The sequence below is a fragment of the Euleptes europaea genome, chromosome 18 (genome assembly GCF_029931775.1).
Source record: "Euleptes europaea isolate rEulEur1 chromosome 18, rEulEur1.hap1, whole genome shotgun sequence".
Taxonomy (NCBI): domain Eukaryota; kingdom Metazoa; phylum Chordata; class Lepidosauria; order Squamata; family Sphaerodactylidae; genus Euleptes; species Euleptes europaea.
In genome coordinates this window covers 14,372,604-14,512,766 of record NC_079329.1, presented here as the reverse complement: position 1 = coordinate 14,512,766, position 140,163 = coordinate 14,372,604, and the positions used below count along the sequence as shown (strand labels likewise).

At 48.4% G+C, this 140,163-nt stretch overlaps 6 protein-coding genes and 3 non-coding genes across 9 annotated transcripts; 4 read left to right on the top strand and 5 right to left on the bottom strand.

Moving 5' to 3' along the window:
- Positions 1–14,242: 14,242 nt before the first annotated feature.
- Positions 14,243–24,027, bottom strand: SH2B1 (SH2B adaptor protein 1). Its single transcript, XM_056863177.1, has 9 exons — positions 23,983–24,027; positions 21,174–22,099; positions 20,943–21,044; positions 18,752–18,843; positions 18,344–18,450; positions 16,578–16,766; positions 14,996–15,222; positions 14,716–14,887; positions 14,243–14,407 (listed from the first exon to the last, which is right to left on the bottom strand). The coding sequence occupies exons 2-9, from the start codon at positions 22,020–22,022 to the stop codon at positions 14,295–14,297; spliced, it is 1,851 nt and encodes a 616-aa protein (XP_056719155.1). The 5' UTR covers positions 22,023–22,099; positions 23,983–24,027; the 3' UTR covers positions 14,243–14,294.
- Positions 24,028–31,861: 7,834 nt separating this feature from the next.
- On the top strand, positions 31,862–48,070 carry ATXN2L (ataxin 2 like). The gene is made up of 23 exons (XM_056863153.1): positions 31,862–32,110; positions 34,236–34,272; positions 35,075–35,131; positions 35,596–35,667; positions 36,127–36,277; positions 36,365–36,489; positions 36,585–36,676; positions 38,330–38,530; positions 38,826–39,001; positions 39,302–39,406; positions 39,508–39,705; positions 40,096–40,185; positions 40,688–40,752; positions 40,839–41,113; positions 41,210–41,279; positions 41,629–41,775; positions 41,942–42,011; positions 43,142–43,329; positions 43,861–43,990; positions 44,091–44,212; positions 45,924–46,133; positions 47,585–47,765; positions 47,951–48,070. The coding sequence occupies exons 1-23, from the start codon at positions 31,875–31,877 to the stop codon at positions 47,998–48,000; spliced, it is 3,048 nt and encodes a 1,015-aa protein (XP_056719131.1). The 5' UTR covers positions 31,862–31,874; the 3' UTR covers positions 48,001–48,070.
- Positions 44,538–44,607, top strand: TRNAI-GAU (transfer RNA isoleucine (anticodon GAU)). The gene has a single exon. It is a non-coding gene; the product is annotated as a tRNA-Ile (tRNA).
- Positions 48,071–50,884: 2,814 nt separating the features above from the next.
- On the bottom strand, positions 50,885–61,491 carry TUFM (Tu translation elongation factor, mitochondrial). The gene is made up of 11 exons (XM_056864276.1): positions 61,444–61,491; positions 58,461–58,583; positions 58,196–58,355; positions 57,321–57,487; positions 53,864–53,968; positions 53,058–53,222; positions 52,376–52,508; positions 52,127–52,231; positions 51,550–51,701; positions 51,199–51,318; positions 50,885–51,058 (listed from the first exon to the last, which is right to left on the bottom strand). The coding sequence occupies exons 1-11, from the start codon at positions 61,489–61,491 to the stop codon at positions 50,885–50,887; spliced, it is 1,452 nt and encodes a 483-aa protein (XP_056720254.1).
- A 1,810-nt stretch (positions 61,492–63,301) lies between these two features.
- RABEP2 (rabaptin, RAB GTPase binding effector protein 2) lies at positions 63,302–89,206 on the bottom strand. Its single transcript, XM_056864275.1, has 20 exons — positions 89,155–89,206; positions 87,853–87,924; positions 86,223–86,350; positions 84,728–84,873; positions 82,107–82,260; positions 78,934–79,084; positions 76,914–77,088; positions 71,238–71,597; positions 71,114–71,150; positions 70,404–70,734; positions 70,022–70,143; positions 69,799–69,918; positions 68,113–68,427; positions 67,031–67,126; positions 66,821–66,919; positions 66,026–66,157; positions 65,737–65,914; positions 64,580–64,591; positions 64,397–64,467; positions 63,302–63,438 (listed from the first exon to the last, which is right to left on the bottom strand). Exons 1-20 carry the CDS (start codon positions 89,204–89,206, stop codon positions 63,376–63,378), a joined length of 2,814 nt encoding a protein of 937 aa, XP_056720253.1. The 3' UTR covers positions 63,302–63,375.
- Positions 89,207–91,188: 1,982 nt separating this feature from the next.
- Positions 91,189–103,683, top strand: ACP4 (acid phosphatase 4). Its single transcript, XM_056863155.1, has 11 exons — positions 91,189–91,287; positions 92,372–92,467; positions 92,678–92,764; positions 93,712–93,849; positions 95,183–95,281; positions 96,810–96,905; positions 96,989–97,121; positions 99,724–99,806; positions 101,787–101,893; positions 103,313–103,482; positions 103,598–103,683. Exons 1-11 carry the CDS (start codon positions 91,189–91,191, stop codon positions 103,681–103,683), a joined length of 1,194 nt encoding a protein of 397 aa, XP_056719133.1.
- A 4,804-nt stretch (positions 103,684–108,487) lies between these two features.
- Positions 108,488–108,577, bottom strand: LOC130491020 (small nucleolar RNA SNORD88). Its single transcript, XR_008933856.1, has one exon. It is a non-coding gene; the product is annotated as a small nucleolar RNA SNORD88 (small nucleolar RNA).
- A 640-nt stretch (positions 108,578–109,217) lies between these two features.
- LOC130491021 (small nucleolar RNA SNORD88) lies at positions 109,218–109,308 on the bottom strand. Its single transcript, XR_008933857.1, has one exon. It is a non-coding gene; the product is annotated as a small nucleolar RNA SNORD88 (small nucleolar RNA).
- An 8,728-nt stretch (positions 109,309–118,036) lies between these two features.
- LOC130489433 (protein kinase C and casein kinase substrate in neurons protein 2-like) lies at positions 118,037–139,166 on the top strand. The gene is made up of 10 exons (XM_056863154.1): positions 118,037–118,094; positions 125,166–125,233; positions 126,843–126,999; positions 130,218–130,453; positions 131,295–131,456; positions 133,086–133,261; positions 134,070–134,190; positions 134,731–134,828; positions 138,272–138,366; positions 139,042–139,166. The coding sequence occupies exons 1-10, from the start codon at positions 118,055–118,057 to the stop codon at positions 139,155–139,157; spliced, it is 1,269 nt and encodes a 422-aa protein (XP_056719132.1). The 5' UTR covers positions 118,037–118,054; the 3' UTR covers positions 139,158–139,166.
- Positions 139,167–140,163: the final 997 nt, after the last annotated feature.

Here is a 140,163-nt window from a genome sequence, read left to right as displayed (position 1 = left end):
TGGCTGTCAGCAATGCGGATTCTGTGACCTTAGGCAGATGATGAGAGGGAGGGCATCTCGGCCATCTTCTGGTCACTGGGGGTGTGGTGGGGGAGGAATATTGTGAATTCCCTGCATTGTGCAGGGGGTTGGACTTGATGACCCTGGTGGTCCTTCCAACTCTATGATTCTATGATTCTATGAAAATGCTGGAAGCTTTCAACACCTGTTTTCCAATAAGACACTTTCTGGTACTATTTGGCTTTGAGCTTTCATTGCCTTTCAGTTAAGCAGGCCCCCTTCTTCTGTACTTTCTCTTCCAGCAGTTACTTATTTTTAAAATAGAGAAACTTCCTTTCTGTTGCAAAGAGGAATTAAAGGCAAGTGTTCTCTCCATGATATTCTTTTAAAGCAAAGCGGAGCAGCAGCCTCAGAGCATCGTCTTTTGTTCCCACTGTAGAAAGCTCTCTTAGGCTGAAACTGAAATAATCACGGACTACACGGTGACTGTAGTATGAAGACATGAACCCTTGTGGGCATTGAGAAGTGGTTTTTGAAGGCTGAGGAAGCCATAGCGAAACGTGTTGGAGAATCTAGACCACGAGTTCCACGTCCACTTCTTCCTGTTCGCCAAGGTGTTCACACAGACTATTTGCCCGTCGTTTGACTCTTACACTTGAGTATTGCCACTTAAAGTTATTTCCTTTCACCGCGGATTACAATTGATTTGCATGTGTGGTTATGCAATGTAGAGTTTGCAGTTACTAGTTCTGCTGCGTGACTGTTATTATTTACAGCAGTGCATGTACTTCTTGGGTAGTTTGATATTGTGAGCCTGCGTGCTGATACATTTATGTAGTATTAGTTTGTTCAGCATAGGGTATTTTGTGTTTATTTTGCAGGTTGCAACCCCCAGGGAACTAGCTGGAGATCTCTTGCTATTACAACTGATCTCCAGCCGATAGAGATCAGTTTGCCAGGAGAAAATGGTTGCTTTGGCAACTGGACTCTATGGCCTTGAAGTCCCTCCCCTCCCCAAACCCCACCCTCCTCAGACTCCGCCCCAGAAATCTCCAGGTATTTCCCACCCTGGAGCTGGCAACCCTAGCTCAGGGTAAGGTCCCTGAGGCCGAGTCATTCAGAACAGGAATGAGCAGGGAGTCCGTTTGCAGAGGGATCAGGGTCAGGTTATGCAACCAGCCGGCTTGGGAAACCCGTGAATTGTATGTGCCGCAAAGAGAGGGTGTTGAGTTCCCTGGGCCCAATAACGAGCCCAGCAGCTGCATCCCTCCTGGGCTCCGGTTACCGTTGCAACCTTTCAAGATTGGCAAAGTCAGCGGCCACAAGAGAGAATGGAAAGGGTGGGGGGGGGAGAAAGGGGAGAGCCGGAGAAAGGGGGGGCCTCCAGGAGGGAGACGGGGACTTTGGGACCACATGCCAAGGTTGCGGCGAGGGAGGGGGAAGGATCGATAAGCAAGGCCTCCCTGCAGTGGAAGCAAAGTACACCTCTTCCATCCGATGTCCGTGGGCTCCTGAATTCCTAAGGACGTGAGAAGTAAGGTGAAGGAAGAGAGATGAGATGTGAGGACAGAATCCGTAGCTTCTGGCTCTCAGCTGCCGTGCCTCTTCTCCCTGAGAATGCTGGAGGCCAATCTCCCATCACTCCACCCAGTGTCATAGGTTTTTTTACCCACACCACCAGAAGTGTATTTGAGCGTCTCAGTTTTTGTGTGCGCGCCCCTCTGAATGCCACTATTGCAGGGTTAGAACTAGAAACACACTAGACCCAGTAGTAGACATCATACCTGAATTATACAGCCAAATACATTGGTAAATAATCTACTTTCAGCATTTTGGGGTAGTGGGGAGACCCTGGTCTTGTGCTGCCGCAGTTGGGAGTGCATTGGCTTTGACCCATAATTGGAATCGATTATTCATCTCGCGCATGCGCTCCCCCAGACATTTGGGGCTCTGGCTGGGAGGACGACCTTGGGGGGGGGGGGGCTTGCTGTCCTGTCCTTGGTTCACCTTGCTTCTCCAGGAGCGGCAGCTGATGAGGTCAGTTTCCCCACCCAGGTTTTGGCTTATCGTCCTTTTCCAGGGCCTCTCCGCAAAGAGATGGGGTTACCTCAGTCCAAGGTGCCAATCCCACAGGCGACTGTGGAAACCACAAAAGCTGAGCTGAGAGGATTGATGGTGTGACGGAGCCTTCATTGTCACCGAGGCCTGGACAAGCACCCTCACAGGTCACGCGCTCCAGTTCCATCTGAGGTTATGTCCCTCCGTCCTCACCCAGAACTCTGTAGTTTCCCCAAACATCGAGGAATCTTGGGAATCCATCGATGACGACGGAAAGGAAACTTGGAATCCTTGAACCCTGTGGGATCACTCGGTTAAGTCGTCACGGGGTTTCTCTCTCACACACACAACCCCCTGATAGCAGAGCTATGACAGCGTCGATTACAAACTCTCCCTTTTGCTGGATTAAGAAACTCCTTTGTAGCAAATATCTTGCAGCTGTCCAGTCCTTCAGAAAGCCGGCCCATCACCTTGGCAGCTCGAGGCCCTTGAATCAGGAGGACCACTTCAGGCCAGCCAGTCTGGGGTGTGTAATGGATAGCGTTGTTGGTCTGTGCCTAGCGAGACCTGGATTCAAATCCCTGTTCGAGTGACAAAGTTCATGGAGGTCAGTCACTGCCCCTCGTCCTAACCTAAACCACAAGGTTGTGGGGGATAAAACAGGATGCCGTCATGTGGACCACCCTGGGTTCTGTGATGAAGGTCGAGCAGTGCATATTCTCTCGATATCTAATTGTAAAGTGGATGCCCCAGTGTGGATGATGAATGCTGGACAACGGGGCCACCAGTAGCCAAGGTAGGGGGACTCTCAGCGATGGAACATAATGTGGCTTTGTAAATTAGGAACAGCCCAGAAGAAAAACAGCCCAATAAGGCCTGAAGAGGTTCCAGAGTCAGAAAATTGAGAGCCATTGCAAGTTAGTTAAAGGGGAAGAGAGGGTAGGAATCAATCTGTCAAGCCCGCCCCCCCCCATTACAGGCTAGAGAATCCTGGAAGAGGATGTAGATTCAAGTCCAGTAGCACCTTTGAGACCAAACAGATTTTTTTTTTGGGGGGGGGTATAAGCTTTTGAGAGTCAAAGCTCCCTTCATCGGATACTGGAAGGGGAGATTTGTGAGGGGGGGCTGTGGTTCAGTGGTAGAGTGTCTGCTTGGCATGCAGAAGGTCCCAGGTTCGATCCCCGGCATCTCCAGTTAAAGGGACTAGGCAAGTAGGTGATGTGAAAGACCTCTGCCTGAGACCCTGGAAAGCCAGCCTGAGTAGGCAATACTGACTCTGATGGACCAAGGGACTGATTCAGTATAAGGCAGCTTCATGTGTTCGTGTGAGGCCTGCAGAAAAAGTGTCCTGTCCCTTTAAAGTGTGATGGGATGTTATTGACCTCCAGTGAAAAGCTTCAAGGGCTCGTTTCCACACATTAACCCTCTATTAAAGGGACAGGACTTTTTCCCCCCTCCAGGCCAACCCTAGCTGGGTGAGATTCCAACCCTCTACCCCAACGATTCCTCCTTACAGGCCAAGCCTTCAGATTTTTTTTGTTTCTAATATGGACAGACATCTCTTTTCTCACAAGGTATTTTCCCCAGCCTGACCAGGATAGCCCAGGATAGCCCAGTTTCATCAGAAGCTAAGCAGGGTCATGCCTGTAGTACTTGGGTGGGAGACCACCAAAGAAATCCAGGGTTGCTACACAGAGGCAAGCAATTGCAAACCACCTCTGAACATCTCTTGCCTTGAAATAATGGGGTCACCATAAGTTATCAGCAATTTGATGGCCAAACCCAATTTTTCCCCCACTATAATAAAACATGGTGCCCAATAGAAAATGTGTGTTTGAATAACGACACTGTGAAGTTGTGGTTCAGAGGAAAAGCAAGGAAAGTCCACACAACTACAGGAATCACTGCTGTACTCTTTTTTTTAAGAAACCTGAGAAACAAACTGGCTCATATCCAACATATGAGAAGGAGGTCCCATATCTTTTGCTGTGCAATTTTGCATTTACTCCATCATAATAATTTTGCAGTTCTTTTCCATGCCTCACCTTAGTTGCCACTTTAAAAATAAAGTTGAAAAACTCTAGCATCTTAAGATTTTCTTTTTCATATGGAAGATGCTCTAACATTGATTTAGTTGCCCTTTTCTGTACATTCTAGATTGCTTCATCTGTAACACATTTGGCGGGAAATATTATATAACAAAATACATGCTTTCTTCCTCATCTTGGTATCCATTGGGAAGCCCCAAATCAGAGTTACTCCCGGGGTTTATACTTTGGCCTTTTATGCAGGGATGTTTCCCCGCGGTCGCCCCCGCTGACTGCTTCGGGGCTTCCTTTCGATTATGCATGCTTGTTCCACCCGTCGGAGGCGACCTCTGATGGACGGAACAGGAATGCATAATCGAAAGAAAGCCCCGAAGCAGTCGGCGGGGATGACCGCGGGGAAACATCCCTGCATAAAAGGCCGTTGTCACCACTAAGCTTGACCACTTGAAAAACATCACAATGTTGCAAGAGCTGAAAATGCCGCTCAGCCGGGCTCCTTTCACATTTGGGTGCCACAATCACACACGCATGTGCAGGAGCCGGGTTTGCTGAGGTCCCTTACCCCAGCATCACTCCAGACCACCCCCCCCCCGTATGACAGGTCCTCTTTCCTCCCCCACCCCAACCATCTCCAGCTACAAGATCCGTCTTGGAGGAGCTGGTGTCCGTGTCTGTCCCCTGCTGGGGCACCGGCTTTTACCCTATAAGGGGAGCAGCTGGGATCTCCTTGGGCCCAAAATAGATGCAGCTGCCGCCTCTGGATTAGAGAGCTCAAGAGAAGACTTTCAGAGGGAAAGGGAGACTAAGATGGGAAGGGGACAGGGGAGGGGCAGAGATTATGGAGAGCGGTTTGATGGACAGGCAGGACAATGGGATTGGATTCGATTAGAGAGACGTAATGGGGATGGAGAAAAAAGTCGGACGGGTCTCTCCCATGTTGAGATTATTACTAAACGAAGCACGCGAACAAGTGAATCTGTGCCTGGTTGCAATGGACTACTTGTCTGGTTACCCCAAACTCCACATGTTGGCCTAAATTAAGGGGAGGGGGGATCAAGCCAGCAGGTTTTAGGTAGGACTGGGTGCATCCCACAACCAAAGCACACAAACACAGAATTTGGTACTGAACACAGAAGTTGCCTTGAGTAGGGTTGCCAGGTCCCTCTTGCCACCAGCGGGAGGTTTTTGGGGCGGAGCCTGAGGAGGGCAAAGTTTGGGGAGGGACTTCAATGCCATAGAGTCCAATTGCCAAAGCGGCCATTTTCTCCAGGTGAGCAGATCTCTATTGGCTGGAGATCAGGGGTAATAGCAGGAGATCTCCAGCTAGTACCTGGAGGTTGGCAACCCTACTTGAGAGTCTCAGCTTCCATTTAAGCTTCCGTTTGAAAAAGGTTTCTAGTCCTTGTGGCTTTGAAGAGTGACTTGCATGGGCAACTGCTGATCAAATCGCAAAAGTCGGTGGGAAAGCAGACGAAAGGGATTGTTCAGGTTTTCCGGTGATCAAGCAGCATTTCTTCAAAAATTTGCTCAAGTCCTTGCCCTCCCTATGGCTTGAAGGAACAGAATAAATTATGCAAAAATCAGTAAATATGTGCAACTATTATTCATGATAAAAATCGCTGAATTTGGACTGCTCTGGCACAGGTTGTTTTAGAAGCACCAGGTGATGTGTGTGGTTTTAGGCTGGACAAAATACAGGTTTGAATTTGGCGCACAATCTGCCCCAGAATACCGGCAGCCTCAGGCCTCACTTAAACACAGCATAAGTGTCTAGTCCTCCTGGGTTTAGAGGGGTGGGGGGGAGGAAGATGTCAGCATGGAGAGAGGGAGGATTTCTTTTCTATGTTTGAAGTATGCTGCTAAACGCTTGAAGGATTTCAGGCACATGTTAGAAAAAGCGAAAATGAAGAAACAGCAAGATTTGATAACTGTTTTGATACAAAAAGAGAAGGGATGATTTGTTCCATTGGTATCACTTGAAGCATATGATCAAAACTGCGGGCAGAATCAAGAAAGATGTAAACAAGCTGGAATGTGTCCAGAGGAGGGGAACAAAGATGGTGAGGGGTCTGGAGACCAAGTCCTATGAGGAAAGGTTGAAGGAGCTTGAAGAGGAGAAGACTGAGAGGGGATATGATAACCATATTCAAGTACTTGAAGGGCTGTCATATAGAGGAGGGTGCCGAGTTGTTTTCTGTTGCCTCAGAAGGTCGGACCAGAACAAATGGGTTGATATTAAATCAAGTTTCCGTCTAGACATTAGGAAGAATTTTCTAACAGAGCGGTTCCTCAGTGGAACAGGCTTCCTCAGGAGGTGGCAAGCTCTCCTTCCCTGGAGGTTTTTAAGCAGAGGCTAGATGGTCATCTGTCAGCAATGCTGATTCTATGACCTTAAGCGGATAATGAGAGGGAGGGCATCTTGGCCATCTTCTAGGCATGGAGTAGGGGTCGCTGGAGGAGGTAGTTGTGAATTTCCTGCATTGTGCTGGGGGTTGGACTAGATGACTCTGGTGATCCCTTCCAACTCTATGATTTGAATGTGCCATCCCATGATCCATTTTACAGAATGTAGACACTGGGGCTCTGCATTAAAGGGAAATAATGGTATGAGGTAAATGGCTGTTTAATCCTTTCCTTGTTGGAAATCATCCCTCCCCGGTGCCTATTTGGGGGGCCTCCTCCATTTTTTGCTAGCAGAAAAAAATGGTTGCCTCCAACTTGCTTTGTTTTTTATTCCCTGATGATAAACCCAGAGCTGGTTCCTCTCTCCCTGCCCCAGCAGCCAAATCCTTTCCCACCATGTGAGCGAACAAACATAAACCACGAGGTCCTCAGATGTCAGCTGGCCAGATTGCCCTGGGTTATTTACTTTCGAACCAGTTGCCAAAAAAGACAAGAGGCAAGGCTGTTCCCCCCCCCTCTTCCTCAGCCTAATTTTTAAGCTGCGCAATTTAGATGACAATACAGCGTTTGCTCTGCTGTTAGGCCCCACCTGGGTACCAGAAATTATATTTGAAGAGTTGGCTACCTGGCTCTTTGCCCGGAGAAGTGGCTGGAATACTTGCAGAGCCAACAATAACCAAGGAAGAGTTGCCAGCTGCTTAGAATCTGGACTTTCTAGCCTTGCCTTGTGCCTTCAAGAACAGATTCACCTCCAATAATCAGTGGGTACAGCGTGTGTGTGTGTGCAGCTTCCGACTCATGGCAACCCTGTGAATGAAAGTCCTCCAAAATGTCCTATCTTTGACAGCCTTGCTCAGATCTTGAAAACTGAGGGCTGTGGCTTCCTTTATTGAGTCAACCCATCTCTTGTTGGGGCTTCCTCTTTTCCTGCTGCCCTCAACTTTTCCTAGCATGACTGTCTTTTCCAGTGAAGCATGGAGATACAGATTTCTCCCCTCTCTGTTACAGCTCTTTCACACATGCTGAATAATGCACTTTCAATGAACTATAATGATTGTTTGCAAGTGGATTTTGCCATTTCACACAGGCTTCACTCGCTGTCACCCCTCCGACGACTTCTCGTCTTTGTTTGGATTATACATGTTGATTCCAACCATCAGAGGTCGCCTCACTCTCCCCTTGCCTTTCCCCACGTTTTGAGGGACCTGTTTTATCTCAAATTTGAAAATGTGGGGAAACGTAGAGGGAGAGCAAGGCAACCTCTGATGGTTGGAAACAGCATGCATAATCCAAACAAAGACCAGAAGTCGTCGAAGGGGTGACAGAGAGTGAAACAGCCACGTATAAAAGACCACAGTAAAATCCAGCAGCAAAGGACATTGAAAGTGGATTGAAAGTGCATTACTCGGCGTGTGGTGAAAGCACCCTTATATTTTTATCCTACCCTCCCTCCAAGCAGCCCGGTGAGGCAAGTTAATCGGAGTGAAAGTTCCTCAGGTTAATTCACCTCACAAGGTTGTGGTGTGGCTAAAATGTAGGCAATATCCAGAGCTCCTTAGAGGAAAGGCGGGATAAAAATTTGATAGGGAGAATGTACGGGTTGGACAGAACCAGCATTTGCGTTGGTGGAAAAGGAAGGAGGGGGGTCCCCTCTGGCCACCCAAAATGGTGATGCTGGGGATTATGGGATCTCCATGGACAAAGGTCAGGTGGGATGGGGGCAGTAGTAAGAAGAATTGGGCAAGACTGAATGAAAATGCTGCCAGAACCAAACCAACTGCTGCTTCAAATCAGGTGTCATTTCCCAAAAGGCAGCAGGAGGATGCAGGACCTGAGATGTTCCCCCCATCTCTGTTGCCCTTGGGTTGTGGGACAGGATGAAGGGGACAGCTTAATAGCATGCATCTTTCACAGGGGGACCGACATCGTTGGGAAAATGGGGGTAGGTCCCCCTGCCAGCTCCAGTTGGGCCGCTTCTATGCGTCCAAAATTGTCAAAAGAAAAAACAGGCTCTGTCTAGGGGCATTGGAGCATCAGTGAGGAAAGGTGGTATTCCAGAGTAAAAAGCTACCCTAACAGTTCAAGTTCCCCCTTACGAAACGTGTGTCTCAAAATTAAAACTTAGCAGAGGCAAAGAAACACATCTGGTTTCCTAAAGCATTTGAATTTTGGGCTCTTCCCTCCTCTACTTGTCCTGTACCAGAGTCGGCTTTGAACTGAAAGGCGGCGGGAGGCAGCAGCCGGCAGGGGACACCTTGCTCTGCCCACCGCAAACGGCTGTGGTCAAAGCGTAGCCCCACGAAGAGCAGCAGCGCCACCTTCGGGCAGAATGGAGGCACACCACCTCCCCAAACACAGTACCTTTACTCCCTTTCCAGCATCCTCTGCTCCTGCCATCTCCTGGGCCTTGCCTGCCAGTGCAAACAGTGGGGGTCCCTGTCATTTATTTTATAAAGGGAATAAAAAATACTGCTCTGCATCCCCACCCCCAGTTTTGCTCTCTGGGCGGCCACATTAGAAAATATTTAACCTCTGATCTTTCAGTTACATCTCTGAATGCCTGTCTTCCACTATGAGCACTGCGTTCCCCTCCACAACTTACATGTGGGGGGAGGAGGGTTGAAGAATTTCCTGGGAAAAGCAGACTAATCAGTGTTGCAGACATGCATGGGGGATTCCCTTCCCCACCTCTCTCATACAGACAGGAAGCTGACCCCTGCCGGGGTCTCAGAGTCAACAGATTCGCACAAGCGACAGCCCAGATGACAGCAGGCAAATGCAAAGTGCCAGGCGAATGTGCTTTCATTCCACCTGCACTGTGCTTGAATCAAACCCCAATTCCACCCTAGTGGCATAACAGCCAATTGGTGAACTCTTCCTCTGCCCTGATCTCATAAGCTACTCTGTTTCAGCCTCGGTCTTCACATCTGGATTATAGGTATATATTACACCAAGCTACCCTACCAGGTTGTCATATGGATTAATGAGAGGATATCAATGAAGTGTTTTGAAAGCTTTCAAGCATTATACAAATGGTAAGAGCCCTGTGGCGCAGAGTGGTAAGCTGCAGTACTGCAGTCCAATCTCTGCTCACGACCTGAGTTCGATCCCGATGGAAGTTGGTTTCAGGTAGCCGGCTCAAGGTCGACTCAGCCTTTTATCCTTCCGAGGTCGGTGAAATGAGGACCCAGCTTGCTGGGGGTAAAGGGAAGATGACTGGGGAAGGCACTGGCAAACCACCCCGCAAACAAAGTCTGCCTAGGAAACGTCGGAATGTGACGTCACCCCATGGGTCAGGAATGACCTGATGCTTGCACAGGGGACCTTTACCTTTTTTTAAAGTTGTATTACCCCTTCTACCCTCTGTACCTGGCACCTAGAGGAACAGTTCTGTGTCAAGATAGGGTATCCCAAAGCACAACGAAAAGAGAAGAATGTGTTTTCCAGGTTCTCCCCTGCCCCATAGGTTTTTTCTTTCAAAAAAGGTAAAATGATGTTTCCTTTATTTTCATACAAACTCCCAAAAAAAGTTAAACAACAACAACAAAAAAAGACACAGATAAACAGTACCTCAGAGCAAATTAAAAAAAGAGAATCGATGGGGGGGAGGGGCCTGAGCAGTCCAACTAGTCCACAGTAGAAAAATAAACCTTAAGGAGAAAGGAGGGGTGGAGAAGGGGCAGGGGAAAATAGCTGAGGGGAGGGGTATATATTCATAGCATCTTTAAATTTACCTGGGGGTGGCGGAGGCTTTGTAGAGTGTGGCCAGGCCCCAATTTGGGGGGGGGAGGGCGTGGGAAGAATAGGAGAAGAGAAAGGCTATAAATATATTTCCGAGCAGGGGAGAGGAGGGAGCCGGCCTCCCCCTTCTCACCGCCCCAAGAGGGGAGATGAGCAGGGAGAGGGGGTTACATTCAGAGACTCCATACATTCAGCGAGAAGAGGGAGAGGGGCGCAAGACACTGTGTCTGGAGTCAGGAAGCCGAGCCTGGGGGGGGGGGAATACCTCCCCCCTTTCCATGTAGTGTTTTTCAGTCATTGCTCCTGCCCAATCGCAAATAGCTTTTTGGGGGGGCGAAGGGGGAGAGCAGGCAAATGCCTTTTCGCAACCAAACAGGGGCTAAAAGTAGTGCATACTGTAAGCCGTTACGGGTTGGGAGGACGAAACCAGGCGGGGGGTCTCGTACCTTCATTTGGGGGGGAGGGGCAAGTGGAAGTGATATTTGCTCCTTACCCAAGGGATGGAGGGGAGGCTGAGGGAGAAAGACCAATCCCCCTCCCCACGCACCCCTCAAAAAGGTCACTGAGGAAAGTGTTGAAGTCTTATTGGGGTTTCCGAGCCCATCTCGCACCTGTGGGTCAGGGTCGGAGCTCCACTGGGGATATGGGGGAGGGCGCTGCAGCGAGGACCGGTCACCTCCTCCAACCCAGACCCAGGGGGGCTCAGACAAACGAGTACTGGTTGTTCACGGCCCTGGCTCGTCCTTCCGGCTCCTCCGGCAGCGGGAGGGCTCCCCCTCCTCTCGCGGCTGCTCCCTCATCCGCCTCTGGCTCCGTCAGGCCCTCCTCCTCTTCCTCCGCCTGCCCCTCGGCCTCTGGCAGTCCGCAGTCAGGGGGGGCCTGAGGTGGCCGAGCCGGAGGGAGCGGAGGTGGCGGTGGCAGGTTATGAGAGGTGTTCGGTTCTGTGGAGAGAGCAGAAAGACACGGACAGACAGAGAGAGGACAGGCGGAGGTTAAGTGAAGCACGGGGCTGCAGGACGTGGTGCGTCGTCCAAGACCCCCACCCTCAAGGTCACCGAATCCAAAACAGGACCCCTCCCCACCCCAGTTCAATTTAAATAGTAGCGGCCGGGACCGCCAATCGGTTAGAACCCTTCAAACACCAGCCTGTGAGGAGAGTAGAGTGGGGGCAACAAGCAGCTCAGAACGCAGCTTTGCCATGTTGCATTTGATGCAGCTCAGGAAGGTCCCCCCCTTTTAAACTGGCTGTGGTGCAGATGGGGGGGGGAAGGCCACCAAGATTATTAGCAAAGGCTGGCGCAGGAAGAGGGGCAGGACGGTATTACTTCCGGGCAATGTGTACATCTGGATTATTTCTTTTTTAGTGGAAGTCTCAATTCTGCCCTGAGAAGCTGAATTTTTGCAAATGACGTTGATTATGCAAATTGCACTGCCCCACCCATTTGCTCACTTGGCATAAATTAATCCTCTGTGCTTCCCTTTTTCTTGCAGACTCTTCCTGGGAGATAACCATCCAGGTAGCCAAATTCTGTCTCCGGGCAAGTGGGATACGCAAACGGTAAACCGAGAGTAGTCCTACTCCATAGATAGCATCACTCCTCTTTTAGCCTACTCTTCTGATTTAAATTTATCATCTGCAAAACCTATTTTAATTCCTTTGTCTGTCTATCTATCTATCTATAAAGAGAGAGAGAGAGAGACAGAGAGAGAGAGAGAGAGCGAGAGAGAGATGATTTCATATCGAAATAAAGGCTGACTGATAAATTAATCTGTAAAATATTGTGTTCAGAATGGTTTCTCACCCCTGTGGATTCTCTGATGTGAAGGGCTGCTGTTTAGCGTTTCAGGCACTCAGAGCCCTGAAGTCCTTGGTGGGTTCACGCACTTAAATGCTTCCCTACTGTACAGTGCGGGAGACTGAAGACTTCCTGGTTTTGAACAAACCAGGGTTTATTTTGGACCTCCAGACTGGGGGTAAAGTGACAAACCATGCTTTGTTTCTTGTCTTTTGTTCTAAAACCACAGTTGAATTCTGGTTCGTAGGCAAGAAACAAACTAGCTTGTGGCCAAGCTGAGTTCAGGCATCACAGCCAAGTGGGGTTTGGCTCAAACCAGGAAGTCTTTGTTCTGCAACTCACAAGCAAGGGAAGGAGGGGGAGAGAGTGTGGGGGGTAAGTTTGTGACGCCTGAAAGCACTTTAACTAGCTGGGGCAGCCCTGGTCAAACAGGCAACGGATTTTTTTTAATGCTCTATTAAACATAATTAAGGCCTTGTAAATCCAAGGGTGGGTTACAAGAGGCATTCCCTCCCTTGCTCTCACAGAGGAAGGAATGCTTCTTCTAGCAATAGAAACCTTGAATTGTTTTATTTGCATTTAGCCACAGATTCATGGAGGATGGAGCTATCTGTGACCACTAATTATGATGGTTCTCTACTCCCTGTAAGGAGCCCCGTGGCACAGAGTGGTAAGCTGCAGTACTGCAGTCCAAGCTCTGCTCATGACCTGAGTTCGATCCCAACAGAAGTCGGTTTCAGGTAGCTGGCTGAAGGTTGACTTAGCCTTCCATCCTTCCGGGGTCGGTAAGGGGGGAGCTTGCTGGGGGTAAAGGGAAGATGACTGGGGAAGGCGCTGGCAAACCACCCCGTAAACACAGTGTGCCTAGTAACGTCAAGATGGGATGTCACCCCATGGGTCAGTAATGACCCGGTGCTTGCACAGCGGACTACCTTTACCTTTTACCTACTCCCTCCAGAGTAGGAGGCAGTAAACCTCTTTATATCAGTTGCTGGGGACCACAGGCAGTCATCCTGCTTGTGGGCTTCCTAGAGGCAACTGCTTGGCCACTGCGTGAACAGAATGCTTGACTAGATGGGCTTTTGGTCCGATCCGGCATGGATTTTCTTATGTAAGTTCCCATACACCTTATCTAAGGCCCAAATGGCACAGCAGAGAGACAGAAACCTCTGACGGTTGGCTTCCCTATTAATGTGCCTACAGCACAGAAGTACCAACATCAAGTTTTTTAAAAAAAATCTTCAAAGGTCAGCCTCCCCCTGCCAGACGTACATTGTAAAAAGTGTTCCATTCCTTGCCCTCCTTTCTCCACAAATGGGACAGCTGCATGGATTCAGCTCCTTTCAGGGGATACCTACCTTACGTTCACATCTCTTTTACCGAGTAGGCAGGTGCTCTCTCAGTTTTGGATATTCCTTTTAGCTCCTCATTGGACAGTATAAAGACTACCAGGGCAGATCAAGGGAGGGTAGGAGCTGCTCAGTTTCACACTTCCTCGGCTTTAAGTCACCCTCAGCTCCTGCCTTTGATCTGCCCCAAAGCAGGGGTTTTTTGGCAATGGGATTCAGAATGGCAACTGCCGGATTTGGCTGGCAGATTGCTTGGGGGGCGGGAGCGGAAGTGGGCAGGAGGAGATTTACTACAGTCCATGGAGTCTGGGTACACTAGTTTGGACTTGACCACTCTACACAGCTGCCGGCACTGCTGGAAAACTCCACCCTGCTCACTGTCACTGCTGACTGGCAGCAGACCCCGGGGGTCTTGTGCAGAGAAAGGTCTTCTCCAACCCTGTTGCTGCCCGAGATCTTTATCTGGATTGAAGCTGGAACCGTCTGTGAACACTCTGTGCGCTCTGCACCTGAGCGATGCCCCCTTCCCTAGTATAATTACTTTAATGTAATATGTAGCACACGGTTACTAGGGAAACGTGGAAGACACCAATGGGGCTTTGTACCCCTATGGGACCTGCTACCAGGTGGATCTGGCCGACAGGAGTTCCTGTAAAACATTGGAATTTGCTCTTTCGTCGTAATTAAAGGGCCAGCTATTGAAAAGGAGAACCTTCACTCTTAAAACTCCCCCCCCCCCGCTTGGCATCGCATAACACGGCAGATGGCGTGGACACCGCACACTCGCACGACCCATGGAGAGTGATGGGCTATGGCGTGGGGCTGTGACACACACGCACACGCTCTCATATCCCTGCCTTCTCTCCCCCCCAGCCCCACCCCCAGTAGCTATTGCACACTTACACGCAGTCACCCGCGGAGGCGGCAGCAAGGATGGAGATGAGGTTGGGGGGCGAGTCGGGGTCCCCACTGAACCCAGACACTGGCGCTCGGCTCCCAGCCCGGTCCCGGCCTGTGACAGAGATGCCCACGTCAGAAACAAGGATATGGGGAGGGTGGGGGTTGGAAGAGGGAAGAGCAGCTTGGAGATCAGATAGATGGGTGTGAAAGGGCTACCTCCCCCCCCCCCCATGTTGGATATGCATACTGTACAGGGCTGGAGCAGAAGACTTGGATTGAGGGGAGCGGGGGGAAAGGGAGTGTGTGTCTGGAGATATGACGGAAGAAGATGGGTGGGAAATGGAGCATGACATGGACAGGGGATGGTGCTCATGTTCTCTCTGCTCTCCCCACCCCGAGCACCGTTCTCCCTGCTCTCACCGTGCAGCCGCTGCGAAGCAACCACGTAGCTGACGAGCGTCACGTCGCTCGAGCCGCCCGACTCGAGGGGGATGGGGTGGACCCGGAAGTGCTCCAGCATGTCAAAGATGGTCTGGAACCAGAGATGCTGGACCCGGCACTGCCCGTCCTCGTTCAGGGAGAGACGGAGGTGCTGGTGACAGGGAAAGGATGGGTGAGAGACCGCTCACGAGACCGCTCTGCCCCGCTTGCCCGCGAATCTCTCACCGATATCTGGGGGGGGGGGGGTTTCGCCGCTCACCTTGGCTTTCCCCTGGAAGTTAAAGGTCAGGACGTATTCGCCACGCCGTGTCTCGCTCTGCCGCACTAAGAAGACGCCATGGCTGCTGGCTCCCCCGGCCAGCACCAGCTGGGCCGCTTTGAGGCGGGACAGAGTGCCGTGGAACCATGGGTACTCGGAGAGGGGGTGCTCTGTGTCGCCAAAATTTCCCCCGCCTGCATCTGGCTCCCCTTGGAAGAGGAAGGAACCTGAGACAAGGATAAAGGCACCAGTAGACTCCCAAAGCTCCATAAACACTCACCTGTCCTGCAATACATTAAACTTTTTCATTCTGCAGACTATCTTGGATCCTTGGAAGTATGTAAATAGCGAAGGGCCTTTACTCTTGCACATTTCAATGTCCTACCTTCAGCCCTCCTGGAAGGCAGGTATCACCGTATTCCTTTTTACCAAGGATTATGTCCATGCAAAACAGAGAAAGTGGAAACTACAGAATGTGTCCTGTTGCACTCCCCTTTCTACGATATAAGATCGCAGTATATTCTCCCCGTTTTGTCAACTTTTCCTGGAAGATCTGAAAAATCTAAAGTTTCCCTTCTCTTAGCAGACTCCTCTCGGGAGATAACCACCCAAGCAGCCAAATTCTGCCTTCGGTCTTGTGGGATTCGTAAACGGCTGACTGAAAATCTCACCCCATAGATGATTCTTCCTCCCCCTCTACAGACCATCTTTCCCAGAATCATCAATATATTTTATTAGTGTAACTTTTTAATTTTTATTCAGAGCTGATCTTGTATCGAAATAAAGATCTGATTTGACTCCCAAAGCCCATCCAGAGAACACCATGCTCTCATCTCCTAGCTGCTCCAGCCCACCAGACTGCTCGGAAGCTAGAAAGAGAATGCAGAAGCAGTGGCTCCCTTTCTTTCTTTCGGATAAAACCATGCAAGTACAGCCAACAAAATGCCATCACCATAAAAACTGGCAAAGAAACAAACGCCTCAAACAAATCAGTGGGACCCAGCAGATAAATCAGCAGAACATGTTAATCCTTGAAGAGCCCATGAACACACATAAAAAAGGGTCTTGTATGCCTTGTGAAAGGCTGCCGCAGGAGGCGCCCTCTGTACTTCCTCTGGTAGATTGTCCCAAAGTATTGGTGCTGTAAACAAGATACAAGAACTCTCTGGGGCAGCAGCAGCAGAAGAGTTGGCTTTTATGTGCCGATTTTCTCTACCTTTTAAGGAGAATCAGGCTTACAGTCGCCTTTCCTTCCTCTCCCCAGAACAGTCACCTTGTGAGGTAGGTAGGGCTGAGACAGTTTGGAAAGAACTGTGACTAGCCCAAGGTCACCAAGCTGGCTTCATGTGGAGTGGGGAAACCAACCCAGTTCACCAGATAAGAGTCCGCCGCTCATGTGGAGGAGCGGGGAATCAAACCCGATTTGCCAGATTAGAGTCCACCGCTTTTAACCACGACACCATGCTGGCTCTCAGTACAACCCCATCAGATGGGAGGGGGGCACCATTTAGAGTCTAATGGGCTGTCCTAAGTTGGCAAGCAGGTTTCTAGGAAGAGGGGCGGTCTACCCCCAAGCCATTACCTGTGGCATCCGGGGTTTCAGGGAAGGCTGTATGGAGGAGGCCAGTAGGAAATGGCCCTTCATCGATAGGCACCCGAGGAGGCAGTTCAGGAGGAAGCAGCTCCATTGAATCAAAGTGTGAGGCAGCAATGGAGACGGAACTGGGGGACATGGAGGCGGACGGGCGATCCATCAGCCCACCATAGGCACCTACAAGCAGGCACAAGTACCAAGTCACCCAGAAATCTCCAGCTTCAAATTAGAGTCACGTGCTGTTGACTATATCGACTCACTCTGTGTAATCTGCTCTGAGTCTCAGTGAGAAAGGCGGATGATAAATAACATAAATATATTTATAATCTGTTTTTTGGGATGGCCGCATTCGCAATACTGCATATTAGTTTTGGCCATCACCTCTCAAGAATGGAACAGAAGTGCTGAAACAGGCAACTGAAGTGACGGAGAGGGTGAAGCACCCTCCTCATGTGGAAAGGCTAAGATGTTTTTGGCTTTTTAGTTTACAGTTAACTAAAGAAGGGACATGATAGAGCTTTATGTTTGGGATGTGGAGAAAGTGGCTGGAGAGAACTTTCCCCTGTCTCCTATAATAGTAGAACCGTGGGCCCTCATGAAGTTAGTAGGCAGTAGATTCAGAACAGGCAAAAATAAGTACTTCTTCATTCAGAGTAATTAACTTGAGCAATTCACTGTCACAGAATGTTGTGATGGCCATTGGTTTTGTTTTTGCCATCAAGGGGCAACTGACTCACGGTGACCCAGTAGGATTTTCAAAGCAAAAGACTTTCAGAGGTGATCTGCCATTGCCTGCCTCTGTGTAGCGACCCTGGTATTGCTTGGTGGCCTCCTATCCAAATACTGACCAGGGCCAACCCTGCTTACCTTCCGAGGTCGGGCTATCCAGGTCACGGGGCCACTGCTTTAGTTAGCTTTTAAAGGTAGCTTAGACAAATCCAAGGAAAACAGGCCCATCAGTAGCTCTGACAACCAAATGGGATGACCATGTTCTGAGGCAATGAGCCCCTGAATAGCAGTGCTGGAGAACAACAAAAGGAGTCTTGGGCCTCTGTGCTGTTGCTTATCAGCCTTTGGTTGGCCACTGCATGAAATAGGATGCTGGACCCAATGGACCACAGGTCTGATTCAGTACATCTGCCCTTAAATTCACAGCTGAGAGAGGTGGTGAAAGATCGCAAGTGCAAGAAATAGTCCCTGGATTCAAACAGTGCATTCCTAAGGAGGGTTACTCCAGTCTAAGCCCATTCATTTCAGTTGGGCTTAGACTGGAGTAACTCTCCTTAGGAATGCACTGTAACTCTCTAAGAAGTATACTAGAAGGTGGTCACTTATTTAAAGCAACCTTTACTGAAGAACTGTAGGAATTTTTACTGTATTAAATTAGAACAAAACGGTATTTGGAAAGGAAATAAACATTTTTAGATGGTGTGGGTATATGCCACAGCAAGCATCATCTTACAAGAGACATACTTTCCTGCATAAGAGTTCTTAGACATTCAGAAAGGAGTATAACACACTGCAGGATCATACCGCTTGGGAGAAAAGATATTATAATGAGGGAGAGAGGAACGGTATGTGTCAGTTCTGCATCACAGAAGGCTATCAGGCACTGCAAAGCCTACCACTAAACAGGTTTCATAAGGCAGCCTGAAGCATACAGGTCTGACACTTAATCCTAAAGATAGACAGAAGTTTTGCTAAGGGAGCGGGAAGGATAGGGCTTTGGGGGTGGGGGGAGGTCCGCCACTCACCTTGGCTAAGCTGTTCACTGCTCTCGCTCGGCACCATGGGAAGCTCCCGGCTGGGCATGCTCTCCGAGTGGTTCATGCAGGGCTGCTCCAAGCTATCAGTGCTCTCTCTGGGGAGGCAAGTTATATCAGCCATGACAGCTAAAACAGAACCTCCGTGTACAGAGGCAATATACCTGAGTACTAAACATCAGGAACAGAGGAACGGGATCAACCTCCGTGCCCTGCTTGTGAGCTTCCCAGAGGCATCTGCCAGTCTGCCATTGGAAACAGAACGCTGGACTAGATAGACCTTTGGATCTGATTGACTCAAAGTATTACTACACAAGAATCACAGAACACCCCTCTCCTTCTTAAAGAACACAGAAGCCAGCCAGGTTTGGCAATCTCTCGGGGCTTGACGCAACGTACCCCAGGCCCATGCATTCCTGAATGTCTGCCAGCCACGAGCGCATCTGTAGCGAGTCAACCGTCTCAAGGATATACTCCAAGGAACTTGACAGCTAGAGCAGGAAGGAGAAAGGCAAAGCTGTAAACATGGAGTGCCCAGGAGGAATATTAACGGCCGACTCCTAAAGCCCCAGCGAAGAAAAACAAAGGAAGCATCCGTCGAGGAGAAAGGGAACCACAGTGGAGGTTAGGAAACAGTTCGTGGAAAACACTACAAGGAACCGCCGAGGCCAAATGCAGTTTTAACAGAAACACTACAAGAGCCGCCACGTATACTAGTACAAGTTGATAAGGAAGGGCCAGTTCACAGGCAAGGGAAGACCATGAGCCAAGCCCCTGTCTGCCTGCTCTGGTATTCAGAAGAAAAGAAGCTGGTACCCAAGGTGCCCTGACCTGGATGGCCCAGGCTAGCCTGATCTTGCCAGATCTCAGAAGCTAAGCAGGGTCAGCCCTGGTTAGTATTTGGATGGGAGACCACCAAGGAGTCCAGGGTTGCTATACAGAGGAAGGCACTGGCAAACCACCTCTGTTAGTCTCTTGCCTTGAAAGCCCCATAAGGGGTTGCCATAAGTCGGCTGCGACTTGACGGCACTTTACACACACACACACCCAAGGTTGGGTGGGATGAAAAAATATATATAAATAACGAAAATATAATTTATTAGAAGCGCTATGTCAAGATTTAAATTATTTTAAAATGTTAAAACAGCACAATGGCATTTCCTAAGGTTGATGTCTATAACCGCATGCCAGACACGTTTCGGCCTGTACGGCCTTCCTCGGTGGTCTATTGAAACCCATGTAAAGCGTGCACACGTTTACAGATAAAAATACATATACAGACAATATCAAACAGACCAAGCATGTAATAGGTTGTATAATATGTTACCGATTACACAAAAACTAGTATGATTGTCTTAAGTTATCCCATATAAAATGTGTGCAATTATCATTGTTTTACCAGGTTGATAATTGCCTAGTCTGTTTTATATTGTCTGTATATGTATTTTTATCTGTAAAAGTGTGCATGGTTTACATGGGTTTCAAACAGACCACAGAGGAAGGCCATACAGGTCGAAACGCGTCTGGCATGTGGTTATAGATATCAACCTTAGGAAATGCTATTGTGCTGTTTTAACATTTTTAAATAATTTTAATCTTGACATCGCACTTCTAATAAATTATATTTTCGTTATATAAACATTTTTTCATCCACCCAATTTCGGGTACCCAGCTTCTGTTTTCTAGGTTGGGTTTTATTCCCTTCTTTTTTCTTCTATCCAAAAGAAAAGAGCCGCTACTGGCAGCAGTGACCAAAGATCTCTTTCAGCAACAAATTATACTTTGTCCTGCTTTATGCGCTTGTCCAGAAGAGCTTCCAAGCCACCACCAATGCTCACTCATGGCTATTGGGTATGTTCTCTGTTCATTCTGAAGGGCGGCGCGCTCTCTCTCTTGAGAAATGGGCACTACTCCCCACCACAGCCAAAGATACAAGAAAAAAATTGCTGGGGTGAGAGAAGTCTGCTTTGGGGGAAGCAGACAGTTCCTGGAATGAGCAAGGCAGTTCTGGAAGAGGGCAGACGTGGTGGGATGCACGCTCAGTTGCAGATTCCTCTTTATCAGAAATGGATGACACAGAGAAAAGGAAGCACGTACTAAAGCCACAGCCTGTATTGGCTGCTGGGGGAAAGAAGCCTGACTGCTTCTTTTGAAAGCTGGTCTCGGCAGAAGAGATACCCATTTTCAGGCATTCTGTTGCCAAGAACCTAATGTGCCAATGGGTTCAAAAAGATTGTAGTTAATGGAAACACAGTATTGCAACCAGCATGGTAACTGAACAGGTTTAAGAGGCACGTTTTGTAGTCTCTACTCAGAATATACTGAGCTTCAACACTTTTTGACCCATTTTCAGGTATTCTGTTGCTGAGAAGCCAATGTGTCAATGGGATCAAAAAGTTTGTTGTTATTGGAAATGCAGTATTGCAACCAGCATGGTAACTGAACAGGTTTAAGAGGCACGTTTTGTAGCCTCTCCTCAGAACACACTGAGCTTCAGCACATTTTGACCAGGTCTACACACCAAATCACAAAGCGGGTCCGAGGGAAGCAGTCGCTACTTTCTCTCTACCCGCCCCAACCGTTTGCTGACCTTGAGCACAAAGGTGTTCTCCTTGTCAGGCATTTCCAGGGGCGTTGTCGTCCGCACGTCCGCTACGCAGGAGCAGGCAATGCTGACCCGCGGCTTTGATGCCTGGTGGTTGAAGGCAGGGAAAACAGACAGTGATGCCGCCCCAAACTGAGGACGCCCTTTGAGCCCAAAGGTGCCCCTCGCCAACTCCATGCCCGCCCCAACTTGATCCACAGACCCCCCTCTGCTCACCTTTGGTGGGATGTAGAACTCCAACAGATAACCCTCCCCCTCCCCTTTTCCTGCCTTGCGCAGGAGAAGGCGGCATTTCTGCCAGCGTGTCCTGGTTCCCCCGCCCGAACCGTCATCGGCAACAATGTAGTTGAGCAGGCCTTCGCGGCGCACGCTCGCCAGTTCGACTCGCGGGGCCGCTGGGGAGGCTTTATTCAGCCGCAGACGCTCAAATCGGTGAGTCCATCGCTCCGAGTCGCCGCCACCCGAGGAGTTGGAATTGCTGTTAGCCCCGGTGGTTGCCTCCTCGCCGACAGGGGACGATTCGGCTGAGGACTTCCACTGCAGGATGCCACGCACGCTGCCTCGGACGCTGCGGCTAACGTTGCGCAAGGAGAAGCGCTTTTTCAGCTTTGGTTTGGTGGCCGCCACGGCAGTCACGGTAGAAACATCTTCGGAGCTCCGGGACTGGCTGCTGGAGAGGCCAGAGGGTGGCCCGAGCGGAGGCTCCACGGGGGAGGCAACCGATGAGTCGCTGCAGGTCTCTGAAAGGTCACGTGCCGAGGAGCAGCCGGTAAAAGGGGCAATGTCACACCGAGGGGGTGAGTCGCTGGCGTAAGCCCGGCTCACCTCTGCCTCAAAATGCTCCAGGAAGTGCTCGGCAAAGCGGCGCGAGAAGGCAGCTTCAGCCCCAGGTGTGGCAAACTGTGGGTTCTCACCAAGGAAGGCCCGGAAACGACGAGCAAAGTCCACTGCAGCCGCACGAGCATGCGCCTCACAGAATTCCCGCCAGCCAGGAGAGGGGAGAGAGACAGGCTCCGTCACGACCCCTCCACCTGCTGGCGACAGGGGCACCGCACTTCCGTTCATGGTTGCCCGGGTGGGGCCGGGTGACAACAAGCCCAGCGCCAGGACTGGGCTGCTGCTGGCACCAGTGGCCTTGTGACCTGCAGGACAGAGAGAGCGACACAGTTATGAACAAATGTGAAGGGAACCACATGATCAAACTGCTACTGCGATGTCATGGAGCAGTAGGGGTGGAAAACCCCACCCATACTCAAGAGAAGCAACAGTACAATAACATGGCTCCAACAGAGCATTTTACCCAAGCTGATTGCCTGCAATAGCACATCCCAGTCTATCTGGGGCTTGTAACCTTGTACAGGCCTCTTTGAAAAATTGAACCAAAAAAGCCCAAGCACAACAGTTTAGAGAAATATGATAGATGCATAAGAGAAGATAAAGGGGCCACCCACCACCAGACCAACTGGGCAATGTCTGGTAGATCACCCAGAACCTGCTAGTTTTGGGATTCTTACAAAGAATTCTGGACTAAATGGATCCTGGTCTGATACAGCACTGCTTATGTGCCTGTTCAGGATACGTATAATGCCGAGTCCTTTATTAGTTACTCCTGAACATGCACTCTTCCTCCATAGATTTAACATACGCAGTTAGAATCACAGTATTCTAGAACATGAGAGTCATGCAGTTAACCGGTAGAGAACAGGGTAAACACTGCAGTGGAATCACAAAAAGAAAGACCCTATACACTTATCTGAGAAGGGGTATTACTCACAAGTGGGAGACTGAGTAAATGGAAGAAAGAAGAACAAATCAGCTATAGAGTCTGGCATTACAAATAGAAATGGGTTGAAGAGGGCACACGGTTCCCACTTCTGAATTCATCTCAGGCCATCACAATGTTGTTGTTTAAACTAAACATGTTCCTTCTCTACCTGTTAAGTATGCCTGGGCCACATCTACCAGCACAAGAGAGAAACCAAATCCTGGCATATAATGGCTACTAAAGATTCGTTAGTATGAAATGAATCCCGCGGAGCAGAGTGGTAAGCTGCAGTACTGCAGTCCAAGCTCTGCTTACGACCTGAGTTTGATCCCGACGAGAGTCGGTTTCAGGTAGCCAGCTCAAGGTTGACTCAGCCTTCCATCCTTCCGAGGTTGGTAAAATGAGTACCCAGTTTGCTGGGGGTAAAGGGAAGATGACTGGGGAAGGCAAACCACCCCATAAACAAAGTCTCCCTAGTCAACGTCGGGATGTGACATCACCCCATGGGTCAGGAATGACTCGGTGCTTGCACAGGGGACCTTTGCCTTTAAAGATTCTTTTAAAAAAAGAAAACTTAAAAAAACCTGAAAGGCATTCTTTTGAAGCCAAGACACAGATACACATGTGTGAAAGTGATAACATGCGGACTGCACACCACCACATGAGTATTTGGCTGTAAACGGAATGGGAATGGAGAAATACATTGAAGAGGGCGGGAGGTTAAATTGGGAGCAACATTTGGGGGCCTCTGGGAAAAGGCACCTGGCACACATATTTTGGGCACGGAGTAGGGGTAGTTGTGAATTCCCTGCATTGTGCAGAGGGTTGGACTAGATGACCCTGGAGGTCCCTTCCAGCTCTGTGATTCTATGGCGCGCACACACCCTGCAGATCCCTATCGGGAGGTGAAAAGCCAACAGAGGGAGGGAGAAAACGGCTTTTCACGCTTCTCTGGGGGGGGGGGGTCAGCAGGCCCAATACAGATAAAAAGGCCCCTGCCCCGTTAAAGGCTGCCTACAATGGGGGGGGGGGGAATCGGTCAGAGGCGGTTTCTCTCGCTACTTACATCAGCGTGACGGGGAAAGCCGCACTGGGCGCTCAAAGTGACAGGAGCCCTCAAAAGGCTCTAGACCTAGCAGCGTTTTTTAGGAAGGCAGGTGGGGGGGGGGGAGAGGAGAAGCGGATAACGGGGAAAGAGGTTCGCCGTATGGGGCGGGGGGGGGAAGGGAGCCGACCGGGCTTCCTACGTCAGTCGCTTACCATCCCGGCCTTGGATCCCTTACAGCCAGGGGTTGTCAGTCCGTCTCTCTCTCTCTCTCTCTCTCCCCCCCTGCCTTTCGCGCGCCACTTCCGCTTCCGGGTCTCCTTGCTCAGGTAACCTTCCTTCCTTCCATTTCCGTCTTCGTCATCAGCCAGAAGGGAAAAGGGCAACGGCTTTTTTTTAAAAAAAAAATGACCATAGAGACGAGCCCCCCCCCAGCGGAAGGCTAGAGGGTTCGCGAGGAGACCCGCGGAGAATCGTGACGACGACGCCTGGTGACGCGTCTTCCGTTCTCCGTTGGTTTGGGGGGGCCCCTCCGCGCGTTGCTATGACAACCCAGGGCGTTGCGCCTGCCAACAGGCCCGGACGCGCCGCCGTAGTTCTTCGGCGTCCCGCAGTCTCTGGTTGCCCAGGTAACGATGCAGAAGCGTCGCCTGCAGCGTTTCATATGGAGGGTGCTGTCTCTGTGCATGCGCAGAGTGCCTTTCCCCGGTAGTGGAATGCGTCACATGTACACTCGGAGCTGCCTTCTACTGAATCAGACCCTTGGTCCATCAAAGTCAGTATTGTCTACTCAGTCTGGCAGCGGCTCTCCAGGGTCTCAGGCTGGAGGTCTTTTCACATCACCTACCTGCCAAGTCCCTTTAACTGGAGATGCCGGGGATTGAACCTGGGACCTCCTGCATGCCGAGCCGATGCTCTGCCACTAAGCCATGGCCCCTCTCCATGGCTCTCCAGGGTCTCAGGCAGAGGTCCTTCACATCACCTACTTGCCTAGTCCCTTTAACTGGAGATGCCGGGGATTGAACCTGGGACCTTCCGCATGCCAAGCAGATGCTCTGCCACTGAGCCACAGCCCTGCATATCAAGCGCCTATGCCAATGATGAATTCAACCACCTTTAAAAGAAAACATTACGGGCTCCCCCTATTATGCGAGCAGATGAGGCCATTTCTCTTGAATCCATTTGGAGGAAGGGAAAGGAGCATCACGCCAAATCCTAAACAGACAATGTGAAGAAACAGTTCTAAAGGACCTGAGGAGCCCTGCTGGATCAGACCAAAGGTCCATCAACAGTATCCTGTTTCCCACTGTGGCAGACCAGATACCCCTGAAATGCCTGCTGTTAGAGCTCAGAGGCCAAAACCTCCTGCAGTTGCTGCCCTGAATCAACCAGCATTCAGAGGTACACTGCCTCTGAACTTGGCGATCCTCATTGCTAATGAGCCTATGCTAGATGAATGCGATGAGATACTTTGGGGATGATTTGTTCTTGTTCTGTTAATAAGCGCTCCTGGATACAGCTCTGGTGGAACGTTCTCTGGCTCCAACTGCCGCCGGAATGAAGGCAGGAAGCAGCTAGGCTGGGACGTCAACAGTCATTGATGAGGCCTTGAAAGAGTGGGACACAGACAAGGCAAGGCTCCATCCTGCCTGACCCCACCTTCGCTGACAATCTCCTCACTGAGGAACATTTTTGTACAGAGTTTTATAAAGCATGAAGCAGCAGATAGCGTAGCCTAAAATCACATCAGTGCTGGCGGCAGAATTTGTCAGCGGCCCCTCAGACTGCATCAGACCAATTGGCCGTTGCAAATGGCCCTGAACTGATAATGGGGGCTTGAGCCCAAAAGTTTTTACTCAAGGGCTAAACATTATTAAAGCATGCAACTATAGGCACATTTTTTTAAAAAAACAATATAAACCAAACAAAACTATTAGGATCAAAGAGGGCTGAAGCTGGAGGGTGAGATATTCAATTCAGATAAAAGGAAGTATTTTTTTCACACAACGCATAGTTAAATTGTGGAACTCCCTGCCCCAAAACGTGGTGATGGCTGCCAATTTGGAAGGCTTTAAGAGGGGAGAGGACATGTTCATGGAGGAAAGGGGTATTCATGGCTACTAGTTAAAATGGATACTAGTAATGATGCATACCTATTATTTCCAGGATCAGAGGAGCATGCCTATTATCTTAGGTGCTGTGGAACACAGGCAGGATGGTGCTGCTGCAGTCGTCTTGTTTGGGGGCCTCCTAGAGGCACCTGGTTGGCCACTGTGTGAACAGACTGCTGGACTTGTTGGGCCTTGGTCTGATCCAGCAGGGCTTTTCTTAGGGACAGCACACCACTAGGAATGGTGTTCATAAATTCATCCAAAGCACTGGAAGCCCAATCCTATCCCTTTATCAAGGAGGCCACAGTCTGGGTAGGGTCCCATGTAAACGCTACATCTGTGGGCTAGCATTTATCATCGGCAGGCCCTGAGTTCACCCGCAACACCTGAGCTCTCTCTGAGCATGGGTCATGGGGTCAACTGCTGGGGCTGGAAAGATTTGTATGCCACTTTTCCCAGCGTCTTAAATTGATGTACTTTGGCAGCCAATCATGAGTGAAAATATGGCATAAGTAATCTTAAATGTTGATGTGCAGCTGCACTAGGCTTTTGATAGTTCAGAAAGGAGCACACAACCAAGTGTCCAGGAGGGATATGAAGGAGGGAGAACTGTACTCAGCTTCCTATTGACCACCTTCTTTCTGCGCTGGTGCAGTTCCACAGCAACAAAGCAGGACTGTAAACTCCAAAACATACTTGTTACAGAACACCAACAAATACATTTCAAGGTAATAGTCCAGAAAATTCAAACTGGTTCCCAAACCAAAGGAACAGGTTCATACTAGTGTGTGGTGGTTCTAACTGTAGAGAAGAGTTGGTTTTTTATATGCCGACTTTCTCTACCACTTAAGGGAGAATCAAACTGGCTTACAACCTTTCCTTCCCCTTCCCACAACAGACACCCTGTGAGGTAGGTGGGGCTGAGAGAGCTCTGAGAGGACTGTGAATAGCCCAAGGACATCCAGCTGGCTTCATGTAGAGGAGTGGGAAACCAACCCGGTTCACCAGAGTAGTGTCCGCCACTCAAGTGGAGGAGTGGGGAATCAAACCTGGTTCTCCAGATTAGAGTCCACCGCTCTTGACCACTACACCATGCCATAGATGTTCACTGGGTGACCTTGAACCAGTCACTCTGTGGGTCTAATCTAGCTCACAGGGTGGTGGTTGTGAGAAGGGGAGGACAACGCAAGCCACTTCCGATCTTCGATGGGTCCACAGTCTTAAGGATCACATGAACACATGAAGCTGCCTTATACTGAATCAGAGCCTTGGTCCATTAAAGTTAGTATTGTCTACTCAGACCGGCAGCAGCACTCAAGGTTCTCAGGCTGAGGTCTTTCACATCACCTGCTTGCCTAGTCCCTTTAACTGGAGATGCCAGGGATTGAACCTGGGACCATCTGCATGCCAAGCAGATGTTCTACCACTGAGCCACGGCCTCTGTGACTAAAGGGGAAACAAAGTGATGCCACATCTTCCTTACAGTTTAGTCTTGCAGTTGTGCCGCACAATTAACAATGAGTGAAGCATGTGTCTTTTGCAGGGGATCAGAGCTTACTGAATGGCTCATGAGGAGTGGATCACAGCTTAAATATTTCTAGTGCCTTCTGCAACTTGGTTAGGCTGCACCATCCATTTTGAATTACAGAATTACATAGTGAAGAACTGAACCACTATCCAATATGTTTCCAGATGAATATCTCGGACAAATTGGAAGTTCGAGCCCAGGTACTCCCCAATAGAAACTGGAAATGCTGATTATTTGACTTGAGGACTTAAAAGAGAAATAAGGTAATAGATGATCAAAATACTGAATGTATTTAGATCTGTGCAAACTAATATATATCAATTCAAGAACAGTGTGAAATGAGTGAAACGGGATTATCAGAAAGGGGTCATGAAATAGATAAATTTGCTTGCAAAGAGATGATGGATCATTCTCAAATAAGAAACAAGGTGGAGATTTGAGCTTCTCATATTTGCCTTTCCACTTTAATAACCCTTTGATACATTTCAGTCAAAACAATTCGACATTAAAACAGCATTTATTATAAAGTATATCTGAAATAATTGACAATTCAGTGAAACATATAAACGCAAAAACACAGAAAACAACCAGGGAAGAGGGCCAATAACTGTAGGTGTATGCCAAACAAAGAAGTCTTCACCTGCTGGCTGGAGACAATGACAGAGGGAGACAAACGAACCTCCCTGGGGAGGGAGTTACAAAGTTTTGGCCCATGACCATGAAGGCCCTCTCTTGGGTTGACCCCAGTCTGGCCTCAGATGACATGAGTACCCGAAGCAGGGCCTCAAAAGATGACTGGAGTGAACAGGTAGAGCAGGGGTCCCCAGTGGTGCTTGTGGGCATCATGGCACCCACCCAGATCTTCTTTGATGCCCATCAAGTGTTTTTAGAAAGTGGGTAGGGCTAGGTAGGGCTCTTGCCCAGCAGGGCTTCTGATTGGCTATGCACATTAAACTAAAATTGTTTCAGCAGCAGCCACAAGAGTGTTTTTTCCCCTCACTCTCCTGGTATATTTTAAAAATGATCCCTCTTCTCTGCTGCATTTGGACCTCTTCTGTATGTGTTGGGGGGCATGGCTTCCTGCAGCAGCCACTTTTGGGTTGATTCCCTCTCCTGTAAGAGCCATCTCCTGCTGTGCCCATCACCCTGTGTCAGAATTCAAAAGGTGCCCATAGGCTCGAAAAGGTTGGGGACCTCAGGGGTAGAGGTGCATAAGGGAGAAGGCGACCCCTTAAGGTATGCTGGCCCTAAGTCATATACAGCTTTAAAGGTCAAAACCAGCACCTCAAATTGGTTCTGGAAGCAGATTGGGAGCCAGTCATATGGTCCCTACAAGTCACTCCAGTCGGTATCCTGGCCACAGCATTCTGTACCAATTGTAGTCTTCAAGGGCAGTCCTGCTATTCTAACCTTCTGCATCAGGGGAGTAGCAATCATCCACTTTATAATGGATGAACTAGTGTCACTGAACTCAACGAGACTTATGTTCAGGTATGCACAAGATATGGATCCACAGGTCTACCACAATACCAAAACAGCAGCATCTTGGGACTTTTTCCCAGAAAGCTGGAGATGGTCACTATTCATGGTATGCCCATATCCCGTTTTCATCTCTGGAAACATATCTGGCAGGATTTTGCTGTTTCAAAAAACCGCACAGTCAGTTTATGCAAGAATGAGGAGAAAGAAGGGGGTGCATATAGCATTACAGGAAGCAAAACTTCCCTCGTGTCACTTCTAATTCCCTTAAAAAAATTGCAAGTCTCCAGCCACAGTCCTTAAACAGACAGCAGATCCCCAGTCTGAATTCCTAAGGAGACATCCAGCTTACACAGGACTTGATGGTGCAGAGTTGTTTTCTGTTGCCCCCAGAAGGTCGGACCAGAACCAACAGGTTGAAATTAAAAGAGTTCCCGCCTAGACATTAGGAAGAATTTTCTGACAGTCAGAGCGGTTCCTCAGTGGAACAGACTTCCTCAAGAGGTGGTAAGTGCTCCTTCCCTGGAGGTTTTTAAGCAGAGGCTAGATGGTCAGCTGTCAGCAATGCTGATTCTATGACCTTAGGCAGTTCATGAGAGGGAGGGCATCTTGGCCACCTTCTGGACATGGAGTAGGGGTCACGGGATGTGGAGGGGAGGTGGTTGTGAAATTCCTGAATTATGTTTAGAGGGTTGGTTTTATTTGATCGACTGCTTGATGGTATGCCAATAAAGGTATTGAAACTGAAATTCCTGAATTGTGCAGGGGGTTGGACTAGATAACCCTGGTGGTCCCTTCCAACTATGATTCTAGGGGTCAGGTACAAATGGTGTGGATCGAAGTATAAGAAGACACCTTGTGCTGTGGGGCAACAACAGGCAGAGTGTGATACAATCTCAGCTGAGGAAGGCAGGGTTTGCCCAGTCAAACCAAAATCTAGCCTTTGCTTGTTTTTCTAGTCAAATGATCCTAAAGATGGCATAAAGCAACTGAAAAACATTCAGATAGGAATAATTTTCAGAATATTCTTTTGCACTTTAGTTTAGGTGAGCATTAATTGACCCCTCCTCAACAACTTTTTAAATGTAAATTCTTTGGGGGAAGGAAGAACTGTGTGTTCAGGAGAATATTAAGATGTTTATTTAAAACATTTTTATCCCACCATATTTCCTCACACTCAAGGCATGTCCCTGACATGTGTCAATAACCCTCCCCCCAAAATATCATTGTTTGGGGCAGCTTAGACCCCAATTTTCTCATACAAATGGCAGAAGAGGCTCACAGTTATGAACGTAAAACTTTATAAAAATTGTAAGAAAACAGTGTTTTCTATAAAGCCTGCTACCACCATTTGTGTCGTCGTCGTCCCCCCCCCCAAGCCCCACAGCCTCTGGGAATGGGGGTTACCTTGCCCTTGAGGTCACTGAGGCCAGGCTATTACTGTAACCCATGTGACATTGAGGAATAGGGGTCATTTCGGGTCAACCATCTTCAGGTTAACATCCGGGACTTTTAGTCTCAGCACCCGCCTCTTCCCCCCCCCTCTCGACCATGCGCACTTTGAGGCACCCCGGCATTCGCTCTCGCGCGGCTCTTCTTCTCCCACTCCCCGTGTCCCTCTGCGCACGCGCACACCGAGCTGGTCGCGACAAGGAGGAAGGCAGTCTTTGTTTCTCTTTACGCATGTGCACTGAAGCCTCGAGCCCATTACCGGAGGCGCAAAACCTGGCCGGGCGCTCCAATCCCCACAAGTCTCCCTTTCCTCGATTGGTCGAGAAGGGGAGGGGGGGGAGGAGGAGGGGGGGGAGGAGGAGGGAGGGTTACCCTTCTGCGATCACGCGGTGAGCGTGCGCGCGGCGGCAGCGTGCGTGCGCGGCAAGGAGAGAGCGAGAGCACGCGCGCGCCGGAGCACTAAGCGAAGCCCTGCCCTCCACCAGGGACTCATTGTGCAGCAACCGGATTGACTCCTCGTCCGCGCGGGCCAGCGGGGAATCTCCCTTCCCCCCCCCCAACACACACACACCTCCCTCCCCAGCGAGCAAGCGCGCTCCCGCTCAGACACGGAAACCCGCCGGCCCAAAGTGTAAGGAAAAGGAGGGGAAGGGGGGGGGAGGAGGTTGAGACCGTTGGCGTCGAGGCCTCCTCAGCGCCAACATCACCACTTTCCCCCCTCCTCCTCTCCTCCTCCTCCTCCTCTTTTTAACCCCCCCTTTTTCCCCCCCTCCTCGCGCGCTCGCTCGAGTGACCAACCCCCTCCTCCTCTCCCTCGAGCGCTGCCTCTTGATTGGCTCGCGCCCTCGAGACTTTATACTTTCCTCCTCTCGCCCTTCCCCCCCCCTTTCCTGCTCAACCACCACAGGGCCGAGCGCGCGCGCGTTCTCCCCTCCCCCCTCCTCCAGAAACAGGGCCGAGGCGTCCAATAAGAACGCGCGCCTGGCGGGGAGGGGGGACACGCGTCCCCGTGTGTGCCTGCGCCGGGCCTACGTGCCGCGTTTTGTTTCTCCCTCACGTTCGCCGCGAGGAGGACGAGGGAGGGAAGGCAACCCGCCTGCCTTTGCCTGCCCCCTTTTTTCCGTTGGGTTTGGTTGGGGTTTTTTTTTTTGTGGGGGGGGGAGGCCCCTCTGTGGGAGTTTTCGGCCCCTCCTCGACGGGCCGGCCCTCCTTTCCCCTCGCGCGCTTCCCCTTCCGGGCCAGGAGGTGCGCGCGGCGGTGTCGGCTTTCTCTCCTCCCCCCCTCCTCTCTTTCTAAGCCGCCGTTCTCGGGCGGCGCCACGTTCGGAGCGCTGCGGTGGCAGCCGGTGGGGCCGGCTCGCGGCTTCCTTTCCCCGCCTCCCCCTCAAGGGATCCTTCCCCCCACTCCCCCCCCCAGCCCCAGGCCGAGTGAGCTCGCGGGCCGCCCCCCCCCCGTCCCTCCCCTCGCCCAACGGCCCTCGCGCGCGTCCCAGGAGGCGGGAGCGGGGGGCTGAGACTGCGGCCCTGTCGCCGCCGCCATGTTGAAGCAGCCGCTGCCGCCGCCCTCCCCTCAGCCCGGCTCCCCCGCCTCGGGCCCGCCGCCGCCCACCACGCCGACGCCGCCTCCCCCGGCCGCCGCCTCGCGGAAGCCCAACCCTCCCCCGGCCAGCCCCAACGGCAGCCTCAGCCCCGGCGCGGCGGGAGGAGCCAGGGCCGCCACCGTGGCGCCCCCCGGCAGCGGGGCGGGAGCCCCCCCTGGAGGGAGCGGCACCAGGTAAAAAAAAAACAAAAAACCGCTTCCCGCATCCGGGGACCTGGAGGAGAGAGGAGGTTGGGGGGGGGTTATAGATTTCGCGCGCACGTGTTCGCGCGCTCCCGGTCGGGGAGGGTCGAGAAGAGGACTGACATGGGGAGGAGCGGGGAAAAGTGTCCGGTAAGCGCAGTTTTGTGAGGCCAGCCGCTGCTCCCTTCCCAGTGGAGGAGATTAGTCAGGGCGCTTCCACACAGCCCGAATAAGGCACTTTCAATCCACTTGCGATGCACTTTGAAGGTGGGTTTTACTGTGAACTGGCAAACTCCACTTGCGAACGATCGTTAAGGTGCACTGAAAGTACATTATCTGGGCTGTGTGAAAGTGCCTTCTTAAGAGGGACACTTCCTGTTTTAAGTTCCACGTGGGGGGGGGTGCTCATAAGGACGCATTTCAGAAAGAAGTTCCCTAGGGTGATACCTTCCTTAGCAGGAAAAAAAAAGTGGGGGAAACCCCTTTTAAAAACCCTATTTCAAAACCGATGGTTGTATTCTAGTAAAGTCACTGTAAGCTTCCAATATACCAAGGCTCTTTCTTGCGAAAGACTTAACAGGTTTACTGCGTCACTGACTTTCTGTGGGCCAGTGTCCACTTCAGGTGGAATTTTGTGCCGCGGCCGATCAATTAATCTCTAAAATGCCACAAGTTGACATTGCAGCCCTGTTCGTGCTTGTCACTGAGTTTAGTTGGGAATTATTTCTAGGTAAACATGCATGGAATCGTGTTAAGTTATGCTCAAGAGCCAGTGTGGCATAGTGGTTAGTGTGTCTCACTGTGCTCTGGGAGAACCCAGTTCAGATCCCTAGTATGCGATGAAAAGTTGCTGGGTGACCTTGGGCCTGTGACACATTCTCAACCTAACCTACCTCATAGGGTTGTTGTGAGGATAAATGAAGAGGAGAATGATGTAAGCTGCTTTGGCTCCCCATTGGGGAGAAAGGTGGGGTATAAATTAGTAAGTCTCCGTATAAATTGCTTCAAATGTAATGGTATGAGAGTGTTACAGATAGAGTGGGTAACATCTTTGCTTTGGGACATTATTTTAAATCTTAGACACATACAGAAGAGAGCACTGGAAACCGGTTATTTCCTCAACATACCAACAGCATTGCTTGCATACTGGAGAACTTAGCTGAAAGGGCCTTGTAAAGATGTGTTACTATTTGCACCTGACAGGTGGTTCCCGTACCCACATTCAACTTGTATGGCACTGAAGGCAGTAGCTGTGTTTCCATTTGTAGTGAACTGGGGTAGTACAGCTAGCCTCGCAAGCATAAGGAGGAACAGGGCGCTCTTGTGTGGCTGGAAAACCCCTTCGGAGTCACATGGTAGTATCAGTTTTTAGAAGTTAACAGCAAAAAGTGTGGGAATTCTCCTAGCCTTGAAAGTTTTGTCTTGCTCGCAGAAGCAAGGAAAAGCTTTGTAACTATATAGGGTTAAGGTGCATGTGTCAGTTCAGATGCCAGGGTATGATTTAACATACCCTTTTTGCTTCTGGTTGATTTGGTTGCCATATTATCTCCATTAGAACGACTTCCCTCTTTCTGTGGCATAACTTTCTGCTTAGCTTGGCTGAATTCCCACAAGTTACCTGATCATTGTTGTAAATTTAGTTATAGTATTGACTGCAGAAAAGTTGGAAGTATGGGTAAGATCCATAAGGAACCCTTTCCATACAAAGGGTTTCAATACTCTTGGCTAAATAGTCTGTTCTTTGCTCCATGGGGCAGGGATGCTGGAATATATATAGCCTCCACAGGCTTTGCTTGCAGGGTCTTCTATTTTTCTACTGAGGATGATGCTTCTTGCAAGGCCTGCTTACTTCGAGAGGCTTTGTTGTCCCATGATATGAAAAGAGGGGTTTTTGCTGTTCCTAGAAAACTAGATGATTTCAGAGATCCATCCCTCACTTTCTCCACTGTAAAATGTTTGCTGTAAAAGGTATCATGTTTATTCTGAACCCTTGGGGACAAATTCAGTTTATGTAATGAATTGGTGATATGATGTTTCAAAGACGGCATATTGTAATGTATGTGCAGAGGGCATATCACCTTCTGGGGAGTTAAACTTTTCTCTGATTTTTTTTCAGGGGTCAGAGCACAGGCAAAGGGCCTCCGCCGTCTCCTGTAAGTATCTGATCATCGACCCCAATTTAGGCCTCCCAAAGTTATAGGGCCATTCTTGCATGTTTAGACTGTGTGACTTGTAAAGCTATTACATGAAACCTCAGCCCTTGAAGCAAGCTGTACCAAGCTGTAATCAGTTCTTAAACCTTATACATGTCCATCTTCCCTTGCTAGTAGTACATTGTACTTTGGGATGAAACCCAATGTAGCTTTAGCTTGGAGTTTTTTTAACTTGGGTTTCCAGATCAGGTTTCCTTCAGAGTTTTGGAGCAATATCATTTGGTCATCTTTTAGATGCGAAAGAGGCCACTTGTAATGTCTTAGTAATGAGAGGCCCTGCCGCTGTTTTACAAGTCGATATTCTAGTTGTATTACTGGAGGGCACTGGCTGTGTTTGGGCACAGAAACGAAAATAAAACCATTAAACGTGAGATTTGTCGAAACAGGATAGATTAGCTGTCCCATAGCAGCTTTTTTTACTGCCTTCCTGGCTAGAAAATGTCGGAATTTTGTCCCTAGTTATAGCTCTCTGTCCGGGGCTGGCTGTGATCCCAGCCCCCAGGGCCCTGGCCTGGACATCTGACTACTGTTTGCACCAACCAAAAATAAGAAAAATATCCTATTAGTTTACTGCTTTCATAGTGAGATATAGTTTGTTAAAAGGTGCCTACCGTTGCCCTGTCGACTGCTGGATTCTTGCAGCTGAATGGTAAACAACTGGAAGTGCTAGATCAGTCATAAAAGGGTAATGTAAGTTTGCAAGTTGTCTGATGAACCTTGTTTTTCACTCATTCATCTTTAGGTCTTTGAAGGTGTCTACAACAATTCCCGAATGCTGCACTTCCTGACAGCTGTCGTGGTGAGTCTGAGATACGTTAGAAGGGTAGATACATAGGTGGGTGAATGTGCAATTGAAGATGGTATTCAGAGGAGTTCCCTCTTAACTTTCTTTTGGTGTGGGAAACCTTGTGGGATCAACCTCCCCTCAGCCTTGTTATTCACGTAATGCTAACCTGAGCGTTTCTTTTCCTTTGTTTTTTGTTTTGTTTTTTTGCTTAGCTTTAAGGGCGCTTCCTGAGATATTCTGTGAATATCTGTGCAGGTGTTCCCTGCAAACCAAACAGGAATGTTGTTGATTAGTTGCTGAAATGGTACATTCAAGGGTCATAAAATCCAGTCTAGTGCTGACTCCTTGTCCTGGTTTTCCTCCTCTTCCTGCAATAGGTCAAAATAACAGGGAGGAAAGCTGTGTGATGAACTGCAACTTGAAAAACCTTTCTACCTTGCCTTAATGTTACTTCCATTCTTCTGTTCCCTTCCCAGGGCTCCACGTGTGATGTAAAGGTGAAAAATGGAAGCACCTATGAGGGGATTTTTAAAACATTGAGCTCCAAGGTGAGTGTTTGTTTGGCTTGTAGTTTTGGTAAAGATAGTCCCCATGTGCAAGCACCAGGTCATTCCTGACCCATGGGGTGACGTCACATCCCGACATTTACTAGGCAGACTGTTTATGGGGTAGTTTGCCATTGCCTTCCCCAGTTGTCTACACTTTACCCCCCAGCAAGCTGGGTACTCAATTTACTGACCTCGCAAAGATGGAAAGCTGAGTCAGGCTTGAGCCGGCTACCCGAATCTGACTTCTGTCGGGATCGAACTCAGGTTATGAGCTGAGCTTTTTGACTGCAGTACTGCAGCTTACTGCTCTGTGCCACGGGGCTCTTTGGGTAGTTTAAAGAAGCCAATAATTACTTGTTAATAGCTAGAGCTTTGTGGGCCAGTGGAATGGCGTGATACTGCCATGCTCACAGTACTAGGTTTGGTGACGTGCATGTGATGTATGGATTATTTCTGCAGTTTGAGCTGGCTGTGGACGCCGTGCACAAAAAGGTGCCCGATCAGCCAGTGGGGCCCAAGCGGGAGGATATTGTGGACACGATGGTCTTCAAGCCTGCCGACGTTATGCTTGTGCACTTCCGCAACGTCGATTTTAACTACGCCACCAAAGGTAAAACATCTCACAGCTCTCCTGAAGCCTAGGCTGGAAAAGGTTGGAACTTCGCATCCAGACCACCTCCTCTGTTCTGTGCCCTAGATAAGTTCACAGATTCTGCTATTGCCATGAATTCAAAGGTGAACGGAGAGCACAAGGAGAAGGTTCTGCAGCGTTGGGAAGGGGGAGACAGCAACAGTGATGACTATGACTTGGAATCTGACATGGTAAATTGTCCCGCTCTGGCTCGCTTGAGTTTAATTAGTTGCTGAGCTGTTTTTTGGGCCAAAATGCTTGAAAAGGTTGCTGTCTGTCATTTCAGTCTAATGGCTGGGACCCAAATGAGATGTTCAAGTTCAACGAGGAAAATTACGGTGTGAAGACCACCTATGACAGTAGCCTCTCCTCGTACACGTGAGTGACAGTCTCAGCTGTGTCTGGGCTTGGGGGGACCCGGGGAAGGGGGTGAGACAGCAGATGATGTTGATTGAATACCTGTCGAGCAAACACACTGGGGACGACAGTGGAACACCAAAACCAGTCAAGTCTCCCATCCTCTCATTGTCTTTTAGTCCCTGCAAGGCTCTGAGCAGTAAGTGAGAAGTGATAAGGCAGGGGAAGGATAATAGGCTTATTGACACAGTTTGTTCAGCATGCTGGTCTAGACCTTTTGAAGCTCCCATCAGCTTCAACACTCCTAGAATCATAGAGTTGGAAGGGACCACCAGGGTCATCTAGTCCAACCCCCTGCACAATGCAGGAAATTCACAACCACCTCCCCCACACACCCCAGTGACCCCTACTCTATGCCCAAAAGGTGGCCAAGATGCCCTCCCTCTCATGATCTGCCTAAGGTCATAGAATCAGCATTGCTGACAGATGGCCATCTAGCCTCTGCTTAAAAACCTCCAGGGAAGGAGCACTTACCACCTCTTGAGGAAGTCTGTTCCACCGAGGAACCGCTCTAACTGTTAGAAAATTCTTCCTAATGTCTAGATGGAAAACTCTTTTGATTTAATTTCAACCCGTTGGTTCTGGGGCAACAGAAAACAACTCGGCACCATCCTCCATATGACAGCCCTTCAAGTACTTGAAGATGGTTATCATATCCCCTTCTCAGTCTTCTCTTCAGGCTAAACATACCAGCTCCTTCAACCTTTCCTCAATCTCTGCATCCTGTCTGTTTACCAAAGTGTTCTTTGTCATCAGTTGAAAGCAATAAGAGTATTTTTGATGGCTAGGGAAGGTAAGAGAGATTCTTAGCTTAATTATGAAACAGTTACCCATCCTCGTAGTACTCTGGTAGTGTTTGTGTGTGGAGCGGGCTAAAACTTACTTGCTCCCTGTTATCGGCCTGATGGTATCTGTCGCTGAGAGTGAGGTTTCACGGAGCATCAGATGCAAGGGTTGTACATGAATAGCTACATTTTAATTTATCTGTGCTGCAGTCAGAAATGTAGTCACAAGAGCATGCCAGATAAGTATATCAGTTTATCCAGGCCATGTAAGGAAGTGCCAGTTTTTTAACTTACATGCCCACCTCTCCTGTTGCCCAGGCTGTGCTTGCCAGGAGGTTGGTTGTATGTCACTTGAGAGGCTAAATGGGCAGTTGGTGCTTGGTGCCTTCCCACCCTGGCCTCTAATAAAGTGCAAATATATGGGAAGTCCATAAGGCCAGCAGATTGTTTCTGATTCGACAGCTTTGTAGCAGAACGACACCTTTTCATTTGTGGTACTTATTTAGGTTGACTGTGTATCCATTGTTGACAGAAAATGTGTGTTTCTTTGCTAGCTGAAATGTGATTTTAGGGTCACACTTGTGTGGGAAGTGGAAGGTGTCAGCCAAATCTCGATTGGAGATAGGTCAGCACCTAAGGCTGGCAGACCTGTTGTAGGCCAGACAAAGACTGTTAACTGCTGGAAGCATCAAGACTTTCTTCTGTAGCTGAACTTGGCAGAGTGTTGGCATTTCTGTTCCTAATAGGACAGCAGCCATTTGTCTGTATAGAAGAAGTGGGCATCATAAGTTTTCCTAACCAGCTTTTGTGTTTTGTCTCTGCATGGTAGGGTACCGCTTGAGAAAGATAATTCAGAGGAATTCCGGCAGCGAGAGGCCAGGGCTGCCCAGCTGGCTCGGGAGATCGAGTCAAGCCCACAGTACCGACAGCGCATTGCCATGGAGAATGATGATGGACGCACAGAAGAAGAAAAGCACAGCTCTGTGCAAAGACAAGTATCGGGGAGGGACAGCCCTAGTCTGGCATCCAGGTGAGACAATAGGATAGGTGAAGAGGGTGAAAATGAAAGGATGAGTTTAATCTAGAAGCAAAATAACTTCACCGGGATAGGGCAGTTATGGTTCTCACTTGCTGCTGGTTCAGATTACATCTTTTGGGATAAAAGAAAACCGTGCCAAGGTCTCCTCTCTAAAGTTAGCCCCTGGAAGGTTGGTCATCTCGTGCATCTGGGGTCTGCCAGTCCCTTTGCAGCACATGTGCCTTTGGATTCAAGATGCTGGCTGCGGTCCTTCGTGCCGCTTCACACTCGTTTTCTTTTTTTCCAGAGATGGCAAATACATACCACTTCCCCAACGTGTCAGAGAAGGCACACGAGGAGGCATGCGCTGCAGCAGCTCTCGTGGTGGGAGGCCCAGCATGGGCTCTTTACCGCCCCGTGGAAGTGGCCATCATCCAGACAGCAACCCTGGCTCCATCCCGGAGCAGCGAGGAATCAACGGAGGTGAGGTTTGGGGCTTGGAAATTGGGAGACTTGAATGGTTTGATGGACCCATCTCTATGGGGCAAAAAGGCCCGAGTCCTACTCTACCCAGAGGAAACATCCATCACAGGGAGCCATGAAATCTCTTCCCATGGAGGCTTTCTTGAAGTGACGTTTTTTACTATTAACATGGCTTTCCCAATTTCCGTTATTTTGGGTTGTGGTAAATGGTGGACTCTGTCTTTTTCCAGCAAGGGAGAGTTGCAGATAGCGCAGGTCTGTTTGGTGTACTTCTCTCACTGTTGATTTGCTGCCTTGTAGGCCCGTCCAGAATGTCTCCAAAGTCTCAGCGACCCCTCCGGGGGGCCAAGACAATGTCTTCCCCTTCCAGCCGGCCCATGGAAGTCTCAGCTGCATCTACAACAGGTATCTCACACAGTGTAGCCAACAGATCATTTTCCAATACCTAGAACAGAAGGTGGCGCTCACAGGATGGCGCTCACCTCTCTTGTTATCTTTCCGCGCAGTGGGCCGCCTGTATCCTCCTCGTTCTCCCAAGTCTGTCTCGGCTGTGCCAGTCTCCTCCCAGGATCCCCCCGTGGGATCAGCTGTCCCTGCTGCTCCTGCATCACCCTCTGAATCGAGAACTGCCTTGGAGCCTAGTGCTTCCCCAACCCCGCCTTCGCCCAAGGTCCTGACATCTGCCCCTATAGCTGCTGTTGAGGGTAAGCATTCTCACTGAAGGTGAAACAAGTCTAGGCCGATGGCAGTCAGGCAGACCTCATGGGAATTGAACCAGGCCTATCTTCCTTTCAATTGTTTGCCCTTTTCCCAGAGCATCAAGACTTTTCTGGTTCCCACACCTTTCCCCAGTTAGGCTGGCCACCTTTTCAGATCCACTAGGCTTAATTGGTCGATTGAACTTAAAAGGGTAAATGATGGTGTTCTCTCTTTAAGTTTAAGAAGGTGAGTGAGCTATACACTTAGACTCCTTATAGAGATCACCATAGTCCATGGCCGTTTCTGCCTTCTGGAAGTAGTTTCTACCATGTTCTTTGTGGGGCCTCTTGGGGAGTATGGGGCTTAACTGCTTTTTCTCTTCCCTCAACCCCTAGTTAAAGAGGTGCCTAGCTCTGCCACCAAAGAACCCAGCAGGACCTTGGAAGTTATGGGGCCCTCAGACCTGGTTAAACAGGCCAACAAAGGTTTGTGACTTCCACAGGAGTTTCTTCTTTTCCTCCCAAAGCCCTTTTGAAAATTCTCAGTTTCTGAGAGAAATATTGGGTGGGGGGGGGGGGTGTTTTCACACTGTAGAGCACTGGTTCCCAACTGGGGATCCGTGGACCCCCAGGGTCCACGAGAACTAAATTAAGGTCCACGAAACAAAGTTATAAACCCATAATAAATTAATATTTTCAATTAAAAGTTCTCCATTATAAAAATATATATTCAAATATTATTCTAAGTTTAATGTTTAACAGTTATGATTAAAGTTTATTTTCAAATTCTCAGAATTTTTATTTTGAACCTTGGGGTCCCTGCACCGAACAAAAAAGTCCTAGTGGTCCCTGGTCAAAAAAAGGTTGGGAACTACTGCTGTAGAGCCTAAACCTCATGGCTAATTTTTGGTATCTTTTTGGTTTGGGGTTTTTAAACTCTTGATCATTTGTTTATTCAATTGGTCCTGATGCTTTCACCATGTTCTAGGACTCCAAAATGAGCAGAAAAGGAATCAGCTGGAAGAGCTGCGCAAGTTTGGAGCCCAGTTCAAGGTGAGGGAAGGTTGTCTGCACGTCCTTTGCAGGAAGGATAATGTTTGGACGTGGCCATAGTTGCGACACCCATCTTTCCTCCCCAGCTTCAGCCTAGCTCCTCCTCAGAAGCCTCGCTGGACCCTTTCCGGCCCAAGGAGACTCTTGAAGGGAAAGGGAAGGACAAGCCTCCGGAAGCATTGGTGGGGGCAGGGGGCACGTGCGAAGTGGCTGACGAATCCCCCAAGCCCACCCTGGAGCTGTCTGAAAGCAGCAGTAAGGAGGAGAAGGGACCCTGCGAAGGCATGGAACGCCAGACCCAGACGGCTAGCCCCCCAGGCAAAGGCGACACAGATGACAAAGAGGATGGCCCTGTCTCAGAGTGAGTCACTGGTGGGGGGACTGCAGCAGATGCACTGACAGCTAGGCAGTCCTTGTGGTTTCCTCATCGCATATCTGTTGCGCTTTATGCCTCCAGGCAGGTGAAGAAGTCAACACTGAACCCGAATGCAAAAGAATTTAACCCCTCAAAGACGCTTCTGTCTGTGGTGAGTAAGTGGGGGACCCTACCTTGCAGTGACTACGCTTGCGTAGGTGGGACGACCGGGAAGAAGAGATCTATTCTTTAGTCTTCATAGGTTTGGATCCTGAGATGATCAGGGGAAAGGCAGACGTATCAGTATCCTAAATGAGAGCAACCTACTAGGCTGGACTGCAACAGTACGCTGTTAGCCAAAGACTTCTTTACTCTGAGGAGGAAGGCATCTCGATTGACGCTTCATTAGAAAGGCCCTCTGAGCAGCTACGGTCCCCTCAATCAAGATGCTGTCCATCCTCAGAGCAGAAGGAACCTACACGGTAAGTAATCAAGGTTCTGTTTTCTTCTTAACCACGTAGAACAAGTCAACGAGTACGCCTACTTCGCCAGGACCACGCACCCACTCTACACCCTCCATCCCAGTGATCACACCAGGGCAAAGTGGCATGTACAGTCCACAGTACATCTCCTACATCCCACAGATCCACATGAGCCCAGCTGTGCAGGTGAGGGGCAGGGGACTGTTCTTGTGACGGTGTTCCCCTGCGTGGCTGGTTCTGTCTCAGAACAGAGCATTGAGCTGCCGTAACCATTGGTCCTTTCCCAGTTACCACATGGGAGCGGGGGAACGGGGCAGCTGTAGGGTTAATTGGCTTGCCCCATCTGCTACAGGCTCCTCAGATGTACCCGTATCCTGTTTCCAACTCTGTGCCTGGACAGCAAGGGAAGTACCGAGCCAAAGGTGAGTGGGTGTTTCTGAAAGGGTCGGCTAAGACCCCTGGGGAGCATGAATTTTTTTCTTATTACCTAAAATAATAATGACTAAACGGAGGCGATCGTATTTTGGTCACATGAGAAGGCAAGAGTCACTAGAAAAGAGAGTCATGCTAGGAAAAGTTGAGGGCAGCAGGAGAAGAGGAAGACCCAGCCCTCAATTTGCAAGTCCTGAGCAAGGCTGTCAAAGATAGGACATTTTGGAGGACATTCATAGGGTCGCCATGAGTCGGAAGCGACTTGATGGCACTTAACACACACACATACACACACGCACAAAATAATACAAACAGATAATACAACACTAAAAGTAGCAACGATAAAGTTTAGGAAATACAATATAGTAACACATGGAGATCTTACAGCAAATGGGCTAGATTAGATTTTTACAACAGACAAAATAATCAAATTGGCACAGAGAATGTGAAGATCGTTAGCTGGTACACTTGAAAAAAACTGAGATATCATCTGACATTTAAAGCCAGTATAGCATACTGACTGTTGACCTTTTCATTCAGGATCAACTCCTGGATATAAGCTAATATTCCCAGGACCAACCTAGCATTCAGTATATTTGTAATGTATTGATAAACCTACCATGATCCCTGACCAGGAAAACCATGGTTATAGATAAGTAACCTGGTCCCAATGTTAAAAAAAGAGAGAGAAAGGTGAAGAAGAGTTGGTTTTTATATGCCGACTTTCTCTACCACTTAAGGGAGACTCAAACCGGCTTACAATCCCCTTCCCTTCCCCTCCCCACAACAGACACCCTATGAGGTAGGTGGAGCTGAGAGAGCTGAGACTTGCCCAATGTCACCCAGCTGGCTTCGTGTGGAGGAGTGGGGAAACAAATCCAATTCACCAGATTAACCTCCGCCACTCGTGTAGGAGTGGGGAATCAAACCCGGTTCTCCAGATCAGACTCCACCGCTCTTAACCACTACACCACGCTGCCTGATGTATTTTGCTCCTTTATAATGCAAAGTTTGCCACAATAGCAGTGTGCTTACACAGGGAGCTTGAACTTGAGTGCCTTATCCCTCTGGTTCGGGGGAAGTGTTATGGGTGTGACCTGGCTTCCCTGTTTCTGCACAGGCTCCCTACCCCCGCAGCGCTCTGACCAGCACCAGCCTACTTCAGCGCCTCCCATGATGCAGGCTGCAGCAGCTGCAGGCCCCCCGCTGGTGGCTGCCACGCCGTATTCCCCATACATCTCTTACAATCCCCAGCAGTTCACAGGGCAGCCCACCATGATGCAGCCCATGGCACACTACCCCTCGCAGGTGAGTGTTATGGCGTGCTAGTGGGGAAAGACTGAGAGGGGAGATAACCATCTTCAAGTACTTGAGGGGCTGTCATATAGAGGAGGGTGCCGAGTTGTTTTCTGTTGCCCCGGAAGGTCGGACCAGAACCAACGGGTTAAAATTAAATCAAAAGAGTTTCCGTCTAGACATTAGGAAGAATTTTCTAGCAGTTAGAGTGGTTTCTCAGTGGAACAGGCTTCCTCAGGAGGTGGTGGGCTGTCCTTTCCTGGAGGTTTTTAAGAAGAGGCTAGATGGCTATCAGCAATGCTGATTCTATGACCGTAGGCAGATCATAAGAGGGAAGGCATCTTGGGTATCTTCTGGGCATAGAGTAGGGGACACGGGGTGTGGGGGAGGAAGTTTGGAATTTCCTGCATTGTGCAAGGGGTTGGACTAGATGGACCCTGGTGGTCCCTTCCAACTCCATGGCTCTATGAAAAAGAATCAGATCTGGGGGTGCAGGCGATGTCCCCCTGTGCTCTGACCCATGTTGTTTCCCCCCTTCCCCAGCCTGTCTTTGCCCCCATGCTGCAGAGCAACCCGCGTATGATGACATCCGGCAGCCACCCCCAGGCCATTGTCTCGTCATCCACCCCCCAGTACCCCCAGGCAGAGCAACCTACGCCCCAGACGCTCTATGGTGAGTTTGCGCTGAGCCTGGAGACGCGCCCCACTCTGAGCTTACTTCCCCCTTTCCTCCCTTCGCATCGTTGACTGCTGCTTGCCGCTTCTCTCCCCAGCCGCAGTGCATCAGTCGTATCCCCACCATGCCACACAGCTGCATCCGCATCAGCCTCAACCAGCTACCACACCCACGGGCAACCAACAGCAAGCGCAACATGCTGCCCCCAGCCCTGTGCAGGTACTGGAAGAGATGGGGGGCACAGGGAGCTGGTTATTAGCTATGGGAGGCACTTAATGCTTGTCTGGCTCTTGCGACCTGCACATTTTGGTCTTATATTTGGGGTCGGCACAGATGTGTGTTCTTTCAAGCTCTCGCCTGAAAAAAGTTATTTTGTGAAGGGGGTAGTCCAGCGTATTATGAGTGCAGCTGCTTTTCCAGCTCTTAAGAGCTGATGTATGTGAAATGAGGTTCAAAAAGCCAAGAAAACAATCCATGCAGTACCTACATTAGAACCAACCTGATGGCACATAAATGTGCAACCTTTTGAGTTCCCCTTTTGAGAGGCTGTAGCTTAGTGGTAGAGCATCTGCTTGATATGCAGAAGGTCCCAGGTTCAATCCCTGGCACAGCCAGCTTAAAAGGATCACAGGGTAGGTTATGTGAAAGACCTCCATCTGAGATGGTGGAGAGCAGCTGGCAGTCCGAGTATACTGACCTTGATGGACCAATGGTCTGATTCAGTATAAGGCAGCTTAATGTATGTTCTTGCATTGATGGTAGCTGGCATCCAACCATCTATGCACAGAAGGCAGATGGCATTCCTTCCATGTTCCTCTCAGCCCCTCTTGACCATCTGAAAGATCATTCCCAGGGTTGCGATACCCAGTACAGAGCAATATTTGTGCAGGCAAATGAAAGGGGGCAAGGGGTGAAATTGTCTTCGTTCAGTGGAGCTGTTCTTGCAGAAGAAGGAAGCCGAGCAGCTTCATCCTTCTAGCCCCTCCTCTCTCTGGCTTCCCAGCTTGTGTGGCTACTTCTCCCCATGGGTTCCCACAACTGATCTTCCTGGTGATCGGAAGGGGCTGCAGGAACAGAGCAGAGTGTAGGAAGCTCCTGTGGATGGCTGGGCACAGGCCAACATACTTGCTGACATCAGCCTATGATTCTATCCTATTTGTGTCAAGCACCTAGTGCTCAATCCAGAGCAAGAAAGGGATCTTGTGACTACTACATGCGGCAGGGCTAGATGCCTGCCTGACATTAAAGGCCAAATGCCTGCATGACAATATAGGCGAGTATTCAGTAAGAACACATAAATGCAGCATCTGGGGGAGCCCCTTAAGTGTCTTGTGGCTTTTGCCAAAAAGCCATTGCTGCTTTTATTTTCATGTTTTAGTAAAGGCAACTAACTACAATGGATTATCCAAGGAACCTATTCCTAATGGTTGGGAATCAGAGCTTACTGACCTAGTTTTACAGTAGTGTATCAGTGATGGGAAGGGTTTAGTGTGTAAAGAACCTTTCCTCCTCCCCACGGTCAGTGCTTAGCGGAGGAAACAGCAAGGTTAAATGTACTGGACACTGGTTTTACCAAGGTGTAGTGGTTAAGAGTTGCGGACTCCAGGCTGGTGAACTGGTTACAATTCCCCACTCTTCCACATGAAGTCTGCTGGGTGACCTTGGGCCAGTCACAGATCTCTCAGAACTGTCTCAGCCCATGCGGAGGCAGGCAATGGCAAACCACCTCCAAACATCTCTTTGCCTTGAAAACCCTACGGGGTCGCCATAAGTCAGCTGTGACTTGGCAGCACTCTCTACCACTGCTGCATATCACCATGGTGTGCCTAGTCTTTGTAGTATGGTTGTAGAGGAGGGGGATCTGGCTGGAGAGTAGATTGTGGGCAAGGCTTCAGGGATTAAACTGTGACCCTTGTGCCTTCTGCCGCAGCACCAGGCTGGACAGCCACCTCACTTGGCCAGCGCCCAGCAGCAGCAGAACCTTTACCACACGGCCACACTGACCGCTACGCCCCCTTCCATAACACCAGGGCCAAGCGCTCAGTCTCCACAAAGCAGCTTTCCCCAGCAGGCTGTTTACGCCATCCATGCTCACCAGCAGCTACAGCATGGCTACACCAACATGGCCCATGTAACCCAGGTGAGTGTGCTCCCTGTTAGATGTGGGGAGGTTCTAGCCTCAACGATGCCAGCAACTCTTGAGTAAACAAATGGGAGTGGGTAGGGTACCATATTGAAGGTCTTAGTGGGTTCTTTGGGTGTGAGGGAGAACTGTTGCTTTTAAGGCTATTATTTTTGTAGTTTTGAGAAATGCTAAAAATGAAGTCTTCATCTTCTCCCTCTTGCGCTATGCTATAGCAGCCTTTTGCTACTGAAAATGAAGGTGGGGGTGGGGAGGCTCAACGCCTCTAGACCTCTAGAGTGGTTTGTAGCTGGGCAACTAAACCATCTTCTGCAGCTGGAATGAATTATTTATTTAGGGAAATTTTATGCCACCTCTACAGGGAACCTACCTGAAGCGGGTTACAAAATAAAAACAAAACATGAAACGTTATTTATGAAAATTCAGCATTAAATTTGGGCTTATACAAATCAGAGCCTTGTGGGCCCGTTTGTATTTATAGAGTCACCTTAACATGGTTTGCTTTTTGTCCTTTTCCTCTATCAGTTGAATGCTCTTCTCCATTTAACATCATGGGATAGCTAGGACCTCCTGTGTTTGGGGGAGGAACAGCAGGGGTAGAGATACTTGGGATCCTGCTCTGAGAGAGAGAGTGACTCTATTCTTTTTTGGGTGTCCATAAATTACAATAGTCTCCATCTTCTGGGACTCCCCTGCATTTGTCAAGTTCCTTGCAGATGCATCTCAACAGGGAGTATGCTGTGTACTAGTTGGGGGGTTAAATAAATTGAGGCTTGGGAATTTGAAGCTTTTTTTTAAAGGCCCACAAGGCTCTAATTTTAGGAAATTAACTATTGAAGCTCTGCACTAGAGCTCCTGTTCTATTTGGAATGTGGTTCTTTTCTTTATTTTGTGTGCGTGTGTGCATTTTCCTGAACTGGATAGTGCTTGCTAGAGCCGTGCTGTGGCTTCCCGAGCCTTTGAAAATGGTGCTTTTTGGTTGGGTGGTGTGCGGGTATTGCAGCAGCAACTTTCGTAACCTTGCATGGCGGTGGTGCTCATGCTGCTTAGTCCAGCTGTAGCAGTTTCTTTCTTCCCATATGTAATTAACCATTAGGTTTAATTTCACCCTCATTCAAAGTGTCCAGTTAGATAACGTCTCATATTTTAGCCAGTTTGATAAATATGTACCAGGCAGTCATTAACGAGGACTGCGAGCAGCTTTGGACTATCAGCTTTTCTTGGGAAAATGTATTCTGGACTCTAAAAAGATCTAGCTTGATATTGCAGCTCCATCAACCAATACCAGCTGCTAAATCAATATCATCTCCCTGCATTTCAGGATTTCGGCTGCCGCCACTTCTGTTAGCTTCTGCCCAGTTGTTGAAACACCAGAGTATTTCCTTCTTAATGTGAAACACTGATCTGCGCACGGGCTGAAGTAACTTCTTCTCCCCCCCCCCCCACAGGCCCACGTCCAGACTGGAATTGCAGCCGCCCCGCCCCCTCATCCTGGAGCTCCCCAGGTCATGCTGCTGCACCCCTCACAGACCCATGGTGGGCCTCCCCAGGGAGGTGTGCCCCAGAGCGGTGTGCCCACTCTCTCCGCCTCCACACCCTCCCCATACACTTATATAGGGCACCACCAAGGTGAGTCCAACGAGGGAAATGGGCTCAGTTGGATAATGCTCTTCACTGCTTTCAATGAGTAGGGAAGAGCTCGGGCCTTGGCGGGAGGTGCGCGGGGCTTGCCGGGGTTACGAGGTTTGGCTAGGACTGGTGACTGGGCTCTCTGTGCCTTCACTCGCCTCACTGACTCTTTCTTCTCTTTCCAGTTCAGTCTCATCCTTCCCAGCAGCTTCCATTCCACCCCCCTGGGAACTGATGCCCACGCTTCTCTCTGTGACCTGAGACCCCCAGCCAGCCTTGGCTCAGTTGCTGGCCCCCCCGCCTGGGCCAGCCCTCGTGCCCATGGCAGAGAGGCCCCTGGGGGGGGTGAAGTCCGGCCCGGTTCGGACCCCCCTCGCCAAGCACCTTCCTTTCCGTTGGTTTAGTGAAGCCCACATGGGGCGCTGTCAGCCAGCGGGACGGAGCAGGGCCCCTTCCCCTCGCCCGGAGAAGGGCGGGGTTTCTTTTATTTATGACTCCATTCGGGCTCTTAGAGCAAATGCCACTTTTCCCACATTAACTTGACAAGGACGTGACCAGATGGACAAACCTTGACTTTTTATTAAGTAAAAAATATTTAAAAAGTAAAAAAAAAAAAAAACAATAAAATTTTAAACTAACTAATTTTGGGCTTGGGTTGACTGTGTGGAGGGGAGGGGCAATTTCTAAGCAGTAATCGTTCTTTGTGATGTGAGGACTTTGAGAGTTTGGACGAAAAGGGGGTTGATTAGCTGCTCCCAGAGAGTTTTATTCAGGCTTCAGGGGCGGTTCACAAGAACAAGTTGATGTATGCTGGTGTCTCTTGTTTATCTAGTTTGGAGGCGGAAGCTCTGTGGTAGTCAGGTCGGGGTGACAACAGAAATAAGAATGTTAAAGCTGTGGTTCTCGTTGCTGCTAATGTGAAAACCGTACAAACCATAGCCCGGTAATGCTAGGAGAGTGTAGTTTGGAGCGGTGGAGTCTGATCTAGACAACCAGGTTTGATTAGCCTCCTACACATGAAGCCAGTTGGGTGACCTTGGACTAATCACACTCAGCCCCTTACCTCACAGGGTGTCTGTTGGGGGGAGGGGAAGGTGATCGTAAGCAGGTTTGAGTCTCTCTTAAGTGGTAGAGAAAGTCGGCATATAAAAACCAACTCTTCTTCTTCTACCCTTGTCCTGGAGGCTACAACAGAGAATGCACGAGTACAGGCAGTTATCGATTTTGCCCATGGGTAATAGGGTAACCGCGGAAGGCCCTACTGGGATGAGCAGAGCTGTTGTGGCAGAGCACAGGGGGAGGGGCCATGAAGGACTTCATGTGTGACAGTTCAGTACCTTGAATTGAGCCTGGTAATTGGTGGGCAGCCAATGGAGTGAGATGGGACGTTCTAGACAGCTCCTGATAATAACCCAGCTGCAGCATTTTGAACTAACTGGAGCCTCTAAAGGTTGCCATATTGGCCAAATCAAGGTAGGGGGCTATCTTGCAGGCTAGACTGAGTTGGAAAAAAGTGGGGTGGTGGTTGTTGTTTTTGCAGTCTCATTATCTTGCTTCTCCAACAGTAATGCTGGACCCAGTACAACTTTAAATGTTTTCTATTATTGGGATCTAACATACACAAGTATTGCATTAAGTTTTGAAGTGGGTACGGGTGTGTCAGAAAGCTGATAGGAAGAAAGTCGATTCCTTCCTTTGGAGGAGAGTGTTACGGATACCGTGGACTGCCAAAGAAACAAATCAGTGGGTTTTAGATCAAATCAAGCCTGAACTGACCCTAGAAGCTAAAATGACTCAACTGGGGCTATTGTATTTTGGTCACATTATGAGAAGACAAAGAGTCACTGGAAAAGACCGTCATGCTACGAAAAGTAGAGGGCAGCAGGAAAAGAGGAAGACCCAACAAGAGATGGATTGACTCAAGAAAGGAAGCCACAGCCCTCAGTTTGAAAGAGAGGACATTTTGGAGGGCTTTGATTTATAGGGTCGCCATGAGTTGGAAGCGACTTGACAGCACTTAACACATACAAGGGTGTATCAGCATCTTAACCACAGCTATGGTTCCTGCGCCACCGCCTCTCCCCCCACAAGATCAGTATTGGTCCTTGGCAGTGTTTTCCCAATTCTTGCCATTCTCAGCCTTTTAGTACCCCTATGTATGTGGTTGGTTGTGTGATCCATCAAGACCCAACTTGCTGCTTCTAGTGCCCAGCACTGCATAACATACACAGGTTAGCACAGATATCTGCTTGCCTGAAGAGCTACTGGAATGGGTCAAAGTGAAAGTGTAAGGGGTAGTAGAGGTAGTAGCTTCCAAACAACATTCCTGCAGGGGGGTTTTAGGTACTACTATTGCTGTTGAAAATGAAAGTGGGCACAATCCCAGACTAGGTGCAGCATGTTATATGGTGACTTTTCTGCATTCTGAAACTCTTGTACAACTGTGTTATTAATCCCTCAAGTAGTAAAGGGCTGTGGCTTAGCATCTGCTTGGCATGCAGAAGGTCCCAGGTTCAAGCCCCAGCATCTCCAGTTAAAGGGACTAGGCAAGGAGGTGATGTGAAAGTCCTCTGACTGAGAGCCGCTGCTTGTCTGAGTAGACAGTACTGACCTTGATGGAGCAAGAGTCTGATTCAGTATAAGGCAGTTTCATACGAGGTCTACCCATGCACAAGGCAAGCAATTCTGATTCAGGTTTGCTGGTGGAAACAATTCCCAGTTTGGACATTTTTACCCCCTCCAAGGTCTGGGCTCCACCCCCTTTCCATGGACCTGGCTGTAGAGGCACATATACAGGCCAAAAACTTATTCTGAAACCGATTTTTCTAGACAATACAACTATATCACAAAAAAGAGTGCAAAAAGGACTTCAGATCACCTTTAGTCTTTTATTAACTAGTCTTCCCCTCTGAAATAAACAGGACTGAGCAGAACACAACATATGCTTTTAATATCCCTTCAAGGCTGTAGGTGGGTGTGGGGTATTAACCAAGGCTTACATGAAAAGTATTCTGAGATGTCCACATCTCTTCCATTTCACCCAGTAGTCTTTAGTTCTGGTTTCACACAGGCCACTTGAGGGAACAGCTTCCTGAAACATGCTGGTGTAGGATGCAACTTTAATTTTCCCACCTCTCTTTATCTGCCGGAGTCACGGGCAGTGTCTTTGTGACCACTCCGGTGCCAATGGTTTTGTGTCCATCACGCATTGTGAATCGCTGCCCCACCTCCAAGACCATGGGGTGTCTCAATACCATCATTAGAGAGGTGTCCTCCCCCGGCATAACTAACTCCTGCGGAAGAAGACAGGAAAGAAACATGCAATACACCAATGATCATTGAGTTGCGCTTTTCTCCAGGTGAGGCTACTTGCTGAAAAGAATAAGCTTTCAGCAAGGCAACTGGAAGAAAGGTAGAGGAGGAAAAAACGTACCTTCCCCTCAGGCAGTTCCAAGCGGCAGGCCATGTCCCACGTCAGAGAAAATATGACTGGTGTGAAATTTGAGACAAATGGCTTGTGACGACCACCCTCCTCTTTGCTCAGGATGTAAACCTGGGAGAAGGAAGTGGCATGTTTAACTTACCTGGGACTGTTGCACAAAATTAAACATTTTTAAGTATCAGCCTTCCAAAGCCACCCACCATGCCATGACCCCCACAGGTACTCCAAAAACGAGCCAACACCCATATTTCTCCATAAGGCGGGAAAGCTCCCACAACACACCATTCCCATTTCCAACCACAGTTGCTCCCAGAGAAAACCCACTGACTGGCCCCAACTCACCTGAGCCTCAACCTTCTGGTGCGGCTGGATAGACCCGGGCTTGCACATGACCATCCCCCGCCGCAGATCCTCCCGCTTCAGCCCGCGCACTAAAGCGCCCAGGTTGTCACCAGCCTCTGCTCGCTCCAGTTGTTTATGGAACATCTCTATACCTGGTGGCAAGGAAATGGCATTACTCTTGGCAAATATGCTATACCGTCTTTCCCATACACCGCTTGCCATGGATCCTGTTTTTTTTTGAAGGCAACCTAACATGAAGCTGCCTTATACTGAATCAGAGCCCTTGGTCCATCGAAGTCAGTACTGTCTACTCAGACCGTCCGTGGCTCTTCAGGGTCTCAGGCAGAGGTCTTTCACATCACCTACTTGCCTACTCCCTTTAACATCTCCAGTTAAAGGGAGATGCCGGGGATTGAACCTGGGACCGTCTGCATGCCAAGCAGATGCTCTGCCACTGAGCCACGGCCCCTCTCCAACCTGCAGTAGTATTCGGCCCGTTCCCACCTGGAGGAAAACTTGAGTTGAATATATAGAGCAGGCTAAGAGATTACAGGCTATCACTACACGGAAGACTCACCAGTTACCACCGAGCGCATGTTCCGGTTGAACCCCACGAATTCACACTCCTCCCCTTTCTTAATAATGCCACGTTCGAGTGTGCCTGTCACCACAGTACCCCGGCCTAGAAAAACAGGTTAGAATGAGTGAGCCTGAAGAATAAGCCAGAGAGCATCACGACGCCCACCCACCACAACCTAATCTACACATCTTTATTGGTGTCTTTCCTGCAACAAGGACCAGCTTATGGAAACAATGAGGCAAGCACCTGGTATGGAGTAAGTGTGCTCTATGGGGAGCAGGAAAGGTTTGTCGAGCTCGCGCTCCGGCACGGGGATGTTGGTGTCCACCGTATCCAGCAGCTTCATGACTGAATTCAAGCCCAACTCCGGGTTCCGATGCTGCAAAGAACAGGGACAGGATATATATATATATATTTACTGATACGGTCTGACCAGCCAAAAGTTAATACATAAAATTATCTGCCTTAATAAAACTGCAAAACTAATATAAATTACAAAATTAGATAAGTAATGACATTAAAATGTAAGATTCTAAAACAAATCACAAGAATTAACTTAAATCTTAATATTTCCAAAAGTATAGCAAGGTTTAGTAATTTTTCCCGTTCTATTTTTTGCGGGTTTTAATTGCAATGGCACAAAATTTGGCAGTTGGGAGCAAAAAATGTGGAGTTTCACCCATCAGGAGTCCTTAGTCAGGAATTCTACTGGCTTATTGGGGAATTTACTGATCAGGGGAGCAATGAATTTAATACGGGCCTCATGATAGAATGAACAGCTGAACAATGCATGTTCGGTGGTTTCAATGTCTCCTGACCTGCAAGGGCATAGCCTTTCTGATCTTGGAATCTTCTCGTAGGGACAGGATGAGAAACCGCAAAGGATTCATTCAGGGTCACGACTTGAGAATGCATACTGCACGCTCACCTCCAAAGCACACAGAGCAGAGCCTATGATGACAGGAGTCGTCTCCCCGTTGTAGCCAAACTCCGTCAGAAGCTCGCGGATCTCCAACTCCACCAAATCCAGCATCTCTTTGTCATCGACAGCATCAGCTTTGTTGATGTACACGACAATGTGCTTCACACCAATCTTGGGGGAGGGGAGAGAAGATAAGACATAGAATCATAAAGTTGGAAGGGACCATCAGGGTCATTTCTTGCACAATGCAGGAAATTAACTACCCCCAGTAACCCCTACGCCATGCCCAGAAGATGGCCAAGATGCCCTCTCTCTCACGATCTGCCTAAGGCCATAAAATCTGTATTGCTGACAGATGGCCATCTAGCCTCTGCTTAAAATCCTCCATGGAAGGAGAGCTTAGCACCTCCTGAGGAAGTCTGTTCCACTGAGGAACCTCTCTAACTGTTAGAAAGTTTTTCCTAATGTCTAGACGGAAACTCTTGATTTAATTTCAACCTGTTGGTTCTGGTCTGACCGTCTGGGGGCAACAGAAAACAACTTGGTTGGTACCCTCCTCTGTATGACAGCCCTTCAGGTACTTGAAGATGGTTATCATATCACCTCTCAGTCTTCTCCCCTTCAGGCTAAACATACCCAGCTCCTTCAACCTTTCCTCATAGGACTTGGTCTCCAGACCCCTCACCATCTTCAACGCCTTCCTCTGAACACACTCCCTCCCTTCAGACGCCCAGCTGTGCCCCAGAAAAGCACCCCCACGTGTTCTTGGATGCAAGCAAGAAGTCACCACAACCCCCAGATCACAGCCTTGCCTGTTTAGCAAGCAGAAGGTGCTCTCTCGTCTGAGGCATCTGACCGTCCGTCGCAGCCACCACCAAGATACAGCCATCCAGCGGTGATGTCCCTGTGATCATATTCTAAAGTGGGGGAGAGACAAAGAGAACATTACCAGACTTTGGTTGTTTTGGGGGATTTTTTGCCATCAAGTCACACCTAACTTGTGGCAACCCCTGTAAGGATTTGAAGGCAAGGGAGGTTTGGAGGTGATTTGCCATTGCCTGCCTCCACATCACAGCCCTGGTATTCCTTGGAGGTCTCCCATCCAAATACCAGCCAGGGTCAGGGAGGAGGGTGTGTGACAGGGCCAAGGTCACCCAGCAAGTTTCCGTGGTATGAGCGAGGATTTGAACATGGGTTTCCCAGACCCAAGTGTAACACCTTAACCACTACACCACGCTGGCTCTCTGGTTGCACTATTACACTAGTCCTTTTGAAAAACTAGCTCCTTATACACACACACACACACACACACTCCAAACACAAAGAATGAAGACATTCTATTGTCGAAGGCTTTCACGGTCAGAGTTCATTGGTTCTTGTAGGTTATCCGGGCTGTGTAACCGTGGTCTTGGAATTTTCTTTCCTGACGTTTCGCCAGCAACTGTGGCAGGCATCTTCAGAGTAGTAACACTGAAGGACAGTGTCTCTCAGTGTCAAGGGTGTAGGAAGAGTAATATATAGTCAGAAAGGGGTTGGGTTTGAGCTGAGTATTGTCCTGCAAAAGTATTGTCCTGTAAGTATCAAGATAATGTGCTAATGAGGGTATGGTATGTTAATATGGAACCATTGTATCCTGAAGTGATCTATTAATGTGTGTAATCCAAAACTAATCTGTATGGCTATTGTTGAATGTTGTCTTTGTCTGGAGGTTTTTCAGGGCAGGAAGCCAAGCCTTATTCATTCTTAAACTCTCCTCTTTTCTGTTAAAGTTGTGCTGATGTTTATGAATTTCAATGGCTTCTCTGTGCAATCTGACAAAATAGTTGGTAGAATTGTCCAGTCTTTCAGTGTCTTGGAATAAGACCCTGTGTCCTGTTTGTGTCAGTCCATGTTCAGCCACTGCTGATTTCTCAGGTTGGCCAAGTCTGCAGTATCTTTCATGTTCTTTTATCCTTGTTTGTATGCTGCGTTTTGTGGTCCCGATGTAAACTTCTCCACAGCTGCAAGGTATACGATATACTCCTGCAGAGGTGAGGGGGTCTCTTTTGTCTTTTGCTGATCGTAGCATTTGTTGTATTTTCTTGGTGGGTTTAAACACTGTTTGTAGGTTATGTTTTTTCAAAAGTTTCTCCATCCTATCAGTGACTCCTTTAATAAATGGCAAGAATACCTTTCCTATGGGAGACTGTTTTTCTTGAGTTTTCTGATTTTTGTTTGGTTCAATGGCCCTTCTGATTTCATTCTTGGAGTAGCCGTTTGCTAGCAGTGCGTGATTTAGATGGTTAGTTTCTTCCTTGAGAAACTGTGGTTCACAGATCCGTCTTGCACGGTCCATTAATGTTTTGATTATTCCTCTTTTCTGTCGGGGGTGGTGGTTGGAGTTTTTGTGTAAGTAGCGATCTGTGTGAGTTGGTTTCCGGTAGACCTTGTGACCTAACTGAAGGTTTGATTTACGGATGACAAGGGTATCAAGAAATGGGAGTTTACCCTCAATTTCCTTTTCCATGGTAAACTGAATGTTTGGATGGATATTATTAAGATGGTTTAGAAAGTCCATTAATTTTCTTCACCATGGCTCCAAATGGTAAATGTATCATCTAAGAACCTGAACCAGACTGTAGGTTTGTAAGGTGCTGATTCTAATGCTGTCTTTTCAAAATATTCCATGTAAAATTAACCAGATTTTTCCAGAAGATATAACAGCCTTATTTCACCATTGTTTGACAACAAGTTATTTCCTATGGGATCAAGAATTTTATGAACAGATTGATGGAGTAGCTATGGGAAGTCCACTCAGTCCAGTAATAGCAAACTTTTACATGGAATATTTTGAAAAGACAGCATTAGAATCAGCACCTTACAAACCTACAGTCTGGTTCAGGTTCGTAGATGATACATTTACCATTTGGAGCCATGGTGAAGAAAAATTAATGGACTTTCTAAACCATCTTAATAATATCCATCCAAACATTCAGTTTACCATGGAAAAGGAAATTGAGGGTAAACTCCCATTTCTTGATACCCTTGTCATCCGTAAATCAAACCTTCAGTTAGGTCACAAGGTCTACCGGAAACCAACTCACACAGATCGCTACTTACACAAAAACTCCAACCACCACCCCCGACAGAAAAGAGGAATAATCAAAACATTAATGGACCGTGCAAGACGGATCTGTGAACCACAGTTTCTCAAGGAAGAAACTAACCATCTAAATCACGCACTGCTAGCAAACGGCTACTCCAAGAATGAAATCAGAAGGGCCATTGAACCAAACAAAAATCAGAAAACTCAAGAAAAACAGTCTCCCATAGGAAAGGTATTCTTGCCATTTATTAAAGGAGTCACTGATAGGATGGAGAAACTTTTGAAAAAACATAACCTACAAACAGTGTTTAAACCCACCAAGAAAATACAACAAATGCTACGATCAGCAAAAGACAAAAGAGACCCCCTCACCTCTGCAGGAGTATATCGTATACCTTGCAGCTGTGGAGAAGTTTACATCGGGACCACAAAACGCAGCATACAAACAAGGATAAAAGAACATGAAAGATACTGCAGACTTGGCCAACCTGAGAAATCAGCAGTGGCTGAACATGGACTGACACAAACAGGACACAGGGTCTTATTCCAAGACACTGAAAGACTGGACAATTCTACCAACTATTTTGTCAGATTGCACAGAGAAGCCATTGAAATTCATAAACATCAGCACAACTTTAACAGAAAAGAGGAGAGTTTAAGAATGAATAAGGCTTGGCTTCCTGCCCTGAAAAACCTCCAGACAAAGACAACATTCAACAATAGCCATACAGATTAGTTTTGGATTACACACATTAACAGATCACTTCAGGATACAATGGTTCCATATTAACATACCATACCCTCATTAGCACATTATCTTGATACTTACAGGACAATACTTTTGCAGGACAATACTCAGCTCAAACCCAACCCCTTTCTGACTATATATTACTCTTCCTACACCCTTGACACTGAGAGACACTGTCCTTCAGTGTTACTACTCTGAAGATGACTGCCACAGTTGCTGGCGAAACGTCAGGAAAGAAAATTCCAAGACCACGGTTACACAGCCCGGATAACCTACAAGAACCAAAGACATTCTATGTTCACTAAACCCTTCCAATTACCTCTGTACTTAAATACATGTTGCAAATAACACCAGATTATCTTCAGGCTAGGAGTACAGGATGAGATGAGGAACTTGTGAGTTTTTAGATATTCCTCAGATCCCATCTCGCACTTACCTTGACATAATCAGCATGCCCAGGACAATCTGTGTGTGAATAGTGACGATTGGCTGTTGCGTATTCTATGTGGGAGGCATTGATTGTGATCCCACGTGCTTTCTCTTCTGGTGCATTATCGATCTCTTCATATTTCTTGAACCGGGCGCCTCCAGCCTCAGACAAAACTGAGAGGAAGAGAAGACAGAATCATAGAGTTGGAAGGGGCCATGCAGGCCATCTAGTCCAATGCCCTGCTCAATGCAGGATCAGCCTAAAGCATCCCTGACAAATGTTTGTCCAGCCTCTGCTTAAAGACTGCCGGTGAGGGGGAGCTCGCCACCTCCCTAGGCAGCTGCTTCCACTGCAGAACTACTCGTACTAGATGGGATGGGCAAGGGTCAGGACTCGGCTCTCACAGTTTGTAGGGGAAAAAACTGGGTTGAAGTACACTCACTGGCAATTGATTTTTAACAGGGCCATATTTTCCACAGAGCAAGAACTGAAGTGCCAGTAACAACACGAGCATGCTGGCTGGTATAGGAGTAAGTCTCTTTAAGCGTCTTCTCTCCCCATACAAATAGCGATTCAGAGTGTGCCAGAAAGTTTCTTTTAGAAGACGACGACGAAGAAAAGTTGGTTTTTTATATGTCAACTTTCTCTACCACTTAAGGAAGAATCAAACCGGCTTACAATCACCTTCCCCTCACCAGTTATCTGGCTATGCTGGAGCCAGATGGGAAGCATTTGGTGGCCCTCAATTGCCTGTCCTTAGTTTAATGGCAAGGGTGGGTGGAACGCTTTGGGGAGGATGGAATCCCAGGTCCAGCCCACTTTGCACAGAAAAGGGTCTTCCTGAAATAACTAATCCCCAGCCCCTTTCCCCAAACTCTCACTTTTGGTGATGGCTGCTGTTAATGTGGTCTTGCCGTGGTCAACATGCCCAATGGTCCCAATGTTGACATGTGGTTTGTCCCGCACGTATACTTTCTTAGCTTCAACTGCAAGCCCTCGTACAAGGAAAGTTTGTCCATGGAATGCTGAGCAGGGCGGTGGCTGCAGGGAGAACAAGCAAAGATAACAGCCAGTTAGTGTCTCTCCTCTGTAAAGCTAAGGACTGAAACAACCTTTTATGCCCCCTAAAATCAGGATTCTTCTTACCGCGGCAAGAACACCCTGCAAGTAACGAGGCAAGCAGCCACGTAAGCCTGCAAGAGAAACACAAGATGAGCTTTCACAATTGTTCACTCCTATGGTGTAGTGGTCAAGGTGTTGGACTAGGACCTGGGAAACAAAGGTTCAAACCTCCACACTGGAAGCTTGCTGGGTGACCCTGGGCCAGTCACACACTCTCAGCCTCTACCCTGGCAAGTATTTGGGTGAGAGACCTCCAAGGTATACCAGGGGTGTGACGCAGAGGCAGGCAGTGGTAAACCACCTCTGAATGTCTCCTGCCTTGAAAACCCTACGGGGTTACCATAAATCAGCTGTGACTTGGCGGCAATTTTTTTTTTAAAAAAATGAAATACCATCCTTTTCTGTCCTCCTTGCTCTTCTGATACTAGTTAAGATCATAACAGGATATGAAAACAGTTACACAGGCATTCAGCACTTTTAAATTCTGCTGTATAAGTTTGGTGGGGGAAATCTCCATATTCCACACGAGAAGAATGCTGAGGCATTTTATTTAACACAGTGTCATCAGTTCTTGTATTTCCATATTATTTTGAATATGCATACACATTATGAAGAGATTGTTTAGGCTTCTGTATCTTTAAAAGGATGTCACAGAGCTGGAAAAAGTGCAAGAGAGGGCAACCAAGATGAACCAAGTTGGAGCACCTAGAGAAGTAGACAGGTGGTAGATCTGGGACAGAGAAAAGGAAATACTCCTTTGCTCAACAATTAAATTGTGGAATTTGTTACCGCAAGCTATAGTGATGCTGAAAAGAACAGACAAATTTATGGAGAATGGGTCCATCAGTGGTTACTAATCACAGTGACCAAAGGGAGCCTCTGTATTAAGAGGCAGCAAACTTCTAAACACCAGTGTTAATACCAGGAGACGATCTTAGTGTCTATGCCTTTTTGTTGGACCTCCAGGTCAACTGGTCGGCCACAGCGTGAAGCAGTATGCTAGACTACATGGGCCTTTGGCCCGATCCAGCAGGGCTGTTCTTATGTTGCTCAGTTTTATTGCTGAGCTCAGTGTTTTATTGATAAACGTACTTTTATTCTAGGGTTGAAAGCCACTTTGAAAATCCACTTGCCAAGAGTTTGTGGCCTGTATCTTAAATGAGTTGAAAACCAGGAGAGGGGTCAGATGTTGAAATAATGGGTTGGAAATCCAGAGACTTTGCTGAAAATGGCCTTGATTGCAAAGCCCCTACTGCCTCCAACTGATTCAAATACTTGGCTATTTTATTTACACGCCTTATATACAATTTTAAAAAACCCAATACTCAGATTAAATAAATTAACGTTACTATACCCTTCCCTCCTCAATGAAATATACAAGTTCCTGTAGCCTCTCTATTCCCATCTCCCCAACCCAGGAAGGGAACAAATCTCTTAAAAAGGCAGCAGCGCCACTAAGGCTCAATTCGGCACACACGTTTGCCCTGCCCACGTTAGGTAATCCAGCAAACGCATGAAAGTTCCCATTGTCACTTTGGGGTCACGAAGCAATTTTCCTCCAAGCCAGGTTGGCCAGGGATCCTGGAGGGTTTTGTGTTTATTTGTTTGCCTGCCATCTTCTGGGATTGGAAGAGGGGGGGTCACTGGGGGTACGGGGGGGAGGTAGTTATAAATTTCCTGCATAGCGCAGAAGGTTGGATTAGATTCAGGGCATCTTAAACGTTTTCCACTCATGACCCCTTTCCGCCCGAGAAACTTTTACGCGACCCCAGGTATATAGGTAAATAAAATAGGTATACAAATCAAACATTTACTGATAATAAATCAAAGAAACCTTTTACTGTTGCCAATTTTTTTGCGACCCCCCACATTCAGTTACGCGACCCCACAGTTTAATAAGCTTTGGACTAGATGACTCCTGGCAGTCCCTGCCAAATCTATGATTCTAACCCTGGTGGGTGCTCCACTTGTAAGTGTGATGCAGGACAAGGTCACGTGGAAACAACATCCTTTCGCCAGCAAGGGAAAGGAAGCACAGCAGCAACAGCAAGAGAGCACCGCCTCGGAGGGGTTGGGAGGGGCCATGGCTCAGTGGTAGAGCATCTGTGTAGCATGCAGAAGCCCCCAGGTTCAATCCCCAGCATCTCCGGTTAAAAGGGACCAGGCAGGTAGATGTGAAAGACCTCTACCTGAGACCCTGGAGAGCCGCTGCCGGTCTGAGTAGACAATACTGACTTGGATGGACCGAGGGTCTGATTCAGAGGAAGGCAGCTTCGTGTGTTCCTGATGCTGCTATTGTGTAACAGCGGCCCAAAAGATCTCCTGGTAATAATTGGCATCCAGACTGCTAGGGAAGCTGGGGGAAGGAATGTCTACCTAGATACAGGCTTGCTCTCTGTGTGCTTTAAGTAAGTGGGTTAAGAGTCATGGAGTGTCAGAGTGAACTATAAACAATGAAAGGTGAAACTGGATGAAACTGCAACTGTACTGAGTCGCCTTTCTGTCGGTCATACAATCAGATATGCATAACTTGTTGATGTACCGTCATAACTTGAAATTGGATAAATCTCTCTCCCCCAGTATAATCGGGACTCTGAGATTTCTGCCCATTAGGGCCTCTGAGTCAGCAGCTGCAAATCAACGGTTTTCTTGATAAGGATCTTGGGTCTCTCCCCCCCCCCCGCGGGAACCCCCTGTTTTACTGCAACAATTGCGAAGGCCAAGCAAGCAGACCCTCCCCACCCCCACCCGAGGACCAAGGGAAGGAATCTCGCTTGCTCCGCTTCTCCTCCCAGCCTGACGCCAGCTGCGCTGCAGCGACGCCGCGGGGACTCCGCCAGCCACGCTGCTGGGACGGGGACGGCCAGGAGAGCGGGGAGACCCGGAGGTCACGGGCTCCGCCTTAAGAGGCTCCACGGAGAGGGGGGGGAGATGGTGGGGGGGGAGATGGTGGGGGAGGGGGGCCGCCTCCCGCTTCCCTCTCCGGTCCCCGTTTCCACCCACCTACGGAGCCGCAAAGCCCACCTCGCGCCACCAGCAGCGCGCCGCACGCCATCTTCGCTCCCCCGGAAGTCACGTGACGCCCGGCTCCCGGAGGACCAATAACAGCGCGCGTTCCCCTCCGGACATAAAAGGACTTCCGGCGTTCTAGCCCTCCGTCTTCATGATTCAAGGGGACGATAGCCGGGCTTCCCCGCCCCAACTGCAAAGGCAATTCTGGGCTATGGTGCGGTTTTGTTGAGAGAAACCCCCCCCCGACCTTTCCCTTTCGACCCCGATCTCCCCCCCCAACCCGTTATTATTTTTAACTATGGCTTTAAATAGGTCAAATCAACTATGACTTTAAATAGGTCAAATCAACTATGACTTTAAATAGGTCAAATCAACTATGATCAAATCAACTATGACTTTAAATAGATCAAATCAACTATGACTTTTGTGTGTGTGTGTTAAGTGCCGTCAAGTCGCTTCCGACTCATGGCGACCCTATGAATGAAAGCCCTCCAAAATGTCCTATCTTTGACAGCCTTGCTCAGATCTTGCAACCCACTGATTTGTTTTTTTGGCAGTCCACGGAATCCGTAACACTCTCCTCCAACACCACATTTCAAAGGAATCTATTTTCTTCCGGTCAGCTTTCTTCACTGTCCAGCTTTCACACCCATACATAGTAATAGGGAATACGATGGCATGAATTAATCTAGTCTTGACTTTAAATAGATCAAATCAGCTATGACTTTAAATAGATCAAATCAAGCCTGAACTGACCCTACAAGCTAAAATGACTAAACTGAGGCTATCGTATTTTGGTCACGTCACGAGACGACAACAGTCACTGGAAAAGACAGTCATGCTAGGAAAAGTTGAGGGCAGCAGGAAAACAGGAAGACCCAACAAGAGATGGATGGACTCAATAAAGGAAGCCACAGCCTTCAATTTGCAAGATCTGAGCAAGGCTGTCAGAGAGGACATTTTGGAGGACTTTCATTCATAGGGTCGCCATGAGTCGGAAGCGACTTAATGGCACTTAAAATACACACGACTTTAAAAGTCACAACGTCCTAATTGGAACTTCCGGTTCCAAAGCACAGAAGACACAGGGATGCCAGTGCCTAGAAAACACGATTCAGCGACCAGAGAGCATCACGAACAATGGCAGGTTTTTAAAATTTTTACCGGATTTTTCCCCCCTAGATAAAGATCTCCACCGAACTTTATGGTCCTAGCATGTTTAAATGGTGCTACTCAAAAACCTATAGTTTAAATGAGTAGTCTTGATGGGGCTGAGAGTGTGTGACTAGCCCAAGGTCACCCAGCTGGCTTCGTGTGGAGGAATGGGGAAACGAATCCATTTCAACAGATTAAGCCCATCCAGTTCACCAGATTAGCCTCCTCCACTCATGCAGAGGAGTGGGGAATCAAACCCGGTTCTCCAGATCAGTGTCCACCGCTCCAAACCACCACTCTTCACCACTACACCACGCTGGCTCCAGAATTTGAATTCCCAAATAGATAATCTACTTTCTATCAGCTGCTTCAAAGTGCTCGTATGTGTCCTTTCTTAACAATAAAAGGCAACCGTTATTTTCCAAAGTGAATACAATCTTTAACCACATCCTAAGGGTAGCCGTGGTTCAATTGTGGTTTTCTCAAGAAACACTGCTCCCATACACACCCATCCACTCACTGAAAGAAAACAGACGAAGACCAGGGGCGAATACAAAAACCTCCTTTATTGCATTCCGGAGACTCCAGTGTGTAAGGGATAGGGTTGGAGGGACGAGAGAGATTCCAGCCATCCTCCTTCCAGAGCAAAAGCTCATCTAATGCTATCCTGGAAAAGCTCTGGAAGACAGCAGTGGCCCCTTTGGTGTACAACATATCCTGGTTTCCCTGAGGTTCCCATGAAGCTGGGAGGAGAACTCTCCCCACCTTCACCCTAAGGCTTATTTCCATCCTGGCCGCCGCTGGCTTCTTCCGTGGAAGAAGCATCAATCTGCGCCTGTAACGAATTAAGGAAAGAAGGAGATGGCTATTATATTAGGTGCTGTGGAACACAGGCAGGATAAAGCTGCTGCAGTTGTCTTGTTTTGGGGGCTTCCTAGAGGCACCTGGTTGGCCACTGTGTGAGCAGACTGCTGGACTTGATGGGCCTTGGTCTGATCCAGCAGGGCTTTTCTTATGTTCTTAGAATGAGCCTGCCAACTTCTCTCTTAAGGCATGACTTTACCAAAGCAGCATCTTGCACACATCTGGGAAGAGCAGCAAATGCTCTTCTCGATTAGCCAGCGTAAGGCTCCTTGGAAGTCTCCACCATCCTAACTCCTGCCACAATGAATTGCCAAACACAGCACCTCCATACCACTCCACTCCCCTGTGGCAAATATAAGTACGCACACGCCCCCTGCACAACCAAGCAAGCAACAGACCAGGGAGCCAGGATAGCTCAGTGGCTAGAAGACTAGATGGCTCTGTGGAAGAAGGAGGGGGGCCTTAGAGACTTGTGGCTGAAACGACTGCATCTCAACCAAATCTACAAGAGTGGTTGCATAACAAGTGAAAACACGGCCCAGCCAACTCCTGTTGTGGCCTGCCAACCACTCTTGTTTTAAGAAGGAGGTTTTTATATGCAGACTTTCTCTACCACTTAAGGAAGAATCAAACCGGCTTACGATCTCCTTCTCTTCCCCTCCCCACAACAGACACCCTATGAGGTAGGTGAGGCTGAGAGAGCTCTAAGAGAGCTGTGACTAGCCCAAGGTCACCCAGCATGCTTCTTGTGGAGGAGTGGGGAAACAAAATCCAGTTCACCAGATTAGCCTCCGCCGCTTGTGTGGAGGAACGGGGAATCAAACCCGGTTCTCCAGATCAGAGTCCACTGCTCCAAACCACCGCTCTTAACCACTACACCACGCTGCCCCATCAGCAAGTGTTTCCAAAAGGACGCTCAGCCCCCTTACCTGGCTCCCACTCGCCTCTTCCTGCCCTTGCTGCAGTCTTTCCATTTCACTTTGGATGCTGTTAAAAGAGGCTGGGGATTGGGAGGGAGAAAAGGAGGTTAACGCCCTTCAGGCAGCATTGCGCACCCAACCCTTAACAGGCATGCCAGCACTTCCATCTTAACAAACAAACTGAAGCCCTACCTTGCAAGAGTTCTTCCAGCCGGAAGTAGGGCAGGAAGGAGAAAAAGAAAAGGCAGTTAGTCATGGGCACAGCGGTGGAAAGATATTTGACATTGCTGGGATCCACTGCAGCTTCAAACCAAGATTACTGGACTTCTGAGTCCCAGCACTTCCCAATTCCAGGAGTCTATTCCCCTCCTTCTAGTTCAGGGGTCCCCAACTTTTCTCAGTTTGCAAGCACCCTTTGAATTCTGACACAGGCTGGTGGGCTCTCTCCCCCCCCCCCCCCGCAAAAAAAATGGCTGCCCGGGAGGGAGAGAAGACCACAAAATGTCACGGAGTGAAGTTTTGCATAACTTGTATAGCGACCCTTCAACATTTCTGGCAGAAGCTCTGCTTAACAGGATGCTTTTAAAAAATTAACAGAGAAATGTTTTCTTGCATATGCGCCGCTGCTGTTCAGCCCCACAGTGAAGATCCTTGTGTTGGGGTGGCAGCTGCTGCCCAAACTGGGTTTTTTTGGAATCTGCATAGCCAATTGAATCTCCACTGGTCAATCAGAAGCCCTGCTGGGTAAACGCCCCACTTGGACCCGCCTGCTTTCTTAAGACTTGTTGTGCACCTCAAAATGTGGAGAGGTAGAAGAAGAAAAGGAGGAAGAGCTGGTTTTTATATGCTGACTTTCTCTACTACTTAAGAAAGAATCAAACCGGCTTACAGTCACCTTCCCTTCCCCACAACAGACACCCTGAAAGAGCTCGAAGAGAACTGTGACTAGCCCGAGGTCACCCAGATGGCTTCATGTGGAGGAGTGGGGAAACCAAGCTGGTTCACCAGATTAGAGTCCGCAGCTCATGTGGAAGAGTGGGGAATCGAACCCGGCTCTCCAGATTACAGTCTGCCGCTCATGTGGAATAGTGGGGAATTGAATCCGGTTCTCCAGATTAGAGTCTGCCGCTCATGTGGAGGAGCTGGGAATCAAACCTGGTTCTCCAGATTAGAGTCCACCGCTCCTAACCACTGCACCACACTGGCTCTCATTGTGCCTATGGGCGCCACATTGTTGGCCATCATGAAAGGTGGAGGGTGCCAGGGCACCCATGGGGGCAACACTGGGGCCCCCAGCTCTAGTCGGACCCCCAACATTTATTATCATTGCTATCATTTCTCCCACCTACCTCTTTCTTCTCGCTCTCTATCCAGCTCCCCTTGCAATCCGGACCGGGCTTCTATCTCCTGGTCGAGCCTCTCCCGCAGGGACACAATCTCTATCCGCAGACGCTCGGCCTGGTGCTCCGCACACCGAAGCTGGGATTCACTCTCCAGCCTCTGCTGGCTCACCACGCTCTGGAGGTCCTGGAAAAGCGAGACGTCAGCCCCGTCCGTCACCTGAGAATTCCCAGCCCTCCTGCCCTGACAGCCCACACCTTCCCACCCCAACGCAAGGAGAAGACCGGCCAGCGTCACCTGGATGGGGCTGGGCGTGCGCCGGTCCTTGTCGGCAGAGTCTCGGGAAGAAACTCTGCGCAACCCTTCATTTTCGGAGCTGAGCCGCTGCATTTCGTAGCTCAGACGCTTGTGAGATGCAGCCAGGTCAGCCTAGGAGGCAAGAGGAGAGGGATATCAGAAGCACCAAATTAAAGCTCCTAAACTAGGTTGTGTCCCTGGCAACCCAGATCAAGTTAATTCATGCCATCATTTCCCCTGTTACTATGTATGTGTGTGAAAGCTGGACCATGAAGAAAGCTGATAGGAAGAGAGTAGATTCCTTTGAAATGTGGTGTTGGAGGAGAGTGTTACGGATACCGTGGACTGCCAAAAAGACAAATCAGTGGGTTATAGATCAAATCAGGCCTGAACTGACCCTAGAAGCTAAAATGACTAAACTGAGGCTATCGTTCTTTGATCACATTATGAGAAAACAAGACTCATTAGAAAAGACAATCATGCTAGGCTGACTCAGTAGAAGGCAACTTCGCGTGGTTCATGTGCTGCGCTGTGACGGGAAAGCAGCATGCCTTTTCACCAGCGCAGAGGGTAAGAGGCTTCACACCCCCAGCTGACACAGCAATTTGAGCACAGTTACAACAAGGTGTTTTCCAGGCGCTTCCACAGGAGGGGGGGGGCTGGTTCTCCACCAACGCACACTTTCAATCACCTCCTTCCCAAACAGCAGTCCTGGAAACCCCTACATTTGCTGCCCAGCCTTTCCCAAGCCTCCCCCCTCCTTGCTCACCGCCACCACACCCAAGCCACACTTACCAGCTGCTCCTGAGTCTGCATCTGGCTCTTGCTCACCGTGTTCTGGAGGCCTCGGAGAAGCTCCTCAGAGCTTCGGACCTGGGCGAGAAGAACCTGGACCTGCTCCGAGAGAGAACCGATGGGTCACGGAGTGTGAAGCGGTCAGGATAGAGGCCCAACGTGGGTTTCAGCTGCCCCCACCCCCGAGGGCAGGGTGCCGCCAGTGCATACCTGCTTGTTGCAGTCCTCGCTGCTGCGTTTCAGAATCACCTCCAAGCTGGCTTTGTCCCGCAATGCCTTCTCCACAGTCTCCCGCTGCTGCCACACCTGGAAGAAGAGATCAGGGCCACAACGAGGGTAAGAGAGACAGCTAGTGTTCCACATTTCCTATGCCCAAGCTTCTTGGGAAGGAGCCAGGCTCCTGCTTGGCATGCAGCCGGTCCCTGGTTCAATCCCCAGTATCTCCAGTTAAAAAAGGATCAAGTAATGATGTGATGTGAAAGATCTGCACTTGAGACCTGAAGGGCTGCTGCCAGTCTGAGTAGACAATAGTGACTTTGATAGACCAATGGCCAGATTCAGTCTGCGTCATGTGTTCTTCTTCGCACACACCCCCAATAAAAATGTAAAAGGATTCCTCCAGCACTCATGGGAACAGTTGCAGTTTATCAGAGCGCACTGCCCAATGAAAATAAAAGACAAGGAGGGTATTGTTTTTAGAAGAAGAGTTGGTTTTTATATGCCGACTTTCTCTTCCTGGTAAGTATTTGGATCTGAGATCCAGTTAGAAAGAAGCCAAAGGTCAAGTCAGATCCATTCCAGCATCCTGTTCCAGCCCCAAGGTTCAGACAGATACCTCCAAGGGCAAAGCCATCCCCTGGTATTTGTTCTAAGCCTCTGATATTTAGAGGCAGGCCAAGGCCTCAAAAAGGGTGCCTGTCTGCACCCCGAAGCCTTTACATGGTGAGCCAGCGTGGTGTAGTGGTTAAGAGCGGTGGTTTGGAGCTGTGGAGTCTGATCTGGAGAACCACTCCTCCACATGAGCAGTGGAGGCTAATCTGGTGAACTGGATTTGTTTTCATGCTCCTCCACATGAAGCCAGCTGGGTGACCTTGGGCAAGTTGCAGCTCTCTCAGAGTTCTCTCAGCCCCACCTACCTCACAGGGTGTCTGTTGTGGAGAGGGGAAGGGAAGGTGATTGTAAGCCGGTTTGAGTCTCCCTTAAGTGGTAGAGGAAGTCAGCATATAAAACCCAACTCTTCTTCTTCAACAACTTTCTAGTCTCCAGCACCCTTTTCTCCTGCGCGCACACACCTTGTTGTGAAGCTGTGTCCATTCTGAGTCCGGCACCAGCTGGTACCCAGCAGGCGGCAGGTAGATGGTCTCCGGCACCAGGGTTCCACTGGAGGAGGCAATGGATACCGTCTCGGGGCTGGGGGACCGTCTGCGCCGGACCGGGGGCCCAGGGCTCGGTACCAGCAAGGAGGAAGAGGCAATGGAGACACTGTCGAAGCCCGAGGCAAATTTCTCGGCCACTCCTCCTTCCTCCGAAGCAACGTGGTCATCTCCTGGTCCCTCGGGGGGTACTGGGTCAGTGACCAGGGATTCAGATGAGCTGAAGAGCCCGCCCTGGCAACGAGCAAGCAATGAATTAATAAGAGACCTTCACAGAAATACTAAAAATGCCAAAGCTGGATAGAGCGAGCACAGAATTGTTTGTTGCTGGCAGGAAGTTACCCCCACCCTGTAATTTTTTTTGGGGGGGGGAGATAATCCCCCAAATTACATTAATTGGAGAACGTTTAATTGGCAACACAAAACCGGTTTTCACAAACGACTCATCCAATAGGACTTTACCCGAATAGCAGCCATCGCGTAAGACTTTAATGCATCCTGCCGCTATTCTGACACCCGTCAGTCAAGTCTGTGTCATTTGCTAATTTGCATGCTGACCTCCTATTGGCTGGGAGGGGGGAAATGACACCATCCGGGTGAAAACATCTAGCCCTAGATTTCCAAAGGCACACATCGAAATATCAGTTTTTGCAGCAATACCCAGTCCCCACGAGTGCTTTTGGCGGTCCAACGCAACTGTGCGATTGGAGACAGGAATGGTGAAGGTGGAGGCAAAGGTCTGCCTTGCTTCCATTACCCTGTGGCTTAAATTAAATCTTAATCCTCAAGGCTTGTCCTCATGGCTTAAGGTGGCCTACTACATGTTTTTGGCCAAGGCGCTCCTAACAGATGAAAAACCAGTTTTCAATTCTGACCGCCAAATTTTGTGCTGCGGCTATCAAAATACGTCGTACCCCGGTAGGGTAAGATTAACCGAGTCACTCGACTATTTTAAAATATTAAAGTGGTTATGCCAAGTTATGTGATATTTTTATAAACTCCATTCATATACTGTAATTTGTAACTTTTAGGTTACATGTTGTATTTTTCTAGCTGGTCATTGACCGTATTAATGGGGAGGGCCTGTGGCTCACTTTGTAGAGCATCTGCTTGGCATGCAGAAGGCCCCAGGTTCAATCCCCGGCATCTCCAGTTCAAGGGACCAGGCAAGGAGGTGATGAGACCTTGGAGAGCCGCTGCCGGTCTGAGTAGACAATACCGATGGACGAGGGGTCTGATTCAGTAGAAGGCAGCTTCATGTGTTCAACCCTTTTGGGGAGGGGCCGTGGCTCAGTGGTAGAGCCTCTGTTTGGCATGCAGAAGGTCCCAGGTTCAATCCCCAGCATCTCCAGTTCAAGGGACCAGGCAAGTAGGTGATGTGAAAGATCTCAGCCTGAGACCCTACAGAGTTGCTGCCGGTATGAGTAGACAATACTGACTTTGATGGACCAGGGGTCTGATTCAGTATAAGGTAGCTTCGTGTGTTCAATAAAATTTGATTTGAGCGCTTTTGGCAGAGATTCCCCCCCCTTCCCAACTGCACTCTCACCCCTCCCAGGCCACTTTGGCGTTTTACATTCTCTTCCCATTTCCTCCCCGGCTCACCTGCTCGCCCTGCAGCTCCTGAACCAGCCCCTCGGCCCGGGCCAGCTTCCCCTTCAGCTCGTTGATTTCCTGCTCCATTGGCAGCACAATGGCCCGGAGCCGCTCTGTGTCTTCCTGTGCCTGTGGGTGGGGGGGAGAGGAAGCACACTGGTCAGAGGCCCTCCTGGAGCTCCCCGCCTCCCGGACAGACCGGAAAGAGGTCCTCGGCCATTGCCCCGGTCACCTTTTCCATCTGTTTCTCCAAGGAGTCCAATGGGTTGCTCCTGGGCAGGAGGCGGCTCCACACATTCTCCCAGCTGTCGCGCTCTCGAGCCGAAAGGCGGGCCTCATAACTGGAGATGGTGTCTGTGAAAAGAGAACTCTTGCATTGATGCGTACACAAAGGCAGCTCAACATTGGGGTCCTATCCCCCCCCACCCCCAGTTCTCAGAGGTGACACTGGAAAGCCTACAACCCCTTCCCAAGAGTCTTCTAGTTGGCTTCTTGGAGAAAAAGGATGTTGGACCAGATGCATTTTTGGTCTGATCCAGCGGGGCTCTTCTCGTGCATACAAGTACGCCCAGCCCCATTCCTTCCTCCTCTCCCTGGACACCTGGGTCTCTTACCTTTCAGAATAGCCTGGTGTGAGGCTACCTCTTCTTGGCACTGACGCCGGACAGCCTCCACGGCTTCATGCTTGGTGCTTTCGCTCACGGCTGCCACAGCCCGGACGGTTTCCACCTCAGCCAAGGCAGCCGCCAATTGGACCTGCAGGTTTCGGATCGTCTCCTCGGGGTCAGGGTCTCTGGGGGGGTCTGGGCCAGAGGGAGTGCCCACCTCCTGCACCCGCTGGGGCTCTTGGAGCAGGGGGAGAAATTGGGGGGGGGTTATAAATGGGTCTGAATTTGAACTCAGGACCTCGAAGTCTCCTCCTCCTCCCCTCCTCGATCTCTGCTCCTATAGCCAGAGGGAGTGCCCATCTCCTGTACCCGCTGAGGCTCTTGGAGCAGGGGGAGAAACTGGGGGGGGGATTATAACTGGGTCTACATTTGAATTCAGGACCTCGAAGTCTCCTCCTCCTCCCCTCCTCGATCTCTGCTCCTATAGCCAGAGGGAGTGCCCACCTCCTGTACCTGCTGAGGCTCTTGGAGCAGGGGGAGAAATGGGGGGTTTTTATAACTGGGTCTGAATTTGAACTCAGGACCTCGAAGTCTCCTCCCCCTCCCCTCCTCGATCTCTGTTCCTATAATCCCCTTTGGCACTTTAAACCCAAAGTGATCCAAATGCTTAAACTGGGTGGGGGGGGCATACCCTAACCCTACCCACGACCTCTGACCTCCCGCATTGCGTGCGACGCCAGGCACAGCTCTGCTCTAAGGGGGGCTCAAAGGGCGTGGCTTCCCGTCGCCCCGCCCCCTCTCCCTGCCCATGACGAGCGGGGGGGGGGGGCTCGCGCGTACCTTCCATCCCACGGAGGCTTCTGCCGCTGTTGCCGCTCCGGAGGCTGAGCGGAGACGGAATCGCCCGAACGGAACCGGAAACAGCCGAACAAACACGAGAACAATCGGCCGCAGGAGGGGGGGGAAGAGCCCGCGGTGACGGGCGTGGACGGAAATGTCCGAGCGGAGATGATGGGGCCGTCGGACGTCTCGGAACCTTCCGGACGGCTCCGAAGGGGAGCCGAACGTAGCCGAGGGGGAACGGGGATTTCCGAAGCGGCGTTCGCGCGTCTTTCGTAAAGCGGCTGGGTCGGCTGCAAGGTGCCGGGGCTCAAGCCGGCTTGAAAGCCCCCGAACCGGTTGAGTTGCGCGCAGATGGCGCTGCGGGGCGGAGCAAAGAGAGAGGCGGTCTCTGGCGGCTTCCCAACCCTGGAGCCGCGGACTCTGCCTGTGCTCAGAGGCTGCGTCCTCTTTTTATTTTATCCTTGAGCTGACGTTGAAAAGTAAGCTTTTTTATATATAATTTTCATTAGATTTTTTTAAAGAAAAACATGGGGGGAAAAGCAAATACAACAAGAAAAAACAAGAAAAATTACAAAAAATACAAGAAATTATAAAAGGGTATTCATATACCATAATTAATACATTCATAATTACTAATTTATAATGTTAAGCCAAGATACCCTTTCCCCTCCACCCACCTAAAGAGTGACCCTTCACCCGACTTCTGCAGAAGTGTCTTAACAGTTTTATTTTATCCATTAATATTATAAATCACAATTGTTTAAAAAAATTGATTTCTATATCTCATTAATTAATAAAGTAAAGTCCGTTTTTGCCAACTTATCCCAATATGAGGTGGCCTTAACCCATGTTTTTTTTAATTCTCCCATATCCTTTCCATGCAGAAATTCCGTTAACCTGGCCATCCTCATATACATCCATAATTTCTCCAGTCAATGATTGAAGGTTTATTTACTTGTTTCCATACTTTGGCTATCACAATTCTTGCAGCAGCAAAACTGTATTGACAGAAAAGTACGCTTTTGAAGTGCCCACAATAAAGGTATTTTACCCGTGGCACTATAAACTGCCCCTGTATACATAAACGGGCAGGAATCCTCATTTTAGACATGACACCCGTGTAGATAAATGCGTGTCAAGAACCGCCGCCCCCTTCCTCTCCTTTCTCTTCCTTTACTAAGTCACCAAGTCTGCATAGAAGCACTCACGTACATTCCTCAGTCTGCAACGTGCCAAACAGCCGGTTTCCTCTGCTTTGCTAGCTCGACCTTTGCGTCTCGGCAAAAGACCTTGCTTTGCAGGAAACTGCTTGTTAAGAATGAAACCATGGGGAAAATAGAAATGTTTCGTTTTTGAAGTCGATTGTTAGAAGTCGATAAAGGTGGTTCAATTCTAAATGAAAATGTGATTCTTTCTGCAGTGTGACGCTGAGGCTGTTACCACGCTGGGTATTCCCAGCGATGTATCAAGAGCTTGGCAATGTTGTAAAAAATAGCGCTTTAAAAGGGTTTTTGGATGCTACGGCTAAAAAATGGTTGGAAGACGTCTTCACAGCTAAAGGGGCCAAACAAAGTGCGAACAGGATTTTTTATAACGTTTTCAAACTCTTAATACGTTGCTGGGAATATCTAGTGCGGTAACAGCCTGGGTCTCGGCTGGAGAGATTTGATCCCAGCTTGTACTGTTTAAACTGGTACCATTAAATAGAATAAGCTGTAAAAAGTAATTCCTGATCTCCAGTGCGTTATCCTTGATCAGATCTACCTGGCGTAACATTTTCTAGGCAGAACACTTTGGGGGCTGAAAATCAGTTTTTTCGTGAATGCTTGTGTCCATTATTCTCCTTACAATGTAGCAAGTTTCACGTCGCCTTGCGAGCCTCTGTTGAAAAGGGGTTTAGGAATAATATTAATAGGTCAGTAGGATATATATATTTTAGAACTAATGTGGGAATCCCTTAAGATCCCTTCACCCAACGCATAGTTAAACTGCGGAACTCCCTGCCCCAGGATGTGATGGCTGCCAACTTGGAAGGCTTTAAGAGGGGAGTGGACATGTTCATGGAGGAGAGGGCTATCCGTGGCTACTAGTCAAAGTGGACACTAGTCATGATGCATACCTATTCTCTCCAGGATCAAAGGAGCAGTTCTATTACATTAGGTGCTGTGGAACACAGGCAGGATGGTGCTGCTGCCGTCGTCTTGTTTGAGGCTTCCTAGAGGCACCTGGTTGGCCACTGCATGAACACACTGCTGGACTTGATGGGCCTTGGTTTGATCCAGCATGGCCTTTCTTATGTTCTTATGTCCTTATGATGCATACCTATTCTCTCCAGGATCAGAGGAGCATGCCTATTACATTAGGTGCTGTGTGGAACACAGGCAGGATGGTGCTGCTGCGGTCGTCTTGTTTGGGGGCTTCCTAGAGGCACCTGGTTGGCCCGTGTGAACAGACTGCTGGACTGGATGGGCCTTGGTCTGATCCAGCTTGGCCTTTCTTATGTTCTCAAAATAACAGAAGGACTACCTCTCCCCTGAAAAGCCCATCTGATGCCCTCTCTCTTCCATCCTGATTGGCCCCCCCGTGCAAACTTATGCAGAGCTAATCCACATGGCTTCCAGTGGGATCCAACCAGTTTTCCAGCTGGAGAAAAAGGGAAGAGAACAACCCTCAAGGGCTGTGCTGGATATTCACAGGTAACGGCCATATGGGATAAGGGCTGTAACAATAAGGAGAATTGAGTGGGGAAAAATCCCGGCTGGATCCAGCCCGACAGTAGCTCTGAACAGAACACTGCCATGGCTCAGTGGCAGAGCGTCTGCTTGGCATGCAGAAGGTCCCAGGTTCAACTTCCGGCATCTCCAGTTAAAGGGACTAGGCAAGTAGGTGATGTGAAAGACCCCTGCCTGAGACCCTGGAGAGCCATGAAGAGGGGGCATGGCTCAGTGGTAGAGCATCTGCTTGGCATGCAGAAGGTCCCAGGTTCAATCCCCAGCATCTCCAGTTAAAGGGACTAGGCAAGTATGTGATGAGAAAGATCTCTGCCTGAGACCCTGGAGAGCTGCTGCTGGTCTGAGTAGACAATACTGACTTCGATGGACCGAGGGTCTGATTCAGTAGAAGGCAGCTTCATGTGTTCATGTGTTCAGTTGATTTAGAAAGCTCTTTCACCTCCTTTTCTGTTGTCCATGGCTATGGAAAGGCGTAACTCTATTTGAGATTGGCCAGTGTGTCATTTAGCACCTTGTTTAGTGCCAGGGAGGTGGCTGGTTAGGAAGAGCGCTAGGAAGGGAGCGTCCAGTGCAAGAACGGAAAGCCGGAAAGAGGCGAGGGAAATCCGAGCATTAGAAATGATCTTGATGATCTAGGTTTGCAAAAACAATACCAATTTCTGCACGCTGTCAAGTTTTTCTGGCTCTTACACGGCTAATAAATCATAAAAGTATTCTGTTGCATGTGCTGAGGTGTTATATTCTGTATTTTTGAAATGCTAGAGTAGAATATGTACCCATGTACATACACACACTAAACACCACACACAAGAACAAACAGAGGTCTCTCCCATACAGGCCTTGAGAAGAAAACAAACTAGTTTTCATGGTCAGTTAAAGCTGCACACAAATACAGTGAGTGTTTTCTGCGTGGTGTAGTGGTTAAGAGCGGTGGTTTGGAGCAGTGGACTCTGATCTGGAGAACCAGGTTTGATTCCCCCCTCCTCCACATGAGTGGCGGAGGCTAATCTGGTGAACTGGATTTGTTTCCCCACTCCTCCACATGAAGCCAGCTGGGTGACCTTGAGCTAGTCACAGCTCTCTCAGCCTCACCCACCTCACAGGGTGTCTGTTGTGGGGCAGGGAAGGTGATTGTAAGCCGGTTTGAGTCTCTCTTAAGTGGTAGAGAAAGTCGGCATAGAAAAACCAACTCTTCTTCTTCTTCTTTCCCCAGTCCAATTGAAAGGAATTCTTTTTAGCAAATTTCAACCCCTACCTTTCCTCTAAAGTAGCATTCAATACAACTTACAATTTTAAAATACTATTAGTCATACAGAGGTGAAAGAATAATCCCCAGACAAATAAAATGAAGTAGCAGCAATTTAACAGCAGTCAGTTGTAACATAGCAATAAATGAGCCATGCAGCATTAGCAACAAAAAACCCCAGAAATTTAAAAAGTAGTAAGAGTCAATAAAAAATCAGCAGGAGAAGAATAATCTTCACAAAAGATCTATTTATTGGAACAGAATGGTTTTATTATCTCCAGAAGGCCAAGAACAAGGGATCAAGATGGATTAAATATGGGGCGGGGGAGCTTGGTCAAAAAATCTCCAGCCGTGATGGCATGAGGGAGGGGGCCGTGGCTCAGTGGCAGAGCATTGGCTTGATATGAAGAAGGTCCCAGGTTCAAGCCCTGGCATTTCTATTTAAAAGGATCACGTAGTATGTGATGTGAATGACCTTTGCCCAAGGCTCTGGACATCCACTGCCAGTCTGAGCAGACAATACAGCCTCTGATGGACTGAAGGTGTGATTCAGTATAAGACAGCTACATATGTATACATGTTTGGGATGGCAAAATGGCTTGAAGCAGGCCTAGCCAAGCTTGTTCATGGTGCCCCAGTGTTCAAAATCCCAATTCAGGCTACATTTGTAGCATTGAATCAGACAAGGAACTAAGAACTCTAGAAGAGGAACTGAAAACCAACTTCACCCCTAGTTAGGTAATGTGGGATTTTCTGAATTCAGTCCAAAACCCCAGCCACTTTTTAAGTGGCTGGTGTTGTTTCACAAGAATTTGCAAATGATGAGATTTTGGTCTGTTTGGCCCTGTGGCTTTTATTACCCTTAGCTTTTGGGATTAGTTAGCAATATATGCAGAAGCCTCCCCCAAGCCCCTGTAGCCCACTGCTTCATTGACAGAGACTAGGGTGCCAGCTCTGGGCTGGGAAATACCTGGAGATTTGGGGGCTGGAGCCTAGGGAGGATGGGGTTTGGAGAGGGGAGGGAACTGAGCAGGGCTTAATGCCATAGAGTCCACCCTCCAAAGCAGCCATCTGCTCCAAAGGAATTGATCTTTGTCATCTGGAGATTAATTTTAACAGTGGGAGATCTCCAGGTGCCACCTGGAGGTTGGCAACCCTAACAGCCTTTCTCTACCACTTAAGGGAGACTCAACCCAGCTTCCCTTTCCCTCCTCACAATAGACATCCTGTGAGGTAGGTGGGGCTGAGAGAGCTCTAACAGAGCTGTAACTTGCCCAAGGTCACCCAGCTGGCTTCATGTGCAGGAGTGGGGAAACAAATCCAGTTCTCCAGATTAGCCTCCACTGTTCATGTGGTGGAGCGGGGAATCAAACCCGGTTCTCCAGATCAGATCTCCACCGCTCCAAACCACCGCTCTTAACCACTACACCACGCTTTGTGGTGCACGCTGTGCATACTGTGATTAATTGCTGTTGTAAACCAAAGGAACACACAAAGATTGTGAGCAGGCGAATTTATTGGCGTCACGGGTACATCAACATTCTGTCTAAAACCAGATCAAAAACTACATAGGAAAGGACTTCCATGTGCCGCCTTCGTCCATCCAGCCCGGCTTGAAGCTTTCTTTCCCACCAGTCGTCTCCTGCTGCAGATCGTATTACCTGCCTGGCTCAGGACAAAGGAAGAGAATCCCACCCACATTTCCCCTGTCTGATGGCCAGAGAGTCCAGTTTGGCATTGATCGCATCCAGGCCGCTCAACACCTGCTCCAGTTTTTGCAGTACCTGTGGATCCGAGTGTGAAGCACAGGTGTCCGGTGACTTCGGTGGAATGACGGGTGGTGGAATGACGGGCTGTGGAACAGCTGGGCCTAGAAAGGGCACAGAGCAGAAACATCAGTGCCACCACATCCTTGATCTTCACACAACACATAGTTAAATGGTGGAACTCCCTGCCCCAGGATGTGGTGATGGCTGCCAACTTTGAAGGCTTTAAGAAGGGAGACGACATGTTCATGGAGGAGAGGGGTATTCATGGTTACTAGTAAAAATTGATGCTAGTCATGATGCATACCTATTCTCTCCAGGATGACAGGAGCATGCCTATTATATTAGGTGCTTTGGAACACAGGCAGGATGGTGCTTCTGCAGTCGTCTTGTTTGTGGGCTTCCCAGGGGCACCTATTTGGCCACTGTTAGAAACAGACTGCTGGACTTGATGGGCCTTGGTCTGATCCAGCAGGGTTTTTCTTACATTCTTATGTTCTTATCCACTAAAACCTCCTCAGCAAAAGCAGCCCAAATTGAACCACTTTCACTGGATGACCACCATTTCTAGTGTTAGGGGGTATTCAAAAGGATGAAACAGTCGGAATGCCTTCCTTTTGAGGAAAGGCTGAAGTGTTTGGGGTTTTGTTCTTAAATAAGTGAGGAAGGGGACGTGATAGATGTATAAAAAGCTCACGGTGGGCAGCCATGTTAATCTGTCTGTAGCAGTAGAAAAGAGCAAGAGTCCAGTAGCACCTTAAAGACTAGCAACATTTCTGGCAGGGTATGAGCTTTCATGAGTCACAGATGAAGAAGTGATGTAGCTGAAGAAGTGAGCTGTGACTCACGAAAGCTCACACCCTGCCAGAAATTGTGTTAGTCTTTAAGGTGCTACTGGACTCTTGCTCTTTTCTACTGTTGTAAAAAGCTGGGCATGATGGAGAAAACTATACATGATGGACAGAAAGAACTGTTTCTCCCTCTCCCAGAATCTGAACGAAATTGACCAGCTAAATGAAATTGACAGGCAGTAGATTCAGGAGCAACAAAAAGGAATAGTTATAAGGTATTTATACCCTGCTTTTTTCTCCAACAGGAACCCAAAGCAGTTTACAGCATTGTTCTCCCCTCCTTCATTATATCCTCACAACAACCTGTGAGATAGGTTAGGCTGAGAGAAAGTGACTGGCCCAGGGTTACCCAACGATTTTCCACGGCTGAGTGGGGATTCAAAACGGAGTCTCCCAGATTCTAGTCTCGTACTCTAACCACTACACCACACTGGCTGTCTTTCAAAAGGAAGTGCACAACATATAATTAAGGTATATAATTCACTGCCTCCAGATGTGGTGAATGCTACACGGATCTCCAAGCAATGCTCCAAAGACCTGCCTCTTAATCACAGGAAATCCTGTCCAGTCTGCCACCCCAGGGCTTCTGCTATTGCACCAGGCCGGCATAGATAACAATACTTTGTTGGCTATTGTTGGTGCTGCTGCAAACTTTTATTTTATTTTGGAGGGGAAACAATTAAATTATAAAATGGCATTAAAAGGCTGCCCACTTCTGACTTCTAAAGGTAAAGGTCCCCTGTGCAAGCACCGGGTCATTCCTGACCCATGGGGTGACACCACATCCCGACGTTTACTAGGCAGACTTTGTTTGCGGGGTGGTTTGCCAGTGCCTTCCCCAGTCATCTTCCCTTTACCCCCAGCAAGCTGGGTCCTCATTTTACCGACCTCGGAAGGATGGAAGGCTGAGTCGATCTTGAGCCGGCTACCTGAAACCAACTTCCGTTGGGATCGAATTCAGGTCGTGAGCAGAGCTTTCGACTGCAGTATTGCAGCTTACCACACTGCGCCATGGGGCTCCTTCTCCAGCTGACTTCTAGGTGTAGAATTACCCACAGTCCCTCTCTTCCCAGCCCCTTTCCCCACAAGTCACTGTACCGCGTCTGGAACAAATCTTCTCGTGCAGTTGGCGAGGGGTGCCCCAGAGGCCTGTGAAGTGTCTCACGAACAACGTGTGTTCAGCAGCCGGGTGGGAGGCGATGGCGTGGAGCTCCTCCCGTGCAGTCGTGCTTTTGAAGCCCAAACCAACCTTCCCAAGAGAAGCACAAGCAATAAGATGCACCAAACTGTTCCTTAGAGAGCTACAGGGGCGAGGATACGCTTGGAAGGGCGCTTTTAGGCAATAGGTTAGCTTAGGTGTCTCCCTGAGACCATAACAGATAGTGGGTGAGTGCAGCCAACACACTGGGATCACACAATTGGTGTCAGGGTTGCCAACCTCCAGGTACTAGCTGGAGATCTCCCACTATTACAACTGATCTCCAGCCGATAGAGATCAGTTCACCTGGAGAAAATGGCCGCTTTGGCAATTGGACTCTATGACAGGGGTGTCCAATCTTTTGGCTTCCCAACCTCCAGGTACTAGCTGGAGATCTGCCGGTAGAGATCAGTTCACCTGTAGAAAACGGCCGCTTTGGCCATTGGACTCTATGGCATTGAAGCCCCTCCTCTTCCCAAACCCCGTCCTCCTCAGTCTCCGCCCCAAAACCTCCTGCTGGTGGTGAAGAGGGACCAGGCAACCCTATCCCTGGGCCACACTGGAAGAAGAATTGTCTTGGGCCACACATATAATACACTAACACTAACATATGGGGTTACCGCACTTGTATTCCCAGCGATGTATTAAGAGTTTGAAAATGTTGTAAAAAACATCGCTTTAAAAGGGTTTTTGGATACCACGGCTTATAAATGGCTGGAAGACGTCTTCACAGCTAAAGGGGCCAAACAAAGTGCGAACAGTATTTTTTATAACGTTTTCAAACTCTTAATACATCGCTGGGAATACATAGAAAGTGCGAACAGTATTTTTTATAACATTTTCCAACTCTTAATACATCGCTGGGAATACAAGTGCAATAACAGCCGATGTTTTTTACAACATTTTAAAACTCTTAATACATCGCTGGGAATACAAAGTGCGGTAACGCTTTTGGGCCGCACATAAAATACACCAACACTAACGATAGCTGATTCATAATGTTTTAAGTAAGTTTACGATTTTGTGTTGGGCCGCATTCATAGACGTCCTGGGCCACATGTGGCCCAGGAGCCGCAGTTTGGACAAGCCTGCTCTATGACACTGAAGTCCCTCCCCTCCCCAAACCCCACCCTCCTCAGGCTCTGCTCCAAAAACCTCCCGCCAGCAGCGAAGAGGGACCTGGCAATTCTAATTGGCGTGTTACGAGCCACAAACAGAACCCAGAAAACAGATTTGTTGGACGTAGATCGCGACAGGTAGCCGTGTTGGTCTGTAGCAGTAGAAAAGAGCAAGAGTCCAGTAGCACCTTAAAGACTCACAAAATTTCTGGCAGGCTGTGAGCTTGCGTGAGTCACTTCTGAAGAAGTGAGCTGTGACTCACGAAAGCTCTGCCAGAAATTTTGTTGGATTTGTTGGAGTTCAAGTTGGAGCAGAATTTGAAATTTACACGTAGAGGATATGTGAGCCAACAGAGCACAACTACGGGCATATTGGGGCCAATGCTTCAGAGCTGAGCATGGGCACTCTACGGGAAGTATATATGATGCTCTTATCACACAACAAAGGAATCTCTTTAAAAACAGAGCCGATGTTGGTACAATACGTAGCCTCATGTTATCACTCTTGATCCTTTATACAGCTCTTTTTATAATCCCTGGCTAGCTTTTGCTCTACAGGGTAGGCAACTAATTGTCCCCGTTTTGCAGACAGGGAATCGAGGTTAAACTATCGTGACAACTAAGGTTGCACAGTGAGTATGGGGCAGAGAGGGGGACACTGTTCTGGGACACCTGTGTGCTTATGTCTGTGCGTGGCACCATCTTGGAGACTCTTCCCCCACCCTGTCTTCATCTCCAGCACAAGAAGCTGTAAATGAAGTTGGGACCTCAGAGCAGCATATTCTAGTCAAAATCTGCCACCCAGAAATAACTAGAGGTGTCGCCAAATGTTTGGCAATAGTGCGGTCTTTAAAGTCACAATAAAGTTAAATTATGTGCTAAACAGAGATATTATCAATGTACTGTTTATATTAGGAGCCTCGTGGCACAGAGTGGTAAGCTGCAGTACTGCAGTCCAAGCTCTGCTTATGACCTGAGTTCAATCCTGACGGAAGTCAGTTTCAGGTAGCCGGCTCAAGGTTGACTCAGCCTTCCATCCTTCCGAGGTCAGTCAAATGAGGACCCAGCTTGCTGGGGGTAAAGGGAAGATGACTGGGGAAAGCACTGGCAAACCACCACGTAAACAAAGTCTGCCTAGAAAATGTTGGGATGTGACGTCACCCCATGGGTCAGGAATGACCCGGTGCTTGCACAGGGGACCTTTACCTTGTGTGTGTGTGTGTGTGTGTGAAGTGCTGTCAAGTCGCAGCTGACTTATGGCGACCCCTTTTGGGGTTTTCATGGCAAGAGACTAACAGAGGTGGTTTGCCAGTGCCTTCCTCTGCACAGCAACCCTGGTATTCCTTGGTGGTCTCCCATCCAAATACTAACCAGGGCTGACCCTGCTTAGCTTCTGAGATCTGACGAGATCAGGCTAGCTTGGGCCATCCTTTACCTTTACCTTTTATCTACTGCTTATATTGCTATCCCTATAAAGCTATTTATCTATTGTCATATTTGTAATTTTAAAATGATTTATGAATTCTAAGATTTTAAAGCCATATTGTTTATAATGTTTTATCACTGTACGATGTTGTGAATTTTGTTTTTATCTTATATATCTTTTTAATATTTTAACATTCTATGATGTTGTAAATGTTGTTTTGTCTTATGCATGTTGTGCTCAAGATCTTTGGTCAGATGACCTTGAAATAAAAAAAGGAAAGGACAAAATATGCCCTCGTTAAATTGCACTCTAAAGATTCTGTCTTGTGATGAAAGAAGGTGCGGTGGAACGCAGACAGGATGGTGCTGCTGCACTCGCCTTGTTTGGGGGCTTCCTAGAGGCACCTGGTTGGCCACTGTGTGAACAGACTGCTGGACTTGATGGACCTTGGTCTGATCCAGCAGGGCCTTTCTTATGTTCTTATGTTCTAAGGGAATTGGATGGGGAAGAACAGATAGCTAGGCCTCACCCCAATGGCGAAGCGCACAACTCCGGCTCTCTCTGCTGGTTCGACAGCCTCTGGGTAGCTTAAGGGGTCCCCAGATTTCAGCCCATCCGTCACTACCACGAGAATCTTGGTGGCTGTGTTGCGGGCACCTCTGTGAGGGAGGAACAGGTCCCTTCTGAACAAGAGAGAAAAGAGGAATGTGGTATGAGGAGAGACAGAAGCAGCCGTTAGTGTTACCAACTTTTAAACTGGTCCCTCTATCTGTCTCTTTGACTGGCAGCAAGTACCAGGTGGGTTTGTTTTTTACCCCAATACCATGAAAAGTTTCAACTGCTCCTTTTCATTCATTAAGCCTCTATTAAAGAGTCAGGATATTTATCTCCTGGCTAGTCGGCAACGCTAGTAGCCGCAGAGTCGCCATTTTTCTTTTCTAGTCACAAATTCTGTGGAGGAGGAGGAAGAGGAGTTGGCTTTTATGTGCCGACTTTCTCTACCACTTAAGGCAGAATCAAACCGGCTTACAATCCCCTTCGCCTCCCCACAACAGACACCCTGTGAGGTAGATGGGGCTGAATGAGAGAGCTGTGACTTGCCCATGGTCACCCAGCTGGCTTCATGTGTAGGAGTGGGGAAATCAACCCGGTTCACCAGATTAGCCTCCTCCGCTCATGTGGAGGAGTGTAGAATCAAACCTGCTCCTCCATATCAGAGTTCACCACTCCAAACCACCGCTCTTAACCACTACACCATGCTGGCTCTCACTATTACCCCACTAGCAGGTACTTATAGGACTATAGCTAAGGTATGCCCAGTAGGTGCACCCCACTCTACCTAAAAGATTTTTGAGAAACGGCTGCTGTTTCCCCCACAATCAGATTCCATTGAAAGAATGCGAATGCGTTTTTTTAAATTCAGAAAATATATAGTTTTTTAAAAACCAAGGTGCACTTCCAAAACAGTTGAGTGCGCCAAATGCCACCCATCTGGCCCACCCAAAATTTTCCTTGGCTCAGGGTGAAATTTTTCCCATCAGCATCTCCATGGCAGCTAGGGTTGCCAACCTCCAGGTAGTGAGTACAGGAGAGGCTAGTATAACCAATTAAACACAGCTGGTGTATAACAAGGCGTATTGGATGCATTAAATGACAAACAACAATAACAAAGACAAGAAACTATATACAATACTCTATGAATAGTCCACCAGAGGTACTAGTATCACAAGTTCAAGGACGTGTGAGTAGGGAGGAAATCTTCATAACAAAGTTGCAAGGGAGATGATAGTTTCTATTCTTCTTCAGCCCCGTTTAGTTGAAGTCATATCAGGGAACGGCTGAACCTGTCTGTACAGCTATGTTTTTGAAATGATGTATCCTGAATCGGAACCTTATTACTTATATTCTACATAGTTGTTTTTTCATCCCTATGGGAGTATGGAATATTTTTGTAATTGATATGACATCAACTAAACAGGGCTGAAGAAGAATAGAAACGATCGTCTCCCTTGCTACTTTGTTATGAAGATTTCCCTTGCAACTTTGTTATGAAGATTTCCTCCCTACTCACACGTTCTTGAACTTGTGATACCAGTACCGCTGGTGGACTATTCATAGAGTATTGTATATAGTTTCTTGTCTTTGTTATTGTTGTTTGTCATTTAATGCACCCAATACACCTTGTTATACATCAGCTGTGTTTAATTGGTTAAACTCGCCTATCCTGTACTCATTTCCTTACCGGTGGTATCAGTACAGAGGTGTTTATTTTGGTTGCTCAACCTCCAGATAGTAGCTGGAGATCTGCTGTTGCAACTGATCTCCAGCCGATAGAAATCAGTTCACCTGGAGACAATGGCCGCTTCGGCAACTGAACTCTATGGCATTGAAGCCCCTTCCCAAACCCTGCCTTCCTCAGGCTCCGCCCCAAAAAACCCTCCTGCCGGTTTCAAAGAGGGACCTAGCCACCCTAATGGCAGCCTGTGTTTGAATTTCTGCCCCACCAGAAGAGTAGGGTTGCCAACCTCCAGGTACTCAGCACGAGGGCTCTGCTTTTAAACATAAGATTATATTCACCAATTGCCAGTTGCAAGTTTCCCTTATTTAAGTAACACTATATACACTGAAATCAAAATAAACATTTAAAAAAGATAATACAAAGTGTTCAGTCACACCCTTCAATTTCAGAATCAGTTACTGAAATTGAATGGTGTGACTGAACACTTTATATTATCTGTTTAAATGTTTATTTTGATTTCAATGTATATAGTGTTACTTGCAACTGGCAATTGGTGAATATAATCTTATGTTTAAAAGCAGAGCCCTCATGCTGATTTTTTGGTATCTGTGGTTAATGCAGCATAGATCCATTGTTTACATTAAAAAACCTCCAGGTACTAGCTGGAGATCTGCTGCTATTACAACCGATCTCCAGCCGATACAGATCAGTTCCCCTGGAAAAAAATGGCCACTGTGGAAATTGGACTCTATGGCATTGAAGTTCCTGCCCTCCCTAAACCCACCCTCCTCAGGCTCCGCCCCCAAAACCTCCCGCCGGTGGCAAAGAGGGACCTGGTAACCCTACAGAAGAGGGAGAGAGGCAGGCCATTGTACAGGAGGAGAAGGGGAAAACGGAGCAAAGATACCCACACGGCATTCCTGATGGCCGAGGCTGTGTGCGAGGCTCCTCCCAGCTGCTTAACCTGGCTGAGCAGGTGATCCGGATCTGGATTTCGATAGTATTGCTTGAAGTCAAAGTGCTCCTGGAAGTGGCTGGAGTACTGCAGGAGGGCGAACTGGAGAGGAAGGGGAGAAATTAGCAAGAAGGCAGAGACCTCTTCCGGCTGAACTTCCTTTAACTATCAGCCTTGCTTGAAACAATTGACTGCTTGTTGCGTAGTCCACCTGGCGTCTCAGTAAGAAAGGTGGGCTATAAATAATAATAATAATAATAAGAGTTGGTTTTTATACACCGACTTTCTCTGCCACTTAAGGAAGTATCAAACCGGCTTACAATCACCTTCCTTCCCCTCCCCACAACAGACACCCTGTGAGGTAGGTTGGGCTGAGAGAGCTCTAAGAGAACTGTGACTAGCCCAAGGTCACCCAGCTGGCTTCATATGCAGGAGTGGGGAAACCAACCTGATTCACCAGGTTAGAGTCCGCCGCTCAAGTGGAGGAATGGGTAATCAAACCCGGTTCTCCAGATAAAGAGTCCACTGCTGCAAACCACCGCTGTTAACCTCTATACCTCACTGGTGTATATAAGTTTTTACTATTTTGAATTGACTTCCAATGCACGCCCCTACAGTTATGCATCATTTTCCTTGTGAAATTGTAAATCTATACAGTTATAAGGGAACTTGATGAACAACTAAACAGCAGTGTTATTATTCAGTTTCCCCATATTTTCATTTTCACATTTCTGGTTTCTGTTTTGAATTATATCGACTCATTCCTGATTCTGTTTTTTTGTTCCTGTTCCTTTTAAAGAAAGGCAGATAGGTTGGTGCCCCAGGCAGAAGATCAAAGGTGTGCCTTTGAGGGGCTGTGGCTCAGTGGCAGAGCATCTGCTTGGCATGCAGAAGGCCCCAGGTTCAATCCCCGGCATCTCCAGTTAAAGGGACTAGGCAAGTAGGTGATGTGAAAGACCTCTGCCTGAGACCCTGGAGAGCCGCTGCCAGTCAGTGTAGACGGTATTGACTTTGATGGACCAAAGTCTGATTCAGTATAAGGCAGCTTCATGTGTTCATATGCCTCTCTGTGGAGGTAAAATAATAGCTGGAGAGTGTGCAGACATAAATAGCATCCATCTTGAGGCCATGGAGACCAACCTGGACTGGTCACATCTTTTAGTGGGGCAGAATGATGTTAATAAATTAACAGCATAATTTTCTTCCTTTAGTTTCTGTCCAGAAACTAAATATTTTGGCCATTCCATAATTTAAAAAAATACGATTACTATTTTTCCCCTGATCCGATGGCTGAGTTAAATTGCTCCACTGTGGCTAACACTACACTTTGACCTGAATAAAAAGTTGTTTTCTAGAAAGTTCCAACCCATCTCAAAACCTGGGAGATAAACCCAGCCGGCACCTAGCACACCTTCTACCCCATTGCCTGTAGTATAGCGCCGCCTACTGACCTGTGTATTGTTGGGAAAGCTTTTCATGGTGCGTGTGACAAACTCCTTCAGTTGCATGAATTCTGAGGATCTCATGCTGCTGGAACCGTCAATCACAAGGACAATATCTCGGGCATCATTTGGACACCCTGCGTGGGAAGGGAGCAGAGCAGATCATTCAAAAGCAAAACCATTTCCCTCCATTCATAAGACTCAACCGCATCCAGTAGGCCATTGAGTGACTGTGGCTTAGTGGTACAGCGCATGCTTTGGATCCTGAGGGTCCCAAATTCAATCCTAGGCACATCCAGGCTGTTACCACACTAGGCATTCCCAGCAATGTATTAAGAGTTTGAAAATGTTATAAAAAATACTGTTCGCACTTTCTATGTATTCCCACCAATGTATTAAGAGTTTGAAAACGTTATAAAAAATACTGTTCACACTTTGTTTGGCCCCTTTAGCTGTGAAGATGTCTTCCAACCATTTATTAGCCGTGGTATCCAAAAACCCTTTTAAAGCGATGTTTTTTATAACATTTTCAAACTCTTAATACATCGCTGGGAATACAAAGCGCGGTAACCCACCCAGTTAAACAAGCTCAGAGCTTGGCAAATAACCTTAGTGCGGCAGTCCCATGGGTAATTTTTTGCCCTGGTAGGGCTCCTGTGTCTTTAACAACCACCTGATCAGAAATATAGTAGGCAAAGCTTCTTCCCATCACTATGTCAGGAAAAGCTTCATTTGTTATTCTCATAAATGTTAATGATGGAGGAGCCCTACCGCCAAAACGACTGGCAACTTTGACTCACCTTCAGCTATTTTCAGTGCCAAAATAGGGACTGCTCCTGGTTAATAGAGACAGCTGGCAGATATGACATCAGCATTCGGCTTTCTCATACGCCACAGCCCATTTAAAATAGAGTTCAAAGTGTTTTCACAGTCCTGTTTGCTGTTTAATGTACATCTCTGCCCTGCTTAGCTTCTGAGACTTGAGAAGATCAGGCTAGCCTGGGGATAACCTGATCTTCTCAAGTCTCAGAAGCTAAGCAGGGTCAGCCCTGGCTAGTATTTGGATGGGAGACCTCCAAGGAATATCAGGGGTGTGGTGCAGAGGCAGGCGATGGCAAACCACCTCTGACTGTCTCTTGCCCTGAAAATAGGGTTGCCAACCTCCAGGTACTAGCTGGAGATCTCCTGCTATTACAACGGATCTCCAGCCGATAGACATCAGTTCACCTGGAGAAAATGGCCACTTTGGCAATTGGACTCTATGGCATTGAAGTCCCTCCCCTCCCCAAACTCCACCCTCCTCAGGCTCTGCCCCAAAAACCTCCCGCTGGTGACGAAGAGGGACCTGGCAACCCTATGCTGGCAAAACCAGGAAAAAATTGCCTCAGCCCAGAGGAAAGGGTACAAGCAATAAGGGACGGTTTGGCTCTCTAACTTACTGGGAAAGTTCCAGGTTTTTGAAATTACTGATAGCCATGCAAGAAGCCATTCATAAATCACATTTCACCCTTCCTGCTTTTTATGTGTGATTTCAGCCCTATGCCTTTTGCCATTATTAAACCTTTTTCACCCCAAATCTTTTTCCTTTGGCCTGCCACAACATATATCCCATCCAACCTTTTCCAAAACCTTTGCTTACGTCCTTCCTCCTTGTTTCTTTGTGGGCGTTCTGGCTCAGCTAAGGCATCCCCGAGGTCAAAATCCTGAGACTCTGTGAGAGAGGAACATGGGGTGAGAATCAAGACGCTGGGAAGACCAGGAAGAAATTGCCTCAGCTCAGAGGAAAGGGTACAAGCGATAAGGGACGGATTGGCTCTCTAAGGTTGTTTATGCCTGGGTACTTTCACTCCCGTTCGCCCCCAGTCTATCTTGGTTGTTCCTTGGAGTTATACATGCATTTTCCCTCCATTAGAGATGACCTCGCTGCCAGCCTTCACAAACCCCAGATCTTCCTATTCCTCTGTTAACCTGACTCTTCCATCTCCCCTGAGCTCAGCCCGGGTGAAATCCCCATGCATAAGGCAAAGCGCAGGACACGCAAGCTTGGTTTCTCTCACAGCCAATTACAAAGCAGTGTGTAAAGAGGCAGGGATGCAAATGCTTCCTGGGAGTTCTTTCTGGGCAGAAAAATGGACTTTTAAAACAAGGCTTGGGTTCCCCCCCCCCAATTCCTTTTAGGGGGCTTCGTTTGGTTTTTGTCTTTTAAAATGCATTTTGTCTGGGCACTTGGATTTCCCTGGGGTGGGGACTTCTCTCAAAGAAAGAACTACAGCCAATCACAAAGCAGCATTTCAAGGGGCGGGCTTCTTGTTTTGAGCTCGGAGACTGCTGGTGCATAGCTTCTAAAGAAGAAAGTGTGGGTCCAGCCAGCAACGGGCCTCACGTAAAACTCCCAGGCATAAATTACCTAACTTACCGGGAACGTTCCAGGTGGGCTACTGCCCCGGAGGTCCGCCGGTGGCCAGAACCAAGAAGAGCCAAGCCCCACCCTTGCTGGCAGCAGCCCAGAGGCAACTCTGGCCTTTTATGCAGGGATGTTTCCCCACGGTCACCCCTGCTGACTGCTTCAGGGCTTCCTTTTGATTATGTATGCCTTTTCCACCCGTCAGAGGTCGCCTCGATTTCCCTGAGCGTTTTGCCCGTGTTTTCCAGATGCTTTTTTAGCCAGAATCTGGAAAATGCTGGCAAAATGTGCGGGGAGAGCGAGGTGACCTCTGACGGTCGGAAAAGGCACACATAATCGAAAGGAAGCCCCGAAGCAGTCGGCGGGGGTGACCGCAGGAAAACGCCCCTGCATAAAGGCCTCAGACCTGACAACAGGTGACCCTCATTCTCATTGTAGTCCTCATTCTCATTACCCCCGGCCAGCTTGCCTGGGCCGTTTTAATTTTTCAATCCCCCCTTCCATGTGATCTCCCGGTATGGGGGAGCCACTACCTACCTGCTGCTCCAAAGAAGAGGAGGGCGACGACGAAGACTCGAAAAGCTCCCATGGCTCGTCTCTAAATCGCCCTTTCACTATCTGAGCGCCGAAGTTGGTGCAAGAGGGCAAAGGCTGCTTCTGAGGGTGGGTTGGAGGCCGGGAGAGCACTGACTGGAAAGGTGGGAGGCTGCCTCGCTTTTGGGACAGAAGCCACTCTTTGGTGCGCAAATATTTGTACCAACGAAAGTAGGAGGGGGGAGGGTTTTGCTGCCATTCTCTCCCCATTGAGTCACTCGGCTTCATGGATCATGCAGTCCATGAGAGCCAGTGTGGTGTAGTGGTTAGGAACGGCAGACTCTAATCTGGAGAACTGGGTTTGATCCCCCCACTCCTCCACATGAGCAGCGGACTCTAATCTGGCGAATCGGGTTGGTTTCCCCACTCCTCCACATGAAGCCAGCTGGGTGACCTTGGGCTAGTCACAGTTCTCTTAGAGCTTTCTCAGCCCCACCTGCCTCACAGGGTGTCTGCTGTGGGGAAGGGAAGGAGATTGTAAGCAGGTTTGTTTCTCCTTAAAGGGTAGAGAAAGTTGGCATATAAAAACCAATTCCTCCTCCTCCTCCTCTTCTTCTTCGTGGGCAGTGAAAGTCTATGTCCACATATTGTGCGCTGGATCCAGCCAGTACCTGAAGGTTAGTAAGCCAAAATAGACACCTCTGTGTATAAATGTAGTTACTCCAAATCTAACACAGATCGACCATACAAAGAATAGCTAAACAACAGACTATTATACAATAACATTGACAAGCACATACAAAAAGTCCTATTTCTTAAGCATAAAGACACAAAGTCACAATATTCCAAGGTTTCGAAAACTCACTATTCTAAAGACAGACAAAAAGTCCAACATGTACCAATTCAAGGTTTTCTTCTTTCAGGTGTGGATTCCAGGTAAGTATTAGTCCCAAAGCAGGGGATCAACAGTAAAGAGGAAGACAGCCATTGAATGGTATCCTGAGAAGGAACCTGTTGGAAGACTGTTAAGAAATAAAATTGTTGGTATCCTGGGAAGGAACCTTATGAAGGATTCTTGGATATGGATTCTTTAATATGAAATAAGAGATGGAATATATACGGTTGGTGAAGTGGAACTGATGAAGAACTGAAACGGGACTGAGTAATACTTACCTGGAATCCACACCTGAAAGAAGAAGAAAACCTTGAATTGGTACCTGTTAGACTTTTTGTCTGTCTTTAGGATAGTGAGTTTTGGAAACCTTGGAATATTGTGATTTTGTGTCTTTATGCTTAAGAAAAAGGACTTTTTGTATGTGCTTGTCAATGTTATTGAATAATACAGTCTGTTGTTTAGCTATACTTTGTATGGTTGATCTGTGTTAGATTTGGAGTACCTGGAGGTTGGCAACCCTAGGAATAGGGGCTAAGTAATGACAGCTTCCTTACACTGGAGTAAGACCTGTTGAACCCAGTGGAACTATGTCTCCTCAAAATAGGGACCAATGTATTAATGCAGACAAGTACCAGAAAACTGGGAGTGCACCTGCGAAATAAGGGCGTTGAAATATATAAAATTCATCAGGTGAAGCTTGCCATCACTGCATCTCAATGCCGGAAAAATACTCCAGTTGAATTCCTGCCAGTCCTATTGCAGCTGAAGATGTAGCATTCAGCCAGGAAAAAAACCCAACAGCATGGCAACTGGCAACCCCTATGCTCAAACTTTACTCTGCAGATCAAACCTGTGAGACGTAATGTCTTGCTTGGAACATGTAATCAGGGAAAGTAACATGTTTCACCCTCCTTTAAAGACTGGCAGGTGTGCGCGCGGGGAGGAGGTGTCATTACGCCAGTCAAGAAACAGTCCCCCCCTCCCTCTTTGCGCACTTCATTTGTGGTGGCGCCTCTTAAATCTGACCCGTCAGCAAAGGAAAATGAGAGATGATTATAGGGTCTGAGAAAGGGCCTATATAACGGAAGCGTTTGCCCGCCCTCAAACAACTTGTGTCCGGACGGTGCAGCTTTTTCGTTGCCATGGGGCTGCCTGTAACTTGGACCCCCCTGATTATCCTCCTCCAGAACATTCTGCCTCCGACAACAGGACAGGAAAGGACTCTGCGCTTTGTTACCTTGGTACGCGGATTGGGGGGGGGGCTGCATAAAGAGAAATCAGACAGGACCTGTCCTTGCTCTTCTGGCTCTATTGATTCATTAGCTCATGCCCTCTTGGAATGCCGCTTTTATGAGGAACTATGATCACATTGCATCTCTCTCCTTCTAACATATAAATCGAATGCCTCTGTGTCTGACATAATGCCTTTTTTTATTAAGTGACAGGGGTCCCAAGGCTACATTGTCAGTGGCAAGATTTATTTCAGTCCTTATATCCCTCAAACATTAGATTTACGCTGCTCGAGATCAACGGAGCAAGGAGCTTCTAAGGGATAAAGGAAAGGCATAAAGAGAAATCGTCAACATGATGATCAACTGGGCCACGAGAGGGCCAATTAGGGTTGCCAACTTCCAGGTACTAGCTGGAGATCTCCTGCTATTACAACTGATCTCCTGCCAATAGAGATCAGTTCACCTGGACAAAACGGCCACTTTGGCAATTGGACTCTATGGCATTGAAGTCCCTCCCCAAACCCCGCCCTCCTCAGGCTCCTCCCCAAAAACCTCCCGCCGATAGAGAAACCTGGCAACCCTAGGGCCAATATATTGCCAAGGGTCCTAAGAGGGGGCCCAGCGTGTCCCTGCATGCTCTGCACATTTGACTTCCATTGGTTGGTTGACTGGACGAATAGCCTCTCCCATCTCAATGGGTAAGTATGGGGAGCAGTACGCTGCAGCAATGATTCTACCTTATCCTTCTTTATCCTAGACCACCAAAAGTCGATTTGAACGAAAATTTCTTTGCTGAATAAGATTGGATTTTGCCTTGCAGGGTCACAGTCATCTATTGTGGAGATGGGGGCAGGGGGTGAAACACAGGCGAGGAAGAAAGAGAAGGAAAGCGGAGAACAGATAGCGAAGGACACGTTTATATCAAATGAAAACAATCAAGGTTCCCATTTTAGAGGTTGAAAGAACTTTCGTTTTGGAAAGGCTGAAGGCGGCTGGTCTTGTAGGTTAGAGTCGAAGAGTTGTTGTTTCCTCACTAGGTGTTAGATTTTCTGTATGCTGTGATTTCCATACACCCCTTTTTCTTCCTCCTCAGGTGTATCGCCACGGTGACCGATCCCCTTTGGGCACCTACCCCACAGATCCCCACAAAGCGGCAGCCTGGCCCCAAGGCTTCCAGCAACTCACCGAGGTAGAGCCTAGAGAGGGTTGGATTTTGTGTGCATTCCCATGGGTGTGTGTGAAGGGGTGGATCTGTCCCGTGGCTCGCTCCAGAGCTAGGAGGATTCCCGTCTTTGCTTTGGGGTAGAACAGGCCTCCTATGCTGAGGAGTGGTGTGTCTACGTGTGGATTTTAATCTTTTTTTGCACCTGGTTTCCTTCTCCCCCCTCCCCTATTACAGGTAGGGATCTTACAACAGAAGGCATTGGGACATTTCCTCAGGAAAAAATATGCTGGGTTTTTAAGTGCTTCCTACAAACCTCAGCAGGTAAACAGAGCTCCTGTAGCTTTATTCTTCTCCCCATAAGCCTGCGTGGTGTAGTGGTTAAGAGCGGTGGTTTGGAGCGCTGGAGTCTGATCTGGTGAACTGGGTTGGTTTCCCCACTCCTACACACGAAGCCAGCTGGGTGACCTTGGGCTAGTCACAGCTCTCTTAGCCCCACCTACCTCACAGAGTGTCTGTTGTGGGGAGGGGAAGGGAAGGTGATTGTAAGCCGGGTTGAGTCTCCCTTAAGTGGTAAAGTTGGCATATAAAAACCAACTCTTCTTCTTCTTCTTCCTCTTCCTCTTCCCTGTAATCCTTAAAAAGCAAAAAGGTATCTATCGACAAAATAGATATGTTTGGGAGGTTTCCTATGTATGTGAGAAAATATGACTTTGTAAACTGAGGCTATCGTATTTTGGTCACGTCCTGAGACGACAAGAGTCACTGGAAAAGACCGTCATGATAGGAAAAGTTGAGGGCAGCAGGAAAAGAGGAAGACCCAACAAGAGATGGATGGACTCAATAAAGGAAGCCACAGCCTTCAGTTTGCAAGATCTGAGCAAGGCTGTCAAAGATAGGACATTTTGGAGGACTTTCATTCATAGGGTCGCCATGAGTCGGAAGCGACTTGACGGCACTTAACACACACACACAAATTTACCAAAAGAAAATACAATAAAAGAAAACAGGCTGATGAGGACTGAATATGCTTCAGGAGAGAAGGAATGTTGACAGCAGCTTTGAGTTACTTTTGGGGGGGGGGAGAGAGAAAATTTGCCTGCTGAGGACCTTAGAGGATCCTGGAGACATCTGGGGACTGGGAGTTTCCCAAATAGTTCCCTCCCATAATTCCTCGCCCCCTATTCTTGTCTCACTTGATCGAGGCTTTGTTCACACTACACTGTGGCCAACACATAACTTGACAAGAAACATGTTTGTGCCCGTTTCAGATATACGTCCGTAGCACTGATTATGACCGCACCATAATGAGTGCACAGGCTAACCTGATGGGGCTCTATCTAAGTACGGACCCAGAGATCGGCTGGAAACCGATTCCCATCCACACCGTGCCTGTTAAGTATGACAAGGTAAATGAGTAGGAAGCTGTCATCCTGAGTTCTTTGGGGGGGACATTATGGTCTGCTTGTGCAAATGTCCATATTCTGTGCCACAATGTTTTGTGTCATGTGACATAACTATAGTATAGTGGATCAGCTCAGGAGGTGACTCCTATTAGGGATAAACTTTTCCCACACTGATCATCTTCTTGCCTTAGACAGTCTTTTGTTGGCTTGTGCTATTTTCCCAATCCTTCAATCCCAGCTCCACCGCATTATTTTGTTTTATTAAAAATCTTTGCAGGTAGACGGAATTGTTTTATCATATTGCATACTCTGCTTGACAATTGACGGAATAGTTTCTCACACCTGTAATTTGCCCATCCTTACTGTATTCCTCCCTTTTGCTGTTAGATTCAACTCTTTTTCATCATACTTTTTAATTGGCTTGTTGATTGACTGAACAGCTCATGAGAAGGTGCAGAAAAGAGCAACCAAAATTATCAGGCGACTAGAGCAACTGCACTATGAGGAGCGGTTAAAACGCTTATGGCTGTTTAGCTTGGAAAGAAGGTGGTTAAGGGGAGACATTGATAGAGGTCTATAAAATTATGCTTGGTATGGAGAGAGTGGACAGGGAGAAGAAGCTTTTCTCCCTCTCTCATAATACTAGAATACGGGGTCATCTGCTGAAGCTGGAGGGTGACAGATTCAAAACAGATAAAAGGAAGTATTTCTTCACACAACGCATAGTTAAATTGTGGAACTCCCTGCCCCAGGATGTGGTGATAGCTGCCAACTTGGAAGGCTTTAAAAGGGGAGTGGACGTGTTCATACAGGAGAGGAGTATTCATGGCTACTAGTAAAAATGGATACTGGTCATGATACATACCTATTATCTCCAGGATCAGATGAGCATGCCTATTATATATTAGGTGCTTTGGAACACCGGCAGGATAATGCTGCTGCAGTCGTCTTGTTTGTGGGCTTCCTAGAGGCACCTGGTTGGCCACTGTGTGAACAGACTGCTGGACCTGATGGACCGTGGTCTGATCCAGCATGGCCGTTCTTATGTTCTCATCGTATTTGTAATCTGCCTTGAGCCCCAATGAGAAAGGCAGACTATAAAAGAAGCTAATTAAAATAACAAAAAACATTTGGGAAGTATGCAAATATAACTTCTACATTTGCACTGCATTTAATTTTTTAATTTAATTCTTCAATGAGTTACCATCCAAAGCATATTACCACATTACCTCATGCTTCCTTGCAATATTGTCATGTGGTACCCAAATCTTTAGTTTCTATTGCTGGACTTCTGGTTTCTCAGATTCCACCTGTCTTTCTTACTTGCACCCTACAGTTGCTGAAGCCACCAACCCGGACCTGCCAACGATACCAACAGTTGATGGAGGAGACAATAAGTTTGCCCAGCTATCAGGCAAAAATGAAAGCCTGGAAGGTACCAGAGAAGGGGGTTAAAAAAACAGGAGGAGAAACCAAAAAAGGGTACTGAGGAAAAGGTTTCTGTCCGCCCATTTTATGGAAGCATAGCTGCTGAGCAAACATGAGGTAGCTGCCACTGAAAAATCATTTCTGTGCAGTAAGGGCTTCCCGCTGCAACCATAATATCTGTAATTAGCTCTGACGTAGTCTGGTGAAGCTAAATCTCTCAGGGGGTCGGACGCTAATGTGGTTGCTTAGGACAGAATGCGGCTGATCTGCGAGTGAAGCCATTTAGAAGGGCTAAGGCAGCAGTTTGGCGGTGGCTCAGAGGCAGAGCATCTGCTTGGCAAGCACAAGGTCCCAGGTTCTAATCCCCAGCGTCTCCAGTTAAAAGGCTCAGATAGTAGATGACGTGAAACTCCTCTCTACCTGAGATCCTGGAGAGTGGTTGCCAGTCAGAGTGACCGTGATGGAGTGGGGAGTCTGATGCAGTATGAGGGAATGTCATTTATCTTCTGTGCTGACCACCCACCAATTATGTGGAAATTGTCAGCTATAATCATTGTCATGGGGAAAACTATAAACAAACAGCCTTTCTCCTACCTGGCCCACCTGAAGTGATTTGAGTTGTTCTGAGCATAAAGGAGAAGCTGGGGAGCGGGTATGGCAGGGTTTGGTTTTTTTTAAAGCCGTATTGGTCTGTGCAAAATCCAAAAACATGAATGAAATCTGTGTAATTTATTAGGGCCAAGCAGATTGACCCAAAATCCTGTGCAAGCTTTCAAGCACACCAGAACTCTTCATCAGGTTGAACGTTAACAAAATTTTAAAAGATAGAAAGGTGGGGATTTATTTGGTTGACCCAGAGTTCCTAGTCTTTTGGGAGAAGGGAAAAAATAAAAATTGACGAAAAGGCCAGGTGAATTCAAAAGTGAATAAATTGGCACCTAAATCTAAAAGGACCAGGCATTCAACAGACAGTTTTGGGAATGGACAAGGTGCCACCATAGAAAAGGCCCTGCTTTAGTAGCCACTAGGGTTGCCAGGTCCCTCTTCACCACCGGTGGGAGGTTTTTGGGGTGGAGCCTGATGAGGGCGGGGTTTGGGGAGGGACTTCAATGCCATAGAGTCCAATGGCCAAAGCAGCCATTTTCTCCAGGTGAACTGATCTCTATCGGCTGGAGATCAGTTGTAATAGCAAGAGATCTCCAGCTAACCCTAAAAGAAGAAGAAGAGTTGGTTTTTATATGCCGACTTTCTCTGCCACTTAAGGGAGAATCAAACTGGCTTACAATCACCTTCCCTTCCCCTCCCCACAACAGACACCCTGGGAGGTAGGTGGGGCTGAGAGAGCTGTGACTAGCCCAAGGTCACCCAGCTGGATTCATGTGTAGGAGTGGAGAAACAAATCCAGTTCACCAGATTAGCCACCCATGTCACCTCTGAAGGCAAGGGGCTCCTAGAGAAGGGTCTCTGCAGATTATCTTACTTTTCAGGCAAACTCAAATTCCCAATCTAATTCTTCAACCTCCTCTCCCTCGCAGGGCTTCATAACCGAGATGGCCAACTATACGGGCCTAAAACCTGAGCATCTGACCTTGAGGGGCCTCTGGAGGGTGCACGATACCCTCTTTTGCCAGGTAGGGAGACAACCTCTCATTACAACTCCTCCCTCAACGATGGATAACCCTCAATCACACCTTTCTTTATCGTTCTTTGCAAGAAAACCCACAATCTCAGCTTGCCTAGCTGGGCCACGCCGCAAGTCCTGACCACGCTTCAGGAGATGGAAGCGTTCAATGTCGAAGCCCATGTGGGAATGCACGGCAGCCAAGAGAAGTCCCGATTTACTGGAGGTGAGGATAGAATGCCAAGTAACTTTTGGATACAGCGAAAATGAGAAGGGCTGATTTAAAAGCCACCTTTCTCCAACAAAAGGACCTCAGAGGGAGAATCTAACATGAAAATGCTGTGTTAGAATTTATGAGAAAACTTGATATGAACCATTTAGGACTCAGTCTGGGCTCTTCGCATGCCACAGGTGTTAGATTTTTGTTTAATAAAGCTAGCAAGATTATGGCTGTAGTTAATTATCGCTGCGCTTATCTTGTGTTTATTTATGTTATTTATAGTCTGCCTTTCTTACCGGGACTCAAGGTGGAGTCCATAATGTACGGCAGTGCAAGCAATAGGATGAGGAGACATCTAATCCACAATGTAATAGGACTGTATGATTGTAAAGGGCCGTCAAGTCGCAGCCGATTTATGGTGACCCCTTATGGGGTTTTCATGGCAAGAGTCTAACAGAGGTGGTTTGCCCTTGCCTTCCTCTGCATAGCAACCCTGGCATTCCTTGGTGGTCTCCCATCCAAATACTAGCCAGGGCTGACCCTGCTTGGCTTCCGAGATCTAAGGAGACTGGGCTATACCATGCTGCCCTCCAGGTAACAGGACTAGGATTGCAGAAATCTGAATCAAGCCATAGGGATTAAACATGACGTGTTGCAGGATGCAAGAAATGGTATCGGTGGTAGAGAGTGCTGTCAAGCCGTAGCTGACTGACGGTGACCCTGGAGGGCTTTCAAAGCGTTTAGAGGCAGTTTGCCATTCATTACCTACTTCTCCGTAGGGACCCTGGACTTCCTTAGTGGTCTCCCACACAAGTACTAACCAGGCCAACCCTGTTTAGCTTCTGATGAGATTGAGCTAGCCTGGGCCATCGAGATCAGGGCAAGGAATGATATTATATGAGTAGAAATATAATGCAGTGAGAACAGGACATAAACATGTGGCAACAGATTAATATATAGTAATAGCAGAGTGGTATGTGTTCTGGATTTGCAGAGAGAAACGTCCCAGGTTAGATCTCTTGAATTTCATGTGCTTTTGGCCGCTGTTTATGACTCCCCTCCCCCAATGACTGTGTTTGAGTGTGCAAACATAATATCTGGCAGCTGAGGACACTCTCCATGCACAGGGCGTTTGCATGTCATTTTAAGGGAAAATGCATGGTCGCTTCATCCTCCTTTAATCCCTGTTTTAGCCAGGATCGAACGCACATTAGGCGAAATGCATGCGTTCGATCCTGGCTGAATCCTGGATGAAACAGGGATTAAAGGAGGATAAAGTGACCATGCGTTTTCGCCCTTTGTTTCTCCGAGCAGATGTACCGACTGTTGCCTCCTGCCACTCGGGCCAGCTGGGCTCTAGCAGGGCCGCAGGGGCTTAGGCTTGAACCCGGCACCACTAACAGCGCCGTTGGGGCCTGGCTGAGACCCAGCAGCACCGGTCCAGGAAGTGACCACACGACCACCGGTGTGTGCCCGTTACCTTCTCCCGTGCCACTTCTGGCCAAGAATAAACTGAACCCCAGTAGCCCTTCCGTACCCTTCTCCTTGCACCGCCTTGGTCAGAGAACAAGCCTTGTTCGTACATCTGCCAAAGTCCATAAAAGCTTGCCCCACAGTAAATCCGTTTTATCTTCAGTACTCTTTTTGCTTTTATGGATATGTTGTTTGATGGCACCTCCAAGTGGCAGGAGCTGGTGTTTCACATGCCAGAAGAATCCTTTGGATTCTGAGATGTGTGTGTGTGTGTGTGTGTAAAGTGCCGTCAAGTCACAGCTGACTTATGGTAACCTCTAAGGTTTTCAAGGCAAGAGACGTTCGGAGGTGGTTTGCCATTTGCTCGCCTCCACGTGAGCTGAGAGAGTTCTGAGAAAACCGTGACTGGCCCAAGGTCACCCAGCAGGCTCCGCGTGGAGGAGTGGGGGAATCCAACGCCAGATTGGAGTCCACCGCTCTTAACCACTACGCCACACTGGCTCTTGGCTTCTGTGATGTGGCATCTGAAAGGCCAATTCCAAACTGGTCTCTCTTCTCGGCTCGTAGTTGTTGGCCGAGAACTCAATGCATGTCTCTTGCCCCTGCCTCTGATTTGCTCGGCTAGCATCGTTGGGCTTCTCCGTAGATCTGTTGATCCCCCCCTGCGCTTCTTAATCTGCATTCTCTCTCACCCTCGCACTAGGATCTGCTCTACCCTCAGCCTTATTGGAGGGGAAATTTAGGAAGTTGTCAAGAGCACGGTGGGAGTGCCCATGGGGTGTGGGAGAATTGGAAAACACAAACCATGTGCTCCTCAGATGTGGCTATTATAAGGGTATTCGGCAGAAGCGGATCCGTCCACTTATTAATTTAATGGAGGAAGAGGGAATGAAAGTTCTTCTTTGGGATGGGGACTCTTTTTGTCTCTCTCAAGTTGCCAAATTTTGCGCTGCTGCAATTAAGAGCCGTACGGGAAAGGTTAACATTGGGACTGGCTAATTTTTATCTGGTAAATTATTGGTTTTAACTGTTTTTAAATTGTGATATTTTTAAACAAGAGACCCTAATCTCTCACAGGTTGTATCTGGTCGTTTTATTCCGGCCTTTGCCGTAAATTCACTCTCTCTCTCTGCAGGACTGCTCCTGGGTGCCATTCTGAGCAACTTCTCCAAGGTTGTATGCAGAGATCTGCCCCTGAAGATGATCGTGTATTCTGCAGTAAGTACTCCCCGGCTGAAACTTTCAACGGGCTGAATGGAAAGGCACAGACAGTCAAGGATCTCTTAAGTATTTACCTTTCTCCCCAGTGGGGATCCAAAGCCGCTTACGTCGTCCTCCTCTCCTCCATTTTATCCTCACAACAATCCTGCGAGGTAGGTTAGGCAGAGAGCATGTGACTGACCCGAGGGCACCCAACAAACTTCCATGGCAGAGTGGAGAGTCACTCGGGTCCCCCACAGCCTACTCTAACCACTATACCACACTCACTATATTTGCATAATGCTGTCCAGAGCCTTGTTGTAATCCTATACAGCAACTCGTTGAGGTAGTAAAGTGAGAAGAGTAGCCCAGTTCAAGTCTTATGCATCTTCAAGACGAGCGAGTTTGCTCACTTTGCTAGATGCATCTGCCTATAAAGTATGTGACGTGTATTTGACAAAGAGAGATCTGGCCCACAAAACCTTACACCTTGCCAGAATAAACACCTGCTCATCTTTAAAGTGGCACAAGACTCCCTGTTCATTTTTCCTATAAGGTAAAAGTAGTCCCAGCATGGTGTAGTGGTTAAGAGTGGTGGTTTGAAGAGGTGGAGTCGGACCTGGAGAACTGGGTTTGATTCCCCACTCCTCCACGTGAGCGGCAGACGCTAATCTGGTGAACGATTTGTTTCCCCGCTCCTCCACACGAAGCCACCTGGGTGACCTTGGGCTAGTCACAGCTCTCTCAGCCCCACCTAACTCACAGGGTGTCTGTTGTGGGGAGGAGAAAGGAAGGTGATTGTAAGCCTGTTTGATTCTGCCTTAAGTGGTAGAGAAAGTCGGCATATAAAAACCAACCTTTTTCTTTCCGTGTGCAAGCATCAGGTCATTACTGACCCATGGGGTGTCGTCACATCACTTTTACTAGGCAGACCGTGTTTATGGGGTGGTTTGCCATTGCCTTCCCCAGTCGTCTACACCTTACCCCCAGCAAGCTGGGTGCTCATTTTACCGACCTTGGAAGGATGGAAGGCTGAGTCAACCTTGAGCCGGCTACCTGAAACCGACTTCTGTCAGGATCGAACTCAGGTCATGAGCAGAGGTTTGACCGCAGTACTGCAGCTTACCACTCTGCGCCATGGGGCTGCCTTTCCTGTAAAGTGTGTGTGTGTGTGTGTGTGTGTAAAGTGCCATCAAGTCGCAGCCGACTTATGGCGACCCCTTTTGGGGTTTTCATGGCAAGAGACTAACAGAGATGGTTTGCCAGTGCTTTCCTCTGCACAGCAACCCTGGTATTCCTCAGTGTCTCCCATCCAAATACTAACCAGGGCTGACCCTGCTTAGCTTCTGAGATCTGACGAGATCAGGCTAGCCAGGCCACCCAGGTCAGGGCTTCCTGTAAAGTAGGTCAGTATTATTCTCCTCCTATTGCCAAGGAATACCAGGGGCGTGATGCAGAGGCAGGCAATGGCAAACCACCTCCGAAAGCCTCTTGCCTTGAAAACCCTACGGGGTCACCATAAGTCAACTGTGACTTGACAGCAAAAAAAAATTGCAGATAAGGGACCAAGGCTAAGAGGGTGACTTGCCCAAGGTGGTCTTTGAACCAGGGACTACCTGAACCACAGCTCTGTAAGGCCTCCCAGTTGAGGACAGAAGTCCCCCCCGAATCCTGAGCTGCATCTCTGCAAAGAACTGTGGGAATGATAGTTTTCCATGGTACTGAAAAGTCTGAGAACTGTCCTCTTCTCTCTGAAGTACACCTATAAATGAAATCTGCAAATTCAGGATCCCATTTACAGCATAAATGCAAAGGAGGTGGGTGGGTTAGACAATGCTCCCCACTTGATGGTAGAATATTATTACCCAGTCTGCTGCTGAATTAGAATACAGCTGAATTGATTGAATAGGATTTAGATGGGGGAAGATGCCCTAATGCTATCACAGTATGCACAATCATATTTTGATAAACGATTTCTACTCCTTTTACCTGATTTAGCACGACAGCACCTTAATTGCCCTGCAAGGAGCACTGGGCATTTACAATGGCCACCCGCCACCATACGCTGCCTGCCATGGATTCGAGTTCTACCAAGAAAGCAATGAGTATGTCTACTTGATTCCTTTTATTTAAGAACGTTGTGATGGAGTGTGCCCTATGAAGATTATCCCTCCAGCTACACAGAAATAGCAGTTGAAGGCAATGCAGCGTGGACTTTTCTGGCATTCTGGGAAGCCAGTTGTTGATACTGGCTGATGACTCAGCCTCCTGCCATTAGTTTTGTTCTTTAAAATTAAAAGTTTTAATTTAAAAAAATGAGAGGAAAGGCTATGTATGCCTCCCTGAAAGCAGGAAGGCCTAGGTGCTCCCTTTTTCTTTAAAGGACAGTATAGAGGGTCTCCCCTGAAAAACTCCCCGCACTATGGAATTCCCTGCCAGATGTTGAGAACTTTAAAAGAAAGCTAAGAGAAATCAAGAAGGGGGTCAAAGCCATGATGGTTAAGTAGAACCTCCATTTTCAGAGGCAGTGTACCTCAGAGGGGGAGGGGAAGCGCTACTTAAGAGCGGTTTCTCAGTGGAACAGGCTTCCTCGGGAGGTGGTAAGTGCTCCTTCCCTGGGGGTTTTTAAGCAGAGGCTAGATGGTCATCTGTCAGCAATGTTGATTCTATGACCTTAGGCAGATCATGAGAGGGAGGGCATCTTGGCCATCTTTTGGGCATTGACTAGGGGTCACTGGGTGTGTGTGGGGGAGGTGGTTGTGGGGTTCCTGCATTGTGCAGATGTTTTGACCAGATGACCCTGGTGGTCCCTTCCAACTCTGTGATTCTATACTTCCCTTTCTCCCTGCTTGGGAGCTTCCCTAGTATGTCTGGCTGGCCTGTAACCAAACGCTGAATAAGACTGATGTTTAGATTGGTCCAACAGAGCTTTTCTCATGTTCTTTTCCAACACGTGGTAGGTTAGGTTGAGAGACCGTGACTGGCCCAGTTTTACCCAGTCAGCTTTATGACGGAGTAGGAATTTGAAGCTACGTGCTCCAAGACAAACACTCCAATCACCCCACAACACTCTTTTCCTAGACCACTTCTTCCAGGAAAGGCAGTGCAGGAGTCCAAAGCGCTTAACCTCTGCTAGCTACGGGCACCCGTGCAGCATAAATCTGGCCTAGAGTCACTCGTCAGCAAATCTAGTTGCTGATGCATTAAACTGCAGAGCAGAGGGAGCTACGGAGGAAGCTGTGGAAGGTTTTTAGGCCTGGGCTCGAAGGATCTGTGACCACCTGAGGAACTGTGACCGTCAGCGCCAAGAAGTCTTCAATGGGTGAACTGGGTTTAATTCCCTGCTCCTCCACATGAAGCCTGCTGGGTGACCTTGGGCTAGTCACAGCTCTCTCAGCCCCACAAGATTTTTCCTCACAAGGTGTCTGTTGTGGGAAGGGGGAAGGCAATTGAAAGCCGCTTTGAGACTCCTTAAAGGCAGAGAAAAGCAGGGTATAAAAACCAACTCTTCTTCTTCATCCCAGTTCATTCAGCGTGTCCATGTTCTACCGCAACGAAAGCGGCCAGCAGACCCACACGTTAGCCTTACCCGGCTGCCCCAAGCTGTGCCCCCTGCCACTCTTCATTCACCTCACACGTACAGTTGTGCCCCACGACTGGGATGCTGAATGTCAAAACCCTCAAGGAGGGCCAGGTAAGAACAGAGACTGCGTCCCACCCTCCGCAGCCTCAATCCCTCCCCCTTTTTCTCCCTTGGGGTAGGGGAGTCTGGCAAATTCCATTTATACCCCTTCCTCAATTGTTTGCAGGACGCACCGTAACCGCACTGGCGGTGATAGTAGCTCTGCTGAGTGCAGCATTAGTTGGCGTGTGTGTCTTGTACTGGAGAAGGTGAGGAGATGGGCCAGTGGCAATGAGGAAACCCATCCGTATCGATGAAGACTGCCACCTTTGTGTTTTGTGGGAAGTGGCCTACTAGGCCCTGGCGCAAGGGATGCAGGGAGTAAACAGCAAGAAGTCAACTCCTTTGTGCTACAGTAGGAAATTTAGTATAAATCATTCCCCACTTCCTCCTTGACTACATGCATAGTTCTCCCTTCCTCATAACAATCCCATGACATAGGGGAGGCTGAGAGAACATGACCAGCCCAAGGTCACTTACCCCAAAAAACGATGTTTTCCAAGTCCTACTAACTACTTCCCCTACTGACTGTAAGGTGAAAATAAGATGTCTGCCAGTTGCATGCCATCCTGTCTGTGGGATACCCGGGTGTCCACAGCTCAGTCTCTTGCACACAAACTTTCCCCAAGAGGTCACTGGAGAGAGTTCAGAGTTGCACTATGGGGACCTTTGGGCCTGATCCACCAAGATAATTCTTAGGAATCAGGGCTCTACGCGCTCCTTTTCAGTGTCTGCCGTTCCCATGCACAGCTTCCTGTACTAGCAGGGATATCTGAGTTTTACAGCTACTCAGGAAAAACAAGCTTCTAGTCCTTAGGATGGCAGTCCTTGAAGGGGGATAAAGAAACTGGGCTGGGTGAAATATAGTATGAAGCAGTATAATTTGCAAACATGATTTATGGTGTTGGGTTATTCGATGCCACCTGAATACACGTCTCACAGTCCAGCGTCCTAATCACGCCTGGCTTACATTACTTGCATCTCTATTCATCCAGCTACCTAGTTGCTCCTCCCTATGTAAATGTTATTAAAAGAACAAAGCAGCATAAATTATGCAAAATAAACAGACACTCATGTATTAAATTCCAATTGCTTTTAGCATTTTATTGATCAGACAGAACACACAGCAATCCCTGTGCGAAGAGATTAACTGGAAGCCGAAAGTACAAAACTAGAATAGTTGGGGGAAAAACTCTTGGGATTTCTGCCGGGCCAGCCCCATCACTCGCAATCTTGAGTGCCTGTCCCAAAAATGGAATGGTCGGCCTGCTTGAGACTAAATATTTGAAGGGCTGTCACTTAAGAGGAGGGCAGGGAGCTGTTCATGCTTTACTAGGTTGATACCTGCACACATCGTATATGAGAGACATATACAAACTAGTATTACAACTAGAACCAATCTGACCAGATGTTTGAGTAATTGGTAATAGATTTTACAATCTATACACATGCCTGATTTGATTTGAATTGTTTGTATATGTATTTATTTATTTATTTCTGTAAATGTGTGCAGGCTTAACATGGGTTTTAATTAACCACTGATGGAAGGCCCAATAGGCCGAAACGCATTTGGTATGTGGTTACAGATATCAACCCTAGGAAATGCTATTGCGCTATTTTAATGTTTTTAAATATTTTAACCTTTACATAGCGCTTCAAATAAATGATATTTTCAATATTTATATACATATATATTATTTTTTTCTTTCTACGCAACCTTGGGTACCCGGCAACAGAGGATAGAACTCACAATAATGGTTTTAAATTGTGGGCGGAAAGGTACCAGCTGGATATTAGGAAAAAGTTTTTACAGTAAGTTGTTCAAGGGCGGAATCAGCTTCCTAGGGAGGTGGTCAGCTCCCCCTCAGTGGTAGTCTTTAAGCAGAGGCTGGATAAGCATTTGTCAGGGATGCTCTAGGTTGATCCTGCATTGAGCAGGGGGTTGGACTAGATGGCCTGTATGGCCTCTTCCAACTGTGTGATTCTAAATGGCAAGAAATAGGCATTCAGCCTTAGCTTCAAGGCACCTGTATACTCCCAACAGACAGCTGAAGGTCTTGCTGTTCTTTCCCAAAAGTCCATGCAGCTGTCATGGGTTAAATCTGGCCAACAGGCCGTTAAGGCCTCAGCACCTTCATCAGTTAAAATTCTATCTCCAAACCAAAAATTGTTTAACAACATTTTTATTAGGACCAACCAAAACAACATGCATGCTTTCTCAAGTTTTCTAGAACTTAAAAATAAATTAAAAAGGAGGGTGGTTAGAGAAAAAATTACGACTCGGGCAGGCCCCTTAACACTTGTTTGCCTCTTGTGTCGAATGCAGGCAGATTTGAGTAAAGCGGGGCTGGGTGGAGCTGGCGCTGGGTTGCACTTTCAGCATTCTGGGACGGAGGGATAATGGCAGCCTCCACCCGCAAAAATGTCTCTCCAACACCAAACAGTACACTCAAGGCTTCTGGAGGTTGCCGGTGCCAACTGCTATCAGCTGGAGGGGGCCACTGGTCCACTCTGACGCCAGCGCCAACTGGCACCTCTTTACCTATTCCAACCTGCCTGGTGTTCTATGCACAAAGCAGACATGAGGCCTTCAGATCAGATCTTAGATCCTCCTCCATCTGCAATTTTATTGGAGACCCTCAGGGCTGGACCAGGGACCTTCTGCAGGCAGAACAGGTGTGGTGCCACTAACTCAGGATCTCTCCCATCAGAGTTTACACTTACGCACACACACTCGCAGTGGACTTTGTTTCGTCCCTTATCTCCCACCTTTCCCTCAATACTAAGCTACTCCTTATACCTGCAAGCTCTCAGACATGGATCAGGTTGCATCTTTCTACTTAGGAACAGCTCCAAAAGGCCAGGATTTGGAAGACTCCATAACCAATCTGCAGAGGAGGGGGGGAAACAAAAAAGCAAACTTGGTTAGCAAAGCAGAGTTCCTGACCCTTTCCCTGCAATTCGGGGACCTGTCTTACCAGCAGTATTAGCTTGCTACCAATTCCCTCTCTATATTTTTACCCTGATCACCTTTGCCATTTCATGCATCTGTTTGTCCCAAACTGTAGCTGTGCTTTCTATGAGTGGTCTCTGGTTGCCACCCTTGAGTAGAGGCTGTCAAAAACTGCAAAGAATTACAGGATAGAAAATTGGCCCCTAGTTCAAATGTTATTTCCTTTTGCAAAGCATATTCTGCTTTCTCTCATACATCTATCCCACCGTGCCAATCATACTGTTTAACAACGAGGGCTAGTTACATGTTATACACTAAGGAGCAATGCTTCAATGCACGGCTTTTTAAAGAGCTAAGCAGCAAGGGAGGGCCTTAACCCCATTCCCTGCTCTCCCATTCAAAATTTCTCTCCCCTTAGAGCTCAGTGGTAGAACATCTGCTTGGCATGCAGAAGGTCCCAGGTTCAATCCCTGGCATCTCCAGTTAAAGGGACTAGGCAAGTAGGTGAGGCGAAAGACCTCTGCCTAAGACCCTGGAGAGGGGCCATGGCTTAGTGGTAGAGCATCTGCTTGGCATGCCGAAGGTCCCAGGTTCTATCCCTGGCCTCTCCAGTTAAAGAGACTAGGCAAGTAGGTGAGGTGAAAGACCTCTGCCTGAGACCCTGGAGAGCCGCTGCCGGTCTGAGCAGACAATACTGACTTTGATGGACCGAACATCTGATTCAGTATAAAGCAGCTTCATATAATCATGTGACTTCTCCCCATGCTCACAGCCCCCCTACCTCAATTCTTCAAGGGAATCGCCTCGCTGAACCTTCACACAACTCCCCCCCGCCTTGCGTCTCTCTGTCCCCCACCCATTCAATCCCAGTATTCAGTAGAAGGCAGCTTCATGTGTTCATGTGATATTACATTTTAACTGGAGCTTACTTATTAAAAAAAATGCATTTGAATAATGAACTTCTTTGAATTACAATACTCTATGTTCTCTATATATCTTCATTTCTAACAACATATGTATTATAAAAAAACCTGTATTACATAAATCATTCTTATTCTATTTTGATTTAATTCTATTCTTAATTTTTAACTATCTTTTTTTTTAAAAAATCCAATTTTCCCGAAATTCTAAAATTGGTTTATTACGTATAAAAGATGTTTGTTTTGCCATATCAGGATTGTTTGTTTGCATGTTTTTGTTTGTTCCTTGCGTATAGAAACTAATTTTTAAAAAATTCTCTCCCCCCTCCACACTGTTATTTTTCTCCCATGCGGCATGTTTCCAAACAGAATATGGAAAAAGAATTCCACAGCCACAGGGGAAAGAGATGCATTGCTTGCTGCAATTTCTCCACTGTAAATTCTCACTTCTGGTTTTGTTGTTTTTTGAAAAAAGAGCATTTGGGCATAATTTTTGTTTCACATTTCCAAGTGGTCACAATGAAGACATTTGCCCACAGACTCACCACCAATTGAACGGCAAAGATCTATCTATCCAGAGCTATCAATTCCCTTTAAGAACATAAGAAAAGCCACACTGGATCAGACCAATGCCCATCAAGTCTAGCAGTTTGTTCACAGAGTGGCCAACCAGGTCTAGGAAGCCCCCAAACAAGTCAGCTGCAGCATTATCCTGCCTGTGTTCCACAGCACCTAATTGGGAAGGGGGCCATGGCTCAGTGGTAGAGCATCTGCTTGGCATGCAGAAAGTCCCAAATTCAATCCCCATCACCTCCAGTTAAAGGCAAGTAGGTGATGTGAAAGACCTCTGCCTGTGACCGTGGAGAGCCACTGCTGGTCAGAATAGACAATACTGACTTTGATGGACCAAGGGTCTGATTCAGTAGAAGGCAGCTTCATGTGTTCAATATAATGGGAATGCTCCTCTGATACTGGAGAGAATAGGTATGCATCATGACTAGTATCCATTTTGATTAGTAGCCATGGATAGCCCGATCCTCAATTTAACTTTAAGACAGACAGCTCAGAACTTAGAATCCATGGCTGTACCCCTTCTCACTTCAACATGCCAGGTACACAATCATGTAAGCACTGTCCTATTCAGAACCCCCTCAGTCTCCTGGGGTGTCAAGTCCCCAGGAGGCACACATGACTTCACGGTACTCAGAGCCCAGTGCTGACATCATTGGGGGACTTCTTTTCTTTCCACACCTCTCCTGCCGGTCTCTCCGAGTGAACGTCTTACCTTATTCTGACAGCGGGTGTCCCGAAGGCAGCTGTATTCACAAGATGCGGCAGTCTTCACCCTGGGGCTAACCCTGGGACCGTCTCGGAAGAATGAAGCAACTTTAGTTAGCAGCTAGATCAGGGGTGTCAAACATAAGGCCCGCGGGCCGGATCTGGCCCCTTAAGAGCACTTATCTGGCCCACAAGTCAGCCACCCTCCCCCCAGTCCTGATCTGGGCTGGCAAGGCATGGCCCGGCCAAGTGACATTTATGTCATATCCAGTCCTAGTAACAATTGAGTTCAGCACCCCTGAACTAGATATTAATAGGAATTTCCATCTAGTCAATCCCTCACTATTTCAGTAACCCTCATGAATGGGTTGGAAGAAGAGGGAAGAGAAAAATAGTCACCTGCTTCCCCCCCACACACACAAATTCGCAATCAACATTTATGGTTCCAGCAGGGCAGTTACACCCATTAGAATTCCCTCTAAGTACCAGGAAGGACTTGGATGATAAAGGCAAGGCACTCTTAATTGAATCAAGGCCAATAATTCCTGCAATAAACCACACTGAGGGACTCTCCCCTCCCAGCATAAGCAGGGATTCTGCTCCTCAGTCCCCCATGATGTCAAGGACATGGGGGGGCACAGTCATCGCCATGGCAATCCGAGCCCAGTGCTAACATCATCGGAGGAACTCTGCGGTCATCTATAAGCTGCGATCATCGCGGAAAGGAAGCAGCAAGCTGTCAAGGGAAGACTGATGTGGGATACTTTGTGTGTGTGTTAAGTGCCGTCAAGTTGCTTCCGACTCATGGCGACCCTATGAATCAAAGTCCTCCAGAATGTCCTGTCTTTGACAGCCTTGCTCAGATCTTGCAAATTGAGGGCTGTGGCTTCTTGTTGGGTCTTCCTCTTTCCCTGCTGCCCTCAACTTTTCCTAGCAAGATTGTCTTTTCCAGTCACTCTTGTCTTCTCAAAATGTGACCAAAATACGATAGCCTCAGTTGAGTCATTTTAGCTTCTAGGGTCAGTTTGGGCTTGATTTGGTACTTTCTGCTTGGAGAGAAATACCCATTTGGAACCTCGGCTTGTTGTGCCTCGTTTGTTGCAACAATCTAGGATTCCCTCCATTCACAAGCGGTGCTGGGCCAGGCCTGTCTGGTCCACCCGTCACCCTGTGGGAACTGGGAACAGTACAGCCCAAAGCACACCCAGCCACACCTCAAAGAGGAAGACCGGCAGTGCAACCTTTTAGAAAGCTTGCCCAACTACTGATCTTTTCATAGTAAATCCAGGAATAAGCTTCCCAGGAACCCTGCCACTCACTGGAGCACAATCTGAAGATGTGCGTCACCCCCCCAAGGTAATACTTACCAAGTACTGTAACATCACAAAATGACCGGCGGTCTCAAATTCATGCTCCATCATTTGCAAGGGAGGAGAGTGAAAATAAAAGGACCTGCAGGAAAGACACGTGTGTAATAATTCGCACATGCCAGAAGCCCTCATCTTCTCTCCAAGTATCACCTCCCCTTTTTATCCCACCGCAGTTCCTTCTGCGCACTGCAATTTTGCTCTTGGGCGCTCCTTTACTCCTAAGAAACGGCAGGCATTCACTTGGGGAGGGACTGCGGCTCAGTGGTAGAGCATCTGCTCAGCATGCAGAGGGTCCCAGGTTCAATCCCCGGCATCTCCAGGTAGGTGATGTTAAAGACCTCTGCCTGAGACCCTGGAGAGTCGCTGCCAGTCTGAGTAGACAATACTCACTTTGATGGACCGAACGTGATTCAGTATAAAGCAGCTTCATGTGATCATGTGACTTCTCCCCACGCTCACAGCCCCCCTACCTCAATTCTTCAAGGGAATCGCCTCGCTGAACCTTCACACAACTCCCCCCCCCCCAGCCTTGCGTCTCTCTCTCCCCCACCCATTCAATCCCAGGGCCACTACCACCGTGCAGCATTTAATCGCAGCACCTTTCTCCCGGAGCTGTCTCTCACCTGCCGCCTTCGGTCTCTGCCCGCCATCATCATATCCCAGCGGCGACTTCTGAATCCACCCCCCTTTCCCTTTGTGTGTGTGTGTTAAGTGCCGTCAAGTCGCTTCCGACTCATGGCGACCCTATGAATGAAAAGGGCAAGAGTCCAGTAGCACCTTAAAGACTAACAAAAATATTTCCTGGTAGGGTATGAGCTTTCATGAGCCACAGCTCACTTCTTCGGATACTACTGCAGACAGACTCACACGGCTACCCACTGTGAATTACCTATGAATTAAAGTCCTCCGAAATGTCCTATCTTTGACAGCCTTGCTCAGATCTTGCAAATTGGAGGCTGTGGCTTCCTTTATTGAGACGATCCCTTTGCTCCCAAGCAATCCCGATCCCACCCCCGTCGCCCATTTCAACCCCTCTACGCGTGCAAGGCAGTTAGACACCCCAAAGGTCCTACTTTTTATTTCTACACCTGGGATGAGCTTCACCAGTTGGATTTCACAGTGAAATCACGTTGTAGTGGAGCGGTTGCTAAAGGGACCGGAGGCGGGGTCGAAGGGAACCCAGACCTCCCCAGACCCTTGCTGCACCCCACAAGTCCACCTGCCCACCTACCTGCACAGCGCCATTGGAAAAAGAACACGCGGCCTCCCCACGTGGCCTTTTTATACTTTCACTCCCCCTTCCCCGCCCCTTTCCGGATGGAACGCTCGCCGTTCGCGCGTGCGCCCTAGCTAAAGAAAGGGCACGCCGATCCTTCCGTCTGCCTGGCAAGGGCGTTTCCTCTGCTGCGCATGCGTAAAGGGAGGGAGTGGTGCGGTAGGCGGAGCCGAGCGGGTGGGCGGGCTTTCAGGTCTCTCGCCCTGCCTGCTTCTGTTTGGGGACCTCAAGTTTAACTCTTGGGGTTTTGTGCCCTCCAGAAGTGCAGTTTTTATGACTCTGGCTGTTACCGCACTTGTATTCCCACCGATGTATTAAGAGTTTGAAAATGTTATAAGAAATACTGTTCGCACTTTCTATGTATTCCCACCGATGTATTAAGAGTTTGAAAACGTTATAAAAAAATGCCGTTTGCACTTTGCTTGGCCCCTTTAGCTGCGAAGACGTCTTCCAACCGTTTATAAGTGGTGGTATCCAAAAACCGTTTTAAAGCAATGTTTTTTTTACAACATTTTCAAACTCCTAATACATCGCTGGGAATACAAAGTGCGGTAACATCGCTTTAAAAGGGTTTTTGGATGCCACGGCTAAAAAATGGTTGGAAGACGTCTTCACAGCTAAAGGGGCCAAACAAAGTGCGAAGAGTATTTTTTATAGCATTTTCAAACTCTTAATACATCGCTGGGAATACATAGAAAGTGTGGTAACAGCCATTGTTTTGAACGGGCTGGCGCTGTGGGTGGGTGTTAAGTGCCGTCAAGTCGCTTCCGACTCATGGCGACCCTATGAATCAAAAGGTCCTCCAAAATGACCTATCTTTGACAGCCTTGCTCAGATCTTGGCCATTGAGCACCGTGGCTTCCGACTCATGGAGACCCTATGAATCAAAAGGTCCTCCAAAATGACCTATCTTTGACAGCCTTGCTCAGATCTTGCCCATTGAGCACCGTGGCTTCCGACTCATGGAGACCCTATGAATCAAAAGGTCCTCCAAAATGACCTATCTTTGACAGCCTTGCTCAGATCTTGCCCATTGAGCACCGTGGCTTCCTTTCTTGAGTCCATCCATCTCTTGTTGGGTCTTCCTCTTTTCCTGATGCCCTCAACTTTCCCTAGCATGACTGTCTTTTCCAATGTCTTCTCATAATGTGACCAAAATACGATAGCCTGTTTACTGATTTTAGCTTCTAGGCTGGCGCTATAGTGTCGTAAGAACATAAGAAAGGCCCTGCTGGATCAGACCAAGGTCCATCAAGTCCAGCAGTCTGTTCACACAGTGGCCAGCTTTGGAACCTTATACCATAGAATCATAGATCATAGAGTTGGAAGGGACCACCAGGGTCATCTAGTCCAACCCCCTGCACAATGCAGGAAATTCGCAACTACCCTGGCTCTCCTACCCCTACATGCGTACTCCCATGAACACATGAAGCTGCCTCATTTTGAATCAGACCATTCGTCCATCAAGGTCAGTATTGTCTATTCAGACTGGCAGCAGCTCTCCAGGGTCTCAGGCGGAGGTCTTTCACATCATCTACTGCCTGGTCCTTTTTAACTGGAGATGCCAAGGATTGAGTCTGGGACCTTCTGCATGCCTAGCAGATGATCTACCACTGAGCCATGGCCGGCACATAAGTTTTCTCAACTGGGGAAATCACCACCACCGCCTCACAATTCTTTCAGGTCAAGAGAATGGTGTGGGAAGAATCCCACAAAGAATGCCACTGATTTGCACTGTGGATATTCAGCTAGTAGAACAGTTCTGTGCCCAAACATACTTTTTGGGGCGCCACAAATCTGCCCAGGAGCCTGTCCTCTGCAGGCAGTGTGATTGCATGAGTCCAAAGGTGGGGTTGACGACTATTTTGAGGAAATATGTACTGAGGTATTTTTAATCGGTGCTTAGTTGTGTTATAATTAGCATTTCCTCTTGTGCGAAGGCTGGAGCCTTATGGTGTATGTGGTGCATGATTACTTAGGGGGTCCCAAAGTCATCACAAGGTAAATTCCAGAGGGGTAGCTGTGGTAGCCTGTTGCAGCCGAAAATAGCCAAAGTAAAAGCTCATCAGTTGATTGTGGCTTTGTGCCTCTAACAATGTGGGCCCCTGATCACAAAAGCAGGTGCCACAGTTAACTCATTAGCTTTTATGCTGCCACAAGGCTCTTTCCTATTGTCACAAAGTAAGTTTCTTCCAAGGGAGAGCCAGTGTGGTTGTAGTGGTTTAGAGCGGTGGTTTGGAGCAGTGGACTCTGATCTGGAGAACCGGGTTTGATTCCCCTCTCCTCCACATGAGCGGCGGAGGCTGATCTGGTGAACTGGATTTGTTTCCCCGCTCCTACACAAGAAGCCAGCTGGGTGACCTTGGGCTAGTCACAGCTCTCTCTGAACTCTTTCAGCCCTGGCTACCTCACAGGGTGTCTGTTGTGGGGAGGGGGAGGGAAGGTGATTGTAAGCTGGTTTGAGTCTCCCTTAAGTGGTAGAGAAAGTCGGCATATAAAAACCAACTCCTCCTCCTTCTTCTGGATTCTGTGTTTTCCTGTTATTGCTGCCATGGCTCCAGAGGTATTTGCGCCAGCAATGGAGCATGCAATTGGGAGTTTTGTGCACACTTTCCTCTGTCAGCAACCATTTTTCCTGCATCCCACCCCATACTCCCAGAGGTCTTTAAGAAATTCGTAACTGATATTGCTGTTCAGTGCAATAATGTCATAAATGATCTCTTGCTGTGGTCTACTCATTCTTCTGAAATCCCAGCTGTTGTTTCTTAAAAAAGAAACAAGTCTCTCTTCCTTTTACCTCCTAAATGAAAAGGGCTATAGACTTTTTTTTAAAAAAATCTGAAAATTCAGAGGAACTAACAAATTGCAGACATAGATCACTGAACACACATGAAGTTGCCTTCTACTGAATCAGACCCTTGGTCCATCAAAGTCCGTATTGTCTACTCTAACTGGCAGCGGCTCTCCAGGGTCTCAGACAGAGGTCTTTCACATTGCCTACTTGCCTAGTCCCTTTAACTGGAGATGCCGGGGATTGAACCTGGGACCTTCTGCATGCCAAGCAGAGGCTCTGCCACTGAGCCACAGCCCCTTCCCTCATTATGTTGTTATGTTATAGTGCAATAGCAATTACTTATTGGCTGATGGAAAGGCAATGGCACCAGTGTGGGTGGGATCTGTGAAAATGTGCTCCTTCTTGTTGAGACAGCATGCTTATGTGGTCGGACTGCATTCTTTCTGGGAAGATTGGAGCAGATCAGGTTTGAGAAAGGACATACCAAGAATGGGGGAAAGCTTGGAAAGTGACTTATTAGAGGAAAATGTTATGTGGGTGCTAAAAACAAAAAATAGCTGCATTTTGGAAACCAAGGCAGGGGAAACCCTCCGTGTTGATGCATACTTCAAAAAACTTGGAAAGAGGGAGTTCTGTTTTGGGAAGGTGATTTTTGCTGGCATTTGGAAGGAGACTGTTTTGTGGCAACTAGGAAAATCAAGGGAAAAAAATAGTCACATAGACTAGCATCCTCCTCTTCATCCAATTCCTACCTAAATTTGAAAAAAAAGAAAAGACTGGTTGGCCTTCCACTGGGGCCCAAGTAGGGTTCCCAGGTCCCTCTTCATCACCGGCGGGAGGTTTTTGGAGTGGAGCCTGAGGAGGGCAGGGTTTGGGGAGGAGAGGGAGTTCAACGCCATAGAGTCCAATTGCCAAAATGGCCATTTTCTTCAGGTGAACTGATCTCTATCCGCTGGAGATCAATTGTAATAGCAGGAGATCTCCAGCTAGTACCTGGAGGTTGGCAACCCTAGGCCCAAGAGTGTCACAGTCGCCCAAAAAGGTAAAAGTTGATAGAGCAACCTTGAAAAGAAAGCAACACGGTCTCTTCCAAAGCAAGACCCCCAGAGTTGTAGAGAAGTAAAACCATGTTAGCCGAGTTTGCTACTTCGGTAGGCGCTACTTAGGAGTGGTGGTGCTGATCGGGCCTCATTTCAAAAATCTGGGAACAGAGAAGGATAGTATCTTTTTGCACTGAATTGGCAGAGGCCTCCCACAATGGCTACAAAAAAAAAAAAAAAAGAAGTAAAATTGGCGGGCGGCGTTGAGAGGCTTGCAATTTCCATCTTGAATGCCAGCTGTTGTACCAGGCGGCTCGCAGAATGCCAGCTCACCAGAAAGACGCAAAAGTAAAAACAGTACTGCTGCCCTCATGCTTTAGAAATGAAGCAATGAGAGGCAATCTCTGCACAGGCTGCATCCAGGTTCCAGAACCTCCAGGACGAAGGCGCCCAAGATCCCCATTATATTTGGAATGGAAACCAAGCTGCTGCTTCTGTTTAGTTGCCACAAAGCTCTGGCTCCCTTCTTCCTCCGCAATATTTGAGCTTTAGGAAATGTCTTGGGCCCCTAATCACACCATCTGTTTCCTGGGGTTTCCAGGGCCGGTTCCAGGTTTTAGGAGGCCCTGGGCAGAGAGTTCCCAGGGCCCTCCTCCCCTCCTCTGCCCACCACCTGGCCTTTCTCACACCCTCATTCCCTCCCTCCCAACGAGCCTCATGCCTCCCCTGCCTGCCCATCCATCACTTACCTGCTTGTGAGCACCACCTGTGCTCACAAGCTGCCTTCACCACCCACAACCTGGTGTAGGGTTGCCAACCTCCAGGTACTAGCAGGAGATCTCCTGCTATTACAACTGATCTCCAGCAGATAGGGATCAGTTCACCTGGTGAAAATGGCCACTTTGGCAATTGGACTCTATGGCATTGAGGTAGGGTTGCCAGTCTCCACATCCATCACTTACCTGCTTGTGAGCACCACCTGTGCTCACAAGCTGCCTTCACCACCCACAACCTGGTGTAGGGTTGCCAACCTCCAGGTAATAGCTGGAGATCTCCTGCTATTACAGCTGATCTCCAGCCGATAGAGATCAGTTCACCTGGAGAAAATGGCCACTTTGGCAATTGTATTCTATAGCATTAAAGTCCCTCCCCAAACCCCACCCTCCTCAGGCTCCGCCCCAAAAATCTCCAGGTATCTTCCAACCTGGAACTGGCAACCCTACCTTGGTGGCACTGGGACGTGCGTGCATGTGGAGCATGGGTGGTACAGCACTAGTAATTGGGGTTGCCAACCACCAGGTACTAGCTGGAGATCTCCTGCTATTAGAACTGATCTCCAGCTGATAGAGATCAGTTCACCTGGAGAAAATTTCAATTGGACTCTATGGTGCTGAAGTCCCTCCCCTCCCTCCTCAGGCCCCATCCCCAAAACCTCCCTCTGGTTGCAAAGAGGGACCTGGCAACCCTATGGGGTGAGGTTAGCAACAATGGGCCCTCCTAGAAGCCCTGGACCCTTGCAGCTGCCCCACCTCAGGGTGACCCCCTGGAAAAAGCAAACAACCAGTTTTCTTCTTCTTCTTTGAACCGCCCCAGGTTATTCATGCCCTCAAAATGGCAGCTGCTGAAACCAGAAACCTCCCCCAAAATAGACAGCTTGTGAATTCCTGCCCCCAGAGGCTGAGCCAGGCGACGGGTGTGGGAGAGACTGATGGGGGGATATTTATAGGTTTGGGTGACCACTGACAAGCCAGATTGAAAGAAGCTGCGGTGGCACCCCACTCTTTTCCTTTTCGTTCTGTTCTCTGGGGACAGTGTGGGGCTTTGTGTATAGCCCAGTGTGATGTTCTCCGGTGGCGGGACTGGGCCGAGAGGGCCATTGCGGAGAGGTGCGGAATCTATCCTGCAGAAGACGATTCGCAGGAAGGCTAGGATTCTGTGTGACCATCCTGCCAACACACAGAATACAACACCAAATATCTCGAATTTGGAGACGTTGGAGGTGCAAGATTTTGTTTTACTGAGTGCCCTGTCCCCATGACTGAGGAAAGAAATCTCTAAGAACCATGCGAGCCAATTTTTGCTCAAGGCGGAGGAATGAATTGGACTCCCTGCAGTAAGGGGTTGGAACGCTCACGGACGTAGAAACTGGTTGCTTCTGTTCCCCATCCTTAAAAATCCTTCCAGGAACTGTTCCAAATGTTGCCGTCTTCCTTCTCCGATTCTTGCCAAAAAAAACCCCAAAATACAACCACAAACACACAAACAAACAAACTGTGTGTACACACAGAACAAAAATTCTGAATGCCAGGATAGAAACACACAGGTATTAGTGACTGGTCTAATTTTGTTGCTTTTACAACGCCCCGGGCGTCCTGATTTTTAGATTCACCTCGCCGGTACTTAAGAATTTTAGATTCCCTTAGAGAACGTAGCTCAAATAACTGCAGTGGATTTTTACTGCTGGGGTCCAGAACAAAGAGAAAAATCTGCTGGCGAGCGACAGGCCCCCTCCCTGTATCACCGCTTCAGTAAAACATTTGAGATCTGCTGCCTGCCCGCATGCATGCGACGTCGCCCTGGAATAGAAGAACCACACTCCCCCAAGTTTTGGAAAAGGTCCAGGGGTGCAGCTGTGGCAGCTGTCAGGGCGTGGAGAGGCCAGGAATGTGCCGGGACAGCACGTAGGAAACTGCTCTCTCGCCAGCCAGGGTCACTGCGTGGCAAAGGTAGCCCTGGGAGCTTTTGCACAGCAGTGCCTCCGTGCCTTGGGGGGGTGGGGGGCCTGAGACGACTGGGACCGATGGCTTAAGCGGCAAAGGGTTAATCAGAGCATGCATGTCACCCCCCCCCTCCTATTCCCTTCTGAAGTTTTGACATTCCCCAGCTGGGAATTTTCCAGGCCTAATCCATCCTCTTTCCAGCCTCGGGGGTCTTCTGGACTGAAGGCAGCGGCATGAAAGAAAAGGAGGGAGAGAAAGAGAAAGGGGGAAAGGGTGAGTGGAACTGGCGCAAGGGAACGGGGTGGGAGGAGAAACGCGCGTGAAAAGGGTGCAGGGAAAATAAAAGAGGGAGAGAGCAGAACGGCAAGAGAGGGAGGCGTTGCAAGGAGGAGGGCGGTGAGCGCAAAGGGTTATGAGGAGCGCATAATGAAAAGGGGTGCATGTGAGCGAGTCGGCCAGAGCGCTGGGTTCAGATTCCTCCTCGCTGGGCAAAGGCGCTAGTTCTCATTGTCAGATTTCCCTACCAGTGAAAAGGAAACTGTCGTGATCTTATTCTCCCCGGCCCCAGCATTTTTGTAAAGATAAATGCGATCAAGAGGGGAGGTTTGCATCTCGAAAGTACAGGTATGAAGATTTCTCAGTGCCGCCCTAATGGATTTGGAGGAAAGGATGCACGTTGTTTTTGAAAACGCAGCGCAACGAAGGATGTTGGGGGCAGCGGGGAGGGAGAAAAATATTAAAGGGTGACAAAAAAGCAACTTGTACTGATGCAAATGGGAAGATCTCTTTATTGATTCAGGCTCCCTGCCTTGGGACAAAAGCCAGAGGGGTAGCCATGTGGCAGCAACAGCAATAAAGAACATTCGTGGGGCCCCATGAAGATGAGCAGTTTTCTTGGGGCTTATGCTATTTATTGAGTACTGGACCAGGCAGATTTGAGGCCTGGGGGAAAGTTTCCACAAGAAGAGGGAGGGTCCCAACCGTTTTATCGGATCGACATATCATATGCACGGAGATGGCTCTCTTATTTCATGGTATAGACGAGAGAGCCGGCTATTCCTAGACGGACAGACGGAAAGAAAATGGTATCAGAAGAGGGGAAATGAATCAGTGGTTTGAGGAACAGGGAAGAGGAGTTAAACCTAACAAGGACTCGTCAAAAGAGATGACGAAAGAAGGAACTAGTATATTTGGGGATGAGCGGACAGAGAAATCCAAGGAAAGGAAGGAGAAGGGGGATTGGGTTACACGTTAAAGGGGGGAGTCTTTGGAGATGGATGAATAAACAGTGGATTTCGCTGGATGGAGTTAATGCGAGGGAGGGAGGGCGCTGCGAATTAGTGAGTGTGGCAGGCTCGGATGGAGAACTAGCGAGCCGGCGGGAATGCGAGAGAGACAGCAGCAGAGGGAGAGCGGCACGGCTAAGTCCTCCCTGGCACCTGCCCCACGCTTCTCTCCGCTCCACCATCCCACTCAGAGTTGCCACCAGCTGTTGATTTGGGGGCAGGAGGAGACAGGATGGGGGCCCCTTCGGAGGGTAAGTTTCCCTTGCCCCCAGCAGGGAGGAGAATTGCAAGATGGGGCATTTGCTGAGGCCAAAAAAGAAATGGGGTGGCAGGGGGGGAATTAAGGGGGGGGTCCAGAACCTGGATGGCCCAGGCTAGCCTGATCTCGTCAGATCTCGGAAGCTGAGCAGGGTCAGCCCTGGTTAGTATTTGGATGGGAGACCACCCAGGAAGACCAGGGTTGCTGCGCAGAGGAAGGTGCTGGCAAACCACCTCTGTTAATCTCTTGCCATGAAAACCCCAAAAGGGGTCGCCATAAGTCGGCTGCGACTTGACGGCACTTTACACACACACACACACACACACACAGAAACTGCAGGGTGTGCATTAGAATTGGATGAAAATAGACACATGGGGAATATCGGTGGAGGGAGCACAGGGTTATAAGAAAGGCATGGACTGGGATGAAATTGTGGGCGGGGGGGCTAACCAATCTCACACATCACACGTAAGAGGGGCATCTAATATTTACTTTCCAGGAACTGTCCCCGTCATTCTACCCAAAATCACATTTTGGTCTGTTTTGTTAAGACGCGTAATGTTGGGGGTTGTGCTGGTGGTAAAGATTGTTTGAGGGGGACAGAAAAATTGAAGGAAAATCTGCAGCTGTGGATTGAGTTTAAAACTGGATTTTCAGTGGGGCTGTGGAATGGATGCTGGCGGGGAGTCTCCAGTTTGTGGGGACTCGGCTGGTAGTGGGAGAGCTGGACACGGTGGCCGTGGGCTTTGTGGATTGCAGATGTGGTAGCTGTGATGTGGCACACGCAAAGAGCACATCGTAAGTTGGGTACTGGGGTTAGTTGGAGGGGATCCTGGTGCATTAATGCCTCTCTGGTGTAAGCGAATGGTGCATCATCGGATTGCGTGTATTTTCTTTGCAATTTTAGGGGTAGCTGTAAAATGTGAGGTGTCTGTGAGGGAGCTCGAATTTGTGGAGTGTTGTCTAGTTGTTTTAAGATATCCGTTCGAGTTTGGGGGACTATAGAGGCCCTGGATGGATGCTTTTGGGAAGTTAGGTGGTTCGGGAGTTCTGCGATCTCGAAGATGTCCAGAAACAGCTATTGAAAGCTGCTAAATGGGGGATGGACCAAGTTAATCCGGGCAAACTTTGGCTAGCTTTGGTCAGGGACATCAAAAGTGTCATGGCCCACTTCGGTGTCATATACCCCATATTTGGTAGCTTGGTGTTTCATAATAAAAGGAAGAAAACTGAGCATATGTGCAAACACACAGATTTAGGAATGCTGAGCTGTACTGAAATGGCAGGCCTTAGAAACTGCCCCCCCCCCCCATTTAGGTAGGATGGAGATGGCCACAATTTGGCGGTCCCCCATCCCTGCCATTTTTCGTCTTTCGCATTCTTCACTTTCCTGGATGGAAACCCAAAATTTCTTGAAGCCAAAGGTTAGGAAAGGCAGAGGGGAGCCTGTTTCCTCGCAACACACCCCGCGCCGTCCTCCCCAGCCAGATGCACTCCTGCCAACCACAGCTGCTCCGGCCTTCTTTCCTCCTCGATATTTTTCCAGCTTTTCAGCTTGTGGAAAAACCGGCCAGAGCCAAAATGGAATTAAAACGCAGGGATGGGTCGTAGTGCTGAGAAGGGGAACTGAAAGAAGCAGAGGTGAAGCAGAAGGGAGAACAAACACACACCCTTCCCCAGATAAAGGGGCCAGGGATAGGAATAGGTTTGGCATTCAAAATGTCAGGTAGAATGGATTTCTCTGAACAGCGGTGTTTTAAGTTGTGGGATATTTAGTGTATTTACAATTCAAACCCAAGCATTATTTTTATTAGAGTTGCCAGCTCCGGGTTGGGAAATACCTGGCGATTTTGGGGGCGGAGCCTGAGGAGGGCGGGGTTTGGGGAGGGGAGGGACTTCCATAGAGTCCAATAGACTCTATGGTCCAGTGGCCAAAGCGGCCATTGCCAAAGCGGCCATTTTCTCCAGGTGAACTGATCTCTATCAGCTGGGGATCAGTTCTAATAGCGGTAGGGTTGCCAACCTCCAGGTACTAGGTGGAGATCTCCCACTATTACAACTGATCTCCAGCCAATAGAGATCAGTTCACCAGGAGAAAATGGCTGCTTTGGCCATTGGACTCTATGGCACTGAAGTCCCTCCCCTCTCCAAACTCGCCCTCTTCAGGCTCTGCCCCCAAAACCTCCCACCAGTGGCAAGAGGAAATGACAACCCTAAATAGCAGGAGATGTCCAGCCACCACCTGGAGGTTGGCAACCCTAATTTTTATTCATTTACTTCATTTAAACCCTACTTTTCTCCCCAGTGGGCAGGGCCGGTGTTGGCATACCCCGAGGCAGGGCAGCTGCCAGGGCCCAGGATGTCTGGTGGGGCACACTGCTGCTGATCCCCACCCTCGCACCTCCTCTGCCACCTGTTTGTACCCGTTCTCCAAACTGCCCAGCGTCATTGAAGAAGGGCACGTGGGTGGCACGCTGTGGTGGCACTCAGGGCGGCAACGGCAGCAGCACCCCCAGCCACACACACTGGCCAGTGCTTTTGGGGAAAGGGGGTGCAGGCAACTGAGCACGAGCAGCAGGGGAAGGGTGTAGCTTTTGGGAGGAGGGGCCGTGGCTTAGTGGTAGAGCATCTGCTCGGCATGCAGAAGGTCCCAGGTTCAATCCCCGGCATCTCTATGGCATTGAAGTCACTCCCCTCCCCAAACCTCGCCTTCCTCAGGCTCCGCCCCCAAAACCTCCTGCCAGTGGCAAAGAGGGACCGGGCAACCCTATTTCTAGGGTCTCTCCGTTGCATTTTCTCACACTCCTAGATGTGCGGACTTGCAAGCTTTTACTGGGAGGAGGTTCTGTTCTGGGGTCAGGAAGCACATTTCTCCTCCTGTAAAAACCGAGTTCCTCCCAATTAATATTTTTATGGCTCAGTTTGAAAGCCGATTTCTGAAAGGGGAGTGGAAGAGAGGAAGTTTTCGAGCCTTTGGGGGGCCGCATTTCTCTGCTCGGCCCCTCTTCCGGAGAGGACCAGAGCCTGCGATTTGGGCCTCGCTAAGAATGCGCGCCTGGGACCACGCGGCTGCCGCGCGGCCTTTTTCTCTGCAATCTGCTATTTATTTCTCCAGCCTGCGGTCCAGCTAACTGCAAACACATGTCTCCTCATCTGCAGCCTCCCGGCCCACCCACCCCCCCTCCCCCTTTCCAATGGCTTTTCCACCCGGCGGTGAAGACAAAAGGCCTGTCAGAGACTCCCTCCTTTCCCAAGTGATGCGGTCCAAGTTCCCTTGGCAGACTGGTTGGGAATTGGGGGGGGGGGATTGAGTTAAGGGAGAAATGAGAAAGAGGGAAACAGCCGACCAGCCATGCCCAGAGAAATAGTGTCATTTGAGAACCCCGGGGTGGGGTGGGATGGGGGACACTATTGAAACGTGGATTGTAGTAGCCAAGTGAGCTGACCGGTCACCCTCCTGCGGCCGAATATTCTGCACTAAAATTCATTTTGCATTTTTCCACAGTTCACGAGGGGGTCGGCTTCCCTTTAAATTATTTGCATTTTCTAAAAAGGATTATTTCTGTTACACGTGAATTCAGCTCTCTCTCTTTTTTGCCGTTTGGTATTCAGTATTCCTGAAGCTGCCGTTCAGCATTCCTGAAGCTGCTTTTTTTGGTCAAATTTATATTCCGAATCTGCAGGGGTTGAGGGAAATCAGTCGACGCGGCAGAAGATACTGGAAGGAGCCTCTTCTTCCGACGCATTTCACTCTAATTTCCTTTCCCCTTACTTTGGCAGGTCGCATTCCGCTGTCACAGCGGGCAAATTGGGACCCCATCTATGTTCCCTTACCAGGCCTCTGTGGTGTAGTGGTTAGAGGGTTGGACCAGGGCCTGGAAATCCAGGTTCAGATTGGGTCAAGATGATCCACGCATGATGAAAAGCACAGATCTGGCCCTGGGTCCCACAGCGAGTCCTGGGTAACAGTCACACATTAGCTGCGGGTTCTCCTGAATTCCCATTCACCTGGTGCCCGATTTCAATCATGTTTGTAGGGCCGCGCTGCTCAATATGTTCGGCCACAAGTCACGTCAGGGGTCTTCTGTCCTGACTTGCTTTTCCCGCAGCCTCATGGCAGCCATGGGGAACTTTCTTTCCCAAATGTTGCAGGGACCCATTTGGAGTGGGTCTGATCTCCAGGTGATAGATCTCCAAGTGATAGAGATCAGTTCACCTGGAGAAAATGGCTGCTTTGGCAATTGGACTCTATGGCATTGAAGTCCCTCCCCTCTCCAAACCCCGCCCTCCTCAGACTCCACCCCCCCAAATCTCCAGGTATTTCCCAACCCACAGCTGGCGACCCTAAGCACCAGGGGTCTTCCTCCCGTGCTGTTTTCTCCAGCCAAAATGGTCCTGGGTCATTTTTCGCCCCAGTGACACACAGCCCTGCAATGGGGCAAGAATGCCAACCCAGAGCCAGTTTGGCTCAGGAAAACTGGGCGGGAGGGGGGTGGAGGAAAAGACCCCACCTCCCCTGGTGCAGGGGTCCTGCTCGGAACTGGCCCTGTGGCACCCGGGGATGACAGTTCCCCACAGCTGCTGTGTGGCTGAGGGAAAATCAAGTCTGGTCACATGAAGTCCAACCTGGATCATGGTCAAGCATATCCTGTAGCTCTTGTAGAGAAGGAGCACCATTTCATAGCACTCTTTCTTTCTTTCTTTCTTTCTTTCTTTCTTTCTTCCTTCCTTCCTTCCTTCCTTCCTTCCTTCCTTCCTTCCTTCCTTCCTTCCTTCCTTCCTTCCTTCCTTCCTTCCTTCCTTCCTTCCTTCCTTCCTTCCTTCCTTTCTTTCTTTCTTTCTTTCTTTCTTTCTTTCTTTCTTTCTTTCTTTCTTTCTTTCTTTCTTTCTTTCTTTCTTTCTTAAAATAAATTTTATTTATTTTCTATAAGGGGATACAGAAAGAAAAGGGGGAAAAACCAAAAGGGTAAATCTGACATTTCATTTGTTAGTTCCGTGCCGCCGCCACCCCCCCGCAAAAAATCATTTCTCATCCCGCAATAAGATCTCTTATGTAAATTTCAAACTCAGCTAAAGAATTCATTACTCAAATATACAGTGACCTGAAATTATAACATTATTAAGATAACATTATTAGTGCCTCTAAGTCTACTTAATAAAAATACTATGATCAAATCTATAGAGCTGTCTTTCAAATCTTATTCATTCCTGCCCCTAATCTCACATTTCAGACATGATTATCTCAGACGCATCTGTCAAAGAATAATTGCCATCTCTGCTTATAATCATCAATAAGCTTTCTACAAAGAAAATGTGTTAATCTTGACATAGTTGCGAACTTGTGCAATTTTGTAATCCATTCTGTCAGTTGTGGAGCCTCCTTGGTCATTTTTTTCTGACTCGCAGGGGTCCCCATAGGGTTGCTAACCTCCGGGTACTAGCTGGAAATCTCCTGCTATTCCAACTGATCTCCAGCTGATAGAGATCAGTTCACCTGGAGAAAACGGCTGCTTTGGCAATTGGACTCTATGGCATTGAAGTCCCTCCCCTCATCAAACCCCGCCCTCCTCAGACTCTGCCCCCAAAACTCCCACCCGTGGTGAAGAGGCCCAGGATATGCTGTTCGACCCATGGGGAAACCAAGGCCTATAACCAACCCTGGCAGTGCTGCCTGTGGAATTTCTCAAGACTCGAGTAACTGGGGAGTGCACAACGTTTTTCTTTTCTTTTTTTAAAAAAAGATATTTTCTTGTTGTGGTGTTTGTGCGGCCTCAACCCTGACACCTGTTCCCTCTGTAGGTGATACCATGTCGGTTATATACAGTGAAGTCGCTTTAGACGAGCCCACGACCAACAGCTTTTGGATGGTAAGTGGCTGAAAAGGCTGACGTAACCTGTCAGGTGGGTGGGTGGGGCTCTGCTGAAACACCGACTGACCTGTCAGGACCACCGTTTGGACAGAAGATGCACCCGGTGCACCAGAATGCAGGTTGGAGAAGATGCACCCGGTGCACCAGAATGCAGGTTGGATGACACAGGAGAGGTTTTCTGGCAAATCTTGCAGGATGGACCAAGGATTTTGGGAATCAGGATTCCTACGTTATTGGAGAAGATGTGGATTCAGGGTAAGGGAGTGTGAGATTTTAGACACTTGGGAACTGGTATAGTCTAGTGCTGGGGTGGGTTGACCTGTCCTGTCTGGTCTACCTAGGGTTGACAACCTCCAGGTAGTTGTGAGAACAAAGCAGACACCACTGTACCAATACAACAAAGTTAGAAAATGGGTACAAGAGCGACACAACTATAATATAAGGTGCAAAAATAATCTATTCAAAAGCTACCAAATCTCAATATGTCACAAAGTGATAAACAATCTATACAATCAATCCTCTATCTATCTATCTATCTATCTATCTATCTATCTATCTATCTATCTATCTATCTATCTATCTATCTATCTATCGTTCATCTCAAAATCCAAGATGTATCTTCATAGATGTAATGTTGAAGTAATATTTTTTACAGATGAAAGGGGGATACGGCCTTTTCAAAATTCTTCAGTAAAAGTTCTTCCTCAGTCCTCAACAGTATTCATCAATTTCAGCTTCAGTAATACATGACTGCCCTGACCTGGATGGCCCAGGCTAGCCTGATCTCGTCAGATCTCAGAAGCTAAGCAGGGTCAGCCTCTGTTAGTCTCTTGCCATGAAAGCCCAAAAAGGGTCGCCATAAGTCGGCTGCGGCTTGAAGGCACTTCACACACACAATACATGACTGGACTTGAATATAAAGGATAGTTTTCATGTTCCACGCAGGTAGCAAAGAGAGATCTGGCAACCCTAGGTCTACCATTTTAAAAAAACTATGATTTCTGTGCTCCACTAATTTTTAAAAGTTAAATAATTAGGAATACATGATGGTAGAAAGTGCTGTCAAGTGGCAGATGACTTATGGCAAACCCATAAGGTCTTGCAAAGCAAGAGAATTTCCTGCCTCTGCGTAGCGACCCTGAACTTCTTTGGTGGTCTCCCGTCCAAGTACTAATCAGGCCTGACTCTGCTTAGAGTTTTGAAGATCTGATGAAATTGGACTAATCTGGATCATCCGGGGCAGGGCAAGAATACACAGGATCTTTAACCAATCTGTGCGGTGATCCTGAGACTGCGCTATTGCTTAAGAACATAAGAAGTGCGGGCTCAGATCAAAGTGAGGTCACTGTTCCAGCATCCACTCCAAGAATCCCAGCAATCAGCAGGGCATGGAATGGGATGGTCCCCCATTTCACTACCTTCTGCCTTCTTTTGGTCTAGTGGGAGGGGAATCCGAAAAGGCTGGCTAATTTAGCAGTCTCGACATCCAGGATTCTGTGATTCTTTGAAAGATGCTAACGTCCCCAGCATTGTTTCGAAAGGGGGTGGGGTCCAACCACGGCAGCTGAAACAGCTCCCTGTCTGTTCCTTTCCCACCCTCCTGTAGCCCAACCACTATCACAGCACAGTCAAACGCCTGGACGATGGGTACCGAGTCTGCGACCAGATTTTCACGTGTTTCCAGGAGAGGGCAAAGATTGAACGCGGTTACGCTTTGCAGATGGAGGAGTGGACTCGCAAGTGGCGGCCCCTCGTGGATGCGAGTGAGTTGCTATGCCCTTCTTTCAAAACCGTTCTTACTGTATAAATGAGTCTGCTTTCACAATACAGTTTCAGAAGAAGGAGCGTGGTGGGAAAAGATGACAGAAAGACGGATATGCGTTTATGATATACAAATATTGTTGAAATATTGTATTTCAAGGTAATATCATCTTGAAAACAAATTGTACCTAAAGTTGGCAGTCTGCTATCCTTTTTTAATCCCAGGAAATATACACACTACTAATTTCATCTATTAATAGTCCCCGCATTAAAATCTGTGTTAAAATAGCTCCAATATCCTTTGATTATACTATATTATACCACTTACTAGTTTTTTTAATTAAATATTTTCCCCAACATATTATAAAACATACAACAACATACAACAAAAAACATACAAACCACACGACATAACAATTCTGCCTGTCAATACATCTCTAGGACAAGTTACTGTTTGTGAATAACTAGAATGGGTTTATAATCCTTCTAACCTGGATTTATATAAAACTATTAAATGCTTACACAGCATAATATTGATTAGTTAAAACTACATCGACCTGCTATATATTTATCTATATATTTTACTTTACTAAAAGATTATACTTTCATATCAGTGAATAGTTAATAGAATTAAACTCAATTTGCTGATATCAAAAGTTAACTTATATGGAATTTAAAAAGCGGGTTTAAAAAAAATAACACTTAATAGTTTTTTTTAATTCATGTATACCATACTTATTGTTATACCCCTTAAAACCTAGTCTTCAGTTTTCTTTAAATGACCACTACCGTATTTTTCGCTCCATAGGACGCACCGCTCCATAAGATGCACCTAGTTTTTAGACGAGGAAAACAAGAAAAAATGTTGTTTTCCTCCTCTAAAAACTTGTCTTATGGAGCGAATGCCGGCTGGGCACGTGCGCATGCCCCCCAGCTGGCCGTCGGGGCGGGGAAAGCCGGCTCGCGCTGGAATGATGCGAGCCGGCTCTGTGCGCCCCGCCCGCCTCCCAGCTGGCTCCCAGCGGGGCGCACAGAGCCAGCTCGCGTCATTCCAGCGCGCCCAGCCGGCTCTGTGCACACATTCGCTCCATAAGACGCACGGACATTTCCCCTCACTTTTGAGGAGGAAAAAAGTGTGTCTTGTGGAGCGAAAAATACGGTAATTAACATAGGCAATATATTCAACATATCTACATTACGAATACTTATATTAGATAGCAATTTAGCATAATCGTAAAACAAGTTATTTTCTTGATCACTATGTCCTGCTTATTATTAAACACCTTAAAATATATGCAATATTATTCTTAGATAATCAATAGTTGTTTCTTATTGGCTCTAATTATACTTATACAGGATTACAGTCCCGTCAGCTTTCTTCATTGTCCAACTTTCACACCCATGCATAGTAATGGGGAAAACTATGCTATGAATTATCTTGATCTTGGCTGCCAGCAACACATCCTTACACTTAAGGATCTTTTGTGGCTCCTTCATGGCTGTCCTTCCCAGACGCAATTGCCTTCTGATTTCTTGGGTACAGACCCCCTTTTGGTTGATGATTCAGCCAAGGAATAGAACATCTTCAACAATTTCAGTTTCCTTGTCTTTGACCTTAAACGTGTGCAGTCAGGGGGAGACAAGTTCAAATCCCCCTCGGGGTGTCTCAGCTTAATTTACCTTGCAGGGTTATTGTGCAGCTAAAATGGAGGCAGGAAGTGCCATGTATGCTGTTCTGAGCTCCTGGGAGGAAGGATGGGATAAAAATGAACAGACAGCGTGGTGTAGTGGTTTGGAGAGGTGGAGTCTGATCTGGAGAACCGGGTTTGATTCCCCATTCCTCCACATGAACGGGGGAGGCGAATCTGGTGAACTGGATTCGTTTCTCCACTCCTACATACGAAGCCAGCTGGGTGACCTTGGGCTAGTCACAGCTCTCTTAGAACTCTCTCAGCTCCACCTACCTCACAGGGTGTCTGTTGTGGGGAGAGGAAGGGAAGGTGATTGTAAGGCTGTTTGAGTCTCCCTTAAGTGGTGGAGAAAGTCTGCATATAAAAACCAATTCTTCTTCTTCTGCTGCTTCTTGCTTCTCGGACATGATCTGTATTCTTGAGGCCCTTTCTACTTCTCAGACAGTGATCTGTGCACCAGAAGCATATTTTGCCACACAAAGTGAACTCACAGCTGGTCAGGTTGATGCCATCTGTAGAGTTGCCATCCTCCAGGTACTAGCTGGAGATCTGCTATTACAACTGATCTCCAGTTGATAGAGATCAGTTTACCTGGAGAAAACGGTGGCTTTGGCAATTGGACTCTATGGCACTGAAGTCCCTCCCCTCCCCAAACCCCGTCCTCCTCAGGCTCTGCCCCCAAAATCTCCAGGTATTTCCCAACCCTGAGCTGGCAGCCCTAGCCATCTAGCAGTAAGCGCTTCACAGTTATAGCCATATGTGCTCAGGTGTAGCTGGATCATTTTGTACAAAATGCAAGAGGTGACCTTAAAGAGGGGGCTACCTTCATTTCTTGCAGTTTATGATTCCTCCTCCCCTCCACTTTTATTTACTTACTTTTCACCACATGTTTATTAGAATTTAGTAGTGCTCCAGATAAAATTTCATTGAGGGTTTGATTATCACCAAGTTGGCCTTCCTCATTATCTCATATCTCATGCACACTCTCCAGGTCAAGATAAGAGTGAGAAAATCTTCATATCACCACAAACCCTGGTAGAAAACAGCCCCATTGATGTAAGGAGCTACTGCAAATGAACAGGTTATCAGACAGGGTTGCCAACCTCCAGGTACTAGCTGGAGATCTCCTGCTATTACGGCTGATCTCCAGTCGATAGAGATCAGTTCACCTGGAGAAAATGGCCACTTTGGCAATTGGACTCTATGGCATTGAAGTCCCTACCTTCCCCAAACCACGCCTTCCTCAGGCTCCGCCCCAAAAATCTCCAGGTATTTCCCAAACCAGAGCTGGCAACCCTATTACCAGATGGTAACAGATGTCAACATAGAGTGATTTTAAATGGCCTCCACATGTTTATCTCAATTTGTAACCTTGGCTCTTAAAGGAAGCGTAACGGTTACAATTTCACAACGCTGTAATCCATGATAATCTCTTGGCTTTGTGGGTTTTGCTGTCAGAAAAAAGCAAAATATGAAATCTGAAGACATTAGCAATACCTTTTCTTATCCCCTCCCTCCCCAAAACGCAGGTCCATTGTATGGCTCCTTGCTCCGGGCTTGGCAAGCGTTCTTGGGAGCCTCCGAGCAGCTGAGTCGGCTCCACATGGAGATGCAAAGGGCTTTGGTCTCGGAGGATGCCGCGCGCATCCGGTCCTGGCAGCATGACTCCTATCACCGCAAGCTGTTTGGGGGCTTCAAGGAGGCCTGTGAGCTGGAAAGTGGCTTCCAGAAGGCACAGAAACCCTGGACCAAGAAGCTGAAGAAGGTAGGGGGGACCCCTAGGAGCAGACACCAAGATCCTAGCAGATCAAAGAAACTGAGGCATGGGAATCAGGGCTCCTGGGTGCTGTGGAAAGGAGGCCAGGCCTTACCATAATTTTATGATCACTCTCCTGTCACTGAGCCCCGTGGTGCAGAGTGGTAAAAACTGCAGTACTGCAGTCCAAGCTCTGCTCATGATCTGAGTTCAATCTCGACGGGAGTCAGTTTCAGGGAGCCGGCTCAAGGTTGACTCAGCCTTCCATCCTTCCGATGTCGGTAAAATGAGTACCCAGCTTGCTGGGGGGGGGGGAAGGGAAGATGACTGGGGAAGGCACTGGCAAACCACCCCATAAACAAAGGGCGAAAACACATGGTCGCTTTAGCCTCCTTTATTCCCTGTTTCAGCCAGGATTCAGCCAGGATCGAACACACGTTTGGCAAAATCATTCGATCCTGGCTGAATCCTGGCTGAAACAGGGAATAAAGGAGGCTAAAGCGACCGTGCGTTTTCGCCCAAAATGTCTGCCTAGTAAACATTGGGATGTGACATCACCCCATGGGTCAGGAATGACCCGGTGCTTGCACAGGGGACCTTTACCTTTTTACTCCTGTCACTAGGGTTGCCAGATGCCCCAAAAGCCTCCCGCTGGTGGCAAAGAGGGACCTGGCCACCCTACATGGCGCCCACAGGCAACATGTCGGGGACTACTCCCATAGGGGGCAAGGGGTGTGGGAGCTAGGATACCTATGTTCTCTGGCGAAGGAATGAGAAACCCCGAGGCGTCTGCTTCTTGACCGTCTGCCCACTTTTATTCCACCCTTCCCCTTCCTCCGCACACGTCCAGGTCGAGAAAGCCAAATCTTTATACCACAAGGCCTGTCGCAAAGAATACATTTCAGCGCTACGGGAGAGCGGCGTTCAGGCTGCAGGGGGGCCTGAAGTGCCCCCGGATCGGCAGCGCGCCCTGCGAGAAGAACATCAGCGTTGCAGCCAGGAGGCCGTCAAGGTGGGTGTTTCCCCCCCTTCCTTTCTGTATGTGTCTGGGCCGGTGGAGCAATATGGACCTTCTACCTAGGGTACTGTGTCACTCTGTGGATTGCCAGGCTGGCCACCAGCTCGTGGCTCCAAACACAGAACGTTCACCTGTGCAAGGTGCTTGTTGACCTGTGCTCGCTGACACTGTGGGCCGGCCATCTTATCCCTCAGAGGGTTGCCAACCGGCCAGAAAAGAAACACCACCCGGCCCGCTCCTGTGCTTTTGAAAGCAACTTGGTCTGCCGGAATCAGCAAGGGAAGCATTTGTGTTGATGCAGAGCCTGCTTCTTCCTCCATTGGGGATCCAAAGCAGCTTAAAGCATCGTTCTGGATCCTTCGCCATTTTATCCTCACAGCAACAACCCTATGGGGTAGGTTAGGCTGAGAGTAGGGTTGCCAGCTGGAGATCCAGGTGGTGGCTGGAGATCCCCCGCTGTTACAACTGATCTCCAGGCGACAGAGATCAGTTCACCTGGAGAAAAGGGCCACTTTGGAAGGTGGACTATGTGGCATTATCCCCCATTGAAGTCCCCCTCCCCAAACCCTGCCCTCCTCAGGCTCCACCCCCAAAATCTCCAGGTATTTCCCAACCTGCAGCTGGCAACCCTAGCCTGGCCATGGGGGAAGGGGAGGGGAAGTGAGGCCTGCGGTTTAACCATGAGCTGCTTATAGTGGGATGCTTTCTAGCCACTTCCTGTTTGTAGGGTTGCCAGGTCTCTCTTCACTACCGGTGGGAGGTTTTGGGGGCGGAGCCTGAGGAGGGCAGGGTTTGGGGAGGGGAGGGACTTCAATGCCATGGAGTCCGATTGCCAAAGCGGCCATTTTCTCCAGGTGAACTGAACTCTGTCGGCTGGAGATCAGTTGTAATAGCGGGAGATCTCCAGCTACTGCCTGGAGGTTGATTGGAGATTAAACCTATGCCGTAATTTAATGAAAACTAGAGGAAATGGCAGCACGTGGGCTCTCAATTAAAATGCTGAAATTAGCCAGTATAATTAACCATGAAGGGAAATATCAGAGAGGGGAAAAAATTACATAGAAAATATTTTTTATAATAATCTTTTTTATAATAAATTGTGTGGCTATGCACTATAAGCTATACAACTGTTGCTTCACAGCCATAAAAATTACAAAGAAATAACGTTGCTAGCAGACTTCAGTATCCAGTCTTTCAATTAAACAATTTTACTTTTAAAGTACATGTAACAGAAAATTAATTATATATTAAACAGACTATGTATTCAGTCTACAGATAACCAACAGACTTGTGTATTCAGTCTATAAATAGCCAATTTCACGTTTGTAAACCAGCATAGGTCCCCATGCAGGGGGAACAAAAAATAAGAAGGTAAAGAAAAAGGACCCCTCAAGAATAATTTTTTCAGGTGAAGCCTGCGGGATGTAAAGGGTCCAATAATGAATTTCAGGAATGTCCAGAATGGAAGGAACAGGACGTGTAACCGGTCATCACACGTTTCGGTGACTTCGTCAGCTGTATATTGCGGAACTTCTAAAGTGGCTCGTTTTTCAATTTGATTAATGTTGGCCTGGGCTTCAGAGAGAGGGGGGACTTTTGACAATTCTTCACCCCTCCCCATAGGTACGTGAGCGTTACGAGAAAGCCCTGCAGGACCTTGATCGCTGCAGCCCTCGCTACATGGAGGAAATGGAATCGGTTTTCGAGCAGGGGCAAGCCCTGGAGCAGAGACGCATCATTTTTCTCAAAGGGGCCTTCCTCGCCCTGCACCGGCGCCTCGATGTCACCGCTGACCCCAGGTAGGGTTGCCAACCTCCAGGTAATAACTGGCGATCTCCTGCTATTACAACTGATCTCCAGCCAATAAGAGATCAGTTCACCTGGAAAAAACGGTGGCTTTGGCAATTGGACTCTATGGCACTGAAGTCCCACCCCTCCCCAAACCCCACCCTCCTCAGGCTCCGCCCCAAAAAGCTCCCACCAGTGCCAAAGAGGGACCTGGCAACCCTAACCCCAGGTGTGGGAAAGGGTTAACCGAGGATCTTGATGGCCTCTTCAAAATGATCCCGCAGGATCTTCTGGTTCTCTTGTGCTTTCCGCTCCTGATCCATCCCCACGGGAGGCAGCTTTCCCTCCTTTATAGGGGCTCTCAAGTTACCATCATGTGTCAAAGCCTCAGAGTTGAGACTGGGAGTCCTGCCAACAGCTATCAAAATAGTGGGGGAGTCAGCCCTCCAGGGTTGCATTACCACTATTGGTCATTAGAGGGAGCACTAAGGCGTCCTTCGTTGCCTTGAGTTGCCACCAAGGTGCCAAGTAGGGTTGCCAATCTCCAGGTTCTAGCTGGAGATCTCCTGCTATTACAACTGATCTCCAGCTGATAGAGATCAGTTCTAGCTGGAGAAAATGGCCGCTTTGGCAATTGGACTCTGTGGCATTGAAGTCCCTCCCCAAACCCTGCCCTCCTGAGGCTCCGCCCCAAAAACCTCCTGCCGGTGGTGAAGAGGGACCTGGCAACCCTACTCATTTTGGGGGAGGTAAATAGAGAGGCAGGTTGTAGAATGGAATCTGAAAACACTTCCTGTTCATTTTCTTCCTTTAATTCAGCATCCAAGCTGTTTATACCGACTTGGAACAAGCGATCGAGAACATAAACGATCAGGAGGATCTCAAATGGTGGCGTAACAGATATGGACCTGGGATGCCCATGAACTGGCCGCAGTTCGAGGTGGGAACATCTCCCTTCTTTCATAATGGGAAAAGCATATTATACACATTCCCAGAGACACTTTTATCTCCAGCCACCCTGTATGCACAGAGAGAAACAGTGCCAGATAATATACAAGTGGAAGCCCTGTCAACAAGCTTCCAGACATTCTTATCGGCCTATTCATTTGTTTCTCAGCGTGATGTAGTGGTTAAGAGCGGTGGTTTGGAGTGGTGAACTCTGATCTGGAGAACCGGGTTTGATTCCCCACTCCTCCACATGAGCGGCGGACACAAAGCCAGCTGGCTGACCTTGGGCAAGTTACAGCTCTGTTAGAGCTATCTCAGCCCCACCTACCTCACAGGATGTCTGTTGTAGGGAGGGGAAGGAAAGGTGATTGTAAGCCTGTTTGAGTCTCCCTTAAGTGGTAGAGAAAGTTGGCATATAAAAACCAACTCTTCTTCTTCCCAAATGCTACATCTGTGAAACTTCTTTTTGTCTAGTCAATTGGTTTCAAGTCATTAATTCAGTGGTTTCTCCTCTTTTCCCCTCTCCCCTCAGGGCTGGAGCCCTGACCAGGAGCGGCCCACGGTGAAAATCAAGAAAACCAAAGAGCCTGCGAAAGCCGCTCTACGCAGTGTTGCCCCTTCCCAGAGCAGGTGAGTTCTGTCCCCTCCCCAAGTTAGAGATGGAGAAAGAAGAAGAAGAACCAGTCTCATACTCTCTCAGCCTAACCTACCTCACAGGGTTGCTGCGAAAGTAACATGACGGAAAGGAGAAGGATGTAAACCGCTTTGGATTTCGGTTGGGATGAAAGGCAGGGAACAAATGAAATAAATAAAATTCCGACTGCTGGCAGCGGTCAGGCAGAGAGGGCTCTTTGCTACCATTTTGCTACTTGAGATACTGGAGACCGAATCTGGGTCTTTCCGCATGCTAAGCAATTGTTTGACCATTCCTCCATCCTCTTCTTCGCAGCGAGGCTGTAAAACTAAGGTCAGCTGGAAGCGATTTAATTTAAACAAAGCCCTCTTGCACGCGCTGTTCTGTATCAACCCCATTTTCATAGCTTGCGAGAAACCTTGTCAATGGATGCGCTACCACAGACCGTCACTAGGAGAAGCTGTGATCCTTGATATATACATAATTGTTGTCAATAAGCCTCTAGATTTCAGGAATGCAGCGAACTTCACATGCGGCATCTCAACGATCTTTAGATAGGCAGTTTAAGGCAGGGCAGGACGATTCTCTTATCCATCTTGCAGATGGGGGGATTGATGAGAAAACGGTAATATTACCTCGTGCTCTCCGGGATGAAGTGAGATTTGAACAAGAGACCTTCCAACTCGCCGCATGCTCCCGGGCTCTTCTGGCTCTTGGAAACAGGCATACAGGGGCATGAATGTACAGTATACATTAGAGCATGTAAAAAGCAAAACACAGAGAGGGGCGTAAAGCTTGTTTAGCAAGGTTGCCAACAGGCCTGGAGAAAAAACACCCTGTCCCTCTAACACAGGGGTGGGGAACCTTTTTTCTGCCAAGGGCCATTTGGATATTTATAACATCATTCGCAAGCCATACAAAATTATCAACTTAAAAATTAGCCTGCTATATTTGGTCAAACGTTCAGCCAAGAGGCACGGCCGGAGATGGCTCCGAGTGTCTGCCATGTAGAGTGACTCGCTTTTGAGCTCTGCCGTCCCCAGCTGGGCCCAAAAGATTCAGGCAGGGCAGCAAACACAAGACGGAGTGAGCGACAAGCCACTTGGGGCTTGTAGGCAAAGGAGCTCAGTCCAGTAACGCCCCGCGGGAGGGGGCAGATCTCCAGTCTTAAATCCTTCTGAGCTAGAGATCTGCCAGGACCCACGAAGGGCCAGACCAAATGATTTCGCGGGCCTTATACGGCCCCCGAGCCTGACGTTTCCCACCCCTGCTCTAACAGAAGCTTAATGCGTGGAAACGGGCCACTGAAACTTTTCATGACACGGAGGTAAAGAACATCCCCTACTAAATAACATTCAGCCTCTATTAAAGGGACAGGGCATTTTTCTTCAGACCTGTTGGCAACCCTACTCTGTAGGGAGCCATGGGTGGCATTCTGCTCATGCTTACAGGCTCTTGCCCCTGTAACAAATCATGTGATTCAGATTTTGGGGCCGGCCTCAGACTTAAGTTCAGGTAAGAGACCTGGATGGCCCAGGCTAGCCCGATCTCATCAGATCTCAGAAGCTAAGCAGGGTCGGCCCTGATCAGTACTTGGATGGGAGACCACCAAGGAAGGCCAGGTTCGCTATGCTGAGGAAGGCCAAACTACCTCTGTTAGGCTCATGCCTTGAGAACCTGACGGGGTCATCATAAGCCACCTGCATCTTGATAGCACTTTACACACACACTAGATATGAGGCATTTAGGGTGGGGCTACAAGCCGCACGAGGGTGAGTGATGAAGGCACAACAGGATTTCAGTCAGCAGTACTGTCATCGCAGGGAGATTGCTGTATTCACATGACACACTTGTTTGTTTCTCAGCATTGCCACGTGCATTTGGCATGTTGAGTTGGTAGCTTGCCACCTCAAGAATTCTGTGCTGATTTCACCCAATCTTTTCAGCCTGCGGCAGTTGAATTACGTTCCTGGGGAAAGTGGCTTTTGGTATCTGTTGGCCATAGAGTCTGTTTCCAAACTGTGAAAGAATGGAGGCTTGGAGCTCCAGAGGTCCCATGAATCATTGCTAACTATCTAAAGGAAGTTGTAGAAGCCATTGTTTTGAAAGAGAACCACAGACCACAGATAGGGAACACTGCAATGTTTTTTTAAAAAAATAAAAAACCCTTATACCACATAACGCACATCATTGATTGCAATGACCGATATTCGTGGCAAGTCCTTTTGCAAGCCCTCACGTCACCAACCAGGAATGTGGTAAGCCACATTGCCTGACTGAGAGGCAGGAAAGTCAATTGGCAAAACCAGTTAACACTAATTAACATGGGACATAATCCTCATCCCATCAATAGTTCCCTTGCACAACCCCGTTGAAATACCTAAGCATCTTGGAGAAGGCTCAGTGGTAAATCTCTTGCCACAGGTACAATCCCTGGCACCTCCTAGCTAAACACACATGAAAACACATGAAACTGCTGTATGCTGATTCAGACCACCAGTCCATCAAAGTCAGTATTGTCTACTCAGACTAGCAGCGGCTCTCCAGGGTTCCAGGTTCAGGTCTTCCACATCACCTAATTGTGTGTATAAAAAGTGCTGTCGAATCACAGCTGACTTAGAGTAACCCCAGAGTGTTTTCAAGGCAAGTGATTAAGCAGAGGTGCTTTGCCATTGCCTTCCGCTGCAGAGTCTTCCTTGGTGGTCTCTCATCTAGGTACCGACCCAGCTTAGCTTGCGAGATCTGATGGAATCAGGCTATACTATACCATTCCACAGGGGAGGGGCTATGGCTCAGTGGTAGAGCATCTGTTTGGCATGCAGAATGTGCCAGGTTCAATCCCCGGCATCTCCAGTTAAAGGGACTAGGCAAGTAGGTGATGTGAAAGACCTCCGCCTGAGACCCTGGAGAGCCGCTGCCGATCTGAGTAGACAATACTGACTTTGATGGACCAAGGGTCTGGTTCAGTATAAGGCAGCTTTATGTGTTCATCCCATCATGTAATTGTGTGTATGTAAAGAGCCGTCTAGTTGCAGCTGACATGGCAACCCTGTAGGGTTTTCAAGGCAAGAGACTAACAGAGGTAGCTTGCCATTGCCTGCCTCTGCACAACAACCCTGGCATTGCTTGGTGGTAATTATCTGATCCTTTTTTTAATGGGAGATGCTGGGGATTGAACCAGGGACCTTCTGCATGCAAAGCGGAAGCTCTTCCACTGATCCACAGCCCCTCCCCAAAGAACCTTAGGAAACAAGTGATGCAAAAGGGAGCCCAGGGAGCTGCTGCCAGGCAGAACGGATCATCTGGAACCAGATGGACTTGGCAGAAGGCATCTTCATGTGGGCCCTGTCCCCAAGGAACTCACAACGTGGGAAAGAATAAAACAGAAATGGGGGGTGCTTGCCTGGCGTTCCGGTCTCATCATCACCTCTTCCCGCAGCGCAAAGCCAACAGCCGTCTCAGTGTCAGGACAGCGGGTCCGTGCCGTGTATGACTATGCTGGCCAGGAGGCAGATGAGCTAAGCTTCAAGGCAGGTGAGTCATAAGAGCATAAGAAAGGCCCTGCTGGATCAGGCCAAGGCCCATCAAGACGAGCAGTTTGTTCACACAGCGGCCAACCAGGTGCCTCTAGGAAGCCCCCAAACAAATCGACTGCAGCAGCTCCATCCTGCCTGTGTTCCATAGCACCTAATATAATAGGCGTGCTCATAAGAACATAAGAAAAGCCCTGCTGAATCAGACCAAGGTCCATCAAGTCCAACAGTCTGTTCACACAGTGGCCAACCAGGTGCCTCTAGGAAGCCCACAAACAAGGCAACTGCAGCATTATCCTGCCTGTGTTCCACAGCACCTAATATATTAGGCATGCTCCTCTGATCCTGGAGAGAATAGGCATGCATCATGAGTAGTATCCATTTTTACTAGTAGCCATGAATACCGCTCTCCTCCATGAACATGTCCACTCCCCTCTTAAAGGCTTCCCCTAACCCACCCACCCTGGCCCCTGTTTCATCCTACCAAAGGCCAGTCTTCAGGTAGGAACTTTTTTCTGACTTCTGTAGGTGGCCTGCAAAGGTCACCACCGCAGACATGAGGACTAGAAGCATGCCGACCCCGGCACCCTATACTAGCCATCATTGTGATTTGAATCCTCCCACTATCAGTGATATTATACGTCTCTCTCTCTCTCTCTCTCTCTCTCTCTCTCAGGAGAGCTGCTTACCAAGTTGGAAGATGAAGATGAGCAAGGCTGGTGCAAGGGGGTGACAGACAGCGGGCATGTGGGGCTCTACCCTGCCAATTATGTGGAACCCGTACAAGGGTAGCTAGAAGGCTTAGGGTAGTAGGAGGGGGTCTGGCTGGGGGAGGGGGAAAATCTCATACCCAAACACCAATTTTGAAGGGCTATGTTTATTCTGAGCACAGAACTGGGCAACGCTCAGCATCCAGAGACTCTTCGCTTTTTGTTTTGTTTTTAGTTTCTAGTCCTTATGGCTGCAAAGTTAACTTAGAAAGTGCCTGGGGAGATCTCAGAAGCCCAGTGGGCCGAGCTGAACCAAACAGAAGGGAGTAGGGTTGCTTCGCACAGCTTCTGGCCCCTCCCTGTGTGCCTAGGTATAGAATTAGTTATGCTCTGTTAGCATAATTTATTCAGGGGGGCAGCGTTTGACTTTTTTTTGGCAAAGACTGTACATAGCCCTGAGCAGTAGGCAAAGACAGATAAACAGCCGTCACCCGGTTCACAACAGAAACACAGCACACTCCACACACCACAGAGTGTACACACATGAACACATGAAGCTGCCTTATACTGAATCAGACCCTTGGTCCATCAAATTCAGTATGGTCTACTCAGACAGGCAGCAGCTCTCCAGGGTCTCAGGCAGAGGTCTTTCACATCACCCACTTGCCTGGTGGGTGCCAGGGATTGAACCTGGAGATGCCAGGGATTGAACCTAGGACCTTCTGCATGCCAAGCAGATGCTCTACCACTGAGCCACAGCCCCTCCCCACGTGCCCAGTTTGATTTTCGTACTATGCACTGGCAGCCTCATGCACACCTACACGTTTGCACACCCGTTGACACACCTTTCCCCCATGTCTATGACACATACGCCAGTAAATGAAGGAGCCTTTAAGCTCTCATTTGCCTGGCTGAGACAGGGGAACTCCCTGCCCCCAAGGTCTCGCCAACCTTCTTTGGAAACCTTGAATCAGACTTCGCAAGATGCTGTTTGTGACTTGGGGATCTGAAAAAACAGAATGAGGAAGTTGTTTCCACGTTGCCGAGCCGTGTTCTACAGAAATCGTAAGATGCTTATCGACAGAACG

Bases quoted from the DNA above. Each gene is read 5' to 3' on its own strand.
- SH2B1 (XM_056863177.1), bottom strand. From the start codon at position 22,022: ATGAACGGAAGTGCGGTGCCCCTGTCGCCAGCAGGTGGAGGGGTCGTG. The intron at 15,223-16,577 runs GTAATGGCTTGG...TCCTTGTCTCAG, and splicing joins TGAAACCCCGGATGCCACAG to GTTCCTTCCTCTTCCAAGGG. The intron at 14,408-14,715 runs GTGAGAGCAGGG...TCTCTGTCACAG, and splicing joins TGCTTCGCAGCGGCTGCACG to GCCGGGACCGGGCTGGGAGC.
- ATXN2L (XM_056863153.1), top strand. From the start codon at position 31,875: ATGTTGAAGCAGCCGCTGCCGCCGCCCTCCCCTCAGCCCGGCTCCCCC. The intron at 36,278-36,364 runs GTAAAACATCTC...TCTGTGCCCTAG, and splicing joins TTTTAACTACGCCACCAAAG to ATAAGTTCACAGATTCTGCT. The intron at 42,012-43,141 runs GTGAGTGGGTGT...GTTTCTGCACAG, and splicing joins AGGGAAGTACCGAGCCAAAG to GCTCCCTACCCCCGCAGCGC.
- RABEP2 (XM_056864275.1), bottom strand. From the start codon at position 89,206: ATGGGAGCTTTTCGAGTCTTCGTCGTCGCCCTCCTCTTCTTTGGAGCA. The intron at 86,351-87,852 runs GTAAGCAAAGGT...CTTCCCACGCAG, and splicing joins AAGAAACAAGGAGGAAGGAC to GGTGTCCAAATGATGCCCGA. The intron at 79,085-82,106 runs GTGAGGCCTAGC...TCTCTTGGGAAG, and splicing joins TTGTGCGCTTCGCCATTGGG to GTTGGTTTGGGCTTCAAAAG.
- TUFM (XM_056864276.1), bottom strand. From the start codon at position 61,491: ATGGCGTGCGGCGCGCTGCTGGTGGCGCGAGGTGGGCTTTGCGGCTCC. The intron at 58,584-61,443 runs GTAGGTGGGTGG...TTTGTTTCCCAG, and splicing joins GAGGTGGGCTTTGCGGCTCC to GTCCTAGTCCAACACCTTGA. The intron at 53,223-53,863 runs GCAAGGCTGTGA...CCCTCCCCCAAG, and splicing joins ACCTTCTGCTTGCTAAACAG to ATTGGTGTGAAGCACATTGT.
- LOC130489433 (XM_056863154.1), top strand. From the start codon at position 118,055: ATGAAAGAAAAGGAGGGAGAGAAAGAGAAAGGGGGAAAGG. The intron at 131,457-133,085 runs GTGGGTGTTTCC...CCCTCCCCATAG, and splicing joins GCAGCCAGGAGGCCGTCAAG to GTACGTGAGCGTTACGAGAA. The intron at 138,367-139,041 runs GTGAGTCATAAG...TCTCTCTCTCAG, and splicing joins TGAGCTAAGCTTCAAGGCAG to GAGAGCTGCTTACCAAGTTG.
- ACP4 (XM_056863155.1), top strand. From the start codon at position 91,189: ATGGGGCTGCCTGTAACTTGGACCCCCCTGATTATCCTCCTCCAGAAC. The intron at 95,282-96,809 runs GTACCAGAGAAG...TCTCCCTCGCAG, and splicing joins CAAAAATGAAAGCCTGGAAG to GGCTTCATAACCGAGATGGC. The intron at 96,906-96,988 runs GTAGGGAGACAA...GTTCTTTGCAAG, and splicing joins ACGATACCCTCTTTTGCCAG to AAAACCCACAATCTCAGCTT.